At 59.1% G+C, this 136,687-nt stretch overlaps 6 protein-coding genes across 9 annotated transcripts; 2 read left to right on the top strand and 4 right to left on the bottom strand.

Moving 5' to 3' along the window:
* Positions 1-19,051: 19,051 nt before the first annotated feature.
* Positions 19,052-30,756, bottom strand: HDAC3 (histone deacetylase 3). Its single transcript, XM_068205510.1, has 15 exons — positions 30,603-30,756; positions 30,275-30,357; positions 26,805-26,947; positions 24,934-25,015; positions 24,708-24,764; positions 24,563-24,618; positions 23,180-23,313; positions 22,851-22,931; positions 22,687-22,760; positions 22,480-22,544; positions 21,661-21,750; positions 21,501-21,559; positions 20,961-21,040; positions 20,516-20,673; positions 19,052-20,240 (listed from the first exon to the last, which is right to left on the bottom strand). The coding sequence occupies exons 1-15, from the start codon at positions 30,655-30,657 to the stop codon at positions 20,171-20,173; spliced, it is 1,287 nt and encodes a 428-aa protein (XP_068061611.1). The 5' UTR covers positions 30,658-30,756; the 3' UTR covers positions 19,052-20,170.
* Positions 30,757-33,728: 2,972 nt separating this feature from the next.
* RELL2 (RELT like 2) lies at positions 33,729-47,949 on the top strand. Of its 4 annotated transcripts, XM_068205514.1 has the most exons (9): positions 33,729-34,213; positions 37,856-38,069; positions 39,747-39,809; positions 39,889-39,952; positions 40,218-40,406; positions 44,823-45,165; positions 45,211-45,468; positions 47,005-47,038; positions 47,275-47,949. In XM_068205514.1, the coding sequence occupies exons 1-8, from the start codon at positions 34,175-34,177 to the stop codon at positions 47,035-47,037; spliced, it is 1,203 nt and encodes a 400-aa protein (XP_068061615.1). In that variant the 5' UTR covers positions 33,729-34,174; the 3' UTR covers position 47,038; positions 47,275-47,949. The 4 variants fall into 4 exon arrangements, with proteins under 4 accessions (XP_068061615.1, XP_068061612.1, XP_068061613.1 ...); XM_068205511.1 differs by having other exon boundaries at positions 33,730-34,213; positions 44,823-45,468; XM_068205512.1 differs by lacking the exon at positions 33,729-34,213 and adding an exon at positions 36,662-37,138 and having other exon boundaries at positions 44,823-45,468.
* Positions 47,930-53,754, bottom strand: FCHSD1 (FCH and double SH3 domains 1). The gene is made up of 19 exons (XM_068205500.1): positions 53,625-53,754; positions 53,271-53,368; positions 52,876-52,921; positions 51,952-52,025; positions 51,560-51,704; positions 51,347-51,483; positions 51,208-51,271; positions 50,985-51,113; positions 50,683-50,805; positions 50,508-50,603; positions 50,325-50,432; positions 50,117-50,221; positions 49,684-49,914; positions 49,514-49,597; positions 49,250-49,406; positions 48,963-49,168; positions 48,763-48,859; positions 48,612-48,679; positions 47,930-48,449 (listed from the first exon to the last, which is right to left on the bottom strand). The coding sequence occupies exons 1-19, from the start codon at positions 53,643-53,645 to the stop codon at positions 48,384-48,386; spliced, it is 2,055 nt and encodes a 684-aa protein (XP_068061601.1). The 5' UTR covers positions 53,646-53,754; the 3' UTR covers positions 47,930-48,383.
* Positions 53,755-55,775: 2,021 nt separating this feature from the next.
* LOC137482870 (proteinase-activated receptor 3-like) lies at positions 55,776-58,276 on the top strand. Its single transcript, XM_068205471.1, has 2 exons — positions 55,776-56,057; positions 56,935-58,276. The coding sequence occupies exons 1-2, from the start codon at positions 55,949-55,951 to the stop codon at positions 57,984-57,986; spliced, it is 1,161 nt and encodes a 386-aa protein (XP_068061572.1). The 5' UTR covers positions 55,776-55,948; the 3' UTR covers positions 57,987-58,276.
* On the bottom strand, positions 58,199-77,619 carry ARAP3 (ArfGAP with RhoGAP domain, ankyrin repeat and PH domain 3). The gene is made up of 33 exons (XM_068205473.1): positions 76,474-77,619; positions 75,818-75,876; positions 75,469-75,533; positions 74,982-75,052; positions 71,232-71,501; positions 70,833-70,902; positions 70,290-70,410; positions 69,910-70,097; positions 68,288-68,394; positions 67,983-68,182; positions 67,752-67,837; positions 67,325-67,507; positions 66,951-67,113; positions 66,519-66,650; positions 66,290-66,446; positions 66,043-66,145; positions 65,647-65,845; positions 65,499-65,562; positions 64,520-64,683; positions 64,166-64,378; positions 63,589-63,694; positions 62,967-63,114; positions 62,735-62,803; positions 62,390-62,464; positions 62,163-62,277; positions 61,881-62,009; positions 61,560-61,693; positions 61,336-61,418; positions 61,094-61,129; positions 60,597-60,660; positions 60,366-60,503; positions 60,053-60,091; positions 58,199-59,403 (listed from the first exon to the last, which is right to left on the bottom strand). Exons 1-33 carry the CDS (start codon positions 77,532-77,534, stop codon positions 58,837-58,839), a joined length of 5,379 nt encoding a protein of 1,792 aa, XP_068061574.1. The 5' UTR covers positions 77,535-77,619; the 3' UTR covers positions 58,199-58,836.
* A 6,250-nt stretch (positions 77,620-83,869) lies between these two features.
* LOC137482885 (START domain-containing protein 10-like) lies at positions 83,870-90,495 on the bottom strand. Its single transcript, XM_068205519.1, has 7 exons — positions 90,280-90,495; positions 89,199-90,245; positions 86,372-86,519; positions 86,167-86,270; positions 85,958-86,075; positions 85,710-85,762; positions 83,870-85,201 (listed from the first exon to the last, which is right to left on the bottom strand). The coding sequence occupies exons 2-7, from the start codon at positions 89,361-89,363 to the stop codon at positions 84,989-84,991; spliced, it is 801 nt and encodes a 266-aa protein (XP_068061620.1). The 5' UTR covers positions 89,364-90,245; positions 90,280-90,495; the 3' UTR covers positions 83,870-84,988.
* Positions 90,496-136,687: the final 46,192 nt, after the last annotated feature.

Below are 136,687 nucleotides of genomic sequence, written 5' to 3'. Positions count from 1 at the left end.
CTCTGCACAGAGCAGGGAGACAAAACAATTCCTGCTCTAGCTGGGGACCAAGGACAAATGATCCAAATCTCAGGCCCAAGAGCACAAACAACGTGGGCTGAAGAGAGAAAAACAAGCAGGATGGGACTACATGGGCTGGAGCTGGAATTGGACAATGAACTCCAATGTGCAAATGGAGCAGAACTGACAAAAGTGAGAGCCCCCGAGAGCGCTCGTGCATTTTGGGACCATTTTGGTTCATCCTGGGTGCAGCCCTGGCTGAGCTCTGGTGCTGCCCAAGGTGGATCCATGGAGGAGATCCTTTTAACAAATCCCTGCTTTATTCTTTAGCTCTGGAGCTGCTGGGTGAGTCCAGAGAGGCCACGGAGCTGCTCCCAGGGCTGGAGCCCCTCTGCCCTGGAGCCAGGCTGTGAGAGGAGTACGCTCCATGGAGAGCTCAGAGCCCCTGCCAGGGCCTAAAGGGGCTCCAGGAGAGCTGGAGAGGGACTGGGGACAAGGATGGAGGGACAGGACACAGGGAATGGCTTCCACTGCCAGAGGGCAGGGCTGGATGGGAGATTGGGAATCAGGAATTGTTCCCTGGGAGGGTGGGCAGGCCCTGGCACAGGTGTGTGTAACCTGTCTGCAGTTGGCACCCCGAGATTCTCCTTCCTCCTCCTCAGCTCCTGGATCTCTCTATAAATCCATTTCTGGCCCCGATAATGGACACCCAGGTGAGATCTTGTAAAGAGGGCAGGGTTAGATTCGATTTCCGAAAGGTTAGGTTAGACTTTAGGAAGATTAGATTAGATTTTAGGAAGAAATTCCTCCCTGGGAGGGTGGGCAGGCCCTGGCACAGGGTGCCCAGAGCAGCTGTGGCTGCCCCTGGATTCCTGGCAGTGCCCAAGGCTGGGTTGGATATTGGGGCTTGGAGCAGCCTGGGGCAGGAAGGTGTCCCTACCATGGCAGGGGTGGACCAGAGGCCTTCAAAGGTGTCCTCCAGCCCAAACCCTTCTGTGCCCGCTGGCAGGTGCAGGGGCTGTGCAGGCAGCAGCCCCGGCAGGGATGGGGCTCTCCCTTGCCATGCTCAGCTGCCGCCTGCAGGATCAGCTGCAGAGAGCATTAAAGGACTCCTGCAGCCCGCAGGCCTCAGCCCGATCAGACATTTGTGTCCTGCTGGCCTGAGGCACAGCCCAGCACGGTGACAAGCGCAGGAGCCAGCAGGAGGATGAGGCAAAGACGTGTTTCAGCAGAGATCAAGAGATGCTTCCCGAGCTGAGCCTCTCTGAGCACGGCTGTGCCCCAGGCCCTGCGCAGCTCATGGAGAGACCTGCTGCTTTTTGGAGCCCCACAGGACTGGAAACAGGCACTTAATGAGAAACAGCTGCTCTTGTGCTGCTTCCCAACTTGTTACAGCAGCAGGAGCATTTTCTGAACGGGTAGATTCTGTCTTCAGAGCAGTTCTGCACTCAAACCCCATCCTCGGGCCAGCTTTTGGGTTGGAAGGACCTTAAAGCTCATCCCATCCCACCCCTGCCCTGGCAGGGTCACCTCCCACTGTCCCAGGCTGCTTCAAGCCCCAATATCCAACCCAGCCTTGGGCACTGCCAGGGATCCAGGGGCAGCCCCACCTTCCCTGGGCACCCTGTGCCAGGGCCTGCCCACCCTCCCAGGGAGGAATTTCTTCCTAAAATCTAATCTAACCTTCCTAGAATCTAATCTAAGCTTCCTAAAATCTAGCCTAACCTTTCTGAAATCGAATCTAACCCTGCCCTCTTTACAAGATCTCACCTGAGCGTCCATTATCAGGGCCAGAAATGGATTTATAGAGAGATCCAGAAGTTGAGGAGGAGGAAGGAGAATCTCGGGGTGCCAACTGCAGACAGGTTACACACACCTGGGTGTGGAAGAGGCTTTACAGCGACTTCTGTGGGCCAGAGAGAAGCTTGAGAAGAGGATCCATGTTTGATAAGAGGTTCCATGTTTGATAAGAGAATCCGTGTTTACCCCTGAAGGAATTTCCTACCAAGGTCGTTGACACAGAAACCAAGAAAAAAAGAAGGAGAAATAAGAGAAACCTGCAGCTGCCTGTTCCAATGAGCACTTTGTTTGTCTCCTGACCAATGAGTAAAGTGTAAATTTAGGAGTTTTGTAAGAATGTATAAAAATCCTGCAGGCTGGAATAAAAACAGGTTTGAAGCCTTCTGAAAATGGAGTGTGCTGTTGCTTTGTGTTGTCTCCATCTCAGCTCTGACACCTGGGCACAGGAGATGCTTCCAGAAAGATCCTGAGCCGGGGCTGAATGAATCAGCACGGACAGAATCATCATCCTCCCCAGAGAGCAGCCTCTAAGCCCTGAGTGCATCGGAACTGGGTAAAAATAGTGCTCTGGTCAATTAAAGGAAAAAAATCACAGGAGCAGCCATGTCCAAGGTGTTCCACCCTCCCTGTGCTTCTCAAACCTTGTGCTGGGGACAGCACTGGGTTTATTTTCCACTGTTTCTCCTTTGAGGTCCTGGTTTTTGGGAGCCCCATCCCCGGCTCCGCACTCTGCTCTCCCCATTCCCACCCCACTCCCTTCTCCCCCATTATCCCCCAGCAGGGCTAAACAGGACTGGGGAAACTTAAATTCTTCTGCAGGAGCCTTTTTTTTAGTTTTGACAACTCAGATTTGACTTCTTGCACTGCAGAAAGGGGGGAAAAATCACAGCGAGATTTTCCTACTGGCATTGCACAGCCAAAATTTTTTGTTTGGAATTAAATGTGTCCAGAGAAAATGACTTTTTCCACTGAACTTTTCCCATTTCAAAGACCAGATTTCTCCAATGGGGACAACCCAGGATTTCTGTGAAAAATCCAGGACAGCTGAGACCCTCTCAGGATATTTTGGGAAGATAAATATGGAGCTCTTGACTCTCCTTTTTCCTGCCTTTAAAAAAAGCAGGATGGGGGTGTGAAGCCAAGCAACCACATTTCTGAATGAGAACAAGGGCAGGGAACATAGATTTTCTAGAACATATATAAAAAGAAAAATATTGCTTGGATCTTTAAAATCCATCAAGTCCAAAATTCCCTCCTCTAGATGCCCCCCACATCGAAATGTGATGCTAAAGCTGCCTTCCCTACAGGGATAGAGTCAGTTTATCTGGAAATTTAGGGCAAAAAGCTGGAATTCATCAGTCCAAGGGGAATAATTGATGTCCAAGGAGGTGAAAGTCGCTGGTAGCCTTTTTTTTTTTTTTTTTTTTTTTTTGGACAGGATTTAAATTCATCTCTGGCTGGCCATAACTAAAAACCATTCCCAGGAAGCAGGATGGGGAAGGAAAGGAGACTATGGAAATAAAGGACCTGCTGCCAGACAGGGTGTGGGGCAGGCACACCAGGCAGAAGAGCTTTTCCAGCGTCTTTTTCCTTGGGAAAGCTGCCAAATCCTGGCCTAATACTAACCCTGAGCCCACACAGTGCCCTAAGCTGCAGATCTCTAACCCTTATCTTAAAATCAGCCCAGCCCCGTGCTGTGTGTGGCGGTGGGAAGCGATTAGAAGAGTTAATTACAGCGGCTGGGAATGCTCCTCTCCCTTTTCCTGCTCTTTCTTTGCGCTGTGACCTCACCCCAGGACCCTCAGGCGACAACAGAAGGGGACAAGGGTCATTAAACGCAGCGCTGATCATCACCCAGGGCTCAGCAGGCTGGGCTTAACGGGTAATTAGCGCTGCTCCTAATCACAGCCTGCTCCAATCAACACTTCCAGCCTCGGGATTGACAATGGGGAAGTTCAGAGAGTGGGAGAAGTACCTGGGGGACTCTGGAGAAAGGGATTAGTGAGGGGCTCCTGCTGCTTCTCATCCCAGGTGGTCACTGGGGAAATTCCCTTCTCCTTTTTTCTCTTTTCTCCTATTTATTCCTCCTCCCCGCATCTGAAAAAGGAACTTTTCCTCCTCTAGCTGATGTTTAGCACAAGCAGCAGACGCTGAGGATAAATTTGTGCGTGTGAGGCTGGCTGGGCACCTTTAACACCAGGGGAAGCGCAGAGATGCTGCAAGGAGCACAGAACGGGAGTGGAGTGGGGGAAAAGCAGGAATAAATGCAAATTTTCTCTTAGGAGAAGGTGCTGAGAGCATCTCTGCTTGTATGAAAGGTCACAGGGAGTCACAGAATATTTGGGCTGGAAGGGGCCTTAAAGGACCATCCCATCGCACCCCTGCCATGGCAGCGACACCTTCCACCAGCCCAGGCAGCTCCATCCCTGTCCAGCCTGGCCTTGGGCACTGCCAGGGATCCAGGGGCAGCCCCAGCTGCTCTGGGCACCCTGTGCCAGGGCCTGCCCACCCTCCCAGAAGGATTTTACCCCTATATCCAGTCTGAATCCCCCAATTTTAGCTAAAATCATGAGCACTTGTCTTGTCCCTCCATCTCTTGTCCCCAGTCCCTCGCCAGCTCTTCTGGGGACCCTTTAGGCGCTGGAAGGGCTGAGGTGTCCCCAAACCCTTCTCTTCTGCAGGCTGAACAATCCCAATTGTCTTCCCTCATAGGAGAAGTGCTCTATCCATCGATGTCTTCAGTGAGATAACCTCGTTAAAGAGAGTAAAACCCCCAAATTTTCCTAACTGCGTGATTAAAATTCTCGTGATAGTCAAAATTTTTGATTAAAAAGCTCCAACCCCTGAGTTCTCCTGGTTGCCTCCCCCTGCCACCTATTTTACACTTAGATTTTCCTTGCTGTGTTACATTCAAATTCCCCCTCAAAAGAACAATATTTTGTATTAAAACCAAAATATTTCACACACACAGCTCCTAAAAATTATTGCCAGTGCCACAAAAAATTATAGAAATTTATAGGTTAGGAAAAAAGAGATCTCCTTAAATCAATGCACAGGTGACACCTGACACATCCACAAAAATCCACCTGCACATCCCAGCTCGGCGTGAGACACTGCAAACCCCGGGATTTATGGAATGGCATGGGGAGGGGGGAAGCTTCGGTGTTATAAATAACAAATATGGTTATTTAGTATATTTATTTTTCTAGTTATGTATTAACTCTTGTTTTGTAAGTTATTATTGGTCACAAAAATCCTGATGTAGTTCGGTTTGTAATTACTGCTTTAGATGTAGTATAATCTGTCAGTTTATGTATGCACCCTATAGCTTCTATAAATAGTCGTGTAATATAGTGCGATATATACTATTGTATAGTGCAATGCTATTATATAGTGTAAATATATACTATCTTAGACCATGGCCTAATAAACTGTGAAATGCTGAAATGTTTTTCGTATAACTAACTCAGAAAATGGTGTAAAATAATTAAGTGATTTCCCACATTCGGGGATTGTTTTATCTGAAAGATAAGGTAACCGAAACAGAAACCAGAGCACCCAAAAAAGGAAGAATTTATGAAGCCTCGTTAGCAGAGAGTGAAAACACAACAAGATGGAACCACAAGAAGAAATAAAATGTATTGGTTTAATCCACAAGATATCATGAAGACAAATCAAAAGTTAAAACCAAGCAAAAGGACGCCCAAACTCAAAGGAATGTTTGAATATGTATAAACTGCTATGAATATGCATGTGCCCCCTGTAGTGTAATAATATATAGAGAACCTGGTTTAAGTTAACACTGTGCTTAAAAAAGGAGAAAATCCTGCAGCCCAGCGCTGGATTTAATCCCTTTTATCCCTTAATAAACTTTTGTAGAAATTATATATACTAATTTATAATATATATAATAATAACAACAAGATATAATATGCATTATATATTAATATAGTGTAGATCATAGGTATAACATATTGTATTATATCTATAGTATGAAATATATTTTATATATTGTTATCTATTATATAATATGTATAATATATAATACATTATCTAATATATATAATATAATATAATATATATAATATAATATAATATAATATAATACAATGCATTATATAATATAATTATATAATATATGTAATGTATATTATATAGATATATAAATATATAATACATTATATAATATATAGTATATAATATATAATGTATAATATAATATATAATATAATTTAATATCATATCATATGTATAATACATCATATATATAATATAATGTAATGTAATATAATATAATATAATATAATATAATACAATGCATTATATAATATAATTATATAATATATGTAATGTATATTATATAGATATATAAATATAGAATACATTATCTAATATATAGTTTATAATATATAATGTATAATATAATATATAATATAATTTAATATCATATCATATCATATGTATAATACATCATATATGTAATATAATATAATATAATATAATATAATATAATATAATATAATATAATATAATATAATATAATATAATATAATATAATATAATATTATATTATATATATATATATGATACGATATGCTATAATATTCTATATTATAAATTTTATATTCTAAAATTTATAATAAATTTCTAAATAGTTATAAAAATAGTGAGGTGTGTTGCTCACATTCAGGAAAGCGTTCGCAGGTCTGGTGCTGGAAGAGCGGCCCAGAGGTGCCCAACACCACCACAGCCCCCAAGCGTCCCCAGCCCAGTTAATGCCCCCCGTGTGCGGCAGAGGGCCAGGCTGGCACAGACCCTTCCCGGGGAGCCAGGATGGTCCCAGCAGCTTCCCATGGAAAGGATTCGCACCCTTCCTGCGGCTGCCTCGCTCCACAGCCCAGGAGGGGACTGGGGCACTGTGCTGGGGGTTTGCACAAGCGGGAGGGACTGCTGGGACACGTTCCGGGAGCTTTACGGTGGCATCAGCCTCAAATGAAAGGTGGCAAAGCTCACAGCCAGCAGCAGCCAAAGATTTCTTTGTTACAGAGCATTTTTTAAAACTTTCTAGCCAATAGCATATTGCTAAAGCTAATAATAATAATAAAAAATTAAATAATAAAGGTAATTGTTCTTGCCAAACTAAAAGCACACGTACACCTGCTTCACACGATGCTTGCTTGACTTCTTGGTATTGACAATACACAATACTCTATTGTTAAGCTTAAAACCTTCTACTGCCTTGCTAAGCATATTTTTCTGCAGTTTAAGGTCTATCTTAGCCAAGCCTAAAACTCAAGCTATTGTTTCATGTCCTTGCTTGCTATACTATAGTAACTTTTCTACTTTCAGATTTGCCGCTGGAGCTAGCTCTAGGTTTTCTGTTTTGGTTTTTTTTTTGTTTGGGTTTTTTTTTTTTCCCTTCTGTTTTTGAGGCCTGCTTTCACACCTTCCTAAAATTCTTCTTACCTTCACTGTGTTTCCCACAGAGCACCCCCTGCTCGGTGCCTGAACGCTCAGTGCCTCACCCCGAGAACGGGGGCTGTGCCCATCGTGGAATGGCCACAAACACCAAAACCTGCACCCTGAGCACGGATCTGCCTTAGGATTTCAGCTTTTATATCCTCCATCTATGTGTAACCCTGCAGTTCTTTAGTGTAGAGCTCTGAACTCCATGTACAGTGTGAGCTGCTGCTTTCCCGTTTTGGGGAACACTTCCTCTCCAGGCCTGGCAATCAAGGACACCTCAGTGCCTCCGGCCCCAAGAGATGGAACAAAAGTGAGTTGGGGGAGCAAACCTGGGGTCAATGACTTCATTACCTGAAGCAGTAATTGGAAGATGAACCCCAATATGCAAATAGACCAAACTTAGAAAAGTGTGAAAATCTATGGCCATTTTTGGGTGTAGCCCCTGTCTCATCATCTGCTATCAATCAATTTTGGAAGCCCCTGTCTCACCATCTGCGCTGTCAATCAATTTTGGAAGCCCTCTCCACAGCCTCAGGTCAAATGAAGTGCTCTCTTGCTGTTCTGTGCCTTTCAGCACAGAAAGCTTAAAATTCTCAGCATCCAGGGTTCCAACACCCCCTGCATGGGCTTCATCTGCCCTAAATGTACCTGAAGGCCCTTCAATAGATAGACCCGGTTTTATTCCCTTCATTCCGTCTGCTCTCTATTTTTCGGTAGTCCCGAAAAGACATCACGAAAAGCATCCTGGAAGCTCAGCTATGCCGGGTGAGACGTGGCCAGGGGCTGCAGCTCCCCCTCGCAGCCCCGGAGCCGCTCCTGCCCGGTAACAAGGCGGGGAGGGCGAGCATCCCTCCTATGGCCGGGCTGCCTCCGCCAGCCCCCCGAGCCCGCCCGGCGCCTGCGGCAGCGCTCGCTCCGCCGGCCCCGCGCGGAATCACTGACCTATTTTCGTCCAGACAAAGGGAGCTTTAGCTCGGGGTATTTAAAGGCAAAGTCGCTCTGAGTGATCTGAGCGTCCGCAGAAAGCACAGAGGCTCTTGTGGTGTTTCGTTTTCTCGCCCAGGAGCATCCTCGTGCGGGGCTGTGGGAAGGGGATGGAGCAGCTGGGTGAGAACTGACCAAAAAGATCCATCTGGCTGCGAAATCAGGTTTTTTTAGGAAAGGAATAAAAGAGTTTGGAATAAACTGGGTGGAGGATAAGCACAAGGGCAAGCAGGAGGTGGAAGGAGCAGATCTGTGGGAATGGTCCCACAGGGATTCCCCCCCCTCCCTGGCTCTGACAGATGAGCTGCCTGAGCAGACTCAGCTGAACACACTGGAGACAAGTCAGCTCTCCCAGGGGCTTTTTGTTCAAGTTTGCTGAGGGACTTGGCCCAAATTTGGAAGTGTTTAATCCCCACCTCGGGCAGGTTTTGGAGCTGGCGGCTCCGGCTGGTTGGAAGTTTGTTGGATGCACCGACAGCAGCGATTATCTCTGTGCACACTCCTGTGAAGCTGAGGGCACAGCACTTCGGTTCTCAGCTGTGAGGTGCCACAAAAAAACCCTCCCCAAACCCTAAACTGCACTCCTTAGCCTGGAAACCACACAGACAAGCCCAGGAGGCCTTTGGAAGCTCACAGAGCCCTCATGGAAGGGAGAGATGTGCTGTGCTCATCACAGAGCACAGAGAGGCAGGGGCCAGGAGGGGACCACAGCCCCGAGCCCATCCCTGAGCATCCTTGGCTGGTTGGATGGGTGAAACTGGAGCAGCTTGGAGCCCTGGGCTGCTCCATATCCCGGACTGGGGGGTGCCTGCTCACCCCTCAGCACTGCTCAGCACGGAGGAGGCAGCGATGAGTAACAAAAAAAGGCTCCCTCAAATCGGGATGATGACAACAATTGCTCCATAAATGCTGGCAGCTCTCCTGGGACTCTCCACACAGCTGGGAAAGGTGCTGCTGCCAGGGTTTGTTGGTCATGGAGCTGGGGCAACCCCCTTCCCCTCCCGAACGTGTGCGGGCAGGAAGGAAAGAAAGAACAAGGACAGATCTCGGTGTCCCGAACAATGAAAACAGGAAAGTCCCTCTGGGCTGGGGAGCCTGGCAAGGGCTGAAAGCCGAGCTCCATCCTGAGCTCCATCCTGAGCTCCATCCTGAGCTCCATCCTGCTTCCAGGCAGCCTGGGGGATCTGCTCAGCCTCCTGTGGAGACAGGGGTTAAAAAAAGCATCCAGCTGCAGCATCCTGGGGCAGGGAGGGATGCAGGGATGGAGGGATGGAGGGATGGAGGGATGGAGCTCTGGGGGCTGCCAGGGGGGCTCCAAGCAGCATTCCAGCCGGAATTCCACCTCCCCCCTCGCCAATCCTGCCCTCCCTCCCCTGCAGCCCCTCTCCCTGCACCCCCCTGGGTACCAGCCCCTCAGTGCCCCCCTCTCCAGCCCCACATCCCGCCCTGGCACCCCAAAAACCAGAGCCAAGCTCTGCCTCAGCACATCCCGCATCCCCCCCAGCCCATCCTGCCTCCCCCCCGCGCTGACCTTTTTATTTTCTGCGTCAGGAACATAAAATGGAGACTGCAGGGAAGGGAAACATTTCCCTAAGATGGCTGAGGGAGAAGGAGGATTTGCACAGCAGTGCATGAGCACCCTCTGCTGCTGGATGAGCCTGGGGGGGGGCAAGGAGCTCGCCGGCCCTGCTCCAGCCCCACAGGCTCCAGGCAGCAAAAAAACCCCAGATTTTCCTAACTGGGTGATTAAAATTCTTGTGATAGTCAAAATATTTGATTAAAAAGCTTCAGCATTCTTGTGACCTCCTGAGTTCTCCTGGTTGCCTCTCCCTGCCACGTATTTTACACTTATATTTTCATTGCTGTGTTACAGTCAAAATCCTCAAAAAAAGAACAGTATTTTGTATTAAAACCAAACTATTTCACACACACAGCTCCTAAAAATTATTGCCAGTGCCACACAAAATTATAGAATTTTCCAGGTTTGAAAAAACCCATGAAATTTCATTTATTTGAAGTTCCACATTAGGACAAACACCCCAAACTTGCTGTTTTCTCTCTTGGGATGGCAAAAAGGGTTAAAGATGGATACAAGGGGAGGACCAGGACTCACCTGAAATGGGGTGACCAGGTGTGGCCCCCAGGAAAGGTTTAGGGATGAAAGGGTACATGGAAAACCCTGCAAGCTGCTCCTTGAATATCCAACCCTTAAGCCAGGACTATGTCAGTGTAGGGCCAAATCCTGCTGGATCTGAGGCTGGAATTCTTTTTGCTTAAAAGTTTTCAGCAGTCTTGTCACCCCCTGAGCTCCCCTGGTTGCCTCTCCCTCCTCCTTTACCCTTCTATTTTCCTTGCTGTGTTACATTCAAAAGCCTCAGGAAAAGCAGAGTATTTTGTATTAAATCCAACATTTGTCACACCCACAGCTCCTAAAAATTATTGCCAGTGCCCCACACGATTATATAATTTTCCAGGTTTGAAAAAAACCGTTAAATTTCATTTAAGTTTCGCGTTAGGATGAGCACCCAAAACTTGCTGTTTCCTCCTGTGGGATGGAAGGAAGGGCTGAAGGTGGATATGAGGGGAGAATCAGCTCCCACCAGAAATGGGGTGACCCAATTTAGGGCCAAATCCTGCTGGATTTGAGGCTGAAATTCTTTTTACTTAAAAGTTTTCAGCAGCCTTGTCACCCCCTGAGCTGCCCTGGTTTCCTCTCCCTCCCCTTTTGCACTTCCATTTTCTTTCTATGTTAACAAATAACATATAAAATCCTCAGGAAAATAACAGCAATTTGTATTAAAACCAACCTATGTCACACACACAACTCTAAAAAACTAATGCCACTGCCCTACACAGTGATATAATTTTCCACGTGTGAGAAATTTCATTAAATTTCATTTATTTTAAGTTCCATGTTAGGGTGAGCACCCAAAAACTTGGTGTTTTCTCTTGTGGGATGGGAAAAAGGGTTGAAGATGGATATGAGGGGAGAGCCAGCTCCCACCTGAAATGGAGTGACCAGGTGTGGTCCCCAGGAAAGGTTTGGGGATGAAAGGGTACATGGAAAACCCTGCAAGCTGCTTGTATTTCAAGTATTTCAAGGCAGGAGTGTGCCAGGGTAGGGCCAAATCCTGCTGGATCCGAGGCTGAAATTTCCAAGGAAATCTTGCAAAAATTTTTCCCAAGATCAGTTCAAAAAGGGCCAAAAGGCATCGCACAGGAAGGAGGTGAAAAGCACGGAAAAATCTAAGATCCCAATTTTCTGGGTGTTTTTTTGGTAAGATTTAAACACTGAGGGGACGAGGAAGAAAAGCAAGGAGTTTTAAAAAATTGAAGAGAAATATGGAGGTGATGGGAGGTAAAATGGCAGCACTGAAGGGTGGAATTCAGGCAGGAATGGGATGCCCAGCACCAATCTGAGCCCCTGGGTGTGGGGCACCAGCTCTCAACCCCGCAGAGCTGCACAGGGAAAGGCCTTATATAACTTCTACAATTTCTATAACTGCGAGAATTCCTCCAGGGGCCTTTCCTGGGAGAGAGCAGAGCTTTTTGTGGGATCAGGGCGAGCTGACCCAGAGCTGGAGCTCTGGGGTGATGCCTGGGAGTGAATGGAGTGGAGGATACCCAGGATGGGACACCCAGGGAGCCTTGATTTTATTACTGTCATTATTATATATACATTATATATATTATATAAAATGTATTCTACATAATTAATATATATATAATATTTAAAATATCTCTCTCTATATATATATAAAATAGAGGCATGCCCCCCAGCCTGGCAGGGGACGAGTGAGGGTGGCACTGGGGCAGCAGGAGCTTGGCAGGGAAGTGGCACTTGAGGAGAGGGAGTTTTTGCAGTGTTGCTGCATAAAAAGGGGCATCAAGAGAAGGGGTGCCAGGACAGCTCATCCCATGAGCCATGGGGGACTGAAAAAATTGCAAAACCTGGCTCTGGGGCTCCAAAGCCGGCTGAATTCCCAGCACACCCCGGTGACTCAGCCTGGCAGGGCTGGCAACGCACAAGTGACACATCAGGGTGGCCCCAGGCTGGGCAGGACACGGGGAGAGCTGTGGGAAGGCAGGATTTGGGATGGGATTTGGGATTTTGGCACTGCCGGGCCCAGAGCCCCCTGGGTGGGGGGCACTGGAGAGATGGGGGAGCCCCACAACAGAGGCAATGCACAATGCCTGATTCCTGATCCATTTCACGGCACAGAACCCTGCAAATCCCCGCTCCTGCTCCCAAAATGCCCCGGACAAAGCAGCCCAAAGGCCGGGGATGCTGCCTCGGTGTGATCCCGCCCCGGGACCCCCCTTTCCCCCGGCAGCAGATGGAGACCCTCTCCCAATTATGTTCCCGTCACAGGCAGAAGAAAGAAAGACAAATGTCCCCAAGAAAGCTCTTTGGGAGGACAAAAGCTCCTTGAAATAGGAGCTGAGCTGTTTTTTCCAGGTTCAGAGCGGGGGAAGGAGGGAGGGGGGAAGAAGAAGGGGGGGATGGAGGGGCGGGATGCGCACGCAGCCGGCACTTCCCGTCTTTGTCTGGAAAAGGAGGTCACGGGGGGGCCGGGGCTGCGGGGGGATGCGGGGGGGATGCAGGGGAGGATGCAGGGGAGGGTTCAGGGGAGGATGCGGGGCCGCGTCAGCGCCACGTCAGGGCAGCAGCTGATCCCGGCTCCCAATCCCGGCGCGCTGAGCTCATCCCGGGAGCGGCGCCAGCGCGGCTCAACTGCGCACACCTGGCGGGTGAAAGCGACACTGCAGGGACACCGGGACAGCGCAGGGGGGCACGGGGAAACCCCCCGCTTCCACGGCCGCAACCCCCCCGATACCCGCATAGAGCCAGAAATCCCGTGGAGAACTCCTTGGTCTAACTCAAGGTTCAGGCAGGGGCTTCTCAAAGTTTAAATTGCCAAAAAAAATCGCTCCTCAGTGGTGATGGCCCAATGCAAGCACTCTGGGGGGCTGTGGTGGGCACTGCAGGCCCCCAGTGCCTCCCAGTGCCTCCCAGTGCCTCCCAGTGCCTCCCAGTGCGCCCTGGGCACCAGCACGCAGCCCCAGCAGTGACAGCCCGAGCGCTGCTTGCAGCGGCAGCGCCCCGGGACAGGCAGGAGCTGCACCCCAGGGCTGGGTGCAGGTGGCACCTGCAGCTCCCCAAAAAGTGAGGGGTGGCAGGGGACTGGCACCAGGTGAAGCCACCACAGTGGCAGCAGTGATGGGGACAGCAGCAGCTCCTCACTCCCAAAGATTCAGCCCTGGGACACAGCCTGGCCTTGCTGCACTCAGCTTTTCCACGTGTCCTCTGTTAAAAGCAGCACTTCCAGCCAGGAGAACGCCTGGGCCAGGATGGCTGCTGGGCTGGACCAGGCCAGGTGCCCCAGGCATGATGCTGAAATGGCAGGAAAAGAGCAGCTGGCCCTAAAACATCAGGAAAAGTCAGTCCAAGATAAGCAGGCAACACCACTGCCTGGTGTCAGGTGTAAACTTCTGCTAAAAATCTCAGCTGTGCTACAGAAAGTTTGTGAGGTGGGAAGTGTCACTGTTGAGATGGACACATGACATAAAAACACACACCCCTGTGCAGTGACAGCAATGGCTTCTTTTTTATTATAAGTTGTTCTTAACAAAGCGTGCTTTTAAGTCATTACTTACATCAAAACAGCTCATTATGTTCATTGGACAGAGCAATAGTTTATTACATTTTATCAGTATAAAGTAATGAATGTCAATAATTAATTGGCAAGTTTATAACAAATTATCAAGGCACGTTCACTGCTCACTAAGGCAGGTATCCTCTAACTGCAAATATCCCTTATGTGTCTACTTTATTGGCTTCCATGCTGGCCTTGCTTTCTTCCTTGCTATGGATAAACTCCTATTTTATCAATTTCTTCTTCTGCTAACTCAGTCCTCTGGCCTGCAGAGCAGCTGCTAAGCCCATCCACAGGCACGTCCCTTGGGCTCTGATAAACACGAGCTGGGAATCAGGGAAGGTACAAACACTTCCCAGAGCAGCCAGCACCCTGCCTGGACCTATGGACTGTGTGTGTGAGATTGGGAAAATTGCAGGTTCCAGGAGCTGCAGGAAACAGCCTCAAACCCCTCTCCCAGGGCTCACAGGGAGCAGGTACCCCACACATCCTGCAGAAATCACTCTCGCTACAAAGGCCAGGGAGAAAGTTCTCCAAACAGGCTCCAGGAGGCAAAGAAACATTAATTCCCTGTTGTAGTTGAGATGGAAACAACACAAAGCAACACACTCCATTTTTAGAAGGCTTCAGACCTGGTTTTATTATAGCAAGCATACTTTTTATTCTTACAAACCTCAAAAGTTTACTCATTGGTCAGGAGACAAACAAAGTGCTCATTGGAACAGGCAGCTGCAGGTTTCTCTTATTTCTCCTTCTTTCTTTCTTGGTTTCTCTGTCAACAACCTTGGTAGAAAATTCTTTCAGGGGTAAACATGGAACCTCTTATCAAACATGGATCCACTTCTCAAGTTTCTCTCTGGCCCACAGAAGTCGCTGTAAAACCTCTTCCACACCCAGGTGTGTGTAACCTGTCTGCAGTTGGCACCCTGAGATTCTCCTTCCTCCTTCTCAGCTCCTGGTTATCCCTGGTGCTGGCAGTGTGTGTTCCCAACACCACTCCAGGGGAAAGGAGGAGGCAAGAGCAGGGATGAGAACCACCAGCTCCCATCAGATAAATCCTGATTTATTTACAGAGAATATTTTCAAAAGGGTGGTTAAACAGCAGAGAAGGGAGCTCAGTTATGCTGAGGGAGGAGCTGAGACAATGTCTGGCCTTGCAGGGACTCCAAGTTGACTGCAAAAAGCCCTGATCAATCCCTAATTTTGGATTTGCCTTACCTGGGGCAGGAGGAATGGGTCTGAGCCCTCCAGAGGACCCTTTGAACTGAAATCATCCTGTGATGCTGGAAGGAGCCTGGTGAGCTCCCCCTGCTCATTCTCCTCAGCAGAAACTTTTGGATTTACCAGCTCCTGGTTTGTCGACAGATTTCTCCATTTTTCCTGAGAATATTCCAGAGGGAGAGAGAAGTTTCTGTCCCTGTTTACTGCCACTCCTCAGCCAAGGTTAGCACATCAGGAACAGAGGGAGGGAGAGGGGAGCCACAACTGCAGAATCCCAAAGGCCTGTGAGGGGACAGAGCTGGGGACACTGGGATGGACAAGGAAGGGGAGGGAGGTTTTGGCCAGAGAAGAACCTGATGCCTGCAGCCAGATATCTGTGAGCAAGAGGAAGGGGTGCCAGAGAATCCTGGGAATCTGAGGGCATGGGAGGAGCACTCAGGCATGCTGGAACAGGAATTCTGGGACTGGTCCCAGCACTGCCAGGAAGCCCCAAAGCTTCGCTCTCAAGAGAAATTTGGATTTGGGTCCGCACAAGCTGGGCCCTGAGCCCCAGCTTGGGTGAGTGAAGTCCCACTGCCCTTTAAGGGCATCTCCAGGTCCATATGTCAGGAGCTAAATCCATCCTGGATCTGACCTCATGGACCTAAGGGGTCACTGACTTGCAGAAATGCTCTGCATTATGTGAGATGGGTAAGGAATTCCTGGGGGCTGCATCCAAGGAGTTACAGACAACACTGCCAGGTCCAAATGGAAACCAGCAACTCACAACTTATAACAGAAATAAAAAATAATAAATACATAAATCTAAACACAAAATACCACCTCAAACACTTCTTCCACACAACAAAATAACAACACCCTAAATACTTCCTAAAACAATACCTACATGCTTCCACCAACACCATTTTATAACCAACAAAACATTCAACCTCCTACTACACCACCTCTAACCCCTTCTGTTATTACACCTTCCAGTTCTAATAACATACAACAACAAAACCAACTACCAATTCCTTATACAAAAAACCTAAAAAAAATCTTTACAAAACACAAATGCACAAAATACAAACAAAAAATTAATCCCATTTCCTCATACTCCAAAAATAATCTGAAATAATAATACAAAAAAAACTTCAAAAACCACATCAAATTCTAGCAACTAAACAAAAATAATAATTTTTAAAAATTAGTTATGCTGAGAGAGGAGCTGGGACAATGTCTGGCCTTGTAGGGATTCCAACTTGGTTGCAAAATGCCCTCAACAATCCCAAACTTTTGGACTGGCCTGGCCTAACTTATGGACTGGTCCATACTGGGACCTGCAGTGTTTAATGTGACATCAGACTGGGGGGACACCTTATCTGGGGCTTCCCACACTGGAAGGGGCTGATAAGAGAAGTGGAGAGCCTGCCATGACAGGAGGAGGAAGAAGGGTTTAAAGTGGAAGGAGGAGGTTTAGACTGGACAGAGGAAATGCACAGTGAGGGTGTGGGGTAATGCTGAGAGTAATTAATGAAGGTTGTGCTTGGAAGGGAGATTTCAGCCCCTAGCACTGATGGAGCTCAGGCAGAGCTTGGAGGGAAGGTGGAGAGGGGCTTTGAACCAGAGCCTGTGGTGACAGGACAAGGGGTGAGATTTAAACTGAAATGGGAGCACTGGGGAGGGGTGGCACAGGATTTGTCAGGCCAGAAGCTCACACAGGGAAGCCACAGGAGCAAACTCTGCTCCTGGTGACAGCCAGGCCACAAAGCTGTCCCTGCTGGGCCCTGCAGTGCCCTGCCACCCCCAGGCGAGCCCCCCTGCTCTGCTGCAGCACCTGAATTGTCACTGGCCTGTGCCACACAGGCAGGGCTGAGCCCAGCAGCACAGACCTTCAGGAAACACCGCTGGATTTCCTTCCTGCAGGTTAATTCTGCCCCAGGAGGACTCAGATCCACACTCCCAAGTCCCATGGACATCTCCACCTATGAAATTTGGTTAACAGAAAATAACCAGGACACTCAGGTGGGTCAGGGCCTGCCAAGTTCCCCCTTTGCTCAGCACAGAGGGAGGGAGAAGACCTCAAAGCACTTTTCTATCCCCAAACTCTCAGTCCCTAAAAGACCAGAGAAGGGGAAGAGATGACACCCCCGTGGCTGTGCTGCACCTTACCCTGGGAATGGGGCACCATCCTGGGCTCTGGCAGTGCCTGCAGGGGCAGCAGGGAATGCTCCTGACTCCCTGGGCCTCCTGGCATGAGGGAGGTGAGGAACAGGATTTAGGGGGTGAGAGCCAGACCTGGCTGGGCAGCACATCCCAAAATCAGCTCCTGTCAGTGCCACTGTGTGCTGGGTGTCTTCCACAGGGAAAGCAGGGGCTGGTGTGAGGTGTAAACATCAGCTAAAAAATCCCAGCTGTGCTACAGAAAGTTTGTGAGGTGGGAAGTTCCCTCCAGGCTCTGATAAGCAGAGGTGGGGATCAGAGAAGGATAAACACTTCCCAGAGCACCCAAAACAAGAAGGATGCTCCTTTCCCCATTTCCTACCCAGGCACAGGGGTGCACAAGAGGGGTGCTTGTGCCACATTCGTGGAACAGCCTGAGCTCCAGGAGATGTTGCAGTGAGTTCATTAACTTGGGGTTACTGTTTTGGGGCTCACAGCCAAGACAGAGTCAGGTAAAGCAGAAAAAAAAAAAAAAGGTATTTTATGTTATTCTTTATGGGAAATTAAGACAGAATATTAATTTCTCCTCAGGAGGGAATCTCTGGGAGATTCTGTGGAGGAAGGGCAGTGCCAGCCTGGCCACATCCCTGGTGCCAAGGGATGTGCTGGGCATGGTGTGGAAGCTCACACAGGGAAGTCACAGAGGTGCAGCAGGAGCAATCCCTGTTCCTGTGCCCTGGTGACAGCCAGGCCTCTGACAGTGCCCAGAACCCCCAGACCTCCCTGAGAGCACAGCCAGGACTCTGCTCCCACCCCAAAACCCCACTCGGGGGCTGCAGCGTCTGCACACAGGGGCTGCAGCAGGGCCATGGAGCCTCCATAGAATTCCAGCGATCCAGGTGCCACCTGGTGTCCAAGCACAGCTCTGCACAGGGAGCCCAGCACACTGGAATGGAAAATTCAGCCTGTTTCAGGTTCAATTCCCTCCATCAGGGATATTTCCAGGGTTGGGGCAGCCCCAGCTTCTCTGGGCACCGTGTGCCAGGGCCTCCCCGTGCTCCCAGGGAACAATTCCTTCCCAATGTCCCATCCATCCCTGGCTCTGGGAAGCCATTCCCTGAGGCCTGGCACTCCAGGCCCTGCTGTTGCAGTCTGGGACTTGGAGAAACCCTCTCTGACACTCATGGTTATGACACTGATGCCTTTCCCAGTTCTCCCTCCCCAGCTGAAGGACCCTGATCCACCAGACCTTCCTCACACAGGAGCTGTGTTAGACCTTTGATCATCCTCCTCCACCCCCAGTCTAATCCTATCACAATTTCTATCTAAGGGATTTCTCTGGATACCCACTGGAGTAACCCTGACTCATTGCCTGCTTCATGTTGTAGTGACCAGTACTACAAACAGTCCCCAAAAGGGCTTTGGGACACTGGGAGCGCAAAGTGCAGAGGCTGTTATGGACAGAACTCACAGAAATCATGGCATTTTAAATAACTGCAGGAAAATTCTCCTGAATCGGCTCTGCAGCTCCCTGCAAAGCTTTTGCTGGACTGAGAGGCATAACAGGGGTGTCCACCCCACCTGGCCTCTTGAAAAGGAGTTCAGGGTGCTCCCCTCATGTGCAGTGATGCTAAAAACTCACCAACATTTACTCTGAGGAGCAGAATTCCCTCCATTCCTTCCAACAGTGGATGACACTGCCCTGCCAGGGACATGCTTGACCCTTGGGAGAACGGGAGCCAAAAAGGTGTGGGGATGAAACAGACAAACAACAGGTCAGGTAAGAAAAATACTGCCTCTTCTTTAATGTTCAAAGACATCAGTAAACAAACAGAACCGTACAGACAGAGGCTGAACCCCCCCTCCCCAAACAGCACGTTCCAAACCACCACAGGTACCAGGTGAGGACTTGGGAGAAAGGAGCAGCAAAATCTGGCATTGGAGGGATGGCCAAGGGAAATCTCTGCTGGGTGAGGGCAGGAACAGAGCACTTGGAGGAAGCAGCTTCCCTCACCCAGCAGTAGAGCAACATCTGCTGGGTACAGCCCAGGAACTGTTTCCTCTCAGAGCAAACAGCCCAGATCTCTTGCTGACACACAGGAGGACCATGTGTGAACTTGGGAAACACAGCTGGAAGCCACATTAGAGGTGCAGGACACACCAAGTACTGACCTGGGCAGCCAAACCTCTGTTCCACAGGCATTTAAGCCTCCCAAGCAATAAACACAACAGGGAGGTTGTGTCCAACTTGGCCAAGTGCTGCAGAACTCGTTTGTGAATGCAGATGTGGGTGTGGGGGGAAGGAATGAGCCTATGCTCTGCACACATCCTTCCATCCACTCCACTGAGCTGCTCCAAGGACATCCTGACCCCTACCCCACAACTGGCCTGGTCTTCTCCAATAATTCCTGGAGCTGTGGAGCATCAGCTGCTTGAGAAGCGACATCAGGAGCAGCTCTCAGTGCAAGCTGCAGAGGACGCTGGGGTGGTACCTGAGTGGAGGTCAGGGACAGCAGGATGGATCCTGACTGCTGCAGAGAGGCAGAGATCGTAGGCACAGCTGCTCCAGCTCCCAGCTGGCTGGCAGGAGCCTGCATGGGAACCATGGAACGTGGCTCAGGCTCTGAGGGCAGTCCCACAGCTGCCAGCCAGGACTCAGCACGGCTCCACTCCCAGAGCGGTGACAGCCGGAACCGTGACGTGGTGACGAGTAAGGAACTCATGTCACCTCTGTGCCTCTCCAGGTGGCAGAAGCCTGCAGTGGGACTGTCTCTGCTGCCACCACACGCAGTCCAAGATGAAGACAGGGCTAAACTGGCTCCTGCAGGGCCCAGGTATGTGCTCCAAGCATCTGTGTCCAAGGCGGGAGGCCCCGCAGCCCAGAGGCCAGGGCAGAGCCCTCAGATCTCCACGTCACTCTCCTTGTCATTGTCGTGGTCACCGTCGTAGAACTCGTTGGGAGCTTCAGGCCTGGGGGAAGAGAAATCCCTGTCAGGGAGGGGAGAGGAACCTGGCACCCTTGGGGCCTGAGGGAATGTCATATTAGGAGACCACAGAAGCTTCTTGGGTAAAAACAAAGAGACTCAGAAGTGACTTCCCTGCCCATGAGAATGATGGGCTTTAAGGTCCCTTCCAACCCCGAATTCTGGGATTCTGTGGCTTGCTCTAGGACTCGGGTGGATTCCTCTGTACCCCCTCCCAGGGGCAGGAAGGGAAGCCCACTGCTCCAGAAGAAGCTCTGGTACCTGCTGTAGTTTTCCTCGGAGCCCCTCTCCTCTGGATCGGGCTCATCCGTGCGGTCGTAGCTGAGCAGGTCCGAGGGCACGTCGTGGATCTGCACGCTGGGAGCGTGGTTCAGCATCTTCAGGTTCTCAAATATGGTCTGCCTGATCTGATCCAGGTACTACAGGGACAGAACACACAGGGATCACCACAGTGAGATGTGTCACAGCTCTGTCACCTGCCTGCATCACCTCTGTGCTGGCCAAGAGCAACAAATTTGTGCAAAAAGTCACTTATCAGAGCAGAGTGAATTTAATTATTGACACTCAAGCAGGAAACACTGAGACAACCCTGTTGTTTCTCATTGTTTTTTTGCCCTGGGCTCCAGCTGGTTTCACAGGACACAGCATCAACCACAGGATTTTGGAAATTCCAAGCTGATATTGCAGCATGGCTGCAGGCACTCACCTGCCTCGAGTTCTGATTCTCAATCCTCGTGCTGACATCAGGGTGAAGGGTGAAGTCTGGAGCAAAGTATTCAAAGTACTCTGAGATGGAAGGAGGCAGAGTTAGAGCACAGAGGGCCAGAAGCTGTGCAGAGAGCAGAGCTCACCCTCCCACCTGTCTGGGGGACAGCAGAGCTTAAAAAGCACACTGATATTCAACCCTGAGTGCGAGGGCTTAGACAAAACAACAGGAAATGGTGCAAACTAAATCACCCTGGACACACACGGCAGTGTCTGCCCAGCAAAGTGGGTGGTGGGAGATCACAGAATGGTTTGGGTTGGAAGGGACCTTAAACCTCATCACATTCCAACCCCTTGTCATGGGCAGGGACACTTTCCACTAGACCAAACCCCATCCAACCTGGCCTTGGACACTTCCAGGCATGGCTAAGGCCATCTCCAAGGTCAGGAAGTGCTGACACTTTGGCCCTGGTCAATGCAGAATAAAACATCCCAAGAATTTCAACTGAGTTTTTGAGGAAAAAAGGCAACTCCAACTTACCACTGTATGGGAGCTCGTCACTAATTGGTTCATCCACGAGCAAGGATGTTTCGTAAGTCCTGGAAACATAGCAAAAGAGGAGCTCAGGAAGTGGGAAATGCAGGGACAAATCCCCCAGAAGTGCCCAAGCAGTGCCCCTCACCAGGCAGAGGGGACTCACCAGCACCGTGCCACGTTCCGGACCGTGTAACCTCCTCCTCCCAGCACCAGCAAGGGGATGTTGAAGCTCTTCACGTACTCCACACACTCCCTACAAACCCCAAAGAGGAAAATGCCAGAGCTGGAAACTGCAGCACAGGTTCATGTGTCAGAAATGCTCCCCTGAACTCCAACACCACCATAGCTGGTGTGACACACCTGGAGCTTCCACCCAGCAATCTCCAGCACAGGGGTTGGGTTGGAAAGGACCTTAAGGTTCATCTCATTCCACCCCTGCCATGGGCAGGGACACCTTCCACTGTCCCAGGCTGCTCCAAGCCCCAGTGTCCAACCTGGCCTTGGGCACATCCAGGGATCCAGGGGCAGCCACAGCTGCTCTGGGCACCCTGTGCCAGGGCCTGCCCACCCTGCCAGGGAACAATTCCTCATTCCCAATATCCCATCCATCCCTGCCCTCTGGCAGTGGGAAGCCATTCCCTGTGTCCTGTGCCTCCATCCCTTGTTCCCAGTCCCTCTCCAGCTCTCCTGGAGCCCTTTGAGGCCCTGGAAGGGGCTCTGAGTTCTCCATGGAGGCTTCTCCTCTCCAGGTGAGCACCCCCAGCTCTCCCAGCCTGGCTCCTGTCCTAGGACCATCTCCATGGCCTCCTCCTCCTCTGCAGCACCTCGTACAAAGCCTCATTCCCAGACCCCCTCCAGTCACACAAATGTTAAAAAAACCTCAAAAACTGCTGGCAGGCCAAAGTCAAAAGTCCAACCTCACAGCAGAGACTCCTCAGAGCCCTTCAGGTAGTTTTTCTGTGCCCAACCCTGCTGTACTTACCCATGGCCTCTTATACTGAGGTTAAAACATCCCAACCGGTCACAACCCAGAGAATCAGCACCACACTGGGGAACAGAAAAACAAGGGAATTTTGGCACTGCACTCCAGATCCACACCAGGGGACAGAAGGTTAACACAGATACAGCCCTCTGAGCCCTCTGCAGCCTCTGAAGGCATGGATGCGTGCACAGAAGTTTGCTTCCTTACCTGCAGGACTATGCAGGTGGGCTGATAGTAATCTACCACCTGGTTAATGACTGGCTGGAAGAGGTGCTTATAACCTTTGGAGAGAGAGGTGGATTTGTCATGGCTCTGGAGCAGGAGGACCAGGAAACCCCTGGGGCCAAGGGGAAAGGGAAGGGAACACCTACTTTGGTCGTCGATGCCATCTCTGAGGGGCACGTTGAGACAATAGTAACGGCCACTCTCGGCACCAACCTCATACATGTCACCTGCAAAACACAACAGGCACAACAGCCCTGACACTTCAGAGCTGTGCAAAGGCCAGGTCTGAGCTGGGCTGAGTCTTTCTACCTAATCAGGACCCCTTTCTTACAAGCAACTACAGTTCTGTTCCCCTCTAATCACTTTCTCCCACCATTTCCCCCTGCAGCTCAAATTTTGTGATTTACTTTTTTCTACGCCAGCAGAGCTTCCAAGGGATTCTGAAGCAGTTTTCCACTAGAAGTTAAAAACTTACCAGTGCCAGGAAAGAAATAGTTGCCATATTTGTGAAATGACACTGTCATGACACGATCTGTCAGGTAGAAAGCCTCCTGCACCCCGTCCCCGTGATGGATATCGATGTCGATGTACAGCACCCGGGGGTGATACCTGTGGAATACATCAAAGTTGGGATTCCAGGCATTTGTACACACTCAAACATCTTCCTTTGATGTGCTTGGAAATTGGTATTCAAAACATGTTCTTCTGAGGTGGTTTGAAATGGATACTAGAACAAAAACGTTTTTAAATGGGGCCAGAAATGTCTTGGAAAAGAACTTGTTTAAGCAGCTGGGTGCTCAAAAGTTGCAGATTGTTGTTTCCAATGTGCTTATAGTTAATCTTTAAGAGCTCCAGTGATTTTAATCATATCAGGAAATGAAAGGCAAGCTGGCATGGAGGAGGTGGGAAATGGAGCACTGTGTCCCAGCTGGTGAGCACCCAAAAATTCCAGGCTGGGCTAAATTTACTGGAGAAGCAGCCAGAGACACAGAGTCAGAAGCAAACTCAAAATGCAGTCACCTGCTGCAGAAATGGTTCCTGGAAACAGGCAACAGAAGAATAGGGACATAAATACAGCCCAGTTACCCCTCAGGGGATATTATTTGAGGCCTCTGGCAGATGAGATTAGGAAATGGGAGTGCAGGGATTGCCAGGGAAATCCTGGGTTCCAAACAGAGCAGGGAAGGGGGAACCAGTACATCCCATAAATCTGACTGAGAGCAAGTAAACTTGCCAGCAGTCATGTAACTATTGTTTGATCAACTCCAAATCCTTTTTAATTCCATGACAACTTGTCTGAGGTTCAGTGACAAGGAGGACACTTTGAAGTACCAAAAAAAATTTAAAAAAAATCTCAGATCAATTCAAGACACTAAAGGTATTTCTGTAACTTTTCCTCTCATTCTGAACTTATTTTTCATTTCCTAAAGTGAAAAATAACCTGACTCTTTTCTATGGAGACCAAGTGTCCTTTGATCATCCATGTGCAGCACAAATCCTGTTCTTAAGGTGCCCAACAAAGATTTGAGTCACTTTTGTGTCTCCAGTGAACCAAAACTTGCATTTACCTACAGAAGTCTCACTGTGGCAAAAGGGTTGAGACTCAGGAGCCCCTGAAATGGGATTGAAGAACTCTTCTGTACCCCTCAAGCTCCCTGAGCGATAACAAAACATCTGACTCCAACAAAACTGGAATGAGATGTTCCAATGCTCAAACCCTGTCTTGTGTCTTAAAGATAAGGCCAGGACAAAATTGGGCTTCCTGGATTCCAGAAAGGCAAATGAGGCAGGGAAATAGAAAAAGCAGAGGGAAAGCACAAAGCAGCCAGCAGAGCTCAGCCCTTGGCCCTGTCCTTACTTGAGCAGCTCCAGGATGCCAATCACGATGTCATTGACATAACAAAAGCCCGAAGCCTGGAAGAGAGAGAAACCCCAAGAGTTTAGGATGAGATCAACACAGAGCCCAGGCCCCAAAGACAAGAGGAATGCACAGATCTCATTACCTCAAACTTTTTGGCATGATGGAGGCCCCCTGCCCAGTTTATGGCAATGTCACAGATCTAAGAGAGGAAAGAGAAGTGAGTTTAAAGTGACAATATGGTGACAACAACCCTGTACCCTCCTTCCCACTTCCACCTGCCCATCCCAGGGGTCCACAACACCCTCCTGGCTTTTCCTCCTCCTCAGCTCCAGCTGGGCTCCAAGAGATCAGCACCTCAGCCCCCTTACCTTGTTGTTCAGCTGTGTTGCTCCCTGCAGGGAGGCCCCAGTGTAACGAGAGCAAAATTCAAAGAGGCCTGGAAACACTGGGCTGAAAAAGAAACCACATTCCAACTCAGAACTCCTCATTCCTTCCCTTTTCAGCAGAGCACAGCCAGGAATCAAACTGGCCAGGGTTAACACCTGAACAAGAATAAAGCTCAGTTCTCTGTGAAAGAGTTAATTTGGGATCAGGATCACTCTGACCCTGCCTGTAACTCACTGAGCCCCAGCAGGGGAGTGAGCTGGCTGCAAACACAGTGGGAATACAAGGGAACTGAGAGTGATCCCCAAAGCTTCTAAACCAGCCTTGAGAAGGCTTCACTGTTTCTAAAAGCTGTCAGAGTCTATCCTGCAGCTCTGCTGGGGTGTGCCCACAGCTGGGACATGATGAGACACTGCCTCAGGAGAGGGGGGGACTGCAATAGCTCCCAATCCCAGAATGATTTGGGTGGGAAAAGAACTTAAGAGTTCCACTCCCTGCCATGCAGGGACACCTTCCACTGTCCCAAGCCCCATCCAGCCTGGCCTGGGACACTGCCAGGGATCCAGAGGCAGCCACAGCTGCTTTGGACACCCTGTGCCAGGGCCTGCTCACCCTCCCAGGGAACAATTCCTTCCCAATATCCCATCCAGCTCTGCCCTTTGGCAGTGGGAAGGCATTCCCTGTGTCTTGTCCCTCCATCCCTTGTCCCAAGTCCCTCTCCAGCTCTCTTGTCAGCTTCTTCAGGTACTGGAAAGCCACAATGAGGTCACCCTTTCCCTTCTCCAGGCTGAACAATCACAGCTATGCCAGCAGAGCTGCTCCATCCCTCTGCTCATCCTGGTGCCTCCTCTGGATTTGCTCCACCATGTTCTTTGATCCCCAGAGCTGGATACCGCATCAAATTCTTACCAAAGACAGTTGCCACACACCAGAAGAACCGGAAACCCTTCCAGAACAAGCAGAGTCTGCAACCCAACAAGCCCAAATCTAGACCCAAAAAGGAGCACTGCAACACCCCCAGTGAAGAGAAAGGAATCAAGGAGGCTCCACACCCTTATCCACACATGTCTTAGGCTGGAAATAGGGGTGTGTATTCTATCTGCCATCAGTTAGAGCTGGGGCAGATACCCTCTGTTCATGGGGCAGTTTTCTTTATCTCTCCCACACCCAATCCTCCCTCCAGGAGATCTCTGCTGTTCATGGCCACTGAGTGTCCCTGCACGGCTGAGAAAATTCCATCATCCCATGGGGAGATGCTCCACCCAGGGGAGGAGCCAAGCATTCCTACCTGGATACAATCTGACCTTGGAACACCACAGCAGCCTTTGCCCACTGCATTCCCAGGGGAGCAGCTTTCTTCCCCACTGCATTCCCAGAGGAAGCCCAGGCCCATCTCCAGCAGCCCTGGAGCTTCAGAGGAAAGTGATCCCTTGTGCAGGATCCCTGCTCCAGCAGAAGCACAGCTGGCACTGCAGGAGGGCTGAGCCACCATGGGATGGGACTGCTGCCACCAGCCTGACCCACAGGCTGCCAGGGCCTGCTCTGACTCTGGCAGTGTTTGGTTTTGTTTGTACTATTGCATTTGTATTTTTAATTTCCCTAATAAAGAACTGTTATTCCTATTCCCATATCTTTGCCTGAGAGCCCCTTAATTTCAAATTTATAACAATTCAGAGGGAGGGTGTTTACATTTTCCATTTCAGGGGAGGCTCCTGCCTTCCTTAGCACCCACCTGTCTGTTCAAACCCAGACAGCACAGGAGGGCAGGCTCCTCGTGCTGCCTAAACCAAGGCAGGAATGGCACATTCCAGAAGAGCTGCAGGGCCCAGGGCAGGGCAGCTCCTGGGGCACTCACCAGTCGTCGCCCACGTTGAAGGCGTTGAGGCTCTTGGTGAAGCCCTGCATGTTGTTGGGGCTCACCCTCTGCAGGAAGTCGATGTAATCCTCGGAGTGGAAGCGGCACATGTCATGCTGGGATGCCTGGTAGGGCTTGAACACCTTCCAGAGACAAAAGGAGGAGTTATTCTCCATCCAAACTCTGTTTCCTTGGGCTGGAAGGAATCTCAAGCTAATTGACAAGTGGCCTGCATGAGGTACATAAAAGATGTGCAAACACTGGCACTTGTGTTCATTTAAATTCAACAGCTGCTCCACAAAACCTGCTTGTCCTTTCATTTTTTCCCTTTCATAAATCCAAATCCTGCCTCTGCTGACTGCAGCTCTCGCCATAAAATTTCTTCCTTCCCCATGGCACATTGCCCTGCTGGGGCAGCAAAATAAACCACAGCTTTTCCTTCCCTGGGGGGATCCTTCCTTCCTCATTCACCAATATAAGACCTTGATTTGGGGTGGTTCTGATCCCTCTAAGATTTATTGACAGGTCCCAAATTATTTGGGGATCCTCCCAGACAGATGAAGAGCTGCCTAAGTTTCGTTTCCTTTGGAAAGGAAAATGGAAGGAATGGTCAGGGAGGTGGATGGACTCAAATCCAGGATCTTGTGACAACACAGGTTTGGCACTTAGGGCACATCCCTCACTAGAGGGAAGTTAAAAATTAACATCACTGGGAGTTAAAAATTAACACAACCATCTCTTATCAATTCAATTGATAAGAGATCTTTTCTGTGATTCCACTTACTATTTTAATTTCTCTTATTTTAAGCAAGCACATGACAGAAAAAGTGGAACATGAACACAACAGAAGATGCACAAGCTGGTCTCCAAAGGGAAATTCCTCAGGACAACTGCACCATGCTCCTGCTTCCTGTGCTGAGCCAGAAACCTGGTCCTTTTCAGAGCCACAATAAACCAGAACAAGCCCATCTCCTCCTCTCCTGGTGTTTTCCATGTGGAATTTGGTGTTTCTCAGAGGCTGCTGCCTCTGACAACTCAAACAGGGGATGAGGTGACTCCTTATTCCCAGGGATCCCCCAGGAATCCTGATGGTTCATTAAACCAAACCAGACCAAAAGTGATGGCAGAGAGAGGAGAAGTGGCTCTCACTGGACAGCCAGAGGCTCTCAGAGTAAGGATGTGGGACTCAAAGAGAAAGGGAGGGGAAAACCAGGCTGGAATGTTCACTCAGCTGCTGGCAGAACAAACCTGGCTCCTTGCAGCCTTCCCAGCAATCCCACCCACGTTCCTGAGCTGGGGAAGGTGGGAAGAGGCAAACCCAGCCCAACAGGATCGCAAGCTTTGATTGTAAGGAGGCACAAACGATGCAACCACAAGGCAAAATCAGCAGGAATTCACAGTCCCAACGCTCCAAACCCCTGGTTTTATTTGTTCCTGACTTTGCCAGTCCCTGACTGTTTGGGGATGAAGATGTCTCTGAGGTTTTCAGCTTCCCAGTAGCAGCTTGTGGAAAACATGACCCCTCAAAAAAAGAATTTCAAGACTGAAAATGTAGAGCTCTGCCCACTGCCTCCTTGAGGCAGGGATTTGCCATTTAGAAGTGGTAGGTCAGAACATGTTTCTTGGCTGTTCCTGCAAGGAAAAGCCCAACTCTGGGGAAGTTACTTGCAAAAATTAAAAAAAGAAAAAAACAACAAAAAAACCTCTGGGGAAGTTACTTCTGGAAATAATAATAATAATAATAATAATAGTAATAATAATAAATCTCTGGGGCAGTTACTTGTGGAAATAATAAAAAAACTCTGGAGTAGTTACTTGTAGAAGACATTTGTGGAAATTAAAAAAAAAAAAACAACAAACAACTCTGGGGAAGTTACTTGTGGAAATCCACACATAAAGATATGGAAAAAAAACTTTGCAAAGACTCCCCACAGTCCCCCCAAGTGCTGCATATCCACACAGTCACTGCCCAGGATGTGGTTTTATTTGGGAATTTTATTAATAAAGGAAATTCCTCTCATGTCTAAACAACTAAAATTCTTTTCATAAATTGCATCCCTACAGTTGCCTGACCTCCGCAGCTCCTTGGAATCTTCTACAGCTGCACCAACAGCGCAGGACTGAGCTCAACAACATCAGTGAACCTGCCACCCACCCGTGGGGCTAAAGCTCCACAAGATCAGTGAACCTGTCACCCACCCGTGGGGCTAAAGCTCCACAACATCAGTGAACCTGTCACCCACCCGTGGGGCCAAAGCTCTACAAGATCAGTGAACCTGTCACCCACCCGTGGGGCCAAAGCTCTACAACATCACTGAACCTGTCACCCACCCGTGGGGCCAAAGCTCTAAAAGATCAGTGAACCTGTCACCCACCCGTGGGCTCCAAAGCTCCACAACATCAGTGAACCTGTCACCCACCCGTGGGCTCCAAAGCTCCACAACCTCAGTGAACCTGCCACCCAGCCGTGGGGTCAAAGTTCTACAACCTCATTGTATCTGTCACCCACCCGTGGGGCCAAAGCTCCACAACCTCACTGAACCTGTCACCCACCCGTGGGGCCAAAGCTCCACAACCTCACTGAACCTGTCACCCACCCGTGGGGCCAAAGCTCCACAACCTCACTGAACCTGTCACACATCACTGAACCTGTCACCCACCCGTGGGGCCAAAGCTCTACAACATCAGTGAATCTGTCACCCACCCGTGGGGCCAAAGCTCCACAACCTCACTGAACCTGTCACCCACCCGTGGGCTCCAAAGCTCCACAACCTCAGTGAACCTGTCACCCACCCGTGGGGCCAATGTTCCACAACCTCACTGAACCTGTCACCCACCCGTGGGGCCAAAGCTCCACAACATCACTGAACCTGTCACCCACCCGTGGGGCTAAAGCTCCACAACATCAGTGAACCTGCCACCCACCCGTGGGGCTAAAGCTCTACAAGATCAGTGAACCTGTCACCCAGCCGTGGGGCTAAAGCTCCACAACATCACTGAACCTGTCACCCACCCGTGGGGCCAAAGCTCCACAACCTCAGTGAACCTGCCACCCAGCCGTGGGGCTGAAGCTCCACAACATCAGCGAACCTGTCACCCACCCGTGGGGCTAAAGCTCCACAACATCAGTGAACCTGCCACCCACCCGTGGGGCTAATGCTCCACAACATCAGCGAACCTGTCACCCACCCGTGGGCTCCAAAGCTCCACAACCTCAGTGAACCTGTTACCCAGCCGTGGGGCCAAAGCTCTACAACCTCATTGTATCTGTCACCCACCCGTGGGGCCAAAGCTCCACAACCTCACTGAACCTGTCACACATCACTGAACCTGTCACACATCACTGAACCTGTCACCCACGCGTGGGTGGCAGCCCCGGGGGCTCGGGAGTGGAGCCTGTGACACTCGCTGAGCCCTCCGCGGTGCCCTGCCGTGCCCACCGCCGCCCGCTGGGGACACGCGTGGCTTACGATCATTTTCTTGTAGAGGCCGTAGTGCAGCACCAGGCTGTGCGTGAGCGCCAGGCGATGCGGCTTCATGGGGTGCCCCGCGCCTGCAACGGAACCGCGCGGGATTAACGGGGCGGCGGGGGCACAACGGCCGCCGCCGCCGCCCGCCGAGCACCGCGCTCCGCACAGGTCCGGGGCTGAGGGGGACGGGCGGGAACGGGGGAGCGGGGACAGCGGGGAGCGGGCTGCGCCGCACCCCCGCCTCCAGCCGGCCCGGCCCGGCCCAGCCCCGGCCGCACGGCGGCCGCTCCGCCGCGCAGCCCCGGCGCTGTCCCGGCCCCGCTCGCACCGTAGTGGAAGTTGCCCACGTCCGGGTCGTAGAAATAGGCCACGGTCTTCGCCATGGCGGACAGGCCGCGCCGCGCGCCGCGCTCCCGCTTACGTCATCGCGCCGCGACACCCGCACGGGGCCGAGGCCGGGCTGGGGCGGGGCCACGGCAAAGACACGCCCATAAGTGGGCGTGGCCACCAGCGGGGGCGTGGCCACGCCGCGGTCCCGGCGTCGCCCCCCGCTCCTCCAGACGGGTCCCAGGTGCCACCAGCGCCTCAGAGCTGCGCCCAGGCTCGCCCCGCTGCTCCCTGGTGCCCACACACCGCCCCCGTCACCCCAGCTGCCCCCAGGTACCGCGGTCACATCGCGGGCTCACCTGCCTGCCCCGCACCTGCCCCCGCTTACCGCCAGTTACCGGCTGGACTCTCTCCCATGACCCCAGCTCATCTCCCCAGTCATCCTCAGCTCCGCCAGTTATCCCTCACTGCCCCTCTCCTACTGCCAGCTCCTCCCAGTTACCCCCCAGCAGATCCCAGTTACTGCCAGCTCCTCCCAGTTACCCCCCCAGCAGATCCCAGTTATTGCCAGCTGCTCCCAGTTATCCCCAGCAGATCCCAGTTATTGCCACCTGCTCCCAGTTACCCCCAGCAGATCCCAGTTACTGCCAGCTGCTCCCAGTTACCCCCCCCCAGCAGATCCCAGTTACTGCCAGCTGCTCCCAGTTACCCCCAGCAGATCCCAGTTACTGCCAGCTCCTCCCAGTTACCCCCCAGCAGATCCCAGTTACTGCCAGCTGCCCCCAGTTACCCCTCCAGCAGATCCCAGTTATTGCCAGCTCCTCCCAGTTACCCCCAGCAGATCCCAGTTACTGCCAGCTGCTCCCAGTTACCCCCCCAGCAGATCCCAATTATTGCCAGCTCCTCCCAGTTACCCCCCAGCAGATCCCAGTTACTGCCAGCTGCTCCCAGTTACCCCCCCAGCAGATCCCAGTTACTGCCAGCTCCTCCCAGTTACCCCCCCACAGCAGATCCCAGTTATTGCCAGCAGATCCCAGTTACCCCCCCAGCAGATCCCAGTTACTGCCAGCTGCCCCCAGTTACCCCCCCAGCAGATCCCAGTTATTGCCAGCTCCTCCCAGTTACCCCCAGCAGATCCCAGTTACTGCCAGCTGCTCCCAGTTACCCCCCCAGCAGATCCCAGTTACTGCCAGCTGCCCCAGTTACCCCCCCCAGCTGCTCCCAGTTGCCCCCCAGCAGATCCCAGTTGCCCAGTTGCCCACTGGGTTCTCTTCTGCTGGCCTGCAGCTGCCTCCCAGTCATTCCCAGTTACTTCCAGATGCCTGCTGGATTCTCTCACATAATTCTACATCTGCTCCCTCAGCTGCCACCAGTCACTCGTCCCTCCTCCTCACCTGCTCCCAGTCACTCCCAGCTGCTCCAGTTACTCCCCGTGAGCCCAGCTGGCCACTGGATCTCTTCTCCAGGCCCACAGCTGGCCCCCAGTCACCCCCAGGCTCCCCTGTCACCCCCAGCTGCCGCAGCCCCCACCCCCGGGGCACAGGGGATGGGCAGGGGGCTTTCCCTGGGACACCCACACCCTGATGGGACTGGTTCCATTCCAATCCCTGAAGGATGGGGACCTGCCACTGCCAGCTGTCACCAGGTGCCACCCTGGGAGGGTGCAGGCTCTCCAGACCTTCGGGAAGAACCCTCTGGAGGCACCGCCGGGCGGGAGAAGGGCAAAAGCTGGGTGGGAAATCGCTGGGTGTGAGGAGGCAGCGGAATGGGGGAGAAGCTGGAGCTGACAAGGATGGAAACAGGAGCATGGTGTGAGCAGTGCTGGCTGGGAATGGCAGCACAGACCTGCTCCCAGCGGGCTGGAGAGAAGGAAGGACGGGCAGAGCAGCAAGCCTTGTCCAAAGGCTTGGAAAACCGAGGCAGAACTAATGCTTGGTCCTGGCAGCCTCCTGCTCGACGGCTTCCTGCAGTTTGGGATGAAGGAAGCTGCGCTGGAGACAGGCTCCTCAGCCCAGCGGGGTCTCAGACAGGGGCAGGACCCCCAGAGCTGCCTGAGCATGGGCACCAGGGCAGACGGGCACCGGGATGTTCCCTGGCATCTCAGTGGATGCCCGGCTGGGATTTCCAGGGGATGGAAACCCCTTGGAAGCAGCAAGAGGAGCTTTTTGTTTGTATGGGATGGGGCACGGCGGGATGGCCGGGAATTCCGGATGCTGTGCTGGCTGCAGGTGTCAAGGTGTGATGAAATGGTGGGGTTATTAAAGGATATCTCTGGATGTCTCTGTCCCCCCTTGTGGGGACACTGCCCCCTCCACACCGCTCCTTGTGTGGGTTTCCTTTCAGGGTCCCAGCTCCAGCGTGGAGCAAGGATCACAGAGGATCTCAGAATGGTTTGGGGGATAGGATTGGAAGGGACCTTAAGGATCATTTCCTTCCAGTCCCCTGCCAGGGGCAGGGACACTTCCAGAGGAGACCCAGGACCCTCTCGCCGTGACCCCGCAGGGCACAGCTGTGGCTGGGGACACTCAGAGAGGGCACCTGGCACCGAGCCCAGCACCCAGCGTGGGAAACTGGGAAATTCAGCACTCCTGGGCAACTGACCAATGTGATTAAGCAGAAGTTGTTTATTGTTTCCGTTATGCACTTATTTATACATTCTAACTCTCCTGCACACGCTGGTCACACATTTCTTATCGGTGCCTTTGTCTTGTCCACGTGTTCTGTGTGCACCTCTCAGAATCTGGGATTGGTCACAGTCCAGGTGCTTTGCTGCTCTTATTTAGTTCTTGTGGTCTTGGAATTCTGTTTCTCAGCTTCTTCTTCCTTATTTAGCACACTTTATGTCTTAGCAACGTTGATGGATTCTAGAGGGTTCTGAGAAAACTCTGGTAAGAACAGTTACAAGCTGGATGGCTGATGCACACTGAGGCCTAAGTTCAGATACCTTGCTACAGGAAATCACTGGGATTTCAACGTGCTGAGCAACACGGCTGTGCTGGGAGCTCCCGAAGCTCTGACGCTGCTCCCCCATGACGACTGTCCTGTCCCTGCTCCACCAGCTGCTGCCACCAGATAACGCCCGGCTGGGGACACGGAGCCACCCGGGCAGCACGTGCCAGTGCCTGCCTGGGGGACGGGGTGAGAGAGCAGAGACACATCCCTGCTTCCAGCTGGGATCACTCTGCTGCCTGAGCTGTCCTTCTGGGAGCTGGGTGCTGCTCCGGGCATCTCCACGGGTGTTGGAGCAGAGCAAGGGAAGTGTGGGAGAGGGATATTTTTAGATGCTCTTTGTGCTCAGAGAGCAAAAGCAGGCTGTGGTTTAACGGCCATTAGCTAATTTGGAAAGCTGGAGCAGGGCTGAGGATTCAGGGACATGATTGACCCGATGGGATGGAATAGCTTCGCAGACGTGAGGATGATTTTTGGGCTGAGCATCGAAGCGAAGATCCCAAGAGGAGCCTGCATCTGGGCACTCCAGCCTGTTTAGCTGCCACATGGACAGGCAGCAGGGCCAGCGTGGCTGATCCCCCAAAAGGACACGGTCACGTTGTTTGTGGGGTGACATTTGCTCCAATGGCTGCGGAAGAGGTGCGGGAAAAGAGCGGACAAGAGGTAACGTGGAATTTCGCTGGGACTGGAGCCAGCTGAGGGACAGAGTGACAGGTGACAGCACTGTCCCTCCAGCCTCTCCTCGGCCACTCTGTCCCTCCCTCCCAAGCCTCCAAAGCTTAAAATCTCAGTGTTTCCTGGCAATGCCTGGAAAGGGATTTGGATTTGCCTGAAAAGGGATTTGAATGCCTGGAAAGGATTGGAGGTCCTCCAAGGACCTCCAGGATTCAGGGAAGCCCCAAAGGGGGTCCTGGGAAGGAAGGGCAGGGGACGGTTTGGGTTGGAAGGGATCTTAAACCTCATCGCATTCCAACCCCTTGTCATGGGCAGGGACACCTTCCACTAGACCAAACCCCATCCAACCTGGCCTTGGACACTTCCAGGCATGGCTAAGGCCATCTCCAAGGTCAGGAAGTGCTGACACTTTGGCCCTGGTCAATGCAGAATAAAACATCCCAAGAATTTCAGCTGAGCTTTTGAGGAAAAAAGGCAACTCCAACTTACCACTGTATGGGAGCTCGTCACTAATTGGTTCATCCACGAGCAAGGACGTTTCGTAAGTCCTGAAAACATAGGAAAAGAGGAGCTCAGGAAGTGGGAAATGCAGGGACAAATCCCCCAGAAGTGCCCAAGCAGTGCCCCTCACCAGGCAGAGGGGACTCACCAGCACCGTGCCACGTTCCGGACCGTGTAACCTCCTCCTCCTCCTCCAGCTGGTGGTGCTGGATGAGGTGGGCAGGCAGAAAGAAGGCAGCTGCCTATCCCAGAGCTCCAGCCAGATTGTCCTGTGTCTCAGGTCCCACTGCCTCGGCTGGTGGGGTCACACAGGATGGGAGAGGAGCTGGGATGGGGTCAGGAGGGACAGAGGATGCAGAGCCCACCCAGACTGTGGATGTGCCACGAACAGGCAGCCCACAGCCACAGCTGCACCCCCCGGCTTGGTGTGGGGCTTTACCCCATGTGGGTTCTGTCCCCACACGGCCAGGATGAACAGCCTGCTGAGAAGGGGAGCTCCGTTGTGTGGATTCATGCCTCAAATGCTGGCTGCTTTTAGAGCAGAGAGGTGCCAGGGTGTTGTTTCTGGGTCACCTGTGAGGTGCTGTGTGGGACCATTAAAATGATAACAGGGTCCTGAAGTGGGACAAGGACTGAGGCCCTGGAGGGACACTGAAGCTGAGGTGGTAGAAGCAGCATGGAGACTGGGAGCAGGTGATCCCTGGTTGGGAGAATTAGGAAGAGAAACACTCAGCTGGGGTAATCCAGCTGCAGAACCAGGAGGGAGCAGCTTGACAGCCACAGAACCCCCTCCTCATCCTGGCTCACCCCACGAAGGCCAGGATTTGTCCTCAGCAGGGCTGGGCTGCTGTGCCACGCTGTGTCCCCCAGCTTGTGGAAATGCCTTGACACCAGAAGCTGTGGGAAAATGGGAATGTCCTTGAATGGGGAGTCCTGATCAGCCTGGCATGGCTGGGGTCAGGAAAGGGGGTGGAGAGCTGGAAGGGGGTAGGGAGCTGAAAGGGGGTAGGGAGCTGGAAGTGGGGAGGGTGGTGGAAGGGGGTAGGGTGCAGCAATACTCTGGGTGGGCGGGAACACCCAGGAGGAGAGCGATTTATTGTGCAGGACAACGTGTGTGGGCATGAAGAGAAGGGAATACGCTCGCCATGACTGCGTCCCCTCAGGGCCCTGCAGGAACCCAGACCTGCCAGTTCCCCCTCTGCACAGAAACCAGGGCAAGGAGCAAACTGCCTTTGAGCTTTACTTTGTGAGCTCTTCCTCAGCAGAGACTTGCATGATGTAGCAGCTTGTTGGTCCAGGGTTTGGAGAGCTCTCCTATCCTGTGGCTCAGCAATCCATGGCAGGAGGAGAAGTCTTCTTCTTGCACAGAAGTTCCATTCCTGTCTCCCTGTCAGGACAGCGGGCAGATGGGTGTCACCTGTGATGTGGTGACCTCCTGAAGTCACGCTGATGGAGGAGGCTCCTGAGAGCCGACTTGATCACCTGTGCAGAGGGACAGAAGCCCTCAGCGAGGCAGAGCTGAGAGCCTGGAGGAGTCACAGGCTGTGTCACAGCAAGGCAGACTGTGGTGGGATAATTCCCATGGAGGAATGTGTGTGCATGGATCCGAGCTCGGTTCAGTGGAGATGGGCTGGGATGGGTTTCAAGGGTTGCATTCCTCAGGGTCTGGGGGGAGAACTGGCAGGTGGCAGAAGGATGGAGAGGAGCAGGTCTAATTTCCAGTAGCAAAGGAGTGGTGGGTGAAGCCTCCCAGAGCGAGGATAATGTGGTGGAGATGGAGAAGGAGGTCACGGGACCACCACAGCGTGAGATTTCAAATGGCTCTTTTTTAGGAAGAAGGGAGACACAGGAGTCTCCCGTGGCTCTTTTTGCACCCTTTCCTCGGTGCTGGGATCCCCGTGTGGGGGGCTGCACCCCTTTCCCCCCTACACGCGGCTGTGTGATCAGTCCTGCTCTCACTGAGCCCCCTTCTCTCTCCCATCGCCAGGGCTCAGTGCCCTAAAATTTAAGGAAAGGAAGGTGCCAGGGGAGCTCGGGGCTGGCACGCGTGCGGGTGAGGTTATTCACCCCGGGGCGGGCGGCAGCCTGGCAGCTTCCCTGAGCAGCGCTCCTGTGAGTCCTGCTGCAGCCTCCGGCATCTCCCCGAGCTCCTCTCCGCACCTTCCTCCGCCGAAACAGCTCCGGGGAGATTTTTTTCTGCGATCGGGACAGTCGGGTGCTCTTGTGGCAGAGAGCGGCAGAGAGCGGCAGGCAGAAGCAGCTGGCTCCTTCCCGGGGAAGGCAGGCAGGGAGCGGGGGCTCGGGGGCCCGAGGATGCTCGCCGCGGTCCCCAGCCGCGGGGATGCGGGGTTGCTAGGAGGCAGGTGAAGGTGAAGGTGAAGAGGAGAGCGCTGCGGAGGACCGCAGGCCCAGGTACCGCCGCAGCGGGGCCGAGGGACAGGCTGGGGGGACCTTCTCCGTGGGGAAGCGGAGCCGGCGAGTGGCAATGCGGGCTCCGAGCCCTTGGGAAGGGCGCCGGGAGCGCCCGGGGGAGCCGGGGCGGAGGGAGCCGGCTCGGTTCTGCGGGAGGACGATGCGGGAGCAGCCGGCGGCTCGGCCCTCCGCCAGCCCGGCTGCCGCGGCTCCCTGCCTGCCGCTGCCGGTACCGGCGCCGGTGCCGGTGGAGGGCCTCGGCCGTGAGTACCGAGGGCTGTGAGTACCGAGCGGCGCGCCGCGGGAGGATGCTCAGCCATCCTCCGGCAAGGGCGAGCCGGGGGATGCCGCCTGCCGCAGAGCCCCGGGCAGGCCGGGGCACCGGTGCCCTTGGGAAGCTGCCTGCAAGGGACGGGGGAGCGCCGCAGCTCGGGGCCGGCGGGCCTGCGGGGACGCCGCCGCCGCCGCCGCCCTTGGGATGCCTCTTGCCGGGGCCGTGCGGGGCAGCAGTGTCCTTGGGAGACCGCGAGGAGCCACCTCCGGCCGCTCCTGTCCTCCGTGCGGCCCCGCACCGCGCCGGACCTTGCGGGGCGAGGGCTGAGCCCCGGGCAGCCGCCCCCAGCTGGGAGCTGCCCCTTGCCCCCAGGAGGAAGGGGAGGATGGGCACAGGGTGGGGGTGAGCGCCGCGGCTCTGACCTGCCTTCCCCATTCTCCTAGATCCGCATGTCAGACCATCACCACCCCAGCGATGGGGAGTCAGACCCCCAGCACGGCATTACTGTGGTCTTCCTCCTTGTCCTTGTCTTCTTCATCATGGGGCTGGTGGGGTTCCTGATCTGCCATGTCCTGAAGAAAAAGGGTTACCGGTGCCGGACCTTCCGGGACGAGCTTGACCCAGATGACAAAGACGGGGTGGAGGAGCTCCAGGATGGTGAGTGCTGGGGCGGTGGGGGCTCGCTGGGGGCTCAGCCTTGTGCCTGGTGTGGGCTGGTGCTCCTCATACACCCTTCTGGGATGTGGGATGGGGCTGGGAGGGTTACCTGTCATGTGTGGCTGCGCTGGGAGAAAGGGCTGGGGTGGTGAGAGCAGCACGGTGTTCCCTGGGGATCCGGAGTGTGAGGGCCAGGGATTCCTCTGATCCACGAGGTGACAGGGAGGTGGGAACCAGTGCCTGGCCCTTCCCAAAGGAGCATTATCACCAAAAGGTAATTCTGATGAACATCCAGGACTTACTGAATCCCCAGCATCTCAGTCATAACCCCTGTTCCCTCAAGGAAAACAGCTCCCAGCGGGAGCACAAGTGCCTCTGCCCCTCTGGCATTAGGAGGTCTGGCAGGGACCCAGCTGGTGTTTGTTATTGGTCATGTCTTCTTCTAGTCCCTGCTGTGTTCATGCAGACCAGAGGAGCAGGGCTGTTGCTAGAAGGGGAAGGGACCTGTAGGGAATTTTTTCCATGGCTTCAGGCCACTGCAAGTCGCTCTGGGGTGGTTGGATTGGGAAGTCACTGCCGCATCGAGCGTGGGTGCCTGGCCCGAGCGAGCTCTGTCATTCGGTGGTTTCCTGAGTATCTGCTGAAGTGGGGAACACACATTCCTCTGGCTGCTTCCCAGGCTGAGAACAGCCACACGGTGCCACATAACTCCTCCAGCTCCCGCGTGCCGTCGGCAGTGCTGGGGAGGATCAGCACCTCCTGCTGTCGCGACCGGTGCTCGGGAGGGAAACGTGGCTCCTCAGGCTCGTCCACGGCTGCAGCCAGAGCTTCCAGGGGTCCATGGATGTGCTCCTCTGGCTTTAATATCTTGGCTGTATATGACATGGAGACAGTCTCTGAAACTTCCAGGATGGGCTTTGTCCTCTGGAGACACCACAGCCCAGGGAAACATCTCCATGGGCTTCCAAGATCATGCTACCAGCCCTTGAGCCTTTGAGGCAGCTGCCTGCCAGACCACAGCTCCAACCTGCTTACAGGAACATCTCACACTACTGACCAGGTTGGACGTCTGTCCATCCATCCATCCGTCCGTCCATCCATCCATCCGTCCGTCCATCCATCCATGCTTCCTGCCTCCAACAGTGGCTGGAAGCAGGTTGAGTTGAAAGCTGTGGGTGAACTCCACAACAAAGCAGGCACCAGCCAAGGCTCCTCAGAGCAGTCTTTCAAGCTTTTAATAGTGTGCAGCTCTGGGGCTCTCTCTGTCACTCTTTGTTCCCCATTTCTGTGTTTAGTGGGTCCCAGTGGGTTTATTTTCTGTGGACGTGTTCTGTTTACCCTTGGAGCCTTGAGCACTTGCAGCATCCTGCAGCCAGAGGCTCCAGGGCTCGGCAAGGACCCTCCTCTTTTGACTTTTTGGAACCTGCTTCCCTCTCATTTCTCCAGATGCTCCTCTGTTCTGAAGGAGCAACACAACCCCCTCTGCCTGCACACGCAGCTGCTGGCTCAGCCGTTTCTTTTCCAGGATGAGGGATCTGGTGTTCCCCAGTGGCTTCCCAGTGTGACAGGGGACTCGAGGCTTCTCCAACAACTCTGCTGATGCAGCTACTCCTGGGAAGGGATGAGTGAGCAGAGCCCCAGAATCCCAGCCCTCAGTGCCACGTTGTCTCTTTTCAGATGAGGCCGAGAAGAACGACGACACCGTGGAGAAAATCGTGAAGATCATCATCCAAAATGAAGGTAAGAACTTCCATGGGCCGGCCCGGAGCCATGCTGACCACTTTGGCTGATGCATTCCTGTTTTTCCCTCTCTCTTCAGCAAATGTGGAGGCCCTCAAGGAGATGTTGGGGGAAAATGAAGATATGCCAGTGCCAGTGCCCAGGTGAGGGAAGCTCATAGCAGCTTGTGACTGCTCCACAGTGAGGGACAAGCAGCCCCTTTATAGCTGCTATAAAGCACTTTCCCAACGGGGAGTCCTGCTCTCCTGAGGGTTTTGAGGAGTGCTTCACCCTGTGTCAAGTGGAACAGCTCTTCCTCATTCCTGTCCCCAGCACACATCCCCCAAGAGCTGCTGCTCCCAGGGCTTGCTGCAGTGGGGTGCACCAGGGTCGGGACATCTCATGACAACCTGTCATCTTCTGTTGCAGCCTTTGTCCCCACAGTAGCAGCCAGGATGGGGGCCCACCACACCACCACACGGTGCACCTGGGCTCCACGCAGGCACCCTGCATCCACTGCAGCAGGAGGAAGAGGCATCCGCTGCAGCGCCAGGGGCGGTCCAAGGAGGGCAAAAGCAGGATGTATCCCGGAGAGACCACCGTCTTCTCAGTGGGCAGGTACCCAAACGAGCTTTGCCAGACATTTCCCTGCTGGAATGAGCACCACGGGCTCTCCTCAGTCCTCCTGTTCCTTCCCCCTTCCCCACGTGCCCAAGGTTCCCTCTTGCTGTTCTGCATTGAGATGCCCCAGCAGCAGCTCTGCAGCTGGAGCTCCTGAGCACCCAGGTGGTTCCTGCACCTGGAAATGCCTGTGGTATGTGGCATGCTGTGATGCACCGGTGGCTTCCCTCCTTCTCCGGGAAGGTGACTCAAGCTGGGTTTTCCTGCTGAGTCAGTGCTGGGCACAGCCCCAGCTCCATGTCCTTTCAGAGCCCGCTGTCCCAGCTCGGTGCAAGCAGGGCCCTTGCTGCCCAGCTGGGGGCTTCAGGGACCTCACTGGGGGGAACAGAGGGGACAGCATGTCCAAGCTGCAAGCCACCACCTGCTCACAGTGAAAGAGTGGCTGTGCTGCTCCAGGTTGCTGCCTCCAATGATGTCTGTAATTAGATGACATGGCAGCGATGCAAGAATAGGGGAGTGTTCCTGATACTTCCCACAAATGCTTTCCAGTCCCCACCTGGTTTCACCTCAAGGGACTTCCTGAGCTTCCTGTGGTCTCTGTGTAGTCACTAACCTGTAGAACAGTCTGTAGGCTTGCCCAAGCTGCCCCATTCCCCAGCAGAAAGGGTTAGGAAAGTCTTCCTGGGCTTGGCTCCCTCCGGCTGTGGTGACTGGGGCAGGGTGACAAGAAACTGCTGGTCCCTGGATGGCCACTGTGGTGAGACACAAAGCTCTGTCATGCTCAGATTGTGCACAAGGTTCTCATTCAGGGCCTGGGCCTTGAGGAAAATTCATGCTGTGGTCCAGAGAGACAGTCCTTTCATGGGAATGCTGAGCCATAGTGGGCATGGAATCGTGGAATGGTTTGGATTCAAAGTGACCTCAAAGATCATCTTATTCTACTCCCTGCCATGGACAGGGACACCTTCCACTGTCCCAGGCTGCTCCAAACCCCAGTGTCCAACCTGGTCTGGGACACTGCCAGGGATCCAGGGGCAGCCACAGCTGCTCTGGGCACCCTGTGCCAGGGCCTGCCCACCCTCAAAAGGAACAATTCCTTCCCAATATCCCATCCATCCCTGCCCTCTGGCAGTGGGAAGCCATTCCCTGTGTCCTATCATGTGGATTTTTCCACCACCACAGGCAGGAGCCTCAGCTGGGAGGTGAGCTGGGACTTTCTGGGCAGCTGGAGAAGCAGGGAGACCTCCTGGACCTTCCCAGGCCAAACTGCAGCTTGGATCACATCTTGTGGACACTGCCAGCTCCCAGCTCCCTCCGTGCCCGTTGTCCTTGGAGGTGGTGCTCAGCAGGCCAGGGCTCTGCGCAGTTGTGTACTCACCGCTAAATCATTCCCTGGCTGGTGCCCAGCTCCATCCACTCCTCCATGTCCTCTGTCTGTGCTCTTCCCAGCCTCCTCTCAGCACTTGGAGTGCTGGAGAAGATGCTCTCCTTTCCCAAAGGCACCTTCCCTCAATTCCTGTTTTTTTTTTTTTTTTTTTTTTTTTCTCTTTAACCCTGTTAATATCCCACTCCACACCAGCCTTCTCCACAGGCTTTATTTGCAATCCTGAATCTCTTTGGTACAAGGTCCAACTGCTAAGGGACCTATGTGCCCATGAGGTATGATTCCACCTCCAAATTCTGCTTCTTATTTCCAAGCTGGCCCTTTTTCTCTTTCAGATCCTGCATGACTTTTCCAGGATTGCCCTTCCTGTGTCTCATTTATGGCAAACATCTTGAAGTACTTTGACCCAGCACTGACCCTACAAAACAGGGCTTCTTTAACCCACTCCTAGAGTTAAAGACAGCCTCAGGTCTTGTTGTTCTGTATTTTTGGTGTTGTTCTTGCCTTGGATGCAGTGGTTGAGAGTCCAGCCCTCTCCTACATGGAATGAGCCCTAGTAGGCACAGGCTCATCCCTGAGGAGTGGAAAGGATGGGAGGTGTGGAGGTCCACCAAGATCATCCAGGGCTGGAGCATGGGGCATCTGAGGAGGCATTTTTGGCCTGGAGAATTAGAAAGGGATGATCTAATTGTCCTCTAATGCTTCCCAAAGGGTGGGTGGAGTTTAAATGAAGATGGAACAAGACTCTCCTCAGAGATCTGCACTGGGAAGGGCAAGAGGCAATGGCCATGAGTTACAACAAGAGAAATCCAGAAAAGATGCAAGGAAAAGCTGTCCTGCCATGAGGATGGTGCAGCCCTCGACAGGGCCCTCAAGAGTGGAGGAATCTCCATCCCTGAAGATTTCCAAAACCTGACTGAACAAGGCGCTGGGCAAAGTGCTTGAGAGTGGGAGGGGGCCCAGACATGAGCAGGGGTCTGGACCAGAGACCTCCTGAGGGCTTTTTGCAGCTAAATTGTTCTAAACTTGTGTGGCAATCAGGGCTATATATGGTATAGGATGAGTTACCACTTAGCTCAGCGCTTGCCCTCTGCCAGTAGCAGTCAGTGGCAGAGCTTGTCCATAAATCATCTGTGTCTGACCCTCTGTCCTCAGCCCCATCAGCCTGAGTGTGTCACATCCCACTGAATCCCAGGCCTCAGGGATGCTGATGAGGCAGCCAGCCAGGACTCCTCTGCTTTCCCTCACCAGACAGAGGTTGGCTATGTCACCTCCTGTGCCCTCTCTGGTCCAAACCCTTCCTGCTCTCTGAATCCACTCCCAACTCTTCCAGGCTGACATTGCTCATTGGCATTACCAAGAAGTGATCCTGTCACCTGTGTCTCCTTCCTGTCCCTCTTCAGGGCCAGAACATTCTTTGGTCTCCCCAAATGGCAGTGCTGGTGTCTTATCTCCAAATATCTGGATAGACCTGAAAGGTCACCTTTGCTGCTGCTTGGCCTGACCTGAGCTGTCCTGTGGGAACCCTCTCTGGAGCTGGAGCATTTCTCTTCTCCACCCTTCCAATCCCGAGCAGCTTTCTGGCCCTGCTGAGGGGTTGGTTCTGCCACAGGCTTGGCTCCAGCCTGGAAGTGGTCTCCTTCATCTCTGCCAACTCTCCTGGCATCTGTTCTTATCTTTTGGATCCCTCTGCTTTTTCCTTTGGGACAGCAGTGCTGCCATGTGCTTGACCTTTGTGTCTTGCTCTTCTTTCCACACTAGCAGTACTTGAACTTTCTGAAATTGTGCTTTGCCCTGACACTGACTCGCAGCTGAACCTCAGCAGAGCCAGGTCCGTTGGCCTTTCCGTGTGTGATCCAAGCGCAGTGAGAGCGGCTGTGGCTGAGCCATGGGCTGCACGAGGTCTCACTGGTGGCATTGGAATGCTCTGGCTGGTGGGCAGCAGCTCCCTGTGAAGGAGAATTCCTGTCTGCTGGTCCAGCAGCATGGTGGCAGTGCTGGTGAGGAGGAGTCATGATGTGTCACAATCGGCACAATCACAGTTCAGACTTTCAGGCTTTGCTGACACCTTACCCTTCCCAGACTGAGGCAATTGGGAGAGGAGAAAGCTCCAAGGAGACTTTAGAGCCCCTTCCAGTGCCTAGAGGGGTTCCAAGAGAGCTGGAGAAGGACTTGGGACAAGGGCACAGAGTGACAGGACAAGGGGGAATGGCTCCCTGCTGCCAGTGGGCAGGGTTAGAAGGGATATTGGGAAGAAATTGGTGAGGAGGCCTTAGCACAGGCTGCCCAGAGAAGCTGTGGCTGCCCCTGGATCCCTGGAAGTGTCCAATGCCAAGTTGGATGGGGCTTGGAGCAACCAGGTTGAAGGGAAGTTGTCCCTGCCCATGGCAGGGGGATGGGACTGGCTGATCTTTTAGGACCTCCTTCCAACTCAAGCCATTCCATGAGTCTATGATCCCTAACCCCTCTCCTCTCCCCACGTGCAATGTCACACCACCTCTGATTATGGACCCACCTTTTGAGGGTGTCAGACCCATTTCTGCAGCTTTTCTCCTGCCCACCCAGGAGCTCTGAGCTGTTACCTGCTCACGGTGGAACCTTGGTGAACACTCAGGTACCATCCGCCCCTCCAGGGGAGGGTGCAAAATGTACTCTGGCAGATTTTAGCCAAACAACTCCTCCAGCCTTTGATCCCTGTATCCAAATCACTGCCAAAACCCTGTCCATGCCCTCACTGAGGGCATGCTCTCATCCAGGCTGTCTCAGAGCATTTCCATCTTGCTGCTGGGAGGACAAGCTCTGCCCCAGCCAAGATCTGGATTGCGCTTCCCATCCTTCTCTTTCTGTTTGTTTTGCTCAAAATGAAGGGGAAAATCAGTTTGGGGACATGGCTTGTGTAGGTGTGAATAGGTCAGAAAGGCTGGAGATCACGGCAAAGAGAGGAAAGCCGGGGCTGGAGGTACAGGCGAGCTGGGAATCCAGCGGTGGGACAGCATGGAAAAAGCTGCTCTGTCCTGCCCCCATTCCAGGTTCCGTGTCACACACATCGGGAAGAAGCCGCCCGTGCAGGAGCAGCAGGACGGTGCCCTGCCCGCCGGCAGCCGGCAGCCGAGCACGGAGGAGCTGGAGCGCAGCAGCGAGATGCTCCAGCGGGAACGGGCTCTCAACGGGACTGTCCCCACGGGTGGCCTGCAGAACGGAGCCATCCAGACGGGCACCCAGAGTGGCAGAAGCACGGAGCAAAGCCTGTCGGCCAGCCCAGCCGCGAACACACCAGCCAGCTCCGGCAGCCGTGACAGCCGGCGGGCGGGCGCGGGGCCCGGCACGGCGGGGTCCGGCCCGGTGGGGCCGGGCACGGCGGGGTCCGGCCCGGTGGGGCCCGGCAAGGCTGGGTCCGGCCCAGTGGGGTCCCTGCAGGATGCTGGCTCTGCTCCCGGGAGCTCGAGCCGCCAGCGAAGGCTCATGAGCATGCCGGCGCTGGGAGCGTCGAGTCCCAACATCCCAGGAGAGCTGGCCAGGGAAGGAGCCGGCATCTGCCTGGAGGAGCTCGGACTGGCGTCGGCAGATGAAGTGTCTGATATTCACGGGAGCCTGAGTCTGCAGGAACAGGCCGATGAGTTGGGGAGAGACGACAGCAGCAGGAAACAGCCCGGAGGGGAGGATGGGAAGCAGCAGGTACTGTTCCTCCTCTTCCTGGTCCCCATGTGGTCCCCTGGGCTGGAGGGGGATTGCTTTTTCCCACCCATTTTCCAATGTCTGAGGCAGTGGAGTGACTGTGACACGTCCCTGCTGCAGGGGGAGTGGGAGGTGCTGCAGACCTGCTGCTGGTTCCCCTTGGCAAGGGACTTTGTGGTTGAGCTCTTTGGGGACATCCACGGGGATTTTGACCTGGGAGAGCTTCACTGCTGCACGTGGTGTCCCCAAAACTGTAGCCTCAATGGGGTCCAATGTGGCCAGTAACAGGGGCAGGCAGACTTCTCCAGGAGCCTTTCTTACCTCGAAGGTCAGGAAATGGCAAAGCCAAGTGGTCATTTCTTGCCTGTTTTCCCCTGCACCTGAAGAGCTGTGCTCAGAGAGGAGGAAAGCCCACCCTGCCTGGAGCTCTCAGTACCCTGGTACCTCCCAATATCCCACCCAACCACCTTCTTGGAGGGGTTAGAAAGCTCCAGGGGATTTTCCCCCTGGAATCGCCTCTGTGCTGTAACCAGTGAGCAAATGAGGCTGGTGGTGGTGGTTCGGACACCCAGAATTTCACTCACAGGCTTATGCACTCATTTGTGGTTCTGCAGCTGGGAAAAGGTGATTTGCATGGAAGGGGGCTGGGAAACACCCCTGTGTAGTGTCAGAAGCTCCAAGAGCTGAGCCTTGACTTTCCTCACAAAACCAGCACCGGAGCACATGTGGCAAAGCCCTTGGAAGAAAAAGGAAGCCAAATGCCTGGGTAAAATTCCTGGCATGCTTCAAAGCCATGGAGATCCCCTGGGGCTGGTTCTGCACGGGCTGGGCACAGCCCATACACATGCCAGCAGTCCTTGGCAGGGAGTGGGATGGGGCAGGACTGGGTCAAGCACAGGAGAGGCCTGGGAAAGGTGCCTGGCTGGATGCTGGATAAGGACAAAGCAGGATCCCACTGTTTCCCTCTTTGCTTTCTGGTGACCAGGTTGGAAGGTTGGAGCTGTTTCATGGAGAAGGGCAGCCCATGGCAGGTTAGAGCTGATGGGCTGCAGCCCTTCCCCAGAGACCTGGGGAGGTGATGACCGGTCCTCCTGTGGCCCACTAAGCCTTGGGAATCCCTCTGATCCCTGGGGAAGCAGTTAGGTGCAGGGCAAGCCCAGGCACATGGTGATGTCTGCCCCCTCTGCAGTGCCAGGCTCTTGCCCTGGCTGCTGCCCATGGTGCTGGGGTGCTCCAGGACATGGGGTCCCAGGAGAACGGTGACAGGACCTCCCAGGGATGTTTGTCCCCAAGCCCTGGTGCCACTTGGACCCTCCCCCATGCCCTCAGTCGCAGTCAGAGCCAGCATGAGGATGCTTGGCTGCTGCTCCTCAAGTCCTGCAGGTGGTGGGGAGGGGCAGAGATGCTGCCTGGGCTGTAGTCGCTCCTGGAGACTCAGGGGAGTTCTGCCCCTCGGGTCAGTGCTGTGGCCAAGCGAGAGCCCCAGCCCAGCTCCCCGCTCTATGGGGGCGCTGACACCCCTTCTCCATCCCACAGGAGCCCAGCGCTGCGGAGCAGGACCGTGTGTGACGTGAGTGCTTGTCCCCTGCCCCTGGGACAATGTCTGGGGGGGTGGGAGGGCACTGTCAGTGTCCCTGCCCTGGTGGGTCTCAGCTTGGTGCTGGAGATGGAGAGAGGGTGACCTCTTTCTCCAGGGGGTCGGGACGTGCCCGGCCACAGGCAGCGACTCCGGGAAGTCCCACTTGCGGGTGGTGGGGAGGTGCCACGGCTGTGGGGACAAGCCCTAGCCTGCCTCTCTCCCCCCAGCTCCTCTCCGCTCCCGGCTGGAGCGTGCACGGGAGGCGCGCAGCCCCTGGACCCCTCGGGGCCGGGGGCTCTGCCGTGGGGCAGCCGCGGGGCAGCCGTGCCCGGCCCCGGGTGGGCAGCTACGCGCTTGGCATGGCCGGAGCGACGCGCCGGCGTCACCGACAACCGCGCTCGGCGCCAGCCTTCATCCCATTGGCAATAGGTACCCGAGTCCCACCCACCGCACCCTCCCTGGAGACCCCTCCGAGGGACCCTAGGGCCTGGCAGGGGCAGGACCGCACCCAGAGCCCGCTGCCCCCGCGGCCCCCAGCTCCGGGGGAAGGATCAGAGGGGACCGCGGCGAGGGGCAGGGATGGAGGCAGCGGCTTGAGCCCCCCCCGGGTCGGTGGGGAGCACCCTCCACCCACCCGACACGTTCAGCACAGAGCACAGCCCCCCCCGGGCACCCCTGCCACGCAGAGCGGGCACAGGCACAAATCCTGCACCGGCAGGTTCCTGGGAGATGCTGGCGGAGAGAGGAGCTCCCAGCCCCATCCCGGCACGGGAGGGGCCGGAGCCTGGCCCCGGGGGCAGGATGGCCCCAGGCCAGCGGGCAGCCCCGGGGCCCGTGCGAGCTTCGGTGTGTAACGCCCTGTACATAGACGAGCTACAACCATTAAAGCTGCTGAACCCCTCGCCAGGGCCAGCGGGATTTATTGATTTTTTGGGAACAGGCCCCCCCATGCCCGCTCCTGCCTGTGAGGAGGTGCTGTGGGGGCTGGCAGGGTCCAGAGATGAGCCCCCCAGGAACCAGGGCTGGGAGTGCATGGGCAATGCCAGGCAGGAAGGGCAGAGGCAAGAGGGGGGTGAGATGGAGCCTGGCTGTGGCACTGGGCACCCCAGAAAAGGGGTTCTGGGTGCTGTACTGGGATGCAGGACCACTCTGCAAGCAGCACTGGGCAGGATGCAGCCCCTGGAGACCAGCTCGGGGCATGGGGCAGCACCAGCCCTGCTGCTGGGACAGCAGCCTGTGGTGGTTTGCTTGGGCAAAGCTTTTTTGGGGATGGGGGGCTGGGGGGACCCACAGGGTCAGCTTTTCTGGGGATGGGGGGCTGGGGGGACCCACAGGGTCAGCTGAAGTGAAGCTCGGGGTCAGGCTCGGGGGCTCGGCCGGGCGGCGGGGGCGGCGCACGGAGCTGCAGAGAGGGAGAGGAAAGGGAAAGGGAGAGGGAGAGAAGTGGTGCCAACATGCTGAGGCCACTCATCCCCCCTCAGACCCCCCAAAACACACGGATGGCTCCATTACAGAAAGGCTGGGGCAGGTTTTGGGGTCACAGCATCCCTGTGAAGGGACTTACCGGCCGCAGGCGTGTGGCTGCCAGGTCTGGAGAACTCTGCCCGCTGCCCGTGCCCTCCTGCCGGCAACCTGCAGGCAAGCCCAGCAGCTCAGCCTGGCTTTCCAGGCTCCCCCAGCCCCTTCCCAGTTTCCCCAGTTACCCCAGCACTCACCTCCCAGGGCTGTCTCAGGAGCAGAGCTGGGGACCAGGCTGGCCCCAGGTGCAAGGCCAGGAGGGGAGAAGGGTGGAGGGGATGGTGATGGCAGCTCCTGGGAAGACACAGCCAAGAAGGATGGGCATGGTGGGAAGGGGGTCTTCACCCCAGCACTCGTGGAAGTGCCAGGGTGACACAACAACCCTCCTGCCACCAACCTGCCCGGCTGCCTCCCGGGCCCCAGTGAGCTCCTCCACCACCAAGGAGGGGAAGACGCCGATGCGGCCATCGAAGTCGCCAGTCCAGAAGCCATCGTCCACCTCGCCAGGTGCGCGGGGCAGCACCCGGATGATGGCCCCCTCGGGGAAACTCAGCTCCTCGGGGCTCTGCCCCTCGTAGTCGTACAGGGCTCGCACCAGCCAGGCTGTGGGGAGGGCGGGGAGAGGGCTCAGCACCCTCTGGATCCTCCCCCCTCCCTGGGGTGGGGATGATGCTCAGCACCCACCTCCAGGCTCCAGCACCAGTTCTGCAGCCATGATGCTGGAGAGCTGGCGGTGCAAGGCAGAGGGGCCTGGGGGGCCAAGCCCAGCCCCCGAGTCACACCCCAGGGACAGCAGGTACTTTTCAGGGACATAGCCAACCTGCCCTGCCTTGTTCCGAGCCTGAGGAAGCAGAAACCATGTGAACATCCCAGGCTCCAGAGTGGGGCCAACCTGGGGACCTCCAAAAGGTGTCCCCCAGTATAGAGGTGGGCTCAGCCTGCTCCCACCTTCACCCACTCCTCTGCATCCCCATCCTCAATGATCTCCAGCTCCTCGCCCTGGCTGATGGACAGCTCATCTGCCTGGCAGCCCTGCAGGAGATGGGGACAAAGTGGCAGAGAGGCTGAGGTGCCATCCCTGGGCAGGCAGGGTGAGGGCCGGGCCGGCAGGGCTATACCTGGTAGCCAAAGATCACCCGGCAGGTGTAGGGGTAGGTGCGAGCAGCAGGCCCAGGCTCATCGTCCTCGTCCGGCTCATCACTGTCCTCATAGTCATCGAACTCGGCCGGGTCCAGCCCCGTGGGGGTCTCCTCGCCTGTCCCCACCATGGCCCCAGCCAGCCAGGCATCCACATCCAGCCCTGCTGCCCGCAGCAGTGCCAGCCGTGCCTCGGCCTTCACTCGGCTCACCTGGGGACACCGCTCATTGTCACAGTGCCCAGGATATCGCTGGTGGTGTCCCAACCCCATCATCTCCATCCCCACGCGTGATGGCATCCCCACCAGCCCCAAGTGCAGCATCCCAGCCACCACCCCTCCCTGTCCCTACATCCCTCACCCTGGGGGTGACAGACCTCGATGTCACCCCAAGCTCCCTGCCTGGGAGTCCCACCTCTGCCTTGCGGATGTTTTCCCTCACTTCCTCCATCTGCCGCTCCATGGCCGCCGCTTCCGCCTCCAGCCCCTGGTGCCGCCTGGCCTCCAGCCGCTGCAGCACCTGGGCAGGCACCCACAGCTCAGAGGGTGGTGGCAGCTGGTGAGGGGCTGCAAAAGCCCCTCCCTGAGCTCCCCGGTGCTCTGTGGGGCAGGACAACACCCACCTCCTCGCTGTGTGCCCTATTCTTGCGCTCCCGGGCCACCCGCGTGGCCCAGCGCCGTGCCTCCTTCTCCAGGCTGGCCCCGTCGTCTGCTGGTGGCAGCAGGCACACCTGGGCAAGGACAGGGGGGTGACAAGGGGGTGGCTATGCAGACCCCAGCTTGCTGTAACGACCCCCTCCACTTACCTCCTCCATCCCGGCGAGCTGGAAGCGCTGCTCGGGCGCCAGGGAGAAGGTGGGGTGGTCCTGCAGGAAGAGGAGCAGGTCCTGCTCCCGACACACCTGCAGCAGGGGAGTGGTGTGGGGCCGGGGGCTCACCTGTGCCTCGTGTCCCACTCAGCTCAGGGGACAGTGCCGTTACCAGTGCCGATGCCTCCACAATGCCCTGGAACCAGTCCCGGGTGGCCCGGCAGGTCTCCACCTCTGTCCGGCTGGCAGCCAAGAAGTGCTCCCGGAGCCGCTCGTAGAGGTCCCCGTCCAGTGCCTGGGGGAAAGCAGATGGGAACCCCCCCAACACTGCCACATCCCCCCACTGGAGCATCCCTGAGCCCCCAGGGCAGCTAGCCCTGACCCTGTGCCAGTGGGACCCTCCCTGCCAGCAGTGGGGAGATGCTCCTTGTGGTACCCCAGGGAAGGGGCACGGGGGGTCTGGGCATCTCCTACCTGCATGGCTGCGGGCAGCTCCACACGCTGGTAGTGCTCCAGGTGGGCAGAGGCAGACACCAGGGCGAAGCTGTACTCGTTCTGCACCCCTGCCAGCTGCCTCGAGTGCTCGGCCAGTCGCGCTGAGAACTGTGGGGACGTGGGCAGTGAGGCTTGGCGATGGTGCCCCGTGTCCCCCTGTATCCACCCACGTGGGTACCCTGCCAACCCCCGCGCCACCGACCTTGGCACTGAGCTTTTGCAGGCTGGCCTTGGTGTGAAATATCCGCCGGTCGCTCCTGCGGAGGCTGGGGAGGGTGGGAGGGGGGTGTGAGACCACCCCGCAGCCACGGCAGCCCCCCGGCCCCGTGTCCCCCACTCACCGTGCCTCCACATCGGCCGCCTTGTCCTTGGCCACCTCGCTGCTGCGCTGGAGGTGGCTGAACTGCTTCTTCGCCTTGTCCAGCTCCTTCACCGTCTCCAGCAGCTCCACCTGCGCCTTCTGCAGCCGCTCGATGCCCTGCGGGGAGCGTCAGCTGGGGGGGGACAGCTGTCCCCACCTCCCGGGCACAGGGGACATGTCGTTGCCCCAGTACCTTCTTGAGTGTCCTCTCCTTGGAGAGGCGGGCGCTGCGGGCAGCCTCGGCGGCCAGGGCGCGGTAGCTCTCGGAGGCGGTGACACGGACCTGCCCGGCGTGTGCTGTCCCCTCGATGACGCCTTTCCAGACAGCGGCCACGCTCCTGTGGGCACAGGGTTAACACAGGGCTGGGTACTCCCTGCCCTGTGACAGCTTTTGGGGATGCCCAGCAGGACCGCCAGCATCCCCAGTCCCAGCAGGGCCCTGGAATTGGGGACATCCCACCCACAGCTGTCCTGGTGACACCCAAATCCTGGATGGCATTAAACATCTCCAAGTTAGGAGGGCCATGGGCAGGCATAGCCAGCCCCAGCTGCTTGTCCCCAGCCCTGTCCCTGTCCCCAGCCCACCTGGAGTCGCCAGCCTCGCCACGGCCCCGCTGCCAGTCTCTCTTCACGAACTGGCTCGCCAGCCTCTGCAGCGCCTGCAGACAGACCCGGCATACCGGCACTGCCCGACCCTGCCGAGCACCCCAGCACCCACCACCCCCCTCAGAGCCCAAAACTGGGCTCCCCCACCCCGGCTGCCCACCCCATGGACCTGGGGACACACACGTGTCCCCCCCAGAGCACAGACACATCCCCGTGGCTCGGTGTCAGCAGGAATTCCTTCGTGCTCCCCACGACAAAACCTTTTTGGGGGCAGCCACCACAATGAAAGGACCCCCCCCCCTCCCCCCTGCTGTGACTTTTGGGACAGAGCACCTGCAAGGGGACATCAGTGAGGGACACTGGCTACAGAGACAGAGTAGAGGAGCCTCAGCAAAGCCAAGCACAGCAAGACCCCAACCCTGGGGGGAAGGATGGTCATCCCCCAGCCTGGGGGGTGTGAGGGAGAGGAGTGACATGGTGACCAGCTGCAGGAAGGGGGGACACAATTCTGCTGCAATATGTCCCCAAGGGACGCTGCAGGGACATCTCACATCAAAACCAAACTGACATTTCAGAGCAGTGCCCTGCGATGACCCAGCAGACAGCAGAGCCCAGCCGTTTCCTCCCCCCACAAGGTTTTCCCTTCAGGCTCCCAAAACACCCAAGGTTTGGGCCATGCTGTGCTCAGCAGAGCCTCCAGCGGGTGCTGAACATGGTCAGGGTCCTCCCGGCAGGATGAGCCATCTGCCACCACCCTCCTGGGCCAGCACGGAGCAGCCACGCTCGGGTCATTTCCGAGGCTGCCCTCTGCCTGCGTGGGGCCGTGCCCAGTTCCTGCCCCAGGCAGGCAGGATGGGGCCTGGGCCCCCCAGGATGATCCCGAATCCCCTGGCACCTCCTTACCTGCCCGTACTCCCTGTCAATGGTGGCCCTCTGCTTGCTGTAGGACCTGGGGGGAGAGGGGACACAGAGGGGACACACAGAGAGGGGCAGGGATGGGCCATCCCTCCCATCGCCTGCTGCCACCATGCCCCTGCCATCAGCCCCTTACCATCTCCCCCGCCACCACCCTGTCCCCATCAGGCCACCCCAGCGGGTGATGGAGCCCATGACCTCGAGGTGACAGGCTCAAGGTGAGCCGTGCCCGGTCCCTGGCCCACCCGTGCCTGGTCTCAGCTTGGGGACACGCACACACACGTGGGACGAGCTGCTTCATCTCAGCCTGGGGACACACACACACACACGGCATGAGCTGCCCGGTCTCAGCTCGACGCGAGTGTCACCTGTGCGGGCCCTACCTGATGTCCTCCAGCAGCTCGGCGTCCCGCTGCTGTTTGCTCTGCAGGCCCGACAGCTGCTCCAGGAGATGGACCCGCAGCTCCTGGGTGAGCTTCACCTGCGGGAATGTCCCGCTCAGCCCCGCGGCCCCGGCGGGCAGGGGGGCGGGGATGCGCGGTCCGTCCTGCCCGGGTACCGGTGCCCACCGGCCCCCACTCCTGAGGGCCACCCGAACGCGGCCTCGCTTCCTCAGCCCCGGGAGGCTGCGCCGGCGGCGAGTCTCGGTCACGGCTGCAGGAACGGCAGCGAGGGAGGACGCGGCCCCGGTGACCCGCCCCGTGGCCCGGCCCGGCTCGGCCCGGCCCGGCGCTCACCTTGCGCGGCGGCGGCTGCATGGCTGCGCTGCCCCGGTCCCGGTGCCGATCCCAATCCCGGTGCCGGTCCCCGATCACCGCCGCCCCGATCCGCGTGTGCGGAGCCCGGAACTGCCGGGCCGGCCTCGCCCCGCCCCAGACCCCGCCCCCAGAGACAACGCCCCTCACAGACCCCGCCCATCGCAGACCCCGCCCATCACCAATCACTCCCATTACAGACCCCGCCCCTCACAGACCCCGCCCATCACCAATCACTCCCATTACAGACCCCGCCCCTCACAGACCCCGCCCCTCACAGACCCCGCCCATCACAAATCACTCCCATTACAATCCCCGTCCTTCGCAGACCCCGCCTTCACCGACCCCGCCCATCACCAATCACTCCCATTACAGACCCCGCCCCTCACAGACCCCGCCCATCACCAATCACTCCCATTACAGACCCCGCCCCTCACAGACCCCGCCCATCGCAGACCACGCCCATCACCAATCACTCCCATTCCAAGCCCCGCCCTTCGCAGACCCCGCCTCCACCGACCACGCCTCTCACAGGCCCCGCCCCAAGACGAGCCCTACCCCATCAGGCCCCGCCCACACTCACGGACGGGCACGCCCCAGACCGCGCCCCAAAACGGCCCCGCCCCCGGCCCCGCCCCTTTGTGGCGCAGGCGGGAAGCCCCGCCCATCGCGCCCAGCGAGCCCCGCCCCTTGGGGCTGCAGCGCCGCCTGGTGGTCGGTGCTGCACGTGCGAGCGGAGCGATGCGACACCGGGACGGGGAGAGGCGGCATGGGGACACGGGGAGACAGGGACATGGGAACACAGGGATATGAGGGGGAGGGACATGGGGACATGGGGATGTGGGAAGACAGGGACATGTGACAGGGATATGTGACACAGGGACATGGGGACATGTAGGTGGGGAGACAGGGATGTGGGAACACAGGAATATGAGAGGCAGGGACATGCGGACATGAGGACATGGGAGACAGGGACATGGGGACATGAGAAGACAGGAACATGGGGACACAGGGACGTGGGGACATGTGGATGCAAGGAGAAAGGAGGACAGGGACCTACATGGGAACATCGGGATATGAGAGATGGGGATGTGTGGGCACAGGATCACAGGGACACGGAGTGATGGGGAACACTGTCCTTGGGCAGGGACACATGGGGACATGGGGAGTACTGGGGCACACAGCACTGGGATCACTGGGGACCAAGTCCTTGTGCATGAGGACTCACAGGACACTGGTCCCAGGATGTGGTGACACATGGGGTGCTGGGGGACTGGTCCTGGGATGCAGGGACATGTGGGACACTGAGGGGACAGCCCCCAGCACAGGGACGTGTGGGATCCCACATCACATGGAGGACACAGAGCCCCTGGCTTGGCAGGACCCTGCCGTGGGGCCATGGACACAGAGATGAGCAGTGGCATTCAGTGGGGGCCACCTGGAATCATGAGGGGCCCCCAACCAGTCCGTGTCTGTCCCCCTGTCCCCCTCCCAATGCTCTCCCATCCCCTTCATGTCTCACTTCTCTTTCTGTCTGGATTTCTCTCTAAGCTTCCTGCACAGCTCGTGGCTCCCCCCACTGTCCCCTTTGTCCCCTTCTTCCTCTTCCCATGACATTTCTGGGTTTGGCTGCACGTGTCCTGGTCCCCCTGGGGTGTGACGATGCACAAGGCTGGGCTGGGGATGTATCACTAGCTCTGTTATTTCCCTTCTTAGCTGGAAAAAGGGACCAGAGGTCACCCAGCCACCCACTTTGGTGACAAGTAGGGAACAATGCAGGCTGGCCCCATCTACATCAAGCTGTGACACCAGCTTGTCAGCCTGACCCCACTGATGGATCCTGGGGATGTCTGGCCCTGGCAGGGCCGGGTAGGCAGGGTGCCCAGTGCCCTGGAGTGCTGCAGTGGGGCAGGGCCACATGTCACCAGGCTGGGAACCCGCTGCCACCTTCCTGTCCCATGCACGGGGCACAAACAGCTCCATCATCCCGCTGTGGCTCTCCTGTCTGCCTCCAGCTGCCTCTTGTCCACTTCCTCCTCCCCACGGCGTGCGGCTGCGTGACGGCAGCTGGAGATTCCCCCCCCCCCCCGATGGTGCGCCCCAGATGCTCGTGCTGGTGACAACTGGCAGTGACCCCACGCCTCAGTCTGGCTGTCACACCGCAGGGATGTGGGCAGGACGCCAGTGTGACGTGGTGCAGACAGAGGGGGGTGTCAGCAGGGAAAGGGACGGGTGACAGCCCTGCCGTGTCACCAGCCCTGTGCCATTTGTGCAGACCTGGCTGGCACAGCAGCCACTCCACAGAGATGTCCTGGCGGGTGCTGTCACCTGCTTCTGCTGGTGCCTGTGTCACCCTTCTGCTCAGCTGTGCCTGGCTTGGCTCTGCCGCCCAACCCTCCTCAGGTAAGTGCCCTGGTGGGTCGGGGGTGATGGGGTAGGGCAGGGACACCTCACTGGGACACCCCAACATCACGTCTGATGACACTTGGAGGCGAAGGCTAGGTGACATGGGGGGGGAGAGTTTGGGGCCCTGCTCTGCTGCCTTCCCTCAGTGTCCACATTGAGAATCTGAGTAAAGACCTGAAACCCAGCCAGCATTTCGCCTTTTGGCAGAAAAATTCAGACTACTGCTCTCATAACCTGAATTTTCCATCCCCTGGATACAGAGAGAGGGCGGAGGTTGTGGGAGATGTGTTGGATGTAACCAAAGCCCCCCAGGGTAGGGTGTTCTGGGGACCATCAGGATAGAAATTCTGCAGCTGGGGGTGACGTGCACAGACTGTCTGGTTTTTTTTCTGAGCAAGCCAGAAAAGGGATTTGATCCTGGGTTGTTTCTCTGGTGTCCTGGCGCCTTCCTGTTCTTCAGTTTAGTTCTTCGCACACAATGAAAAACCCCTGACCACAGGAAGATGAGGAGATGTCTCTGGCTGTGGTGGGGAGCTGAGCTGGGGACATGGCTGGGACTATCCCAACCCTGTGCTGCACTCCTGATCCCGTTGTGCCGGGCTGGGTAGGACAAGTGACATCAGCAGCACCAGGGATGTGGGAGCAGAGCCCGTCTGGGCTCAGAGCAGGGCACGCAGCTGGGCTGGCACCGCTGCGCTGGTGCCTGGCACAGGATGGGTCACAGCTCTGCAGGATGAGGGCAGCAGGGTGTTGAGGGCTCCCCTGCCGTGGGACAGGGAGGTGCCACCTCCTGTGGTCACTCTGCAGGGAGGGGTGACAGCTCCTGCCCTCGGCTGAGCCCAACACCTTGTGTCCCCTTGTGTCCCCGCAGTGCCCAACAAGAAAGGGCGAGCCCTGCTCCCCCTCACTCCCCAGGAGAAGAACATGTGCTCCCAGGCTTCTGAGGAAGATTTTCTCAACAGCACCCTCAGCACCCACCTCCTGCCTGCCCTCTACTCCGTGGTCGTGCTGGTGGGGCTGCCAGCCAACGCTCTGGCCTGCTGGGTCCTGGCCACCAACTTCAGGAGATGCTCCAGCACCATCTTCCTGCTCAACCTGGCTGGGGCTGACCTGCTCTTTGTCCTCCTGCTGCCCTTCAAGATCTCCTACCACCTCCTGGGCAATCACTGGCCCTTTGGGGACTACCTGTGCCGCACCATGGTGGCCTTCTTCTATGGGAACATGTACAGCTCCATCCTCTTCCTCACCTGCATTGGCCTGGAGCGTTACATCTCTGTGGCACACCCATTCCTGTGGAAGGGCTCCAGCTGGACGAGAGGCAAAGTGGGCATCTGTGTGGGCATCTGGCTGCTGGTGGGGCTGGGCATGAGCCCTCTGCTTTTGCGCTCACACACACACAATATCTCCAGCCTGAACATCACGACGTGCCACGATGTGCTAGAAAAGGAAACCCAAAGGTTCTTTGGCTACTATTTCCTGTCCCTGGTGGGGCTGGGCTTCGGCCTGCCCTTCGTGCTCATGACCATCTCCTACAGCTGCATCCTGGCGCGGCTGCTGGCCAAGGGAGGGAGCCACGGGCAGGTGGTGCGTGTCCTGGCCCTGGTCCTTGTGGTCTTCATCCTCTGCTTCACACCCAGCAACGTGATGCTCTTCATCCACTACATGCTGGAGCCCACGGGGTGCAACAACGGCACCTACATCTCCTACGCCCTGGCCCTGGTGCTTAGCGCCTGCAACAACTGCTTTGATCCCTTCATCTACTTCTATGTCTCCCGGGATTTTCGGGGCTGGGTCCGGGATGCGGGAGGCCGCTGCCTGTGGGGGCTCGAGACCTCGTCGGGGAGGTCCACAGAGAAAACAGCCCTGCCCCTGAGGTCCAGTGGGCAGAGCCAGGGTTGCCAAGCTGTGTCCCCCTGCCCCGGGGATGGGGGAGCCTGAAGCATGCCCACACCAAGGGTTGGCAATAGACTTGGGCAAAAAATTCCACCTGGATCTGAGGTTCACAAGGATTTTGCCTCAGTTTTGCCCCCCTGATGACACCAGCGCTGCCCAATTCCATGGGACCCTCAGGTGGGTGTCTGGCACCCCAATCTCCCCATCTGCCAGACCCTGGCATCCCTCACCACTCTTCCTGCAGTGACCAAACCCTCCAGAGTACAAATAAACCTTTATTTCTCCCTGCTGGTGGCAGGAATAGGTACAAACACCCTCGCTGAGGAGGGGCTGCCCTCCATCGCCAGGACTACACACCAGGCACACATGGCCAGCCCTGCTCCTGCTGCTCCCCTTTCCCCCAAAATATGCCACAGTGGATGCAAGAAGGGAAGGGGGGATGGCTTGGGTGTCCTGACTCTGCCCCGCAGGCCCAGTGCTGGAGAGGGGACACGCTGTGTTCCCCTGTGCTGGCAGGCACCCCATGCCCCCTGCCTGGCACAGTGCTGTGCTGCCGAAACATGCGGGCACCACCTTCCTGCTTTTGTTTTCCCCTTTACTTGCGTCCCTCGGTGCTGGGCTCGATGACAGATGTGCCACTCACGAGCAAGAGCACAGGTGGCAGCAGTCCCAGCCCTCCCACGAGGGGGTACCATGACCCAACATCCTGGTCACCACTTGTCCCTTTGGTTCCCAATCCCAGCCTGGCCCTGGGATGAGGAGGAGGAGCAGGGTGGGGTTTCCGCGATGTGGGAGTGTGGGGTACCCATCATCTCTGCCACTGGGGTACCCATCATCGCTGCCACCGGGCACGACTTGACCCCCAGGTCGGTGGCCACCCCTTTGGCACAGTGGGTCATGTCACCGGCTGGCCAGGCCCCGGGGGTTGGCCATCGCTCTTCCTGAGGATGACACTGCTGAGCTCCTGCATCAGTTTGTCACTGATGGGTGAGGGCGGCTGCAAGCTCCTCTTCCTGGGCAGCTCCAGGGAGGTCTCTGCTGTGGGGCTGTTCCCCGGTGTGGCTGCCTGCTCCCAGTCCCTGCCCAGCGCCAGGGAAGGCTCCACGTTCCTCTCCAGAGAGGACGTTTTGGTGGGTCTGAGCCCCGGGCTTGGAGTTTTGTTGCTCTCCAGGTTCAAGCCCCTTTCGAGGGACACAGCTTTGGTGACAGAGGGACCTGTCACCCTGTGTCCTGGGCTGGCGGGCAGCGAGGAGCGCAGGGCGGTGGCTGGGGGCTCCTCAGGGAACGGGGATGGCTTCTTGGACCTGTCCACAGGGGGCACGGCCGCCAGCTCTGCCAGCAGCCCCTGCCCCAGGTCCAGTGCTGCCAGCTCGGGGAAGTTCCCCACTTCCTCATAGACGGGATCAGTGTCTGCCTCCTTCTCCTGCTGCTCCTCCAGGGAGTCCTGGTGGATCTTCATGGGCTGGGGAAGGCAGGGGGCAGGGTGAGGGACACTGCCCCCACAGCTCAGCTGTACCCCTCTGTCCCCCCTCACCCTGCCCTCCCTGCACTGCCTGGGGATCCTTGTCCCTCACCATGGGGCCGATACCTGCAGGGGACCCGCCCTCCACCAGCTCCCTCGGCTCAGGCACTGCTGCCCTTTCTTCCCCATGGCTGAGGAAAGGTCAGTTTTGGTCCCTGCCTGGGCATGGTCCATGCCACCAGCCCAGCACCCCTTGGCAGAGTGTTCTGGGGTGGGGCAGGCAGATGGATGCCATGCAGAGCACAAAGCCAGGAGAGATGAGGTTCAGCCCAGTGGCCTTTTTGGAAATAACCTGAAGACAAGGCACACCTAAACCTCTTTCCTCACATTTCTTCCACTGATACCCTACGGACAACCTGTTCCCAATGAGAGAGGCTCTGGGAACTGGGCTGGACTGGTGTGCTCTTGCTTGCCCACACTGGGACCATGCAGGGACCCACATCCCCAGGTGGGGAACACGCAGAGCAGTGGGCACCCCCTCATCTGCCCCACAAGGTGGGCACATCTCTGAGCGCCCGTGGGATGCTGCAGGTGAGCCCTGGCACAGTGCAAAGCCAGCAGCGGGTGCTCCAGGTGTGCAGGTACTTACAAAGAACATGGACAAAGTCCTTCGCGTGTGCAGGCGGCGCTAGAAACAGAGGAGATGGACAGGGGTGAGCATGGAGAGCACGGAGCAGGGCCACGGCTGCCTGGGTAGGCGGGGGAGGGGCAGAGGGTGCAGGTGCCTGCAGGCATGGAGAGCTGCCACGGACACGGGCATGGACACGAGCACGGCACACAGCACACAGAGCACCCATCGGTGCCTCTCCAGCCCTACGGTGGGCATGGGGTCTCGGGGCAGGTATAAGGAGCAGGATGCGTGCACGAGCACCTGTGGGCAGGGGGAGCTGCAGGGGCTTTACCAGGGTCTGGTTGGCAGAGAGCATGGTGGCGTCAGTGCTGTCCCCGTGCAGGGGCACCAGTGGCATGGTCCCGAATTTCTGCTTGGCGAGGTCAGAGGAGGAGCGTCGGCGCAGGACCACGGGGCGCAGGTCGTCATGCTGTGCACAGGGACAGGGTGGGCACGGGGGTCACGCCCTGCCAGCCCCGTCCCAGCCCTGCCCAGCTGGGTGGCACCACCAGCCTGCACCCACCTGAGCCTTGAGGATGCTGGTGGTCCAGTCCCACAGCTCGTCCTGCCCTGAGCACACCAGGTACCTGCAGAGCAAACAGTGGAGAAGATGCCAGGGAGAGGGGGCAGTGGGGCCCATGTCCCCTTGTCACCTTGTCTGTGAGCCTGGGGATCTCAGGTTCATCTACACCCCACGGGGTTAAATCTCTGAAAATCTCTGCGTGCCCAAATTGCTGCTTTAGGGTGAGGTGAGAGCTTTTTGGGCACCCAGCACCACCCAGGGGCACTGGGGTGGGTGGGGAGGCAGAAAGGCTGTGTGGCAGAGACGTGGGTGGCCCCTGGGGCCTGGCTTGCATCCTGTGCCAGGGACAGTGGCCCTGCCACTCTGCCTCTCAAGTGCCCCAGCTCTGCCCTGACCCCAGGGCCTTGTACCACTGCCCCTGGCTGTCCCACTCCCACTAAAACTGGGGACAGATCTTGAGCTCCCCCAGACCCAGGATGGCAGGGGACAGTACTCACAGCTGCTGCTTGTCCAGGGTCAGTGTGAAACCCCACCTGGAAAGGAACACAAGGCTGTAGGGCAGCACTGCCAAGCTCAGACACAGCCTGAGGTCTGTGGGCAGTGGGGCAGGGGGCTGAGCTCTCCCCACAGGCACAGACTTTGGGTCCAGGTGAACTCTAGAAGCTGGGTTTTGCTGCCAGGAGCAGGGACTGAGGGATGGATATCTGCTCCAGTGCCATGCTGGGGAGGTGCCACTTACTGAGCTGGTGGCTTCAGCTTCTTCCTAATGCCCATGTAAACCTTGGCTGCGTCCAGGGGCCACTCACGCTCTGGCTTGGCACTCTGGGAAAGGACATCCGGTGGGTCAGCCTGGCTTGGTGCCAGCCTCCCTGCCAGGAGAACAGCCACCAGTGTGCCACTGCTGTCCCCAGGCTCCTCCTCCCACCCCCGGGGCTGAGGTCCATCCCACAGCATCCCCTGTACCCTCTTCTCCTTGAGCAGCAGCAGCCTCCTGTCCCGGATGACGAAGTAACGCTCCTGAAACTTGTTCCCCAGCAGCCTGGGGGGCTCCTCACGGCATTTCAGCAGCCCACACTTGGGGGTTTCACGCTTGGCACCTGCCCAGTGTGGGGACATAAGGCTCAGGGCGCTGGCAGGGTGGGATTGCAGGGGGATCCCACTGTGGGTCTCGGTGATGTGCCCCTGATGGCTGCAGGGCAGTGAGCAGGGCAAGGGGAAGCTCAGGCAGACCTGTCCCTCTCTGGGGACACCCCGAGGGGCTGGGTTCCTTTGTGCTCGCCTTACCTGTGAAGAGACAGCTGCCCTCGCCGATGGGCACCTTCCTCACCAGCAGGTATGCGGCACTGGGCTCCGGGAGCTTGCACCACTGCAAGGCTTGCTCCAGCACCTTCTCCTTGGGGTGCAGGGGCCGCTCTGGGGACACAGGGACACTCTCACCACTGTGTCCTCTTCCCTGTGCCAGTTCCTGTCCCCTCTGCCACCACCAGAAAGCATGTCCCCCACACCTGCCCCTCACCAGCCTGGCCATGCCAGGAGCATCCCCCTGGGCGATCCTCCCATGCTCACCCAGCTCCCCGTTCTCCAGCGCCTCGAAGGTCAGCCAGACGTCCAGGCTGGCGGCCACGTTGCGCATCTCCAGCACCTGGTTGGTCAGCTCCTCTGCTGTCATCGTGGGGGACACCTGGGGCCGGACACACGGGGAGCTGCGGTGGGTGGTGCAGGATGGATCCCAGGGGCGCCAGGAGCTGCGTCCCTGCTCACGTGCTCTGGCACAGCCCTGCTTTGGGACTCACCTTCAGGGTGACGCAGCAGTCGGGTACCTTCTGCTCCAGGTAAACCTCGATGATGAGGTCTCCTGCCTGGGAGAGCTGCGGGGAGGTGTTGGTGTGGGTGCTGAGCACATCCCACCCTCCCCGGGCTGGAGATGGTGACCCAGGAAACTGGGGCTGCTCCTCCCCCGGGCAGGAGCGTCAGGGTGGTGGGCACAGGGGAGATAAGAGGGGGAACATCCTTTCCCAAATGAGGATATGAGACAGTAGGGACCAGGGTGGGCAGCTGGGAGTGTCCCCATCCTCCAGTCAGTCCCCCAGCCCAGGGGTCCCTGATGTGGTGAGGGCCAACAAGCACCTTCCCAGTACCTGGGTGTCCTTCCAGGTGGTGATCAGGCTGTTCTCCAGATCCATCTGGGATACCTGATCCTCGTCAATCTGCCAGAGGAAGGGTGCACAGGGTCAGCGTGGAGCGGGATCCGGCTTGAGGACACAGGGCCAGGATGGAGGGATGCAGGGAGAGGCAGAGGTGGGCACTATGGGGGGATGCAAGGGGTCTGGATCAGACCCAGCATGGAGGGGGCTGCAGGCCCCTGCTTACATTGAAGATGCTGACGTAGTTGTCGATGAGATCTTCCATCACCTTGACCTCGTGCTCCCCTTTGCCATCGGTCTGGAAGAGGCTGGGAGCGAAGAGCAGCGACAGGTTCTTGGTGCTCATCTGGTTGAGGTCTGCACATTTCTGCACCCTGGCATAAGGAGCAGAGAGGCGAGGGGTTGGTCCTGCTCAGGGTGGGGTTTCAGCCCCAGCCATCCTCCTCTGCCTCATACAAACAGCCTGGATGTCCCCAGCCCCTCAGCAGTGGGAACTTCAAACTGGGCAGTTCCCGTTTTGAGAACTTCCCTCTGACATAAAACCAGACAACGGTGCTACCTCAAACTCTGACTCAAGATGGGGATTGAGTGTTTTCTGTCTTTCTGGGGCACTGGATGACATTTACATCCTACGGGGTGGTGTCCCCTAGTCCCAAACCTCCTGTTGCTCCCCCTTGCTGCAGGATGACTTTGGGAATGTTCAAGGTGTCCCAGCACCAGCTGTGTGGATGGAGCAGGGCATGGGGCCTCCCTGTCTCTTAGGGATAGGAGCCAGCACTCCCTGGGCAGCAGGGAGACCCCACAGGGCTGGCTGGACCAGGAGACGCTGATGGGAGGGCCCCACTGACCGGTAGAGGTGCCCGATGAGCGCAGCCAGGGTCTTGTGGTTGAGGCGAGGCAGGCGATGGATGAGCTCCTTGTACCGCTCCAAGCGCTGCGGCTTCGAGGAGATTCCTGGTGGGAGGAAAACCAGATCCTGGCTGAACCCGGCAGATCCAGAGGTGACACGGCACCAAGGCTGGCACCAGGACCCATCCAGAGGAACACTGGCCCCAGGGAGCCCAGCATGGAACAGGTTTGTGTCACGGTGCGACACAAAATAACTTACAGCAGTAGGTTAGATGTAAAAGGAAAGAAAAAGAACTCAAAAAAGTAAACTTTATTTTTTGACTCTACTATATATACAATAGTTAAAATGATAGTGGATTGGAGGGTGAAACTGTTACTTTCCCAACTACACCGGTCAAATTAACAGTCTATTAATTTTCTCTACTTACAAAGAAGAATGTAAAATAATCATTATTTACATGAACATGTGTGAGAAAACTTAGTTGAAATATGTAAATATCAGAAGGCATAGGAACTTTTAGAGGCACTTTAAAACGCCCAAAAGAACAGGGTGACAGGCCTGGGTGAAGGAGGTACCTGCAGCCTCCTTCCACTGCGGGTGCAGCTCCAGGGTGAAGATGGGATCTTCCAGCTCCCGGAAGAACCTCTTCAGCACGTCAGTGACATCCTCGATGAAGTTGTCGCTGATGCGCAGCTTGACATTGCGGGCGTCCCTCCGGAACTCCTCCATCAGTACCTTGATCCGGGACTTGGCTCCGTTCTTGCGGTAAATCCCCTCATGCCGCAGCCCTGGGACAGGGACACGGGGTCACAGGGGCCAGATCCTGCTCAGAGAATCCCTCATGGAGCTGGTGGCCCCGGAGCAGTGCCTCCTGCCTGGGTCCGTCGGCCATCCCGAGGTGCCAGAGGCACCAGGGCTGCTGGGCTCACCGTACTGGGTGATGAAGGCGATGCAGGAGTCCACGATGATGGGGATGTCCCCCCGGCTCAGCTGCTGGTCCCTCAGAGCGTTGCCCCGGCCCCCTGCTGACGCCTGGATATCACCGTACCACGCTGCCGAGTCCGCCCGCGACAAACCCTGCAGGTAAAATGTCCTGAGAACAACAAGGGCAGAAAAGAGGGAATGAGAGTTGTCCCAGGGGCAGGTTATCCCTCCTGCCTGTGACAGGGAGTGAGGGTCAGCCAGGCTGAGCCAAGGGACACTCTACCCCACCAAAATGACTCTGCAAGGCCCTCAGTCACAGCCCTGCTGTCCCTGTAACTTCTCCACCAGGAATTTGGGATCAGCATCAGTCCATTCCTGTTGGAACCCTGGTTATTGAGCATTTAAGACTTTCTGTGCTGACAGACACTGACACCCAAGAGAACACTGCATTTGACCTGAGGCCATGGAGAAGGCTTCTAAAATGGAATGATAGAACTGGGATTGTGGGGGTGGAGTTTGAATAGAAGTGTGTGATATCACAGAGTGGAAAACTTAAGAGTTTAAGGTTTTAGAATATAGTAATATATATAAACCAAGATGTAGGTTTTAGGGTGGAGGCTGGTCCTTCTCCTTCACCTTCTTCGTCACCTCCTTCTCCATGGGTTTGTGTGGTTTTTGTAATTGGATAAAAGAGTCCGCACTGTGGGCCACGGATGGTTGGTTATTGGGTTAAAAGTAAAAATAATTTAGGTGTTATTTCTCAATTGGAGAGTTAATCTTTAAAAGGCCTTGTAGAGAGGGAGATAGGGCTCCATTTTTAGTTCGTTAGAGGGAAGTGCTGTAGCACTCATGGTTTGTGAGACTGTAACACGGATAAGAGCTAATAAACATCTGAGTCCAAACACCTCCCGAAGTGCCTTTGCCCTGGGCAACATGCCCAGGTTGCTTGGCTCATTCCCCGTCATCCCCACAGCCAGGACTCACCTCCCCATCTCCACCAGGACCAGCAGCTCCTTCTTCTCCAGGGGGTCCATGGGGGGAACCAGATCTGCATGGGGGCGAGAAGCTGAGGAGTCAGAGCCATGCAGGGCCACCCAGAGGTGCCTGTCCCGGGCCGTGCCGTGGCACTCACTGAGCTCCTGCAGCCGCCGCAGGTTGATGCTGTCCTCGGCCCCGTCCTCCTCGGCGGGGCAGATGAAGAGGTGGCTTTTCTGCAGGATGAAGAAGGCCCGCTGCCAGCGCTCGGGGTTCAGCATGCACTTGTAGCGCAACTGGCCCACGCGCTGGAACTCGTAGCCCAGCAGGCAGTGGCAGCTCACGGGGGTGAACCACTGTGGGATGGAACAGGAGATGAGAGGGGTGAAGACACCCCTGAGGGCTGACCCCCACGAGGATGGGGGCAGGTCACCAGGGAGGATGGGAGCCCCTGGAAAGGGAGGAGAGTGTTTCCCACAGAGCATGGGGAGCTGTGAGGAATCACAGTAGGGAAGCAGGGACAGAGTCTGGGGACATGCTGGGGCTGGCTCACCTTGCCAATGGCACTGGCCCAGGCTTGCAGCGTTTCGGGCCCATCAGTTCCCAGCTGCTGCACTTTTTCCCCAGTGAGGAAGAGCTCAAGGGTGAAGCGAAACCTGCAGAAGATGAAACAGCCCATGAGGAGAACCCTGTCTCTGCCCCCAGAGCCAGAGCAACCACTGCACCAGGCAGGGAGCCCAGCCCTGCTGTCTGTGTGCCCCACGCTTTCTGGGCATGACTGGGGGCATGGCTGGGGGTACCTTTCAGTGGGACCAGGGCTGGTGAGTGTCTGGTGGGCTCTGTTGACCCCCAGAGAGATAAGATCCCCGCTGTCAATGTGGCTCAGGGGCTCAGTGCATTTCTCAGTCTCAAAGAAGAGCAGGGCTCTCTCCAGGGAGCACCACGTGCGCTGGAAGTCTGCAGGAAGAGGGGATCAGTGGCACTGGGGTGGGCACCCTCTGGCTGCCCTCCCACGCTGCCCACACTCACCCTCTTTGCTCTTCCTGGCCCCTGGGAGCTTTGGGGGGGCCGTGGCCCGGTACAGGTACCCGCTGTGTGTCACTGGCTGGGTGATCTCGTTGTAGACGCCCTCTGCACCCGGGTCCCGTGCGCGGGTGCTCCCTGTGGGACACAGTACAGAGGGTGGGGTAGGAGCAGGCACCCACCAAATTGTGGGTACCAGAGGGAGATCCCCCTCATGAAGGTGTAGGCAATAGAGTGTGCAGGCACGGGGTACCCTGAAAAGGGACTCCAGAGGAACCAGCTAAATCAGAGATTCCAGAGGAATCCTTCAACAGGGCGGGTCCCCCAGGGAGTCACCCTGAGTGTCCCCGGCCTTGGGCCATGCTAGGAGGGGCAGGGCCAGCAGTAAGGAGGAATTTCCTCCACCACAGCCATATGGGGCTCGAGGGTGCTCGTTACCTGAAAGGTTCCTGGGCCTTTTGCTCTCTGGTCCCCACCAAAGGTCGGCCCCGGGGGCTGCCTCGCTGGCAGCAGGATCAGAGGCCAGAGCAGCCTCCGAGGACGAGAAGAACTGCAGGATGGTCTTGAGCAGGGCTGGTCCTGCCACTGCAGTGCACAGTGTCTGGGGTGAAACAGGCGCATTTAGGGACCCCGCTGTGGCTCATGGAGACCCCAGCTCCCTCCCAGGGCTGCTCCAAGGCAGCCAAACCAAGGCACTACCTCCCAAAATTTGCCTGGCATGTGGGAGTGAGCACACACAGCCAGGCAGGAGGTGCTGGCACCTCAGACCAGGAGCTCTGGGGTGGCTCCCAGCACCTCGAGGTGTCCCTTACCTGGAGCACCTCCTCCTGTGTGGCATAGTGGGGGTGGGGCAGGCGGTACTGTCCCTCCCGGTACTTGTGGGCGATGAAGTCCCGTCTCTGCTCGGCGCTGCTGTCCGGGGTGATGGCCTCGGTGGCGGGGAGCCGAGCGGCCCAAAACCGGTTGGCTCGGTCATTTCCCAGCACGATGAAGAGCTGTGGGAGAGTCCCATGGTCATGGCGAGCTCCAGGGTCAGCAGCACAAGTGTTCCTGCATCCTGAAGGAGACAGTGGGGCTGCTGCCCCTCCAGGAGCAGCCTGGCCCCTGAGCACAGCATGCTCTGGCCTAAGTGCCTCACCTGCACGATTTCATTGCACCCCCAAGTGCCTTATCTGCACAATTTCATTGCACCCCCAAGTGTCTCACCTGCACAATTTCATTGCACCCTGCGTGCCTCACCTGCACGATTTCATTGGACCAGACGCTGGTGTCCAGCTTCAGGCTTTGCACCTTGGAAATGTTGGAACCCAGGCTGCGGTGCTGCCCTGCAGGGAGCAGGAGAGTCAGCACCCTCACCTGCTGGGGGACTGAGCCCCAAGTTATGCCCACACCCCAGGCAGCACCATGCCTGCACTGCCTGCCCCAGCCCACACCCCGAGGATGCCCCTGTGCCCCCGGGAGCTGTCCCACCTGCACACTGCTTGCAGATGACCACGCACAGGTTGATGGATGCCCAGTCGGGACTCTGAGCCCAGCAGTCGGCGCAGTATTTGTTGGCTTTGTTGGACCAGATCTTCTCTGCCACCTCGTAGTCATAGAGCATCTCGGCGATGGCCTCCTGCAGCGCCTCCATCCACTCTCGCTTCTCCCGCTCCGACTCTGCCACAAAGCTGGGAACACCAGCACAGACAGAGGTCAGGGGGCTGCAGCCACCAGCACCCAGGCCCAGCTGCGGGCTGCTCCTCTGTGCTCGTCCCCCCCAGATGCCAGGATACCTGAACGTTTTGGAGGGGGTGATGAGCTCGAAGCTGCGGCTCTTGGCCTCGCGGATGGTGGAGCCGCGCATCTCGATGAAGCACATGGCAATGCCCATTTTGAAGAACTACAATTCAGAGTGACAGCGCTGTTGGTTCTGCTGGGCACCAGCCTGGGCACGCCTGTGGAGTGGGGACTGCAGCCACGGCACCTCCAGCATCCCATCCCTGCTTTGCCCAGACAAGCCCCTGTCGCTCTCTCAGCCACCTTTCATCTGACATAAAGCACCCTGCAAATACCTTCAAATGAAAGGCAGGTTCTGCCCACAACCCCTGAGATGTGGCCACCCAGGTGTCCTGGGCTGTAAGATGTGGTTTGGGGGTGTGTATTCCATCACCATCTCTCAGAGCTGGGGCAGTTATCCTCTGTTCATGGGGCAGTTTTCTTTATCTCTCCCACAACCAATCCTCCCTCAGGAGATCTCTTCTGTTCATGGCCAGTGAGTGTCCCTGCATGGCTGAGAAAATTCCATCATCCATGGGGAGATGCTCTGCCCAGGGGAGGAGCCAAGCATTCCTACCTGGATACAATCTGACCTTGGGATCACCACAGCAGCCTTTTCCCACTTGTCTCAGATTGAAAAAAGCTATCTTTCCAAATCAAGACACCACTGCATTCCCAGGGGAGCAGCTCTCTTGCCCACTGCATTCCCAGAGGAAGCCCAGGCCCATCTCCAGCAGCCCTGGAGCTTCAGAGGAAAACTCCACCCTTGTCCAGGACCCCTGCTCCAGCAGAAGCACAGCTGGCACTGCAGGAGGGCTGAGCCACCATGGGATGGGATTGCTGCCACCAGCCTGACCCACAGGCTGCCAGGGCCTGCTCTGACTCTGGCAGTGTTGTTTTGTATTACTGCATTTTTAATTTAATTAAATTTTTCTTTTCTTCCCTAATAATGAACTGTTATTCCTATTCCCATATCTTTGCCTGAGAGCCCCTTAATTTCAAAATTATAACAGGTCAGAGGGAGGGTGTTTACATTTTCCATTTCAGGGGAGGCTCCTGCCTTCCTTAGCAGACACCTGTCTGTTCAAAACAAGACACCTGGTCCCTTTCTTTTGGGGATTCAAATCAGGGACACTCATAAAACAAATATCAACCTCAGCCAACTCCGCAGAGCTGATGCTGCTTAGTGCACGGCAGGCAATCTGGGAGTGAGATGATGGGAATAAAAACAGGAGTGCTAAGAAAATTCATCAGGAAGGAAGTGAAGTGTTCTGTGGGCAGCAGCAGCAGCGTGGGAGGTGACAGGGACCAGCTGTCACTGCGAGTGCCCCTTGCAGCAGGTGTGTTTGCTGCTGATTCCATGGCCATTCATCCTGCTGCCCTGGGATGGATTGGGATGCTTGGTGTGACCAAGACCAAAATGCCTGGTGGAGATGATGATGATTTGGTGATAGTGAGAAGACTGGGAGAGGGGTCCACTCCTGGTACCCATCACTGCTGCCCTGGGTAGGATCTCTAGCTTCTTGCTCTGCCATTCCCTTTTTCCTGCCCACCATTTCTTCTCTGCTCTCCCTTTGGCACCAGCCCTGGCTCAGCTCCCTCCATCCCTCTCATCCCATGTGGGGATCTGGCCACAAACCTGCTCACTCTTGTACAGCCACATCTCAGGCAGGCTCAGGGCTGCAAAAACCTTGGACTTCTGGCCCTTCAGCTCCAGGGTTCCCGACTTCTGGCAGTGGGCGGTGTTGGCAGGCCGGGGCCGGGACCCCACCAGGCGCTGCTCCATCACCTTCTTCTGCAGCGTGGAGCACCACTCATTCCTCTGGGCTGGGGACCAGGCAGGAGGGAGCGGGGCTGAGCCCTTCCCAACAGCCCTGCCACGGAGCAGAACACCCAGAAGGCAGGCAGGGGATGTTTTGGGGATGGGGTGAGAGCTGCCTGCAGGATGCTCTGCCTGGGAGAAGGGAGGCAGGAATGGTTCCTTAGGGCTGGTGGGCCCTGGCCCAGGTTTTCACTCACCCTCGTTCTCAGCACGGAAGACAAAGATCCGATGGCTGGTGATGACCTGGAACTTGTTGTCCTTGGTGGAACGAGCCATTTCGATCACAGACAGTGGGATCACTCCTTTGGGATAGGGCTCCTGGAATGAGCCCCAGGTGGAGTTACCCCCTTTGCCCTTCCCACAGAGCACCTCCATGACCTGGCACATCTTCCACATCCCCTGGGCGCTCTGCTGGTGCTGCCTCACAGCACAGCCTGCGGGCACAGCAGCCAGGTAGGTGCTGGGGATTCAGGAAGGGGTGGATCCATAGCTGGGATCCTATTTCCAGCAGGACCTCCCCTTTCCTGCTCTCTGTTGGCAGAGGGACCCTTGCAATCCTGGGCTCCCTATGGCTGAGGCTGTGCTGGGAGCCTGCCAGGCATCAGCTGCCCCACCCTGGTGATGGTAGAGCACTGCTGGCTCCTTCCAGAAGGACAAGGAGAGGCCAAGGGGATGTGGCAGCTCCCCAGGTGGTGTCGAGGTTCAGCCTCCCCACCCTGCCCCACTGTGCCCCGTGGTACCTTCTCACTGCTGAAGTACATCAGGTTCTTCCCATCGAAACGGATGTAGCGCCTCTGGAAGACATAGTTCCTGTTGGGATGGCAGAAAAACTGTTGGGAAGGGGATGATTGCCCCTCATAGACCCTTCCTCCTCCCAGGCACAGCTGCACAGAGGGCACCCAAGAGGTTCCTCTTCCAAGGGGAGCACAGTGACCAGCACAGCCACCTCACTTTGCCCAAGGGAGCTTTACCTATGGGGGCTGCCCCATCCCTGGAGGTGTTCCAGGCCAGCTGGATGGGGCTTGGAGCAACCTGGGATAGTGGAAGGTGTCCCTGTCCATGGCAGGGTGTGGAATGAGATGATCTTAAGGTCTCTCCCAACCCAAAGCCTGCTGTGATCCCACGTCTGCCCCACGTACCCCTGTGGGGACAGCTTGTCCAGCCAGCCACTGAGCATGGTGGGCCGGGGCTCGGACAGCGACGTGAAGCTGGCGTACGGGGAGATGGTGAGGTCATCCAGGAGCTCGTCAGGGTACAGGTGGGCTGGCAGGCTGAACGGGGCACCCTCGGGGCACGGGGCCTCCACGGTGGAATATCCCTCGGTGTCGTTGTGGGCGATGCGCTCGATGAGCCGGCTCCGGCTCTCCTCGTCCTCGCTCCGGCCCTCGCTGCTGCACTCGCTGCTCGTCCTGCGGCAAAAGGGGCTGGGAAGGAGCTGGGCAGCACAGCGTGGTCCTGGGCAATCCCACTCTGTCTGGGGACACCTGGCACTGCTCCTGGCCTCATCTTGACCTGCTTGGGGCACCCGGGGATGCTGGGGTTTGCATCTCCGGGAATGCTCAGGAGCCCCGTGGCCACCAGCAGCCCGAGGCTCAGCCAGTCCTATGTGATGGCACAAAGGCTGGGGCTTCCCACCTTTAGGGAATGTCACACAGGCCACCACCACATGTCTCCAAACCCCTGGCATCACCTCCTCCCCTCTTCACAGGCAGCGAAAGGAAGCCAGGCAGATTCCCAATCGCATATCCTGCTCCCTGCTGCACACCCACCCCTCCAACATTCCTGGCACTGTGAAACTCCTGCCACGACATCTTTGTGCCTGCTCTTGTGTCCAGCCAAAATGCTGGGCTGGTGGAACTCCTGCATCCATCTCCATTCCTTGGGAAGCCATGCTAAACACCCAGCCAGCCCTGCTGAGGCTCTCCAGCCATAACAATAAAAGGAAATTATAAAAATAAACTGCAAAGCCTGCCTCTTCCCATCAGGCCTCTCAGACAGGCATTTTTCTTTCCCTGGAAACGAAATGTGCTGGAAAATGTCTGACAGTCCCAGGACCATTGCACAGGGGGCCTGCCCAGGTGCAATGGTGATGGGCAGGAAGATGGGCAGGGACACCCCAGCACCCAGAGGAGAGCATCCATGCCAAATTCCCCTGTGGAATCCAAAGCCAGGGCGAAGAGAAGGCTCCTAAAAAGGCAACAAGGATGATCCGAGACTTGTCCTAGCTTCTGTCTGAGGAGCACCTGAGCAAACTGGGCATCTCCAGGGGACAGGGCGAGTGATGGGGGCAGGGTCATGAGGAGAACAGAAAGGACTCTCTTGGCCATCACTGCTTCAGCCTCAGGAGCTGGAAGCCAAAGAGCAAGGTGCAGAAGCACGTGGGAGAGGAGCAGGTAAGCTGTGGGAATCCTCCTTGGAGATGGAGACATTTTTGGAGAAGAAACCCAGAGAATGTGAGAAAGTGTCTCCAGTGTAAGCTCATGAGAAGCTTCAGGACCAGGAGAAGGACCCCAAACACTCCTAAACTCTGGCAACACCTGGTTTTGGGCACTGCCTCATTCTAGTACAGGCCCTGGACAGGCACATTGGATATCAGATGTCCCTGATCCACACGGGACAGGAGCAAGCCCTAAATCTGCCTGGGAGGATGCTGGGCTGGAGCCATCCCAGCTGGGGTCTGCTCCAGAGAAGCGGGGTAGTGACGGGACTGAGGAAGGGATGAAGAGAGAAAATGCCTGTGTGGCTCCAGGAAAGACAAGAAATGGTCCTGGCTGGCCGTGAGGCTCGGAGCACAAGGAAAATCGCTGTTTAATTAGCACAACAGAGCCTTGGCAGGGTGACTCATCTGGCTGGAATCCCAGCCTTGTCTGCAGATGCTTCAGGAAGGACTGGACAGGGAACGGTGTGGCTGGAGGACTCTGAGTCACAGAGGCAGACAGCAGCCTTGAGTGCCAGGGTTGAGTGGGAGGCAGACCCACGGCATGGGTCAGGGCAAGAGGAAAACGGGAAAAAAATCCATGGCAGCCCCTTCCTGAGCTGGGACTCACAGTCAATGAAGCTGTAAAGAGACAGAGGGCACTGAGCATCTGGCAGAGACAAGCAAAGCCCACCCACGGTGCCTGGTGAGTCTGACCCAGACCCCTGAGCTCCTTGGGGTGACACGGACACTGCTGTGCCACCTCTCTGTCCTGCTGAGACTGATGGCTGGAGCAGGGCACCAGCATTTCAGGGGGCTGAGCATCACCAGCGTGGATGAAGGTGCTCAGACTCAGAGCAGGTAAATCCCACCCTTCGCTCCTGCTGCACCCTCAGAGACCCAGCTCCCAGTTTGCAGGAATTTTGCATTAATCTTCCTTTTTCTGGGGATATTTTCTTGCTGGTGAGGTGGCTCTGCTCACCCCTGACACTGCCGCTGCCACACCCCAAGCCAGGGAGCAGCGTGGGCCAGACAAAGCTCCCCCAGAACAGGGCAAGAGGAGTAACCACAGGTAGAAAAAGGGGCAGAAGGGTCTCTCTGAAGTTTGGGACTGGGAAATATTTCCCATGACAAGTGAATTGGTGGGCTGCAGAGGACACCTGGTGATTCCCAGTGACACAAGGATGAGGACTGGAGAAACACCAGTGCTGTGGGGGAGGATCAGGAGGTCCCACAGAGGCAGCAGAGCTGGGGCCAGGGCTGGCCAGCAGCCCCCCAGCAGCTGAGCAGGATGCCAGAGCTCTGCTCCAGGGAATGTGGTGGGGCCAGTGGGGCTGGTGTGGGAGGAAAGCATTGGAGCAGCTGGATGATGGAGTCTGTGAGCACAGTGTAAAAAGTTCTCAGAGCTTTTCTGTCTCCTCTTCCACTCTCCACACCCTAGCCCTGCTTGGGCTGGGAGAAAAAAAAACCTGTGAACTGCTGTCCCTGACGCTGCTGATGGTCACATCCTGCCTCTTGTCAGCAAGGCCAGCTGCAAAGTCCCACAGCTGGGAGTGCCTGGCCAGTTCCCTGGGGATGCTCTGGATCCCAACTCCCAGGAAGCCACTGGATGCAGACAGGTCAGTGCCCAGCTCTTCTCTGAGCTGATTCAGAGGCCCCACAGGAGATTTCAGTATTTCTGTTTACAAAACTGCAGTTCCCAGGTATTTGCAGTTCCCCATCCGTGGCTGTGATGTGTGCCACCGCATCAGGTGCCACCGCGGTGCCACACAACCAGACCACGAGAGGCACTGGGAGTGTCCCCACACGGGGCAGAAAGGCAGGACATGGACGTGCACTGGCCCGCCAGGCCACAGCAGAGCTGAAGGCCACAGAGCTGCAGCTCACCTCCTCCTCTCTAAGCAACACAGGAAAAGGAACCCTCCCCATCTGAAATGGGAAGAGCAGCTTTCCTTCCTCTTTCTGAGATGCTATCAGGAGTTATGGAAAGTATATTTCAAAAGTGCTTTAAAGGTGCCCCTCACAATTTCACTGCCCGCCACCACAGAGTGACTGAGCAGCCGATGCTGATCTGGTGCTGCTGGAGCCTTCAGGGATTGCACAACCCCTCATCTGGAGCTTGGAGCCATCTAATTCCTGAGTAATCCCTGTCTCCCATGGTGTTTCCCTGATGCCAGAGGCCAAATCCGGGTTCCTCTGGGTGTACAGGTGTGCAGTGCCACTGGAGCTGCCCCAGCTGTGCACTCAGAAATCTCTTGCCAAGCACTGTCCCTCAAGGGCCACCCACCAGCACAGCTCCTTCTCATCTCCAAACCCGTCAGCTCTTCTGGAGACTGCTGACACCATCCCAGACACTCCTGATCATCTCTGCCATGGGGTAAAACCCCCATCCCCTCTCAGGCTGTCCCCAGGGCTGTGCCCTGTCCCCTGATGCCCAGCTCAGCCCCTGTGGCCCCGGGGAGCTGATCCCTACCTGCAGCCTTCTCGCTCCAGCTCCAGCTCGGACACGGCCTCGTAGCTCTGCTCAGAGGAGATGCCAGCACCCTGGGAAGAGAGAATGGTCACATCTCCTGTCCCCTGTGCCCTGTCCCAGCCCAAACCCCCTTAGCCTGCCTGACCTACAGTGCAGGGGCTCAGCCTGTGACCCTAACCCAGAACAGAATCCCAGAATCTCCTGAGCTGGAAGGGAAACACCCAGTCCAACTCCAGGCTCTGCACAGACCCCCCCCCCAAAAATCCCCCTGTGCCTCCCTGGCAGCGCTGTCCAAAGGCTCCTGGAGCTCTGGCAGGTTTGGGGCCGTGCCCATTCCCTGGGGAGCCTGGGCAGTGCCAGCACCCTCTGGGGGAAGAACCTTCTCCAGGCACTGCCGAGCACCGTGGCCTCACCAGCTGCAGCTCCCAACCTTGCAGCAGCTGGTGGGAAGCAGGGGACAGCCACCACCCCCACAGTGTCCCCTCACCTTTGGCAGGGCCACATGGCCAAAGATGGTCTCGCTGTAGGGGCTGATGGGCAGATCATTCACCTCTGTGGGCAGAGAGGGGAGGGGGAAGCATCAGTGGTGAGGGAGAGAGCAGCCAGGACTGGCAGTCCTTGAAAGGGACCCCCCAAGCCCACCACAGTGCACCCCAACACCAGGGCGTGTGACTCAGGGACACGGGTGGGGTTGGGCTCTGCCTGGAATGCCCCCCCCGGTCCCTGAGCGAGGCAGGAGCAGGGGCAGGGCCGGAGGACAGGCAGGGGGTGTGGGTGACCCCCTGTCCCCCTTCCCGGGGACACCGCAGGTCCCTGCTGTGCCCCGGGGCTCTCACCTGGCTTGCCGGTGGGTCTCTGTGGGATGGGGGGCAGGGCCCCGCTGGGCCAGCCGGGACTGCAGGAAAACAGGACAGGGGTTACTGTGGCTGCACTGGGGGGCTCTGGTGTCCGCTTTGGCTGGGCAGGAACCGCTGGACGCTGCTCCTGAGCCCGGCTTTGTCCCCTGGAATGTGCAGCATCCCCTCCCTGCCCCCAGTGCCCTCCTTGCTCCCTTCTCTTCCCAACCCTGGGACTGCTGGGATGTTTTCTGGGGCTGTGGGGCACTTTCCAGCGCGGCATCTCCCCTCTCTGTCATCTCCCACCTCGTTCCCAGCAGGAGGCAGCCCCAGAACCTCGCTCAGGCACCCCCTCAGCATGCTGGGGACCCCCAGCCCTGCTGCCAGACGGGCAGAAAAAGGGCAGCAGCCCCTCCCTGCATCCAGAAGGAGCCATCGGGGGGCCCAGGGCCGTCCTGTCATCTCAAAGGGATCCCAGCTGCTGCGTCCAGAGCTCGCTGAAGGCACGGGGAGGGTGGTGAAAGGGGCTTGTCAGCACCTGGAGGCAGGCGGGGCGGGCTCTGGGTGGGTCCCGGGGGTGGGGGGCTCTGTGGACCCTCATCTTTGCCTGCTCTGCCCCCCTCCGCTCCCAGGGCTGAGGGAAAGCATCGGCTTACTCAGACCTGCCCTCCGGCTGGGTGTGCTCCTGCGGGGATGGAGCGGGGGGCTGAGGGACCCCCTCACCCCGGGGCCCATCCTCCCCTCCCGGCTCCTCCGCGGCTGCTGCCGGGCGCTCGAGTCCTTCGTAGATGACGTTGGACACCATCTCCAGCCGGGCCTGCCCCGAGCCCGGCTTCGACGAGGTTGCCCTGGGGCACGGCGAGGGGTCTCTCCTGGCCGGGGCGGGCAGGGCAGCGCTGGGGGCCGGGGGACCCTCCTGGGCACCGCCAGGGCTGGGCTCAGCTGCCAGGCCCCTGTGTCTGTGCCGTGGGGGGACGCACGGGACGGACGGGGGGGATCTCTCCGGTGTGCCCAGGGTTTGTCCGTGGCTCGGGGATGGCCGTGTCTCCTCCCGAGCGCTGTCCCGCCCTCTTAGCCGGGACGCTATCGCACCCATGGCCACGGCTGTTCCTGGAGCAGCGCCGGGCTCCGGGCTCTCCAAATCCGTGGAGCTCTCTCCTGGCACAAACCCCTCTAGTACCACAAAGGCTGCTGGTGCCCTCTCGCTGCCCGGGCTGTGCGCTGGCACCGTGGAGCGTGCCGGGGGCACGGGCACCAATCCCTGCTCCGGCTTTGAGCGAGGGAAAACCGTCCTCGGCTTGGGAACCGGCTTCACGGCGGGAGGAGCAGGGTCCTTGTCTCCAGGCGGTGCCTGGCTGGGCACGGTGACACGCGGCTGCGTCCCAAAGGCGTCACTGGTCCCTCCCGGCTCTGCTCTCATGGCATCCTTGCCCTCCTGGGGGGCATCCAGCGCCTCCGTGCCTCGGGAATGGCTGTCTCCTGCTGCAGGTCTGCCCCGGGATTGGCTCAGCATCCGTGTCTGCTGTGCCAGGGTGAGGATCCGCTTGCGGTGCCCGGTGGCGGTGATGCCGATCTGCTGCAGGTGGTGGCTGTCCAGCGAGGTGGCATCTCTGGCCACGTGGTATCCGTGCTGCTTGAAGACATCCCGGTACCTCTCCAAGTGGATGGTGGCCAGCCAGTCTGCAATATCCGAGTCAGGGCCGCACGGGGAGCTCATGGCCCTGCGGTGCCTCCGCGACGGATGCTCAGCCCATCATCTGTGCGAGGAGGGGAGAGAGGGGCTGAGGAGGCGGCAGGAAGGGAAGGGGGGTGGGTTCAGCTGCCGTCAAGGGCACGGATCCCGCGGCTGGGAGCGCGGGATGCTCCCGGAGCTCCCCACAGCTCGCTGCAGTCCCCGCAGCCGCTCACCTCCTGCCAGCTCCAGGAGCCGGCATCCTGTTGTTCCCCAGCCCCAGCCTCTGCACCCCTCCCCGGGGCTGCCGGAGCCGGATCCCGGCCCCGTTTTGTCGGCGGGGCCGAGACCCGAGCCCGGGCAGGAGCGGAGGGTCCGGGCGCTCACGGGGGAGCGGGCGGTGGGGCAGATGCCGAGCGCCGGGACGCGCCGGGCTCCGCGGGGCCGGCGGGCGGGCCAGAGCCGCGCAGCCGCGGGGGTGTCCCGGGCAGATAACGGGGGGAGCAGCGGGGCCCCTCCCAGGGGATGATGAGCTCCTGTGCCGGCCAGCTCGGGGAGGGCTCTGCGGCCGGAAGGGCCAGACCATAATCTCTCTCTCTCTCTCTCTCTCACTGCTGGCGAGGGCATGGGAGAGGTCAGCATGACTCACGGGCAAACAGAGGGGGGACAGCCTCCCACCCACCCACCCACCCACCCCCGGCCGGGCCGGACCCCTCACTGCCAGCGCCCGCGCACGGCCCAGAGGCACGGCCGGGCTCGGGTGCCAGCAGGGACGCTCAGCCCGAGGTGACTCGCCAGCGCGGCCCGGGACACAGCCTGCTGAGGGCCTTTTTCCCATGAATCACGCAGCTCCGCACTAAACCATCTGTGCTGACTGTGCTGCCACTGGGTCTTTTTCCAGTTCCTCCATTTCCCTCTATTGTTCGGCTCAGGCTTCCTTCCTGCTGCCTGCACGCTCCCACGCATCCCCTGCCCCCTCCCGCAGGAGCCGCGTCCCAAACCCGGCCGGGGAGAGCCGGGCTGAGCCCCCGTGCCCAGCACGGGCCCGGCCCCGCTGCCCAGCCCCGCCTGCCCAGGCAAGGGGTGCGTGGGTGCCAGGGGGAAGTGCCCTGGGAGGCTGCGGTGTCCCCGAGAGCACGTGGGGGACGCTGTCAGCGAGGAGGAGGGACAGCCACGGCAGGGGCTGGGACACGGGGAGCAGGACAGGGGGACAGGGCAGCTGTCAGGCTGTGTAGGACCGACAGAAAAGGCAGGGCAGGGCAGCGATGTCTCACAGCGACGTGGGCTGGGTGTCTGTGCCACAGGGTTAAAGGGCTGTACCCATTTCTGCCCAGCAGCTGGGGCCAAAATGGGGCAATTTCCCTCTTTTTCATGCCTGTATCGCCCTGAGGGATCTGAGGCTGGCTCTGCCCTCTGCCTGCTCTGCCTGGGGCTTCTCCAGTGAGGAGACGGCTCTTGAGACCTCCCCGTTTCTGGGGCACCATGTTGTGGTGTGACCCTTTGGGGCAGTACAGGGCATGGGCAGTGACACTTGATGGGCAGGTGGGCACCATCCGTGTGCCTACAAACCCATGCCCAGCTGGCACAGTGAGCATGGACTGTCCCAGTCTTGGCCATTCCCCACCATCCCCAAATCTGTCCCATCCATCTCCTGCCACCCCCGCGGTTGTCCCTCACCTCTGGTGGCCCGCAGCCCCCAGGGCCAGCTCTGGCGGAGCAGCACGGTGGCAGCGTCCTGTGGGCTCTGGGGCCACCCCGCTCTGGGCTCCGGGGGATGCCAAGGCAGTCCCGTGGAGGAACTGCTGCAGGCTCTGCAGCACCCAGCCTGTGCCTCCCACTGCCGGTCCCTCCTCCAGGCCAGCCCTCTGGTCCCCATCCCTGTCCCACCCTCTGTCCTGTCCCTTCCCAGGCATGACGCTGTCCCGGCTGTGCTGTGCCCTGTCTCTCAGCCAGGCTCTGCCTTCCTTTGGCCTAAACTGGGGAAAACAGGCTAAAATATTCATGCTGACGAGAGGAATGGAAGGGCTGGCATTGGGGCCGGGTGGGTGAAATGTTGGGAAGATCAAAACCTTTGTGCTGTGGGGATGCCAGGAACGCAGCACCTCATCCCACTTGTGGTGCCCCATGGGCAGGGGGATATGGAGTGAGCTGAGGGGCAGGATGACAGCAGGGACTGGGGTGGAAGAGGGACATCCGGTGGGATTCTCCTGCAAGGAGCCTGAGCTTTCAGCACAGCCTGGCCCGGCTGCTTTTAACACAACACCTCTTACAAGAGCTCTGGCAGGGCTGGCTGTTGGTCCAGCTCAGCTCTTACCCAACATTGAGGGTGCCAAAGGCTGATATTGCACTCCTGATGCCATGCTGATAACCTCTCCCTGCCCTGTGAGGGCCCAGAGCTGAGCACTCCCTTGGTCCAACACCAGCAGGTCCTTCCCCTCCAGCAGTGCCCCCAGAGCCATTGTGGGGCTGGTGTGGGAGGGCCTCCCTATGGAAACCCCTGTGTGCAGTTCAGGGGGAAAGGCGCTCACCACGGGCTGCTGCTGCAAAGCAGAAGCACAATTCAGCACGAGGCTTTTGCCTTCCTCCCCTTTCCCCAGCAGCTGCTCCAGCAGGCAGTGACACATCCCCTGGGCACAGGTGACCCCATAGACCCGCTTGTGGGCGGGGTGTGGAGACTCTCAGGGTGCAAGGGGACCCTCAGGGTGTGCAGGGCGGACCGTGCCATCCCTCTGCCTCGCAGAGGAAGCTGTTAGGCCCTGCTGTTCTTGGGAAGGCTGCTGAGGTCCGTGGTGTGACTGGGAGGGTCAGAGCACAGATGGGTGTCACCATCTCTGTCCTGCTGTGCTGCAGGTGTTGCAGCAGTGAACACAGACTGGCTCCCTGCAGCAGCTCCACAGACAGAATCCTGAGCAGGGTCAGGCTGGAAGGATCCACAGTGGCTCCTCTGGTCCAAACTCGCTGCTCATACAGAGCACAGGGCACAGGATTCTGTCCAGAGGCCTCTGCAATGTCCCCAGGCAGGGACACCCCACAGCCTCTGCTCCATCTGCCCAGGGCTGGCACTGCCCAGGGCAGGAGTTCTGCCTCCTGGGCAGGGGCAGCTCCTGGGCTCAGGCCCTGCCCGGGGCTCTGGGGCCATCGCTGGGCCTGGAGCAGAGCCTGGGCCTGCTCTGCCCTCTGCACACGGGGACACAGGGACATGGGGACACACAGGGGACACAGGGACACAGGGACAGACAGGGACAGACAGGGACAGACAGGGACAGACAGGGACACGGGGACAGACAGGGGACACAGGGACAGACAGGGACACACAGGGACACGGGGACAGACAGGGACACACAGGGACACACAGGGACAGACAGGGATAGACAGGGACACAGGGACACAGGGGGACACAGGGACAGACAGAGGGACACAGGGAGACACAGGGACACAGGGACAGACAGGGACAGACAGGGACACACAGGGACAGACAGACAAGGACACACAGGGACACACAGGGACACAGAGGAGCACCCAGGGCTGAGGCCCCTCTCACTGGGGCTCCTCTCCAGGCTGAGCAGCCCCAGCTCCCTCAGCCTTTCCTGGGCACGGAGATGCTCCAGGCCCTTGCTCAGCTCCAGGAGCTCCTGTCCCTGCTGTGCTGAGGATGCAGAGCTGGGCACAGCACCCAGAGGTGCCCCCAGGGCTGGGCACAGGGGCAGGATCACCCCTGACCTGCTGGCAGTGCTTTTGGGAGCCCTCCTCCCTGCTGCCAGGAGGGCAGGGATGGGCAGCAGGGGAGGGAAATGTCCCTGGGACATCCTCATGGTGGCAGGTCACTGTCCTGGCAGGGTTGATGTGCCCAAGGACAGGGTCTAGCTCCCACACCCTGCTGGCTGTTGACAGGGCAGTTTGGTGCAGAAAACCTTCTTTACTGCTCCCTTCTCCTTCCAAAGTCACCAAATTCCCAGGTTCAGGACTCTGTTCCCTTGGCAGGAGGAAGCCCTGCTCAAGCACCTGATTCCCCAGGGGGAGTGCTCCTTCTCAGAACCCATCCAGGACATCCCCCAGCCATGGGACCACCCCATGGGACCACCCCGGAGCTCCAGGGCTGGCACAGGGAGGGGAGCAGGGCACCGGGGCAGGGCACAGGGATGGGATGTTTCCCGAGTGCTTCCTATCAGCCCATGTATTGCAGAGCAGGTTTCAAAGCCTATCCTTGATCCCAGGGTTTGCCAGCCTGCTGATTTATACATTTATATTTATATTTATATTTATATTTATATTTATCTAGACAGCAGGATGTTTGGGCACAGGCACAGAGCCCTGTCCTGCCATGGTCACAGAGCAGGAAGGTCATGCCTGCTCCCAGGAGGAGGCAGATGGGCAGGATCAGAAAACCCCCCTGGGGCTGGACTGGGCTTTGAGAAGATGCTGGCAGGGGCTGGAGGAAGCAAACATCACAGTGAAGGTTGGATCATTCCAGCATAAAGATCGGTTTGATCCTTCCCTTTGTGGGCAGTACCCAGGATGACACTGTCTTAAGATTCCTGTGTTCAGGTGTCCATCCCTCCCTCCCTCCATTCACTTTCTCTCCCTCCCTCCCCTCTCCTTCCATCGATCCATCCATCGATCCCTCCATCGATCCATCCCTCCCCAGCCATCAGCTTTTGCTGCACCCTGGGACAGGTTTTGCTTTGCCTTCAGCCCCACCCACGCAGGTTTCATGCTGAGGGATGTGTGGGGTGGTGGTGGGAACATCTCTGAGGAGCAGGATGGGGTGAGGGATACTCAAGGCTCATCCATAGAGAGGAAATATCACACTGGACAGCTGGAAAAGTGGGGTTGGGCCTGACCCTGAGGGTGTGCAGGGCACGGCAGAGAGCTGATCCCCTGGGAGGGATTGGGGAGGAGAAAACTGGAGTCTTGGAAATCTGCTGGACCTCTCCAGGCAAAAGCCCTGCTCAAGGCCAGTCCATGAGGCTGCTGGGGGAGCTCCTCGCTGGGCTCAGAGTACTGGTCTGGGTGGTGGGGCCAAAAGCTGCTCAAGACCTATCCATGAGCTCAGGAGTCACAAATCACGGGATCCAGGGATGGAGTCACATCCTGCCCCAGCAGGGGCACGTTTGACACGGTGTGTGGCCAGATGGGGCCGGTGCCACGCTGCCGCTGCCCCCGATCCATCAGGAGCGGCTGACATCACTGCCTCCGGGCTAATCTCCCGTCCAGCAGCAGCTTCCCGTTTCCTTTCCAATCTCTGCGCGCGGGCGGCTCCTCTGCGCTCGGAGCCGGGCAGGAAAAGCGCCCAGCTGGGCTCTCGTGCGGGGCCGCAGCCCCCGCGTGTCTGGCCCTCGTCCCACCGGGCCCTGGGCCACCCGCTCCCCCAAAATCCCAGCGAGGGCCCCCGGGGGGCTCCGCGCTGCCCTCACCCTGCCTGCGCCATCGGGATGCCGGTGGCCGGCCCCTTTCCTGTTTGTGCCGCAGGAAACCCACATTGTTCCAAAAGAGATCACCGCGCTGGGGCTGCTGGCACCCCACGGTGCCCCCCCAGCTCCACCCTGGCTCATACTGGGGGCCAGGAGCTCTCCTAGAGCCCAGTGCTGGATGCAGACAGTGACAGGGACGCTCCCTGTGCCACCACCATCCCAGTTTTGGCCACATCCCGGGCTGAGGTGTCACCCAGGCCGGCACAGCTTTCCCTGGGGCTCCCCGCCGGGCTCTCGGTGCTCAGGCAGCAGCTCCTCACTCCCACTCAGGGCTGGCTAAAAATAACCCCCGGCAGAGCCGCAGCCTGGATCCTGCAGGGAGACATCTGGGGAATGCGAAGGGATGAGGCTCCTTCCCGCAGGGGAAGGGTCTTCACCTCAGCACCCGGCGGGCTCGGGGTGCCAGTGGGCTCTGCCCCATCAGCGCAGCACCCAGAAGTGATTTTCTACGGTTCCCAGCTCTGACCGAGTGGTTTTGGGGCAATTTGGGGCTGGGTTGTGTCTTCCTAGAGGTAGAATAATCCCTGTCTGCCGCCAGAGGTGGGAGCAGCACGGGGAGAGGGAGCACCCCTCGGTCGCTGTGTGCTGCCAGGTGCGAGCTGCACATCCCCTGTCCCTGTTTTCCACATTTTCCTTGCAGAGGTGGCTTCTGTGCAGCCAGCCCAGCTGCAACCCCCAGATCCGTCTGTCCCGACAGCCAGGCCCTGCTGTCCCTTCCCAGCACTCTGTGTGTGTGTGATGTCCCCCGAGGCAGCACAGGGGACACTTGTGACCTAATAGGGTGGCTAAAGGGGGAGAGCAAGCATCCATGCCTGAGATGTTGGGGTGAAGAAAAGCTCCAGGTGTGGGGGAAGCACACACAGGGCAGCTCTGCAGGGGACCAGGCTGTCAGGGGGCCCAGGGGGGTGAAGCTGGGTCAGAGGGACCCCAAAAGCTGCAGTCACATCCCCACTTGTACTGACCTTGCACAGATCAGGCTCAAACCCAGCTGGGGACAAAGCCCAGCAGCCGCCTCAGAGGATGGGGGTGAGGAGTGGGTGGAAAATCCCTCATTTGTCAGTGTTTTCCCACGGCAGTGCCTGTCTAGACCAACTTCCCGTTGTCCGGTGGAAGCTGCCCCCTGCCCACACGCTCCCGTGGGGTGCAGAGCCCGGCATCCTTCTGCCCTGTCCTGCTGTGGCCACTTCTGTCCCTGCTGGGGGTCACCCCAGGGTGCTGGGGCTGCGTGGATGGACCCTCCTGTCCCACGCAGAGCTGGATGCCTCTGGGTGGGCTCTGTGCCAGCCTCCTCCCCATCCTGTGCCAGCCCCGTGTACTCTTGCACACACACCAACCCCTTTATTGTTGTGCCAGGAACCACAGCAGCGGCAAACACCGGGACAGTGGGGACACAGGTGGCCCAAGACCCCAGTGCCAGGACAAACTCCACAAACCACCAGGGGAAGGGGTCCCCAGAGCCAGCTGGGCTAGAGCCAGCCTGCAGAGGTGAGCCTGGTGCTCAGGAGAGGGCCTGGGAGGGCTCCCTGAGATGGTGGGGTCACACTAAGCTTGGAGGGGCGTGGAGGGCTGGAGGGGGTCCAGCCTGACCTCGGGGTTGGCAGAGCTGGACCTCAGGCCAGACAGGGTCAATCCAAACCTTGTGCTGCTGCAAAGCCTGGGCAGGACCCTCACAGGCCCCCACTTCTGGGCCTTTAAGGGTCTAACAGAGGCAGAGCCATATCCTGGTGCCAGGAGAGCTCCTGGCCACCTCAGCCTGCCCAGCCTCTCTTGGAACACCCACTGCCAGCACTGTCTCCTGCAGGGACATCTCCATGGGCACAGGGACCACCAGGGTGCCCATCCTGCCTCTTTGCAGCACCTGTGGCACAGATCCCACGGGACAGTTCCCCGCTGCCTGGGTAGAGGGTGGGGGGAACGACGAAGGAGTCGGAGAGAAGATGTGACTATTGGGAAGCAGGGAGCCAAATTCCCAGCTGTGCCCCCTGGGTGCCAAGCCTCGGTGGTGAGGGGATTCCCTGTGCAGAAGGCTCAGGCCTCGTGGTCACTGGTGCTCAGGTGCTCCTCGGGCAGGCCGGTCTCGTCGATGTTTTCCAGGGAATCCGCGTGCTGCACGGAGAGCTCGGCCAGGTTCACACTGGGCAGCGTGTTCTGCTCGGGGTACACCCAGGGCTTGTACTCGGGGTCGTGCCGGCGCTTCCACTCCGGGTACTTCAGCCCAGCCTTGTAGATCTTCTTCATCGCCTGTGGGCACAGCGGGGCTGGAGCTGCCTTGGGCTGTGGGCACAGCTCCCCCATGGCAGGGTTTGGGGTGTTGACAGGGGATGGGGGCCTGGCTGCCCCAACAACATGCCCAGTGCATGCCCTGTGTCGCCCAGAACTCATCCTGGGAGCTCTGCATCACTGAGGATCCATGCTGTGAGCTCTGGATTGCTCAGCACCCATTCTGCAAGTTCTGGGTCATCCAGCACCCATCCTGTGAGCCTTGGATCACCCAGGACCCATCCTGTGAGCTCTGGACCACCCAGCACCCGTCCTGCAGGTCCTGGGTCACTTGTTCTGTGAGCTCTGGGTCTCCCAGCACCATTCCATGAGTTCTGGGTCTTCCAGCACCCATCCTCAGAGCCCTGGGTAATCCAGCACTCACCCTGTGGGCCCTGGGGTCACCCATCCTGCCCCACCCAGGGGTAATTTGGGCAGCTCATCCCTGCTGCCCGGGACCCCCACCATCAGCCATGCACCCCCTCCTTACCTTTGGTGCCACAAACTGGGACACGCGGTTCACCACCCACTTCGGCAGCGACCCTGCAAGAGCCCAAAACCCCGTCACCCAGAGAAGCAGGGCCGGCCCCAGGGGAGGCACCACGAACCTGCAGCACCCCCGGGGCTGGGGTGGGCACCCCTGCATCCTCCATTCCCGGGTGCCTGGGTGATGGAGAGCCAGGGGGATGAGCTCTGGGTGAGCCCCCTCCCCTGCCCTGCCCTGCTGCGGGCACTCACCGCGAGGGTCCACCTGGGTGAGGTAGTAGAGGATGCAGGCACCGTCCCCGTTGGCCTTGATCAGGTACCCGGTCTGCAGGGACACGGCCCTCACGAAATCCTTCCGGGGCGGGTATTTCTGCGGGGAGATTCGGGCACCTCAGAGCCTGCCCAGCCCTGCCTGTGCCCGCGGGCAGCCCTGCCAGGGCTGGGGGCAGCCGGGGGCTCACCGGGTGCTTGACGCTGTAGTTGATGATCATGTAGTCATTGCCCAGGGGCAGCCAGGAGCGCAGCGTGACGAAATCCCGGTTCTTCAGGGGGCTCGGGCACTTCCCTGCGGGCAGATCCTGTTAACCCCCGGCCCCCACGGCCCCACACACACTCACGGGGGAGTGGGGCTGGGGAGGGGGGCGCGGGGGTCACAGGGCTGCTCACAGGAGTAGTATCCCACATCAGCGTTGACGGTGAGGCGCCCGATGTCGTAGGTCTCGATCATGTTGGAGTCCCACTTCCTGCGGTAGCGGGTGTCGTGCAGCACATCATAGAGGGTCTCGGCGGGGACGTCCTTGCAGGAGATGCGGGTCTGTGGGGAGAGGGGTGGGGGGCAGCACCCAGCCCCGGGGCTGTGCCCACCTGGGCACGAGGACTTTGGGCTGTCCCGTGTCCCTGTGCCATGGAGGATGCTCTGCAGGACAGCCCCAGAGCCACCGCTCCTGCCGCCAGAGCGGGGTTAGAATGAGCCTCGCACGGATGGTCCAGCTGGTCCAGGCTTTGATGCCTGTCCCCTACCCCATGTCTTTGCAGGGCAAAAAAAAGGGTGCTCGTGCGCCTTCATGATAGTCTTGGGTGTGGGGTCCGCTCCCGGGGGGTTTTGGGCCTGCTCCCGGGGGGTGTCGGGCCCGGCTGTAACCGGAGCCGCGGAGCTGCCCGGCCGCGCCAGCCGTGCATTATTGATGAAGGCGGCCGCCCTGCTCCTCTGAGCGCCGGCAGGAGGGAGATGTCATCTGCTCCTCGTTAGAGCCCTTGCATCTTTGATGAGGCGCCGTGTAACCGGAGATGGCCCTCTGAGCGTGGCAGGTCCCATCAATCTCGGGCAAGCTTTCCCTGGTGGCCCGGGTACGGATGGACTCGTGCCCAGGCCAGGCTCGGAGATGTGCTGCAGTCCCCAGGGCACCGGGGGAAGGGTGGGAGCACCCAGCCCCCTGCTCCTGCTCTCCCTCCCTGGCTGCACGCTCGCAGCGGGGTCTGGAGGTGCTGCTGCTGCAGGGTGAGGGATTTTTCCAGCTGCAGGTGGAGCTCATGGGCTTCGTGGAAACTCCGGTTGTCACAGAGGGACCATCGCAGTCTTGCAGCCCCAAATTCCCCACTAAAGCCTGTCCACCATCCTCCTGCAGCCTCGGATGAACAGCCCTGCCCAGCACAGCAGCTGGGATGGGGAAAACAGAGAGCCCAGTCCCATCCACAGGGAATTCGGGTGGAAAAGATTCACAGCTCCAGCTGCTTGGGGAATCTGAGATAATTAACTCCCTCAGTTAATGGACAGACCGAGGCTCTCCTGACCCCAAGAGAGCTGTGCAGCTCGGACTGCATCCCACGTTTTAGGAAGGGGCTCTGGGCACTGACAACCCCTGCACCGTGCCCAGGCCCTCTCCAGGGCAGGGGAAAACCCCATTATTGCACTGAACCAGGCTGGGTGATGCTCCCTGACTGTTCCGGACCTGCCTGGGGTCCCCTCTCTGTGGGGATCAATGGTGGCAGAGGGGACAGAACTGCAGCCCCTCTGCCAGCCTGAGGGCTGGACTCCAGGGGTTCCTGCCAGCCTGTCCTGGTCCCTCTGAGCAACATCCACTTCTCCAGTACAGATCTCACTACAGGGAGCCCTGTCCAAGGCTGGACCTGCCGGGTCTGCCCACACCCACAGAGCCAGACCTCTCGCTGCAAAGGCAAGCAGGCTGCTCAGGCACGATTTACCCTTGGCAGGTCCTTGCTGCTGTCACCACTGCCCTCCTCCTTCAGGACATGGCTTCCAGGAGCACATTCTCCATGTCCTTCCCAAGGATGGAGGTGACACAGCAGCCCACAGTGCCACCCCAGAGCTTCCTTTTGGGAGAGGAATGTGATTTTTGCCTCTTCCCAGGTGTCAGGGACCTGCTGCAATCACCAGGACTTTTCAAAGAGGTGCTGGCCTGACCCCTCAGCACCCTTTAATCCTGTATATGCCCAGCTGGTTTAAATGCTCCCTGATCCAGGTGCAGAAGCTCTTCCCTGGCTCACGGCAGCAGGGAAATGTGTATTGCAGCTGCAGCTCTGCTGAGAGTGCTGCTGCTGCTCCTCCCCCTGGCCCTGAAGGGTCTCTGTCCACGGCAGCAGCATGTGCCCAGCTCCTCCTCATGCCCTGGCTGCAGGAGAGGTGCTGCTGGGTGTCCTGTGCTCAGGACAGCGGTGGGAGAGCCTCCTCCACAGCGCTGTTCCCTCCTCCCCACCTCCCCGTGCCCTCCGTGCTCCCCAGGCCATGGCGACCCTGCCCTGGCACTCCTGCTTGAATGCTCTCCACATCTGGGCTTCCTGCAGGTCGGCTGTTCTGCCTCTCCTCGCTCTGGCAGATCCCATCCCTACCCAGGGGTCGGGATTCTTGGTGCCAGAAAAGACAAAGCCCGTGATGCCCACCCTGGGCTCCCCCCGTGCCCCCAGTCCCCTGCAGCCACTCCTGACGTGCCCAGGGTCACCTGGCAGTGCCACTGGGGCTGTGTAGATCAACCAAAAGGTACCTGAGGGATGGTTGAACCTCCTTGTCCCTCTGCAGCACTCCAGATCCCCCTGGCAAGCGACAAACCTCCCAAAACAGCCCCTGGGGCTCCTACAGGATCTCACCCCGTGATGTGCCCCAGGGCGCAGGGCCGGGGAAGGACACCAGGGACACGTCCCGTGAGCCCGTCTCGTGTCCGGCGGCTCCCGGCAGGGCCATCTCCACAATGAAACTGATCCCGGGGCCTTCCCGGCTGTGTCGGGATCGGGGGCAGCCACCACGTGAGCCCACACGGCGGGAGGCTGCAGGACCCCGGCAGGTGAAGCCCCGGGCCGGGCAGCAGGAGCCGGCCGAGCAGCTGGGAAGCACCTTCGGGGCTCTAACCCTGCCAGCCCTGGAATTCGGGGCAGAAACAGCCCCAGGCAGGCGGGACTGCGCATCTCTAGCACAGGGCAGTCCCCAGGGACCCTCGGGAGCCGCCCGAGCACACGGCTGGGGCAGGGAAGCTCTGCTTACCTTGATTTTCTGCACGGTGCAGCTCTCCTCCTGGCCCTGACTCCACACGGTCACGCCAGCCTTGTTATACCGGCACTGCCAGCCCTCCAGGCTCTCGCACTGATCCCTGAAGGAGCTGAAGTCGGAGTCATCCGGGATATAAACCATCTCCCCTCCTCTGGACATGGGGCTGAGCTGCTGCCCCCCGGGCGCGGGCACTGCCTGCGGGCAGCCTCTGCCTCACCTCCCGGGAAACCCAGCTCTGCCCTTGAGCTCTGCCTCGCTGGGTGCCCGCTGCAGCTCACATCATCCTGCCAGGGCCGAGCCCGTGCCCCTGGAGCGGGCCCCGGCCGCCCGGGCACCCCGGGATGGGCAGAGAGCTGCAGGCAGCCCGGGCACGCCGCGCGGGGCTGGAAGGCTCCTTGGCTGCAGTTGCTATCGCAGCTGCCGGGAGCTCGGATGTCTTCCCGGGCTGGCTCGCCAGCATCACATTTCTCTCCGCTGCCTGTCAGCTCCTCTATTATTCAGCAGGTAGCAGCGCGCAGGTGGCTCGGCTTTCAGGGCACAGCTGCCCCCGGCTCCCCGAGCCCCCCGCGCTGCCACCCCTGCTGTCCCCTCGCCGGCGCCCTGGCAATCTCTGTGCCTGACTTTGCAGCACGGGCTGCCTGGAGGGATCAGCTGATGCCAGGAGCAGCGGCCGGGCCTCCGGCCCCGCGGCTGCAGCAGCGCGGGATGCGGGCCAGGGCGGGCCCTGGGTGGGGGCACGGCCCAGCGCACAGGACCTCGGCTCTCGGCGTGCCCTGGGGCTTGGAGGGAAGGAATTTGTGAGGGGGAGGTGGCCCTTGCTGGGCTCACAGTATGCTGCACCCCCGAGGGGTGTCCAGCCCCGCTCCCACCGTGAGCAGGACACCACCAGCACAGGAAAGGTCACCCAGGGCTCAGCCCAGCCTGCAAGGATGGACTGGCCCACCTCAGTCCCACAGCTGTGCCACCTACCCAGGAAAAAATACCAATGCTACTGCCCAGCCTGGCACTGCAATGAATGTCCCTTGTCCTTGGGTACCAGTCCTGTCCTGCCGAGAGGGACTGGCTCTGTCCCCACCTGTCCTACTGAGAGGGACTGGCTCTGTCCCCAGGGCACCTGCAGGATGCAGGTAGATCCCAGCCCAGCTCTCTCCCAGCTCCAGCCTGCAGCCCTGCCAGCAGCATCTGCTGGTCCTTTTCCAGCCCCTCCAGCTCTCCCTGGACCGGGAACCACTTTGAGCACAAAACTTGGGGTTCCCTGGTGCTGCACAGAGCACCCAGGCTGGGACCCACATCCTCCTCGTGCTGCCCAGGGTGCAGCTTGTCCCATTTGTCCATCCTCCTGTCCAGAACCTTATCTGGGACCTTGTCCCCATTCCTTTCACTGGGATCCTGCTCAGCCCCTGGTCCCCAGCCTGCCTGAAACCTGGGGTTATCTTGCCCATCCTGTTGATGTCCACAAGGTTTCTCTTGACTGGAATTTTGGGGTTCTTAAAGTCCACCTGGAATGAGGCTCCACCACTCTCACACCCCTTCCCCCTGGATCAGCCTCCCCTGCCAAGGCCAGGGTGCAATTCCCTCCTCATCCAGCCCTGGGATGAAGTTTGGGAACAGCCCCAGTGCTGATCCTGGGACCGGCATCACCTGGGCACTGAGAAATGGGGAAAAACTCCTGGAAAGGAGAGCAGGGAGAAAGCTGGAGAGCTGCAGCTGCTCCCAGAGGGCAGAGGGCTGCCCCTGCTGCTCCCCCAGGCACACAGGCTCTCCTTGGGGCCGTGCTTCCCGCTGGGGGTGCTCTGGGGGCAGAGCTGCCAGTGCCACGCTCAGTTAAAGAGCTGCCGCAGTGGAAGGGAGGGGAGATCCCAGCTTGGAAAGACCTTGGGGTGGCCTTGGGGCCCTGGAGCAGGGAGCAGCTCTGGCCGGACAGATTTATGGCCCAGAGCTGTCTGGCCTCGTTGCTGCAGTGTGATGTGAGGGTGTCCCTGTGCAGGGGGGGGACTGTCCCCCGGGTACAGCCTGGAGGGACCTCGAGTGGGTGTGTGGGGTGGGTAGGACCCGAGGCTAGGGGCTCTGGAGCTCCAAAGTGTGTCCATGGGGTGAGAGAAGGGAGGGCACTGCAGTGCTGGGGTGGAGGAGCCCCCCAGGCTCTGTGGGAAGGAGCAGCACTGAGGTGGAACCAGCCCTGCTGTGCACCTGACACGTGGCAGCATTTTTCTCCCTGGCTCTTCCAGCTGGAAACTGGAACGGAAAGTTCTTCCCTTCTGCAGCAGCCCCTGGGGTCAGTGCTCACACTGGGAAACTGCTCAGCCACCCAGGAGCTGGCTGGTCACCATCACATCCCCCTGCAAGCCACCAGATGGGCTGAGCTGGGCTCCCATGTCCCACCTGGAACACTCAGGGCTCCAACCGACCCCTTCATCACCGTCCTTGGCTCTTCTGGAGCCAAGGTTTGGATCTGAGTGGTGCTCTGGGAGCTGCCCAAGGGAGGAAGAAGGTCAGTGCAGCAAATGTGGAGCCTCATGTTAACGCTGCCTCTGTCATGTCTTGTTTAACTTCTCCTCATGGAGCTGCTGGATGAGTCCAGAGAGGCCATGGAGATGCTCCCAGGGCTGGAGCCCCTCTGCCCTGGAGCCATGCTGGGAGAGCTGGGGGTGCTCACCTGGAGAGGAGAAGCTCCAGGGAGAGCTCAGAACCCCTTCCAGGGTCTAAAGGGGCTCCAGGAGAGCTGGAGAGGGACTGGGGACAAGGGGTGGAGGCACAGGACACGGGGAATGGCTTCCCACTGCCAGGGGGCAGGGCTGGATGGGAGATTTGGAATCAGGGATTGTTCCCTGGCAGGGTGGGAAGGCCCTGGCACAGGGTGCCCAGAGCAGCTGTGGCTGCCCCTGGATCCCTGGCAGTGCCCAAGGCCAGGCTGGATAGGGCTTGGAGCAGCCTGGGCTAGTGAAAGGTGTCCCTGCCATGGCAGGGGTGGATGAGGTGAGCTTTAAGATCCCTTCCCACCCAAACCATGTCGGGATTAGGATGATTCTTTGATCTCAGAGGCAATTTTGTGATGTGCCCTTGAGACCCAACAGTCCCATCAATCCCATCCTGGGCTGGAGCTCCATTCCCTGGGATGCCCAGGGCTGCTGCGAGCAGCAGGGTCCTGCTCTTGGCCATGCTGTCCCTGTGTGGGGATGACACAAGGAACTGTCACACCAGCAGCTCCAGGGGTCCCTCCATGCTCTGAGTGGAGCCTCTCCAGAGCCTGGTAGGGTCAGAGCATGTGGGGCTTAGGGCACAGGGAGGAGTACCCAGCTCTGTCCTGTCTGTGTCTCACTGGTCCCTCCCTCCTCCTGCTCCTCTTTTCATTCTCCAGGACCATTTTCAACCCTCCAAGTGTCTTTGCAGACTCCAGAGCTGGGATGTGGGATTTCCATGCTGGGAGTGGGGTTGCAGGGCATTGCGTGTGGGTGTTCACAACTCCCTTCATGACCTGGATGCCTCAGCATGATGAGCTTCCAGCCTCTCCAGAGCTGGAGAAGAACATCCAAACCCCTCTGCAGCAGCTGCTCATGCTCCTCTGAGAATCACCTTTGAAAGCCTTTGCAAATTGGAATGAAAATGTTTTTCTACAGAAACGCTTCTGCTTTGGCTTGAGGTGAACCACAGCACTGACTCCCCTCAGATCCTTGTTCCTTCAGGGTTTATTCCCTGGGGGATGAACAAGAGAAGTCAGGAGGAAAAGCAAAAGATGGCTTGAGAGTTTCTTGTCCCAGAGAAACCCAGCTGGAGTGGCCAGGAGGGGTTAGAGCTGCACCAGGAGATGGGGCTGGGAGGTGAGGATGGTCCCGGGGTGGGAGCAGGAAGGTGATAAATACCTAAGAGACATCAGGGTCTTTGAGGGACACAGACTGAGGCAGGAAAGGCAGGGAAAAGCGAGATCCTGACCCAGGAGTGGTGCAAGGCAGCAAACACTGGGGCTGCAGAGGGAGACCCCACAGCCCCAGGCCTGCAGGTACCCTGGAGCTGAGAGTGGTCTCAGAGTCCCAGGACTTCAGGAACCATCCTGGAGTCCCAGGGCACAGGGGCCCACAGGGGCTCTGGAGAGATCCCAAAGCCTGGGGGCTGCAGAGGCCCTGGGAGTCCCTGGGAGACTCCAGAGCCCCACTGCCACCAGAGCCATGGTGCTGCAGTGAGCCCCGGACCCCAAAGTTACAAGGAAAAGATCCTAGAGAGATTCCAGAGCCCCACTGGGACCCCAGAGCCCTGGTGAGCCCCAAATCTGCAGGGACCCTGGGTGCCTCAGGGCTGCAGGGACCCCTGAGTGCCTGGAGACACTCCAGGACCCCATAGCACCAGGGACCCCCAGATGCCTGAAGATACCCCCTGAGAGACCCAGAGCTGTGGGCTGCAGGGACACCTGAGTGCCTGGAGAGCCCCCAGAGCCCCAGTGAGACCCCAAAACCCCGAAGTCACAGGACCCGCTAGGTTCTGAGGAGACCCCAGAACCCCAAATTCACAGGACCCGCTAGGTCCTGGGGAGACCCCAAAACCCCAAAGTCACAGGATCCGCTAGGTCCTGGGGAGACCCCAGAACCCCAAAGTCACAGGACCCGCTAGGTTCTGAGGAGACCCCAGAACCCCAAATTCACAGGACCCGCTAGGTCCTGGGGAGACCCCAAAACCCCAAAGTCACAGGACCCGCTAGGTCCTGGGGAGACCCCAAAACCCCAAAGTCACAGGACCCGCTAGGTCCTGGGGAGACCCCAGAACCCCAAATTCACAGGACCCGCTAGGTCCTGGGGAGACCCCAAAACCCCAAAGTCACAGGACCCGCTAGGTCCTGGGGAGACCCCAGAACCCCAAATTCACAGGACCCTCTAGGTCCTGGGGAGACCTCAAAACCCCAAATTCACAGGACCCGCTAGGTCCTGGGGAGACCTCAGAGACTCCACAGCCTTGGGGACTGCGGGTCCTCCCCAGCTATGCCCCCATCCAGCCCAGCAGGTTCAACCCCCCTACAAACCCATCGGGCAGTGCCACCCCGTTCCCCTCAGGAGGAGCCTGTGTCCCACACGGGTGACAGCCCCAGGCCAGCGCCACCGCGCCCAGGGACCCGCGCGTGCAGTCTGGTGCTCGCCCACTGGGTGTCACGCGTGCTCCACGGACGACAGCGACACGGCCGGCACCGGGGAGCGGCCAGGGAAAGGGACAGAGAGGAGCGGGGCTCCCCTGCGGCCACCAGCAGCGTCCCCCTGCTCCACTCTGATGTCACCCCCTCGGCTGGGGGGGGACACGCTCTCCGGAAATTTTACCGTTAAACAGAGGATGGGATGGAAATTGCCCGGAAATTTTCCTCCTCCTCCTCCTCGCGCTGCCATTGCATCCCTGCTGCTCCTGGCAGCTCCCAACAGCCCAAGCCCTCAAACCCAGGCACCCCGAGCCCCCCCCAGTGCGGGGACAGAGCGGGGACAGCAGGGACATCCTGTGCCTGGGACCTGCAGCTTTAATTTCCTGGCACTCCGGGAGTTTGTGGTGTCAGGAGAAGTCTCTGTGTGTGTGGGGGGTCGCCCCACACAGTCCTTGGAGCTGGGACCCTGCACACCTGGGGTGTCCAGCCCTGCCGGGTCCCAGCTGGCAGAGCCGGGTGGCACCGCTGGCAAAGCACGAGGGGGTGTGGCAGGAGGCTGCCAGGCACATTCCCAGCGGCTGGCACTGCCCACAGGGGCATGGAAGGGTGGGGTGAGGTTCTCCTGCTCATCCATGGGATGAGGTGTGGCCTCAGCCCTGAGAGCCCCGGTGGAGGGCAGTGCATGGGGTGGGCTCCCGGGGGTGCCACAGCAGCTCTGTCCCACTGCAGGTGGCTCAGAAGGTGCCGTGGATGATGGGACTCCATCCATCGGAGCGGTGGGGTGAGATGAGCTTTAAGGTCCCCTCCAACCCAAGCCATGCTGTGATTCACCTCCTGAATCTCTCTGCCACTCCTTCATGTCCTGCAACAGCTGCCACTTCCCCCCGTCCCTGTCCTGTGACTCTGTGTCCCTCCTTTCCTGCCCCCCTGCTCCTTGTTTTAGCTGAGTCCTCCTCCTCAGGGCTGCTCAGGGGACAGCCAGGCCCATGTCCCCCCTTATTTTTTGCCCAGGAACATCCCTCCCTGCCCACCCTGGGCCCCTGCACCACCCCGTGGCTCCCCAAACTCCCTCCCTACTCCCCCACATTATTCCCATGCTGGCGGGCAGGACTTGGCACCCACAGCCCCACGGCTGCCAGGCCAAGGCTTATTTGCACAGAGCCCAGCCGGGCATCAGGATGATTTAAAAGGACTGTGAAAAATGTAGTTATTTTTTCCCCTTTCAGCTGCAAGTCAATACTCAGGGAAGGATGTTTAATTATCTTTGTCACCCTCCTAAATCTCTTTATGAGAAGGTTTGGCTGCAAATCTCCACATCATTTCAAAGTTATTGGCTAGCGCGGCGCACAGCGACACAGTAAATTAGCCGGGCGCAGCAGGCGTGGGTGCTCCCGCCGCTGCCAGGCCTGCACGTGCCTGCTCCCCTCCTGTCACAGGGTGGGTGGCAGCAGGGAAGCCCCTGCTAGCTCAGGAGTTAGGCTGGTGTCTCCTTCGGGTGTGGGCACAGCCGGTTGCCGTGCCCTGGTACACGCACCATCCCTGGGGATGCGGCATCTCCTGCAGGGTGCAGGATCCAGGGGACGTGGCACAGCCAGGACCACCCCAGAGTGACATCCTGCACCCTGAGAGCTTCATTCTGGGGGGGGATAACCCCAGCCCTCCCTTCCAGACACTCCTCCCAACCTGGGAATGCTCTCCCCAGAGCTGGCTGTGCTTACCCGGTGCAGGATCGCCCTGGGCTGCCGGGTGGAGCAGGATGAAGCTGAGGCACCCTAAAGACGCCGGGTCCCCCCGGCTGCTCTGAGCCCCCCATGCCCCCATGAAGGCAGATGGGTGGGCTGAGACCCAGTGCTGGGTGCTGCTGCCATTCCCAGGCCAGGAGCCACCCTGGGTGCAGGGCTGGTGGCCACGGGCCAGTGAAAATGCAGGATGGAGAGCGAGCTTGGAAAACGGGTGGGAGTTCAGCATCCCTGGAGGCAGCACCCAGCACCCACCGTGCCCTAACCCCCTCCCCCTCCTGTTCTCATGCAAACCAGCCGAGCCGGGGCTGGGCTGGAGGCCCGAGATATGCCAGAACAAAATCCCACCTTCCGGATAATGCCTTTTATTGGACTAGGTGACACGCAGGCTTTAGGGGGATAGCGGGAGAATCCTCTCGGCTCATCCGCAGAAAGGATTTCCACAGCCCTCACGGCGGCTTGTCAGTCCCTGAAGAGTTATTACCTCCCGAGCAGGGCTGTGTCTGCCGGGGCTCAGCGCCGGCCCTGCCCCTCTTCGCTGCTTACAAAGATTACGCCGCCTCGGAATAAGCTCCGTGGAGCGCTGCTGCCGTCGCATCAGACAGCGGCTAATCAGCAAATTAGCAGCGAAAGAAACTTTGTGGCAGGAACTTATCTCTGGCGCTGCTCCCGCTGCTCCCACACCCAGCCCTCGGGGCAAAACTTCCTGGGATTGCAGCGCTGAAACCTGGGAAAATCTCATCCCACCCCACCCCTGCCATGGCAGGGACACCTCCCAGTGCCCCAGGCTGCTCCAAGCCCCAATATCCAACCCAGCCTTGGGCACTGCCAGGGATCCAGGGGCAGCCACAGCTGCTCTGGGCACCCTGTGCCAGGGCCTGCCCACCCTCCCAGGAGCAATTCCTTCCCAGTATCCCATCCAGCCCTGCCCTCTGGCAGTGGCAGCCATTCCCTATGTCCTGTCCCTCCATCCCTTGTCTCTTGTCTCTCTCCATATTTCCTGTGGCTCCTTCAGGCCCTGCAAGGCCACCCTGAGCTCAGCCCAAAGCTTCTCCTCTCCAGGTGAAATCCCAGCTGTGCCAGCCTTTCCTCCCAGCAGAGCTGCTCCATCCTCTGCTCATCCTGGAGCCTCCTCTGGGCTGGCTCCAGCAGCTCCAGCTCCTCCCTGTGCTGGGCCCAGGGCCGGGGCAGCTCTGCAGGTGGGGGCTCACCTGAGCACAGGGGCAGAATCCCCCCAGCCCTGCTGCCCACACTGGGCTCAGCCCAGGGCTGGGGGTTCAGGGCTGGGGCAGGTCCAGCTCCCACCCCCAGCACCCCCAGGTCCTTCTCCCAGGGCTGCTCCAGCTGCTCACCCCAGCCTGGACTGACCCCAGGGGTTGTCCCCACCCAGGGGCAGCACCAGCCCTCGGTGTTGTGAAACCTCCTGCGCCACTCCTCGGGCTTGTCCATGTCACCGTGGCCACTCCCGGGCACCTCGGGACCCCTCCCACCCCCGGCTGAGGGGTGTGTCCCGAGTGATGCCGCCGCTGCCGCGCATTCAGGACAGGGTGGTGTCACTCCTGTGCTGGTGTGACATCAGTCCCCGCGCCGCGGTGGCACCTCGGGGAGCAGTGCTGGACACCCAGTGCCACCCCGTCCTGTGCCAGGGGGGCAGGCCAGGAGCCGTCATGGGGGCAGGGAGCTCTCAGGGTGATTAAAATGCGCTGTTTGTGGTGTTCAAGCCCCGGCGTCAGGGAGAGTTACAGGGCACTGAGCTAGAAAATGGCATTTGCAGCCCCCTCCCCGTGCCACCGCCAGCCCCGGCCTGTGCAGACTTCATTAGGGCCACGTGCGTGTCCAGCGAGGGGACACGCAGAGGGACACCCCTCCCCACTGCCCCCAAGCCCACAGACCCTCTGTGGGGTTCCCACACAGCCAGAGGGTGAGGGCCGGGATCCTTCCCACCACCCTCAGCCCCACAGCCCCTCCCTGGGACCCCAAACACAGCAAAAAGGGGAGCGCAGGGACCCCTGCCCACTGCCCCAGCCCTACAGACCCTGTTTGGGACCTCAAACACAGCCAGAGGGGTAGCACAGGGACCCCACTGTCCCTACAGTCCCTCTGTGGCATCCCAAACAGAGCGAAAAGGGGAGGGCAGGTACCCCTCCCCGCTGCCCCCAGCCCCTCTGTGGCCCCCCAAATGCACTCACATCCCAGCTCGAGGGCTCTGGGTGGGATGCCTGAGCCCCTCTGTGGCCCCCCAAATGCACTCACATCCCAGCTCGAGGGCTCTGGGTGGGATGCCTGAGCCCCGCGTGGCACAGAGGTGTTGGTGGCACTGGGGGCGGGTCACAGGGGCTGTGCTGATGTTCCTGTGCCCCTGCCCGGTGCTGGGCAATGCCAGCGGCCCCGCGTGGCCACCGCCACAGCCCCAGCTCGGGCACGGTTGCTCCAGCCGTAGCAACAGTTACTACGATTTCCTTTTCCCATTCCCCTTTCCCGACTCCATCGTCTTCCCAAGGCAGCTCTGGCACTGCCGGGGATGTGTTTACAGGCAATTAAAGCTCATTAATTGCACGTAGAAGCAACAGAAGCCCTGCGGCAATATGGGAGGGGCGAGTCTCGCAGGGGACAGAGCCAGCCCCGGCTATCCCTGGCAGATCCAGAGGGATGTGGGGGGCGAACGGGGTCTGCACCCCCTGGGGCGAGGCCGGGCTGAGCCTGGCCTGGGGCGATGGGCGATGTGTGTGGGTGCTGCGATGGGTGTCACCTGCTCAGCAGCCCTGTGGGGACATGAACCGGGGCATCGAGTGCTACCAGCACCAAACTGAGGGGCAGAGGGGTGAAGCCCGCAGCTACCTCCTCCTCCGGGGGTACCAGCCCCATATTCCCCGCTCCAGCCCAGCGCTGCGCCCTGGGGATGAATTCCGGCAGGACGGAGAGGAGCAGGATCCTGCCCGAGGCTCTCTCCGCACGTGTCTGAGCAGAGCTGGCACCGGCAGGGGCCGAGCCGCTGCTCCCGAGCTCGGGAAAACATCGGGAAAACAATAGCGTTCGTTAGCAGGAGGAGAAAAACCTTCTCGAGGGCTGAAATGAGGCTTTGATTGGGAACAGATGCGGGAGAGAAGGTACCGGCACGGATCGGGCACAGGGCCAGCCCCCAGCCCCCCCTGCTCTGCAGGGAAGGGAAGGGAAGGGAAGGGAAGGGAAGGGAAGGGAAGGGAAGGGAAGGGAAGGGAAGGGAAGGGAAGGGAAGGGAAGGGAAGGGAAGGGAAGGGAAGGGAAGGGAAGGGAAGGGAAGGGAAGGGAAGGGAAGGGAAGGGAAGGGTCCTGCCTGTCCCAGGGCTGCCGGGATGCCCTGGCAGGGAACAGGAGAAGGTGAAGGATAGAACAGCCAGGGATGTACCTGGCTGCTGGACACAGGCTGTGGGATCCAGCCCTGGGTGCCAGGGGCAGCCGGGATCCCGCGGCATTCCCGGAGGGATGAGCCGGCCCTGGCTGCGTGGAGTTGCTGCCGGGGGTCATGCCAAGGGTGCCCTGCCCTACAGGGAGGAGCTGTGAGCCCAGGATTTATCCTGCCAGGAGGAATGTGGCACTGCGTGTGAGGCTGAGCCCCGTGCCCCACACGCTGCTGCAGGACCAGCACAAAAATGCAGGGAAAATCCTGGGGTGGCTTCCAGCTCATCTTCCTCCTCTTCCTCCTCCAGCGCTGGGCCCAGCAGGGCAAACTCACAGCTCTGCCAGGCTGAGGCCAAGGGTGCAGCTCAAAATAAAGACTAATCATGCTGCTGCTGAAATCCCGTGCCCTGCTGCCCACGGAGAGCCTGGCGTGCGTGGATCTGGGCCCTGCGGTGCCGGCAGACGTGCCTGGGGGCACGGTGCTGTCAGCAGGAGATGGAGAGTGGCTCAGCAGGGCCTGACCTGTGCCAGCTCTCCCTCCTTCCCTCCTTCCAACTCTCTTTCTCCTGTAGGGCTGTGACGGAGGCTCGTGGGGGCAGCAGGAGGTGCAGGAGGGGGGTGGAGTTGCCCATATTCCTGATCCCTGATTCCCATTCCCTGCTGGATCTGGGCTCAGGAATGTCCTGAGGGAGAAGAGAGCACCACGCTGCCCTTTGGAAGCCCCCAGATTCCCCCAACAAGACCTGCAGAGGGTCCTCACCCCCCTCTGAGGCAGCACAAGCCTCTTCCCCTCCAAACGCCAGCTCCCAAGGCTGGGAGGCGGCTGTGCCCTCATTCCTGGGCAGGGATGCAGCAGGGTGGAAAGGGATGCAGGGCTCCCCCAGCGAGGCTGCAGACACCCACCCAAGCCCAGGTGACCCCACCCTGCTCTGGGGGACGCAAGGCTGGGGGGGCTGCCAGGACCCAGCCGGGGAGTGACAGGATCGATACTCACGTGAGCCAGAGAATCCCAGCACCCCAGGGAGCGGGAAGGGCTCCGTCCACCTCTCCCCCTGGCTCGGTGGCAGCAGCACCAGCGCCTCTGGAAGCCGCTTGGCCCCCTTTAACCCTTTCCCCGGCAGGGCTGGTTGCCAGGGGCTGGGTCCCCCCACACCCCCCGCCCTCGGCAGAGGCTCCGTCGGGAGGCAATCGGCAGGCGCGCGCTGCGGAGCGGCGCTTTTCTTCTCTAATCTTCTTATTTCATTTTAGCATTTACAATACAGCCAGCCGGTAATCCTGACATCAAACACGCCACGCGCACTTCCAAGCCGCGCCGACGTCAGGCTGCGCGAGCGCTGGCAGGAGCTGCCAGCTCCGACGGCTCCAGATAACACGCGGCAGAAAGACAAGGAAAGCAGCTCTGCCAGCAGGATGAGCAGGCACCGCGTCCTCCAGAGCCCTTGGGCCACCCACAAGGTGCCCCTCGGGTGCAGGAGCCACGCTGGGGTGAGGTGGGTGCAGGTTTGGTCTCTAGTGAGGGGTTGAAGTCGCTCAAAGAGGCAGGGCTGGGTGACCCTGCTGGTGCCCACTCATCCACCTCGCTCTGCCCTGGAGCTGCACGGAGCTCTGGCATCCTGGGGAGCAGAGCTGGACACCTTTAGGTGGTCCCACTGTCACCCCATCCTGTGCCATGGGCAAGGGGGCAGGGGCCATCCCAGTGCTCGAGGCTCTTCCCGGTCTCTACCTCACTGGATCATCCTTTGGTTTCCAGGCATGGCAGCTGGACCCTGGCTGGGGTGCCTGGGGAATCCATCTGGAATGCTGGAATGTGCCCCCTCCCCAGCAGGAGGGCAGGGCTTGGCACGGGGGACAGCGTGTGACACCCAACACCCACAGGCAGCACCTCGTGGGGTGCACTGGGCTGCGGGCAGAGACCCAAGGGCTGGACATCCCACGGTGCCCGTGAGTCCCTTTCCCCAGTCCCATCACCAGCTCCTCTTTGATGGGCACCAGCTGCTGGCATAGGAATTCCTGAGGCTGGGCAGGCCCTGGCACAGGGTGCCTAGAGCAGCTGTGGCTGCCCCTGGATCCCTGGCAGTGCCCAAGGCCAGGCTGGACATTGGAGAAGGTGCCCCTGCCTGGTGGAAGGAGATGAACTTTGAGGTGCCTTCCAACCCAAACCAAATCATTCTGGGACTCTGTGCAACACTTCCCTGCTCCCACTGCAGTGACACACATCCAGCAGCCTTTGCAGAGTCCCTGGGGTGGCTTTTCTTTCCCAGCCCAGTGTCCTGAATGGATTTCCAGCTGCTGGGAGATTCCTGGAGTTTCCTTGGAGCTGAAATGTTCCACAGGGCTGGATCAGAGGAGGAGGATGAAGGATGGGAGAGGCAGAAAATGATGAATCCCCTCTCAGGCCCTGCTGAGGATGGGACCCTTGCCCGGATCCCTCTCATGGCAGTTCTTGAGGGCACCGCAAGGCTCAGTGAGGCTTTTCCCTGTGCCAGCGTCGTGTCCTGTGCCCACATGGCTTCACCATCCTCTTCCTCAGCCCATGGAGGAGGAAGGAGCCCAGCAAGCACAGGCCCTTCCCGGCACTGGCAGCACCAGGGGATGTGAGGAATGAGCAGGAGGAGAAGGACTCGTGTCCCCATGCCAGCCTCAGAGCTCCCCCTTGCCCTGTGCCAGGTGGGCACCGGTTCTGCTGTGGGGTCATCTCCCACAGAACAGTCTCAGGTCTAATCCAAGTCTCAATATTTGGGATTTAATCAGCACTGAAGTAAGTAGCTTCTTTTTTTTTTTTCTTTTTTCTTTTTTTTTTTTTTTTTTTTTTTTTTTTTAACCCCCCTCTTTTAAGGCAGCGAAGAGCTGCGACTCAACAGGAATTAATTTGCCTAATTAGTGTCTTTGGGAAGCTCTCCCTCCTGCGCATGCCCCGATGGGGGAGATTCCAGGGCTCGGGGACGCGCTGTGGAGGCTGTGCCCGGTGGGAGCTGCCCAGGATCCTTCCCGCACCTCTTCCCGCCGCTCCAGACAGCACTGCCCGCATCCCGCAGGATCCAGCCACCATCGGGGGGTGCCCATCGCCGTGGTGGCACCCCCGGGCACCTGCCGGGGTGGGCACGGGGCGGGGGCCGGCCCGGGGGTGCGGGAGCGGGTGGCTGCCAGGGAAGATGAATGGTTTTAATCACACCGCTTACAGGGCACCATCTGAAGTTTTGTGTAAGTTATGATAGCGACAGTTTGCACGAAAATTGTATTTCCAGGCTTCATTGACTGGCTTAATGAGAATCTTTACGTGTCAGATATTAAATTAAGAAATTAAAGAGCTGTTTCGGTGTGTATAGACTCCTTCCCTCGCACCGAGCTGCTTCTTCCAGATCAATCAGGAACGCGCCTCTAGAAAAGATGGGAGAAGCCTTTGATTTTCTGTCACCGGGGAAGTGAATCTAATACGTGTTGGCACCTAATTCATGTTTTATTAAAAGGCATGAGGTGGAAGCTGCCGGCCCCCGCCTCTGCCCGCTGCCCTCTCCTGGAGGAGGGAGCAGCCCCAGCACTGCCACCCTCGGCTCTCGGCGCTGCCTGGCTGTCAAACGTGTCCCAAATGCCAGCCTCCCGGGGCTGGGGACACCAGGAGGTGCCAGGCACTGGCTGTGCTAGCCAGAGATTAAGGTCAGCTTGGAACAAGCCACGCTGGAATCAGCAGGTTGGAAAATGTTGCAGCTCTCCTGTGTGGCATCCCTGTTTCCTTCCTGTGCTGGCTGAGTTTGACCTGAATTCCCTGATCCTTCGGGTCTCTTCCCTCTGATTTTGCTGGGAATGGGTACTCGGCCAGCAGGGAACTCCCCAGCTGGAAATGGGGACGATGTCACAGCCATGGGGAGGGACTCGGCTGGCCAGAGGACATGGAGCAGGGCTGGGCATGGACAGGCTCTTGGGCACGGTGAGCTGGATGGGGCAGAGAATCCCTGAATGCCACAGCACTGGAGGTGAACACCTGGCAGAGGGATGTGGAGAGTAACCTCGAGATCAGGGAGCCCAGGGATCGATGTCCCAGGGCAGGGACACCCAGGGACAGCAGGGATCAATGCCTCGGGTGGGAACAGCCAGGGACACCAGGGATAGGTGGCCCTGGATGGCCTCAGCCAGGGACACCAGGGATAAATCCCCCTGTTCAGAGGCACACAGGGACACTGTAGATAACCCCTGCAACAGGGACATGCTGGGACAGTGCAGATAAGTTGGGGACACCAGTCAGCTCAGTGAGAGTCCAGATGGGATGTGGCTGTGTTTCCTGATGCACCTGGACCTGTCACAGAGGACCTTGGGGACTCTGGTCACAGAAGAGGGACAGGGGCATCAGGCTCTCTTAGGATGCCTGGATGAGCCCCAAAATCCCTGGTGCTCAGCACGCCTGGATGGAATCCTGACACTCTCCCAGTCCCCTCACCACATCTGCACCTTCCAAAGCTGAAGGTGAGGAGAGGGAGGTGTTGCTGTTCCAAACTATCTATCAGGGCAGGAAAAATTCCCCCTCCAGGCCCTGAGCACCACCATCCATCTTCTGCTCCCTGTGCCAGCCCTGGCTTCTCCTTGTGCAGGGAAACTTGGAGTAAACAGCTTAATTTGGCACTAATCTGAGCGGTGACATCGTGCGCCGTGTCAACATTGATTCGCAGCCGCGTGGCCCCATCAGTCATTCCGGCTTTTCCACTTTTTGATATTGCAAATAGAAGGGATCAACCTCCCTGCAGTCCTGGGCTGGGCTCACTGTGTGTCCCTGGGACTCTGTGTCCTTGCAGGAGCCTTGTCCCAGTGTCACCAGCCCCGTCCCCACTCCCTGGGACCCTGTGTCCCTGCAGGAGCCTTGTCCTGGTGCCGCTCACAGCATTGTTCCCATATCCTTTGGGACACTTGTGGGTGCAAAAGGGGATGTGGGAGAAGCTGGAGCCACGGTGCCCCCTCCAACAAGGACTGACACATCCTGTCCTGCTGGGGACACATCCTGCTCTGCTAGGGACATGTCCTGCCGTGCTGGGGACACATTCTTACCCAGGGGGACGTCATGGCCCAGTGGCGACACATTCTCCCCCTCTGGGGTGACATCCCGTCCAACTGGAGCCCTGTCTTGCCCTGCTAGGGATGAGTCCTGCTCTACTGCGGACACATCCTGACCCACTGGGGACACCTCGTGACACCCTGGGGACACGTCCTGACACCCTGGGGGCACGTCCTGGCACCCTGGGGACACATCCTGACCCACTGAGGACACCTCGTGACACCCTGGGGGCATGTCCTGACACCCTGGGGATGCCTCGTGACACCGTGGGGATACATCCTCACACCCTGGGGACAGGGTGCCTGCGGGGATGATGCCCCCGGCTCTGGGCCCAGCAGGACCTCGGTGCCGCTGTCCCCATGCCCTGGCCAGGCTGGCCGAGGTGCCGTCACCGCCTCGCCAGCCCGGCCCGGCAGCCGGGCACCCCGCTGGCCCTGCCTAAATGTCTCATTAAAGGGATTTGCGGGGCTGCTGAGCCAGGCTGTAATCTGGCGCTTACCGTTCATTTGTTCCAGCGTCTCAGGCAGTCGGCAAAGGTCGTTGGATCTTTAATTACGGGGAGACAGCGGCGGGCGCAGCGGGGAGGAGGAGCAGCTGCGGGCGGCGGGCAGGCGGCCCGAGAGCGGCGAGCGCGCCTAGCGAGGGAGATGCTTTCTGCCCTCGGGACACGAGCCGCGTCGTCACAGCGCCGTTGTCACAGCGGCCTTGTCACAGGCAGCCAACCCACGGCCTGGCTGCGCAATGACCGCAGCGTTGCCTGGCATTGCCCCCGTCCTCGTCCTCCTCCTTTTTGGCGGTGTCACCTGCCCCGCAGCGCTGGCACTACCCGGCTCGCCTCCTTCCCACTCCTCCCGTGCTGTGTGACACGGTGGCTGCCCAGCCTGGATGTGTGGACATGGCTGTGCCTGTGCCAGCGTCAGCAGGGTGGCCGGAGCTCAGATGGGACAAGCCAGAATTCCCAGGTGGCAAAACCCTTGGGATGTGTTGATGCCTGGCGTGCCCAGGCAGGAGCCTGCGGGTGCTCCCTGCCCCCAAAGCCTTGTCAGGGGGAGGTGGCGGCTGTGGGAGCGCTGCGGAGGTGCCGGGGGCGGGCTGTAAGTGCCTGCATGCAGCTCCAGGGCTGGGCATTCCCGGGGCCGAGGGGTGTTCGAGCCCCTGGGAGTGTTTCCCGAATGCCCCCATCCCACAGAAAAGGTGTGGATGGAGCTCTGAGCCACCTGGAGTGGTGGAAAGTGTCCTGCCCGTGGCATGGGGTGGAACGAGATGGGCTTTGAGGTCTTTTCCAACCCAACCCGCTCTGGAATTCCACGATTTTATGATCCAGGCTGAATTCCAGGCGTACCCGCGTACGCCTCGCTCCGTGTGTGACCACCGAGCGCTTGTGCCACACGGAGCCGTGGGGTGTTCGTGCTGCAGAGGGTCCCCAGGGCGCCGCGGGGCTGACAGGGCTCCAAGGAGCGGGTGGCAGCAGGGTGGGCTGCGGGGAAAGTCACTCCATTGCCCCTCCCCTGCGTCGGAGCCATCCCGCTCCGCGCGGTCATTATCGGGCTGTCACCTCCCGTGCTGACAGCTGGCATCAGCGCCTGACACCGGCAACGAGGCGCTCCGGGCCGCGGTGGTCTTGGGGTGACAGGGGCCGCGGATTGTGCTGTCACCTCTGTCCCCCGCTGCTCTGCCTGGCCCCGTCCCCTCAGCCTGGGGTGGCCGGGTGACGCCGTGCAGCGCTCCCGCTGTCCCTCCCGCGGTCCCCGCGAGCTGCCAAACGTGCAGGGCGGGGTGCAAAGGCTCTGCCCTCCGCTGCCAGGGGTCCCTGCGGCGCTCGGAGTGCCCCCGGGGCTGGCTGCAGCCTGAGTGACAGCCTGTCGCGTTAATGAGCCGCGCTGCCAGGCCGCATGGCTGACACCCGCGGCCACCTCCTCGGGCCATCCCTGAGGGCTCGCCACCGTCAGGCTCGGCCGGGGGAGCTCTGGGGCAGTTGGGGGTGACACTGATGCTGTCCTTTCTCCTGAACGTCACTGGGAAGCTGCCTGAGCCCGGCAGTCTGAGGGTTCCAGGAGGTGCAGGGCGCTGCCCGTGAGTGTGCAGGGGTTCAGGAATGTCCCCTGCCTGTCCCCAGCCATCCTGGGCAGGGTGGGAGGGGCTGGAGACAGGCTGAGCCCGGCCAGGACTGCAGGTCATGGTGGGCAAGGGGCACCCTGAGTGATTCTGGGGCACAGCATCACCCTCCCACCGTTCCTGGAGCATCCTCCTGCCTCAGCACCAGCGTGTCTGGAGCATCCTCCTGCCTTGGCATGGCAGTTCTGGTGCATCCTCTGACTCAGTATCACCATTTCCAGAGCATCCTCCTGCCTCAGTCCTACCCTGCTAGAGCATCCCCTTGCCTCAGCATTTCTGGAGCATCCTCTGGTGTCAGCATCAGCATTTCTGGAGCATCCTCTGCCTTGGCATCACCGTTTCTGAAGCATCCTCTGCTCGGTTCCTGCATCACTGCAGCTGTGCCCACGGTGCCAATTCCAGCTTCCATCCTCATCCTTTTCACCGTGAGAGTCCTCATCCCGTGTTTCTCTGTCTCCTATCTCTCTCCCTTCCTCCCACGTCTCACTGGCTCCCTGGAAGCCTCACATGCCTAATCCTCTTGTTAGCCTCTCCCTTCATCTAAAACCAATATGCAGCTGAATGCTGGAGATAATTAATTGATCAATTAGATAGAGAACTGCCTGTGCTTGTGGCACTGAACACACCGAGGAGGAGGGGCTGTGCCAGCACACCTGGCAGTGCCCACGCCTCAGTGAGGGAGTGCTCTGTCCACCCTGGGTGTGCTTGGTGTTGCCATTGGAGGGGGCCACATACATCGTGTGACACAGTGACACCAAAGCTGGGAGGGTGCAAGTGCTCCAAGTCCTACCCAGGTGGTTTCTTCACCCTGGCATCCCCTGCACCCTGGTCCCCAGCACTCCAGTCCTCCTGGCTGCTACTGTGTCAACCACCCCAGAGCACACAGTGAGGTGCTGAGCACCTGGAGGGGTCCCAGCTGTCACAGCGGGGTCCCGGCACCCCGAGGGGGGGCTGCCAGGGAGACAGGGTGCCGCAGGGAAGTAAATAATGCAGCAAACCCTTGTCTGCCAACCCCCTCCTCCCCGAGCTTTGAAAAGCAACACATTACCCTGATCTCCAGACATGAGTTTTTGTCACCAAACAGGGTGATGAGGAGACTTTGAAGCAAATACAAACACCGGGAAAGGGAATACATAAGAAGAGAGTCGCGTGTTCTCTTCAGAAAACAATTGCGGTGTCAACTACACGGAGCAGCTCCACGGAGGGGGAGCTGCTAACCAGGAACCTGACAGCCCCAAACGCCGGGAATTATCATCCAAAGAACGAAACCATCCCTCTGCTGACAGGGCTGCAGCATCTTCCCCTTTCCAGGTCACACAGGATACCCCTTCCCCTCCTCTCCTTGCTCCAGTCCTGGCGCCAGGGGCTCCGTGTGCCCCCACTTGTGCCCCAATGCGGTGGCATCGCTGTCCCACTTGGGGACAGATCCTCCCTTGTCCCTCCCGTGCTTTGTCACCTGCATGCTCATTCCTGTAGTGCACCCTGCAGGCTGACAGCTTGCACGCTTTGCACAAGCACTCACACCACCCCCTGCTCTCTGGCCACCCTCACACCTTGCCCAGGGCACTCACACCTTCCACACTCCCACCCCACACACCTCCCACGATCTCATTCCCGTGGGTGCTCTCACATTCCCGTGGTCCTGCATGTGTCCCAACTGTGTGTCCCTTTCTCCCTGAAACCCTCCCTGGAGCTCCCAAAATAACTTTTACCTCTGTGTGGAGGCAAAGGCAGTGCTATTTGTAGCTTGGGAGATGGCATCACCCCGTGGCACGTCCCTCTCTCCATCTGGGTTTCACCTGGGCATTTAAGATGGGAATTGGGGCAGGATTTGGGGGTCTGTCCTTGAGCCAGGCCCTGCACTGGGAGGGTTCAGGACAGCCCTTGGGAGCTCAGCTTGGGATTCTGCCCCTTAACCTCCTTGGGGGGCCAGTGCCAGGCTGTGCCCGGCTGATAACTTGGTGTGGGGACCCCGGGGATGTTGGGGCACAGGGTGGCACCTTTGTGCAGCACACAGGCGCCTCCTTGCCTGGAGCTGCACCTGCACTGGTGCCCTGCATGTGCACTTACACCCCCTGCACGCTCAGCACGTGAACACTCAACTCTGCACGAGCACTCCCACCCTGCTCACACTCATCCCTGCACAAATATTCCCACCCTGCTCACACTCATCCCTGTATTAGCACTCCCACCCTGCTCACACTCATCCCTGCACAAATATTCCCACCCTGCTCACACTTATCCCTGTATTAGCACTCCCACCCTGCTCACACTCACCCCTGCACAAATATTACCACCCTGCTCACACTTGTCCCTTCACAAGCACTCCCACCCTGCTCACACTCACTGTGAACCCCCCTCTCGCCCTGCATGCCTTGCACACTCACTCAGCCCTGCACAGCCCTCACCTCCCAGACCCTGCACTCCCTCACCTCTCAGGCACACCCTCGTGTACCTTCTCACACCCTCCTTGCCCTCTCAGCCCTTCCCCATGTGCCCAGACCCAGTGCCCCGATCCCCCCTGCCCGTGCCATCCCTCGTGCCTGGCACACGTGCATCCCGGGCCACGCTCCCTGGAGCTCCCTGGCATGATCCCAAATGTGCTTCTTCCCATCCCTGTGGCTCCAGGCACTTCTCAACCCTTCCTGCACCCCTGGACCCCAAACCTTGCTTCGTCCCCACCCACGCCATGCTGGGCACACTGCTCATTCCCCCACACCCCTGTGGACACCTTTCCACGTTCCCTCCTCCCTGCTCTGCTCATCTCGCCTCCATCCATCCATCCATCCATCCATCCATCCATCCATCCATCCATCTGCCCGTCTCCTGACACCTTCCCACGCCCGGTGCGTCTCCCTTCTCCTCCCTCTTTATCTCTGACTCCCAGCTGCTTCTCGCCCCTCCCTGCTGCTCCCTCCATCCCTCCTCTCCCCATCCCTCGCTCCCGCCGCGGTTATCGCTCCCTCGCACACATCCCTCCTCCCTCCCTCCTTCTCCTCATCCCTTCTCCCTCCTTTCCCCACCGCTCATCCCTCCATCCCCACATCCCATCCCTCTCCATCCACCGCCTCTCTCATGTCCAGCCTCGGGGCCGCCACCCCGCCCGCCCGCCCGCGTCCCCGCGTCCCCCGGCTCACGTGTCGCCTGGGTGTCCCCGCCGTGCCCCGTTTTACCCCGCTGCCGCAGCCTTTAAAGTTTCAATCAGCTCGGCTGGGAGAGGCGGGGAAGGCTGCGCCTCCCGCTCCCAGCCCCGCGACGCCGCGCTGCCACTCTGAGTGCTCCCGCCTTATAAATTTTACATTATTACCCTCTTTAAAGTATATAAAATAACTATTCATAAATTATTGAGGGGAAATTTAAAATACTACAAATGTTTATAAATGTTTATCAAGAGGTCTTCAGAAGTGAGCGAGCGGAGCCTGAGTGACTTCCCACGGCTGGCAGGAGCACGGCAGCCGCCCCGGCCCTGCCGAGGGGGGATTTTGGGAGAACCCCCAGCAGGAGACGGGGCAGACTCCCGCAGCCTCGTTAATTCCCATCCCCGTGGATGGAGAGGAACAAATTCCCCTCCGTGCTCTGTCTCTGGGTGCCAGCGGGGCTCTGTGTGCGGGCAGCCCCATCGCCTGCTCCGCTGTGATGCCACCGTGGGGCTGCCCCTGGGCACGGACAGATGGCCTGTGCTGCTGGGAACATGTCCTGCACAGCTGGGGACGTGTCCTGCCCTGCTGGGACATGACCTGACCCAGTGGGGACACATTCTGACACACCAGGGACAGGTCCTGACACACCGGGGACAGGTCCTGACACACCAGGGACAGGTTCTGCCCTGCTGGGGACCTGTCCTGACCCACTGGAGCCATTCTGAGCTACTGGGAGTATGTCCTGAGGCACTGGAGACCTGTCCCAACCCACTGGGGACATGTCCTACCTCATTGGGACACACCCTGCTCTGCTGGGGACACATCCTGCCCCACGGGGACATATCCTGCCCCACTGGAGATTTGTTCTGCCCAACTGGAAACTTGTCCAGCCCAGCTGGGAATGAGTCCTACCCTATGGGGACTTGTCCTACCCAGCTGGGGACAAATTCTACCCCTCTGGGGACACATTCTGCCCTTCTGGGCTCATGTCCTGCCCTTCTGGGAACATGTTATGACCCACGGGAGACACATCTTGGCCCCCCGGGGACATATTCTGCTTTGCTGGGGACATCTCATGACCCACTGGTGACACATCCTGTCCTGCTGGGGACACATCCTGCTCTGCTAGGGACATGTCCTGCCGTGCTGGGGACACATTCTTACCCAGGGGGACGTCATGGCCCAGTGGCGACACATTCTCCCCCTCTGGGGTGACATCCCGTCCAACTGGAGCCCTGTCTTGCCCTGCTAGGGATGAGTCCTGCTCTACTGCGGACACATCCTGACCCACTGGGGACACGTCCTGACACCCTGGGGGCACGTCCTGGCACCCTGGGGACACATCCTGACCCACTGAGGACACCTCGTGACACCCTGGGGGCGTGTCCTGACACCCTGGGGATGCCTCATGACACCGTGGGGATACATCCTGACACCCTGGGGACACATCTTGACCCACTGGTGACACGTCCTGACCCTCTGGGGACCTGCCCTTTCCTACTGGGGAAGTGTCTGGCCCAGCCTGGGGGGAAGTCCTGCCCCACTGGGGCTGTGTCCTGTCCCCCAGGCTGGCCCAGTGTCCCCAGTGAGGGACAGAGGGGCACACAAGCCCCTGTGCCCTTGCAGTGCCAGCTGGCTCAGCCATGACACAGCTGTGGGCACTGCTTGGCAGTGCTGCTGCCTGCTGGGAGCAGGGACAGTTGGCATGGAGCAGAATAACCACAGCCCTGGAAGAACCATGGCATGGCCCTGGAATAACCGTGACACAGTTCCGGCACAGATGTGGCACTGGTCTGACATGGTTGTGGCACATTCCTGGAATAACCGTGGCACAGACGTGGCACAGGTCTGACATAGCTGTGGCACATTCCTGGAATAACCGTGGCACAGCCATGGCACAGCCCTGGCACTCTGACCAGCACGGCCAAGCCCCTGCACAGCGATCCTGCCCATCCTCTGCTCCTCTTCTCCAGAGCCCAGGGCTCACCCACAGCCAGGGTGGTGCCAGGGAGCTGCCAGGTAGCACCCACCTACCCAGGGACAGCCCAGTGACTGGGACAGCCTTGTCCCCGTGCAAATCCCAGCTGCCACAACCCACGCCGCAGGACACGGCCACCACGGCCGCCGGGAAGGGACAAATGCCCAGACTGGTCGCTGTGGGAAGGCCAGCACCGCCGGGAGCCCGTGCCCACCACGGGGTGGCAAAGGAGCTCTGCTAAAGCCCAGAGTGTGGCTGCCAAGTGAGCGGGAGCCAGGCGGGGATGCTCAGTGATCCCGGCGCTCCCAACAAGAGCTGCCTGCAGGGATTGTGTTTAAAGCGCCGGCTGATTGGGGTAATCATGGGAGCAGGGAGTGCATTAGCTGGGAAGGTTTATAAAGGGAAATTAAAATAAAATTGGATGTGACAGAAAAGTACATGGAAAATTAGGATAAGAATATGAATATTTATGGCTGCTGGAGCACGCCTGGGGAAAGTGCCCCTGTGCTCCAGGCCACCCTCCCTGCCGTGGGGCTGGGGCAGGTCCTGGGGGCGGCACCTGGCTGTGGGGTTGGGGACAGCCCTGGTGGACACTCTGTACTCAGCCCTTGGTCACCGTTGGTCACTGTTGGTCACCACTGGCTTGTCTTCCAGGAACTGTGGGGTGACGGAGGTTGTGACATCCCAGCTGCACTGCCACGTGCCCCTCACATCACCCAGGGGTGTCTGCAGGGCTGGCGTGTGCCAGTGTTGGTGGTGGCACCGTACAGGCCACACAGCTGCTGTGATGGCACGGGGATGGGACAGACACAGCCGGTGGCAGAGCCGAGGGGTTGGCACCGCGCAAGGCCGGCACACGCCGAGGCTGCTTCTGCAGGAATTAGGGCACTGGGACAGAGCCCGGGCTGCCAGGGTGGCAGGACACAGCTGTCCCCTGCCTGTCCGGCCCTTTCACCACAGCCGGTGACCCCCCCAGCCACGTGCAAAGTGCCACCACCCTGCTGGGGACACCTCGAGCACCCCCACCACCCAGAGCAGCGGCTGCCCCCAGCGCCCCGCCTGCCCTGCCGGACCCGGGGGGCAGCCATCCCCCTGTCCCCTCCCGCTGTCACACTTAGAAGCCATTAAAATAATTGAATGCTTTAAATATTCAGCGCTCGGCTTAAATATTCATCAGCGAAGTTATTCTGATTGCTGAACTGCATCAGCACGGGATGGGAGATGGCTCCTCTCGGCAGAGCCCCCCCGGGCCCCCTGCACAGCCCTGCGCACCCCAGCCTCACGTGGGCACACGTGGGCACGCACGGCCCTGCACACGTGTGTCACACATGGACATGTCCAGGCACGGGGAGGGATGTCTGGAAACCCCCAGAGCAGGGGGGCTGGGCTCTGGGAACACTGCGGGGCACTGGGAGCACCTCGGGGGGCTGGCTGTGCCCCACACGCAAGCTGGGGTGCCCCAGTGAAGCTGGGGGAGGTTCTCAGTGCCCTTGGGCATGGGAGGCTTTGCAGATCCACCCAGCTGGGCCCATCCTTCCCAAGTGCCCGTGGCATAACCCCACCTGGGGGAAGCTGGGGGTGCTCTCCTCCAGCTCAGCAGATGTGGCACCACCAACTGTGTGCCAGGGGGATGGCAGGGGCATGGAATCCCAGCATGGTTTGGGTGGGAAGGGTCCTTAAAACTCATCCTATTCCACCCCTGCCATGGCAGGGACAGCTCCCACTGTCCCAGGCTGCTCCCAACCCTGTCCAGCCTGGCCTTGGGCACTGCCAGGGATCCAGGGGCAGCCACAGCTGCTCTGGGCACCCTGTGCCAGGGCCTGCCCACCCTCCCGGGGAACAATTCCTTCCCAATATCCCATCCAGCTGTGCCATTCCCTGTGTCCTGTGCCTCCATCCCTTGTCCCCAGTCCCTCTCCAGCTCTCCTGGAGCCCCTTTAGGCTCTGAGGGGCTCTGAGCTCCCCCTGGAGCTTCTCCTCTCCAGATGAGCACCCCAGCTCTCCCAGCCTGGCTCCAGATCAGAGGTACTCCAGCTCTTGGAACATCTCTGTGGCCTCCTCTGGGCTCACCAGCAGCTCCACATCTTTCCTGGAGGCAGCTCTGCAGGTGGGGTCTCTGGAGGGCAGAGCAGAGGGGAGATCCCTTCCCTTGACACACTGCTCCTGTTTGGATGCAGTCCAGGACAATCCAAGTTTCAGCCATGCCCCTGTGCCCTAGGCTCCTCACCCGTGGCTGAGTATTTTGGCCCTCAAATGGCACCCAGCATGGCCAGAACTGGGGTGTGGGGACAAGAGCACCAGTGGAGCCTCTCTTGCAAAGCTGGGGGTCCAAGTGGGACCCCAAAAGAACAGAAAGAGCTCTGCTCCATACTGGGAGTATCAATCTCCTCATCTTCTGCTGGGTTTGACACCACCCTGGAGTAATCTTCCATTAGGAGACAGAGGATCTTTGCTCCACACCTCTGTTCCTGGCTGAGGGAAGAGCAAGGGGACGAGAATCGAGGGCTGCCATAACCCATGTCTGGGAGCAAGGGATGCCTTGGAAACAACTTGCCAGGGGCAGTGAAACCTCTGGCAGGTGAGTGAAACCAGAGCCAACACCTGCTTTTAGGAGGATTTTCCTACTTCAGCGAGGTGGCAGCCTGCAGGGAGCTCTCACACCCCCAGCAAGGAACCACCAGCCCATGTGGAGTGTGGTGAGAAGCAGGAGCTGGCGTTCAGCACCTCCAGGATGTGGGGACCAATCCCAGTGGGTGCAGCCTCACAGCCCACACTCCCTCAGGGAGGCCCTGCACAGCCCAGAACCTTGTGGGGCAAATTCTGCAATCCCAGCCCTTGCCCTGGGTGTTGTTGGTCGGTAAAAACGTCTTTCCTCTCAGCCAGGGCTCGTTTTCCCCGTGGCAGGGCTGGCAGGGAGGATATTCCACATGGGCGCTGCCACATCCCGCGGGCACGCGGGCGCTGGCATGTGCAGGCGCACGGAGAGGTGGGGACAGCCCCAAAAAGCTCTGCAAACAGCCCTGATCAAACTGTTCCTCAAATACCTAAAGCAGGCTTAGGTTTAAGCAATCTGGCTCCAAAGACGGCTCCCGCGTACGTTTCTCGGGCTGGGGCTGCATCTTTAATCCCAAGCAATCGTGAGCTTTGCAGCCGCATTTGTCATTCAGATTTGCACAGCAGCTCCCGAGAGAGGGGGGCAGGAGGGGTTTGGGTGGGTCCCAGCCCGAGAGAAGGGGGAAGGAGGGGATTTGGGGGAGTCCCAGCCCCGGGGGATGCACCCTGCTCAGTCAGAGCCCAGGAAAGCCGAGCAGGGCTGGCTGCAGCCCTGCACGGCTGCTGAGCGCCGGGAAGGAGTCACTGGTTTATCTGATATGATTTAATCAGCCCTATAATTAGATTAATTTGTTGATTTGATAGCAACCCATTTCTCGCTGTTAGATTTGTTTATGTGTGTTTTATGCTCCAGTTTGGCAATAAAATAGGAACTGAAGAGGTGGGAAAAGTCCCTCGGAATGCCCGTGCTCTGACCCTATGGATGTGTGCATCCAGGGATCCTTGTGTGGGATGGGGATGGGCAGCTGCAGGGAGCAGCCAGCCATGGGCTGGGTACCCAGGATGGTCCCAGTCCCACTCCAGCCACCTCCCCGCATCCTAATGCCAAAAAAGGAAAAATAACCCCAAAGTGGGTCAGCAGGGGAGTGCAGGAGTTGTGGTGTGCTGCAGACCAGAGGATGTTTGGCAAGGCACGGGGGAGAGAAAGCTTTGGAAAGGCTTTGCTCCCTCCTCCAGGCTCTGCTTGGCATGGCAGGGCACAGCCTGGCACGGCAGAGCCTGGCATGGCAGGGCCTGGCAGCCAGCAGCTGCTGCTGATGGATGAGGATGGACACGGGCCTCATGGCGCCTTCAGGAGCAGCCCCTGCCAGCCCCCGCCCTGCCCACCCCCCCAGCCCTGCCCCTGGAGCCGGGAGCAGCCCCAGGGCACCCACAGGATGATTTCCAGTCTCATCCTCCTCCTCGCTGCTCCCACGGATCTGGCAGGATGGGAGGTGTTGCCTCACCCAAGGTGGCTGCTGGCACTGCCAGACAGGTGCCGGGGACAGCAGTGTCGCCTCCTGCCACCGCCTCGGGGCTGCCTCCCCAGCAGGTGATTCCTTCACCAGCGTGGCATCCCCGCATGCCAGGCTGGCAGCGCAGCAGCCGGGCTGAATAATTCCAATTAAAAGCGCGGATTCGGGGAGGGCTGCGGGGCGCGGGCAGGGGGAGGAAGGCGGGAGCGACACGGAGCGAGCACCGAGGTTTGCTGGAGAAGCCGGAGCGAGGAGCGCTTTGATGGGCAGCTCCTTTGATCAGAGATCTGAATCCAGCCCTCACGTTTCCCGTGTGAGCCCGCTGCCTAATTACCACATGGCAGGGCCGCTCCGAGCCCTCGGCACGTTGCTGGAATAGATTTCCTTGGTCCAGCCTGGAGAAGGACATCGATCCTGCCCACAGCCGCAGGCTCATGCTAAACATTGCGTCCTATCGATTTTTTCCTCCCCCCTTTTCCCCTTTTTTTCCTTTTTCTTTTTTTTTAATAAGAATTTTCTTTATTTTCATTAAATCATTAATCAGGGAGAAATCTACATTTTTATCATTTCTATGGCTGGAGAGGAAGAGAGGAAAGTTATATTGCCATAGAAACCGCTCCCTACCATTCTCAGCCTCCGAGCAGTCCCTCTTGTGCTGTCTCTTGTCAAAAGGCGTAATTGTTGCTCCTGATCTTCACTGCTCAATTAGCAGTGATGTCTCCCTTCAAGTTAATTGCTGGAGATGGGAGGAAGTAGGACAAATGTAACCTTTTAGATGAAAAGATCTCTCCCCCCTCCCCGCTCCTTCCCTCGCTGGCAGGCACTCGAGGGCCCCTCTGCAGCGAGCCGTGGTGGGGGGAGCCCCCCTGGCCTGGGCATGCTCCATTCATCCCCTGCTCCCTTCTGGAGACCCCTTCCCACCTCCCTCATCCCGTTATCCAAGGCAGGACCCCTCTGTGTCCTCCCTCCGTTCCCTCTGCCTCTTCCAGATGGATCAACACCAGTTCAGCCGCTCCCTTGTCACCTCCACAGCGCTGGTGTCACCCACGGCAGCCCCTCCTGAGCTGGGACAACCTTCCTGGATTCTCCAGGACTGCCATGGGCTTCTCCAGGACTGGTTCAGCTCCCATGGCACCATGCCATGCTGCAGTAGAGCTTCTCCCTGCAGCAACAGTGGTGGGGTGGCCGTGGTCCAGGAGCAGGGGGACCCCTGCATACGGCCAGGACCAAAAACTGGTGACAAAACCGGGCTGAGGGTGGAGGTGGAAAAACAAGCGGGAGGGTTTCATCCTGCAGGAACAGCAGCTCACAGCTCACAAACCTGTTTGACGGGAGCAGTGACTCCAGGCAGGAGGAGGGCTCAGAAGTGCTGCCTGGACAGAGGGTTTGTCACCCTCGAGGGATGGCAGACGAGCCAGACAATCCATTAAGGAGAGGAGAAGTGTGGCAGCTGCCTGGACCTTGGCAGTCTGAAAAGGAGCCCTTAAACACTGACTTGAGTGTCTGTAAGGCACAAATCACCCGGGCCAGGCGCGGTGAGCAGGGCATAGACCCAGGTGGCACTGCCAAGTGTGTGGGCTGGCAGCGCTGGCATGGGGATAGGAAGGGACAGGAGTGGGGACAAGACAGCCTGGTCATACCTGGGGCACAGGACCCCCTCCTTGTGCCATGTCACGAAACAAATGAGCCCTTGAAGCTCAGGATGGAGGGGAAGGCAATGTGGATGCCTGGAGGATGGAAGGTGTGAGAGCACCCAAAGGGCTGTGTGACAGCCGGGAGCTGGACACAAGGGAAGAAGGGGTCACCACCCGTGGGTGACTCTGGGGCACTCTGCCAACCCTGGAAGACACCAAGAAGGTCCAGAGCTGATGTTGTCTCCTGACAGCCACAGAATCGGGAAATCATGGAATAGTTTGGGCTGGGAGAGATCCTAAAGCCCATCCAGTGCCACCCCCTGCTAAGGGCAGGGACAATTCCACTATCCCAGGGTGCTCCAACCTGGCCTTGGACACTGCCAGGGATCCAGGGGTAGCCCCAGCTTCTCTGGGCACCCTGTGCCAGGGCCTCAGCACCCTCTGAGTATGGAAGGTGTCACCAATGTCCTCGGACACTTCTCCTTGACATCTCCCCTGCAAGGACCCTGCTGCTCCCAACAGAGCTGCAGCAGGGAGAGCCCTCCCATCCCACCCTGCCTCTGCCTGAGCTGGATCCCAGGAGCTCTCAGCTCCTGAGCACCGCGGCTGCAGAGCCAGGGCTGAGGGGCCGGTGTGGATGGGGCCTCTCATCCAAGCCCTTTTTTGGGCAGCGCTGTTCCAAGTGCCAGATCCAGGCAGAACCTCTGCTCGAAACGCCCCAAGGACGCCCTGAGGAGCAGCCCAAATCACTCCCAGATCTGGAGCTGAGGCACGGCAGACCCACCTCCTTCAGCAGACCAAGGGCAGCAGGAGGCTGAGCCAAACCAGCTCAGCACAACCAGCCCTTGTTAAAGCCCAACCTCGCTGTTGCCTGCTGAGAGGCCATGAGGGCATGCTCAGCCCTCCTCTGCTCTTGGGTTTTCCCCAGCCCCAGGCTGGTCACTGTTGGGCTAGATTTATCATGGAATGATGGAATATCCTCAGCTGGAAGGGACCCACAAGGATCATCCAGGCCAGCCCCTGGCCCTGCCCAGACCCCCTAACAATCCCCCCTGGGCATCCCTGGCAGTGCTGTCCAAAGGCTCCTGGAGCTCCGGCAGTCCCGGGGCCGTGCCCATTCCCTGGGGAGCCTGGGCAGTGCCCAGCACCCTCTGGGGGAAGAACCTCTCCCTGATCTCCGTCGCGACGCCCCTGGCCCAGCTCTGGCTGTTCCCTGGGTGCTGTCCCTGCCCCGGGGCAGAGCTGGGGGCTGTCCCTGCGCTGCCCCTCAGGAGGAGCTGCAGTTGTGGTTGGGATCAAGCTGTGAGGGTGAGAAATTGGAAGCAGGGGGAGCCCTCACTTTGAGGTGCTGGCAAGGGATGTGGACACCACTGCTCACACCTTGAGCTGGGGCAGGAGCTGCTCTCCAGCGCTCACAGAGATGGTCCCCAGAGCTGGTGGCCTTGGCCCTCTGGCTGATTGTCCCCTTTGCCCTTCTGCCCCGTCTGACAGTGATTCCTCATTTTCCTTGCACAGAGTGGGACTGGGGGAGCCGATCTCCCAAATCAGAACTGGGTCACTCTCCTGGCTCCTGTCACTCACTGGGCTGTTGAGCAGATCCACCCTCAGCCCCTGCTCCGGGGCCATCCCCACCTTCCCAACCCACGGCCACCATCTCTCGGCCTGGGCACTGCTGTCCTGAGCAAATCCTGCTCCAGTGCCACCAGTCGTGGCTCCTCCTGGTCCAAGACACACCCCACCACCGTGCATCAGCCCCAAAATGGGGGCCACCTCCAAACACTGCCCTGGCCACGGATGCACCTTCTCTAATGCTTGGGATACTCCTCCTGCAATGCTTGGGAAGTTTTGGGAGGCCTTTAAACCAGGCTAAAACCACCATGTGAGGCTGAAAAGTGACATTTTGGGGCTGAGCACATGGAGGAATCACTCGAGGACGCTTCCCTGCTTGGATGAGCACTTCCCTGTCTCCGGAAGGTGCGGAGGAGCAATTGGCAGCCGGGGCTGCGCTCCCGCTTCCCTTCCGCTGGATGCAAACAAGCCCTTAACATTTCGGCAAGTGGCTCTGCTTGTGGAGACACGCGGGGTGCCGAGAGCTCACTTCAGAGCACCTCGTGACCGCCGCCCTCCTCGGGAAGGTCGGGAGGAGGCCGGCGGGATGAGAGCATCCAGCGGCTCCGGGCAGCTCCGTGCCGCCGGCGGAGGCGGAGGGGGACAAGGGTCCCCATCCCCTGCCCCCGGCCCCGCCGTCAGCCCCCGGCTCCGCGGCTCCGGCTGCAATTAAAGCTCACCCTGAACGTTGCATTAATGTCAGGTTTGCATCTCATTTCCCCAGCGCCAGGTAAGGAGGGGCCGGCAGGCTTGGAGAAGGATCACACGTGGCAGCTTTTAATAGAAACCCGCCCGCCTGTCACTGGCGGCTCATCATTCCTCTTGAAACGGTTGCTAATTACCAACGAGCCGTGTTTGTGTTTCGGGTGTGACGTTCCCCTCTGCAGCCCTGCTCCCCCTCCTCCTGCTCCGCACCCAGGCTGGCGGCAGCGCTCGGGGGCTCCGGGGGAGGTGGGAGCTGCAGGGTGGGCTCAGAGGGGCTGTGAGGACACGGTTCCTTCAGGGGTGGACTCAGGGGTGGCTGGAAAATGGCTCCTTCCAGTTGCTCTCTCCTCCCTTCCCGTTTTCCATGAAGGACAATTCCTTTGGAACTCTGCAGTGTTAAAGCTGGTGAGCTAAAGCTTTGGGATCAGTCCTGCCACCCCCTCCCATCCCGGTGATGCTCTGCTGGACCGGGACAGCCCTGTTGCCTCCAGCTGTGCCCCAGGATCAGCCTGCCCCGTGCCATTGTCCCCTTGGAGCCTTGCCAGGGGCTGTGCCCGAGCTCTTGAGGACACTGTGACTTGATGGTGGCACCATCAGCCGCTCTCCTCTCCCAGCTGCTTCCCAGGGATGTGCCAGCTTTTTCTCCCTGGCTGGTGGGGCAGGGCTGAGGTGGGACCTGCTGCAGGGATGCTCTGTGGGGACTGAGAGGGCCGGTCCTTGGGGCTCTGACCCCAAGGGATGTCTCCTTCACCTCTCACCCGGGTTTGGGAGCCCTCCTGGGGCAGAATGAGCCAAAGAGCTGAGGAGAAGCATTGGAGGGGGGAAAGCAGGTCTGGGAAAAGAGCTGGAGCTGTTCCAGAGGTGTCCCAGGGAGATGCAATGCTGAGGGGCCCCCACCACTGGGTCTCTCACACTGTCCCACACCCTGGGCCCCTCCTCGTGCCCAGTTTGATGTGCCAGTGAGCACTGGAGCATCCCCACATGGCATTCTGAGACTGGAGAGGGGCTGAGGAGAGGAACTATTTGCTGAGTCCAGTTCCAACCATTCCCAGTGCAGGGATAACCCTTGGGACACCCCCAAAGTGGGGGATCCCTGTGAGGGCTCCTCCTGCTCAGCTCCCTGCTCCCCTGCACGTCCCAGCTGTGTGCAGAGCCCAGGGGTTCTCCCGCACTCTGGGGGCTCAGGAGGGCTCCTTTATCCCAATGAAATCCATTCCCTCCTCCCAGCAGCACCAGGGATGGTGTTGGGGTGGGAGAAGGGCGGGAGCTGTATTGGAGACCCCCAGCATTACCCACCCACCTCCCGAAGGTTGAGGCAGCCGCGGTTTGAGCTCTTGGAAAGGGGCCAAGGCAGGTGCCTCGCTGGCTGGGGCGCCCACCCGGCACGGGGAGAGGCATCCCGAGGCAGCCAGCGCCCCGAGGGCTGGCCGGCTCCTGCTGCCACCCGGCTGAGTGACAGCTCCCAGCCCCCCAGCCCACCTCCCCCCTTGTCAATCCACTGGGGAATTATTTATCCTGACAATAGCAATTGTCTGCACGGGCCCTTCCCCCTCTCCAGCACCTACCCCAACAAAGGAAATCATCCTGATATGAAAGGGAAAATTAAATTACCCCAATAAAGACTTAGTGCTGCTTTAATGACATCACCAGACTCAGGCGCTAATTAGCTGAGTACAAAGGAAAGCTAAATGTGAAAACGTGAATTTCTGTTCCCTTTTCTCCTGTCGTACAGTCTCGGGAGTGGGAGTCTTGGCAGGCATGGCAGGAGGAGCTGCTCCCACCCGGCCGGGCGGCTGCTGCTGCGTGCCAGGCTCCGGCAGCCGGGCGCTGCCCCTGCCCAGGGGGAAGAGCTCCGGGAGCATTTGGGAGACGGGTCCAGCAGCTGGCGCCCGTCTGGATCCAGCCAGGGATGCCCGGGCTGCCCGTGCTTGGATCCTGCCAGGTGCAATCACTTTCTGCTGCAGTCCGTGCTTGTCTCGCCGAGTTCAGGCGCCCGCACACCTCGCGAGGAGTAAAGCTCACACACAGCTCACAGCCCTGTGCCCGAGGTCCCTGTCCCCTTGCTCTGGGCCAGCATCGGCTCTGGGGGCATGTCCCCAGTCCGTCTGCATGACCCTGGCACTGTCACAGTGCCAGCCCCTCTCCCGGGGCTGTGTCACCCGACCCCCTCCCGGCAGCGCACTCATTTCTGGTTGCTGCACCCAGGTCTGGCCGCCTCCCGTGCCGTGTCCCCGCCGTGGCTGCAGCCCCCGGCCCGCGGGGTGGCCCTGGGGCCCGGAATCCCGCCGGGCACGCACTTACCGGAGCGGCTCGCGTTTCCTTCCAGCCCCAGGAGCGGTGACAGCGCCGCAGCCACGGAGCTGCTCAGCCGCGGGGTGCCGGCGTGCGGGGGACCCGTGGAGGGCTTGGGGACAGCTGGCCACGGGGAGGGACAGCAGACACCTCATGAGTAGTGAGCACTGGCCCTGGGGCTGCCCTCTGGAGCCAGAGCGTGCCCGAAGCAGAGCACTCCCGGGGTGAGCGGGGGGAATTTCGCATCCGCTGTTCCCCTCTTTATTTGGGACTGGTTTTCCCTGTTGGAAGTGCTGCTCCATCGAACCCCACCCGGGATAATTCCACCCTCCAGCGGGGCCCTGGGAATGCGCAGGGGATTCCAGCAGAGGCTCCAGAGCTGCCTGCAGGTGCTGAGAGGCCGAGCTGTTCCTGCTCCTGCCGGTGGCAGGAAAAGGGGGGCTGCTAATACATAAAGCTTCATTAAACCTTAAATTACCCCCAAATCCTGGGTATTCCCGCTTTCACCCTGAACCTCACCCCAGCCCCTCCCTCGGTCAGCACTCACAGCCCTTCCCCAGCACATGGGGTCATCCCAGAAAAATGGAGGGGGCCATGTCCTGGCCTCTGCTCTGCGGGCTGTCCCCATCCTCTGCTGAGGCCGGGCTGGCAGCACCATCGCTCTGTCCCAGTGCCACCAGTTGCTCCCAGCTGGCCCCGAGGGAGGCTGGCCCCGGGGCACGCCCTGGGCAGGCAGCCCTGCCTGCAGCCTCGCTGCCGGGTCTCACGTGAGGTGGCACCTCTGGGGACCAGCCAACCCCCCTGGGACGCGAGGGGATGCGGGTCAACCCCCCCGCCCCCCTCGCCTCCCGCTGCTGGGGTTCACGCGGGAGGGATGGGTGCGAATGCCTCCGTGCCTCCTTAAAATGACATAGCCGGTCTCCATGGCAACTCTTCTCTGCCTTTCGCCTCAGACCAAGAGCATCATCTGCTCCATCATGCCCGCAGGCCAGGGCCCGGCATGCCCGCAAAAGGGCTGGTGGGATGCTCAGGCCGTGGCACCCCCGCCTGCCCCACGCCTCTGCCCTGCTGGCGCTGCCAGCTCTCCCGGCTCTGCAGCCAGGCTGATGTCCGCAGGAGGGGACCCACCTGGCTGCAGCATCCCCAGCTGCCTGCAGCCTCCTGCAGCCCCCACCCCTTCCCCCTGCTGCCAGTGCCCGGCACAGCCATGGCACAGGGCCGGGGGAGCAGCAGGGCTGCGGCTGGATGCAGCTGGGACCGCTGGTGGCCTGTCCCCACCCCAAACGATTGCAAATCCATGGCAAAGCCCCTCGCTCCGCGTCCACCTCCTCCTGTGGACAAGCTGGGCGAGCCGGGAGGCCGCGAGCAGCCCCGGTGGGGCGGAGGGGGCTGAGGCGGCGATCCCGAGCTGCCCCCGCCGCGACAGCGGGAGGCCAGCGCTGCCCGCGGGGACATCGCCCGGCCCTCCAGCAAATCCCACCGCCCGCTGCCAGGCGCCGGGGGCCGGCCCTGGCCTCCGACATGGCACCCCCCAGCCTGTCCTTAAGCCTCTCTGAGCCGCGGTGTGACGGCAGCCCTCAGGCAGCAGCCGGGCTGCCACCGAGCCATCCGGCCGTGTCCAGCCCGGGGATGGAGGCAGGACCCTGGCGATGGGGGTGCCAGTCCCCCGGGCAGGGGGAGGGTGATTTTCCATGGGGATGCACACGGGGAGGAGGGAGAGGTGCTCACACAGAGGTGGCTCGAGGGACAGGGACACGTGTGGGGGGAGCACAAGGTCCTTGTGCTCGGGGGCACACGCTGGGAGCAGGAGGTGTGGGGTGAATTGAGGTGTACAGGGAGCTGCACACAGGGATGCAGCGATGGAGAGCACGTGTGTGTGTAGTCAGCGACAAGCAGGGTGGTTCATGTCCCCTAATGCCACTTTGTCCCCTGACACACTCTCCTGCTGCGTGGCTCCAGCTCTGTCTGTGCCCTGCAGAGCCACAGCACTGCCAGCTCCTCAGGGAGCTGCCTTCCTCCTCCTGGCTGCTTTGCCAGGTGCCCTGCCTTCCTCCTCCTGGCTGCTTTGCCAGGTGCCTGATACCCACACAGCACATCCCTGTGCTTGCTCTTGTCCCGTTATCCCCGTGCTGGATCGCACGCAGCCCCCCCTCCCCTCAGCATCCCGGCTGTGTCGCGGTGTGTGGGTGTGTTTATTTATAGGGCTGCTGCAGAGCCCGGCTGCTGCGTGGGGCCTGCAGCCCCCCCACCCTCCTGGGCTCCCTTCCCTGCTTCCCAGCCTGGGCACGGCTAAGCCGTGGTGCCCCGGTGCCCAATGGGGCACAGGTCATGGAATCCTGGAGTCACAAGTGGGAAGGGACCACAAAGTTCATCTCGTTGCACCCCCTGCCCGGGGCTGGGACACATTCCACTATCCCAGGTTACTCCAGGCCCTGTCCAGCCTGGCCTGGAACACTTCTGATGTGCAGAGGGAGTCTGGTACCAGGGATGGGCTGGCTCCGGTTCTTTTCCCCAGCAGCACCATCCTCATCCCTCCTCCTGTCCTTCTGCACCGTGTTCCTGGCTGGATCAGCCCTGCTGCAGCCTCCGAGGGGCCACACATGTCCTCTGGTCTTCTCCTCCAGCCTCACTGAGGTTTTTGGAGCACACCTGGTGATCCCATCTTGTCCTGGCACCCTGTCCCTCCCTGCCCATTCTCTGGGCACAGGGAGCCTGCCGGTGCCCAGGGCCTAAGGGCTGTGCCCCTGCCAAGGGCTGTGTGCTCAGCCAAGGCTCTGATGTCCCTTGATTAGGGACACTTGGAAGAGCCCCCCAGGGATCCTGAGGAGAGCATGTACCTTTGGGTCCTGTGGTGCAGCTGGGTGAGTGTGCCAGGGTGAGGCACAGAGGTGGCAATCCCCATGCCCTGGGATGCCCAAGGGGGCACTGGCAGCTCTGGAGCTGGTCAGGGGATAAGTGGAGGCTCAGCAGATCCAGCTGGCATCCAGGTCCCTCCTGCAATGGGATGGGTCAAGGGGGAGAGGGCCAGGCAGGGCAGGACCTTGCTTTATGTGGAGGATCAGCTCCCAAAAGGGCTTGGAAAGGAGCAAGGGATGGGGTTGGGAACGGGACTGCATTTGTGGTGGTGCCCAGCACCCTGCAGAACACAAACTGCTGCAGGGGGTCCTGCTGGGGCTGGCAAACTCTGCCCTGATGCCAGAGCTCCCTGGCACAGGGGGTTGAGCTGCTGTGACCAGCCCCTCACGCCCCGATGACAGCAGCCACCAGATCTCCGAGGGCACCGTGCCAGGGCCAGCACGTGGGACGGGGTCTGGACGCCACGGCCCAGCCCTGCACTGGCTGGCCTCTCATTTGTTCTCATTAAGGGCTGGCAGGGTGTCTAATTAGGCGGTGTGAGTGCCAGCGCCCTGCTGGCAGACACCTGTGCAGACAGCCCTCCTCCTCGGCCTGCCTTGTAATTACCCTGCCGGAAGCTGCCGTGCCGCCCGGCAGGACCTGCTCAGCCTCTCCGGGACATGGCACGGTGCCAGGCCCGGCTGGCACTGCATCCCCACGGCACTCAAACCCTGCGGCATCCTCGGGGACGTCGTCCTGCGTCCCGTCCTGGTGGGTACCACCAGCGCCCAGCCACGTGTTGGCACCTCTGGGTGTCCGAGGCACGGGGCAGTCACCCCCCTCTATGTTCTGTGTCCCCTTTTCCCCCCTGGGCAATGCCCTGGGTACCTCGGCACGGATGGAGCGAGTCCTGCCCGTGCCCGCCCGTGGGCACTCACCTGAGCAGCTCGTGGGCAGGGGCACAGCGAGGACAAGGCCGCCTGTGCATCCTCGTGGACTGTGTACAGATAATGAACCAGTGGCTGCTTTAATTAGATTAATTGACTCCCATTCGGCTCCAGAAGAGCTGTTAGGCTGCAAGTGTGTTCCTGCTGTACCTGGCTAATTACGGCACCGTGGCTGCCGCTCATGGCCACCGAGAGCTGGCACTGGGCAAAGCCGTGCCAGGGAGGTGCTGCTGGGCAAGGAGGAGGCTCAGGGAGCTCCGGCTACCAAAATACACGGGAGAAGAGAATGGGAAGGATCGGGGGGTCCTGAGGATGCTGCAGGCCACGCAGAGCTGCGGGAGAGCAAGGGCTGCGAGGAGCTGGAGCACAGGGATGGGGTCTGGGGAGCCCCAGAGGATTGGGATCAGAGCTGGGGAAGGTGCTGGGACAGGAGCCAGGGCATGGGGAGGGTGGGAAGGTACCCAGGCTGGAAGCTGTGCCCAGGCTCTGGAGCTGGCAGGGAGGAGTGGACACCAGGACCAGTCTTTGTCCCTGCTGTCCACGCCCTGAAGAAGAGGATGGCAGCGAGCCAGGGCTGGGACCCTCTGGGCAGGGTCTTCCACAGCCGTGCCAGGCACGGCCACATGGAGCTCCTGCCTGGCACTGGAGCTGCTCTGAGGCGCTGGCTGTTGATAAAAGCCACCCATGAGAGGAGCAAGGAGGTGACAGCCTAAAAATAAGTGGCTGGGCTGGGGTGAGGAGGCACTGCTTCCCCACAGAGCAGAGAGGGGGAGGCACCGCCGGGAGATATCTTTATCCTCTTATCCCCAGGCTGTTATTACGGTGCCCACTGCAGCCCTTGCCCATGCACTTGACCTATGCTCCAGGGCACCATGTCATCCTGGAGGAACAACCCACCCTTCTCAGAGTGCCACCAGGCTGGGCAGCAGGGCAGGGCAGCTCCAGAGAGAAATCATGGAGCCCAGACCCCCCTACACATCCCCAGTGACACCCCACGGCCCCTCTGGGACCAAGACAGTGGCACCCCGAGGGTTTGCCCAGCTGGGGGATGGCAGCAGCTCCTGGGGGTGCCTCCCAAGAAAGGCCAGCACTCAGGGATGTGTTGGGAAGACACACCAGCACGTAGGTGTGGGCAGAATCCAGCTGATCCTGGGCACAGGGATGGGCTGGACCCTGCGTGCTCTGGGGCACCCACCTGCTGCTTGCAGGTGCAGCAGGGCACCCCTGTCTGTGCCACCTGTGCCAGAGCTGCCCTGGCTTCACTGGGGGATCCGTGGGGGATTGTGAGGGTGGGCTCATCACACAGCTCAGCAAGGAAGCCCCCAGCCCCACTGCAGCTCTCCAGGATACCCCGAGCACCTGCACGGACCCTGCAGCCCCCAAACCCCACCTGACCTGTCAGATACCAACCTGCCAACCTCCTGACCACAAAGCACCTTCCTGAGTGCCAGTGCAGTGCCCGGGGACGCTGCCCAGCCCCTGCCACATCCTGGCCGTGCACCTCCCTGAGCGATGCCCGCACAGCCCCCGGAGCTGCCCCCACACGGGCGCCCGGCCGGGGTGACGGCACTGCCGGGCGGCAGACGAGGGCAGCAGGCGGGAGCAGAGCGGGGAGGAGGCGAAGGCAGCCGGCTGCATCCTCAGGTGTGCGTAGGACACGTTCAGCGGGGAGCTCGTTAGCCGAGGCATCAGCAGCCCTTGCAAAGAGCTGACGCGGCTGCAGCGCACACATCCCGGGGGCTCCCAGGGGATGCTGCGCTTCCATTCGTGCCGCACACGAGGCCCCCGGAACAGACGCAGCTCGGATGGAGTTATTTTTTCGCCGGTGAATGTTAATCCTGGCTCAGTTAATGCCTCTGCAGCGCCTCGCCCGGACCCCAGCCCTCCCCCCCCGCTCCTCCCGCCCTCCAGGCTGGCTCCCACCCGGAGCATCCCAGGGCTTCCGTGGGGATGGGGTGGGGCGTCAGGGGGGTCTGGTACCGCCGGCTCTGTTCCCAGGGTGGATGTGGAAAAGAGCAGGATGGTGGGAGCGCAGAAAGGGATTCCCCAGCTGGCGAGGAGGAGGAGGAGGATGTAATTGTACGGTACAGATTGAGCCTGTCAGGCGTCCCTCCGACAGCACATCCCGGGGCACCTTCACCGTAAATAATAAAGAACAGCTCGGAGAGGAGGGGATTAACAAGGACAGGAGAGGCACTTATTCCCTAATTGATGGGTTCATATTCCTGCGGAGGCTGCAGCCACAGCCACCCTGATGCCATCGCGGGCAGCGGGAGCCTCCTCCCCGCGGCTGCCGGGGAGATGCAGGCAGGGAAATGCGGGAAGGGGAAACCAAGCAGGGAAATGAAGGGATGGAAATGCAGGCAGGGGAAACCAGGCAGGGAAATGAAGGAATGGAAATGCAGGCAGGGGAAACCAGGCAGGGAAATGAAGGAATGGAAATGCAGGCAGGGGAAACCAGGCAGGGAAATTAAGAAAGGGAAATGCAGGCAGGGGAAACCAGGCAGGGAAATGAAGGAATGGAAATGCAGGCAGGGGAAACCAGGCAGGGAAATGAAGGAATGGAAATGCAGGCAGGGGAAACCAGGCAGGGAAAATGTAGGCAAGGAGATGCAGGAATGGAAATGCAGGAAGGGAGATGCAGGCAGGGGAAATGCAGGTAGGGAAAATGCAGGCAGGGGAAATGCAGGCAGGAAAATGCAGGCAGGGGAAATGCAGGAGAGAAATGCGGGAGGGGAAATGCAGGAAGAGAAATACAGGAAGGGGAATGCAGGCAGGGAAATGCAAGCAGGGGAAATGCAGGCAGCTCCATGGCACAGCAAGAAATGGGGCACAGCACCAGCACAGAGAGGGGATGAGAGCCCCATCCCATGGGATTTGCCATCCCCTGGATCTTGGGGTCTAGCCAGGTCTCGGTGTTTTTCCTCTCATCCTTGATTTAACCCCTTTTCTATGAAATCTTTAGAGGACACACCAAAATCCTGGTGCCTTGCCCCATCCCTTGCTCTCAGAGGTTGGGGTCAGGTTGCTCCACCTGCTTTGCCCGGGATTTGGGGCATCCCAGCTGGGCAGGAGGGGAGAGCAGGATGGGGTCCAAGACAGCTTGAATTTACACGTGGGTTTAGCTGAGCTAAAAGCAGCTCTGGGAGGAGGCTGGGCCACTTTGGGAGATATAATTATGTATTAAAAAAAGCTTATTCTGGTCCCTGCAGGGAGGGGCTGTGTCCAGCTCTGCCTCTCGGGATGTGCTGGGACCTGCTGGGACCCCAGGCCTGGCTTGGCCACTGTGGGGGTGTCCCCTCCTGGCCAGTGCCAGGGCCGGTGCCTGTTCCAGCAGCATGGCCTGGTTCCTGTCCTGGATTACCCTCTCCCCACCAGCGGGAGGGGGAAGAGCTCCCCGAGTGCCAGATGGTGCCATTTAATTCCTTTTCTGGGTGAGGCTGGAATCTGTTTGTGCCCATGCGAGCAGGACCCCAGGAGAGCAGTGCAGGCTGCGAGCCTCCAGCCTTTGGGCACAGCAGTTTCCCCTCTGGAAACAGGAGAAGAGTGTTCCCAAAAGCCCCTCCCGAGCTGCAACCCCCCCTCACTGCACGGGGCAGGGTGAGCCTGTGACCCCAGCTCCTTTTGGGGGCATTTGCCCTGGTGATCCCCCTTCCCTTCCTGCAGCCCTGCCAGCTTTCCCAGAGCTGGACAAGCAGGCTGGGGTGCGGGAGCTGAGGAAGAGGAGGGCTGAGGAAGGCAGGGAGGTGTCTGCGGAGGCAGCGGTTTCCCAGGTGCTGCTGCCAGATTGCTGCCCGTGGCCTCCACTCAGCTCACAATTATCTGGGGTAATGGCAAGGGAGGGTGACCCAGATAGCACGGGGAGGAGGATAACAAGGAAGATGTAACTGAGGCTTTGGAAAAAGGGAAATGGTGGGGGGGACATGAGAGAGGGAGGAGAGAAGCTCCGGGATGAACCCTGAGCTGGGACGCTGATCCAGCACTGCTTGGAGCATCCCAATGGCCCGTGTCATCCCTGATCCAGGTAATGTACCCCTGGTAAGCAGAAATATCCTTTCCTGGATCGATGGCCCTGCAGGGTTTGGGGTGGAACAGGGGCAGGCAGAGGACAGGGCTGGCAGCTGGGTCCCAAATGGAATTTTCCTTCCCGGTGAGCTGGGATGAGTGTGGGGGGGTTGTGTTGGGATGCAGCTTTCAGCGTGGAGCTGTCCCCAGGTGTCACACCCCCAGGGGCCTTTGCTGGAGGGCACCTTGGGGACAGCACCTGCAGGGCAGCACGGAGGGGCCTGGGGCTGCTGCCCTGGCTGGGAACCTCCCCCCTCCCAAAGGGCCCACGCAGCAGTTCTGGGCACAGCCGGAGTGATATTCCGTGATAAATCTCCCAGCCCTCGGCCATCAGCCCTGCTCCATGAAGAGCTGAGGAAGCAGAGGTGTGAGCCAGCGCTCGTCCATCACACGCAGAGGTGTCCCCACGCTGCTGCCACCTGCTCCGGCCACCTTGGCAATCTGCTGTGGCTGCGTCCCGTGGGAATTCTGTCTGTCCCTGCCCTGGGCTGTGGCTCCTCTCACTCGATTTTGCCCCTGGCCCATCCTGGGCTGGGGCAGAGCTCACTGTCCCCTCTCCAGTGAGGCTTTAGAGCTGATTTTCGGAGCCCAGGAATGCAGAGAACCAAAAGTGAACACTGCCCATCCCAGTGTGCTGCTGGGGACTCCAGCAGGGCAGGGCTCTTCATTCACAGTCAAAGAAAGCAGGACAGCAGTCCCAGCATGGGAGGACAGCCCTGACTTGTCCCCAGCCTGGTGGCTGGCCATGCTTGAAGTGAAGGCCGAGGGTCTTTGTCCCAGCACGGTGACACAGGGGTGACACATGCACAGCACGGAGCAAGGCCCCCAGCGAGGCACAGGCTCTCATTTCAGGCTTTATCTGGGAGCAGAGTCTGCCCTGACCCTGCAGGAGGAGCAGCCCCGGGGAGAGGAGCTGCAGGAGAGGGGCAGTGTGCTCCCTCTGGGTGTGGGGAGGGGGCTGCTGCTGACCCCACGGAGGATTTGGGCTGAGGTGCGAGATCATCACTCTGGGCACGGCAGGGGACCCTGTGGAGCAGCAGCAGCACTCCCAGCAATCCTGGCTCATCGTCGTGTGATATTTAAGTGGCAGAAAAGAAAATAAAGCAGGGGAGGGTGGGATGAGGATGAGCTGGAGGGAAGGGAGGAGCTGCCCCCCTTCCCTCCCACACTTCCCCACGGCTTCGGGGGACCGGGTGGGCTGGGGTGATGCTGGTGGGGGCCCAGGCTGGGTTTTGAGGGGGGGGGACACCAGGGAAGGAGGACGACGTGTTCTGTGACAGGCTCGAACGTGACTCAACGTCACCTACTTTCCACCACAACAACTTCTGCTGCTTCATCTTCTCCGTGCAAATCTGGAGCTCGGGGGAGCTCCAAACGTGGCTCTGGAGGAGGGTTAAGGGTAGGGGATAAGGAGGAGGAGGAGGAGGAAGAGGAGGATGAGCTTCTTCCCCCTTCCCTCTCCTCCTGAGCTGCCTCCGAGGGCGCGTCCGCCCCAGGGAAGGGAGCACTGAGAGCCCTGCAAAGCCACTCTTTTATTAATTGAATATTCAATTTTCAAAATAACCTTGAGGAACTAAATGAAGAGGCTGGGAAGAGATAGCTAATTGTCAGCTGCACCTGCTCGGCACACAACCACGAAAATGCTGCTTCCAGCTTCCTTCCAGCCCACTCACACAGTTTAGAGGATTTTTTTCCCCCGAGCAGTTTATGTCAGTGCAGAGGGCACAACAGCCTGGCAGGGCATGAGGAGCAAGCACTGTGGGCACCAGTGTGGGGTGTGAGGGGGAGATGGGGCTGGGAAAGCTGGCAAGTGGCTCATCTGCCCCAGGGGAATGATTTTTTGTAGGGCTGGGGGGGGGCAGGTGGGATGTGCAGGGTGCAGGCAGGGATGTGGGGGTGCTGCATCTTGGGGTGCCACAGTACCAGTTCCCCCAGACTGCGCTGGCTCCGTGGGGGATGCAATGGCTGCAGGGGCTGGCAGGGGTTGGGGACACCCCAGCATGTCCCCAGTGTCACCCAGAACTAGGATGGGGCCCTGCTCCATGACTACCCACAGTGCTGGTACAGGCTTCTCCTTCCTTCCTTTGGGCAATCTCCCCACCCCTGCACCAGAGCCACAACCTGAGCCTGCCCTCGCTCTGGAAAAGTCCTGGTGTCCCTCTGTGCCAGCTGTCTCCATCCATGGGGCAGCAGCAGCAGCATGACTGCTCTTCCTGGGGGTCCTGAGCCCCCCAGCCAGAGCATCCTGAGCTCCTCCAGCCTGGGCATCCCAGGGGGTTCGAAGGTGACCCAGCTTGTGCATCCCGGGGGTGCTGAGCCCTCCAGCCTGGGCGCTGCCAGTGTGGTCACTGAGGGGATTCTGAGCCCTCCAGCCTGAGTGTCCCAGGGGTCCTGAGCCCTTCCAGCCTGGCCATCCCAAGGTTTTGAACCCCGCCCTGTCCCCAGCTGGGCATCCTGATGGTTCTCATCCCTGCTGTCCCAGGACATCCCAGGCGTTCTGAGCCAGTTTTTTATTCCAGGTGTTCTGAACTGCCCTCCCCATCCTGGCCAAATGGGGGGTTCTGAGCCCCCCAGCCTGGCGATTCGGGGTCCTGACCCTCCCCATCCCGGCTACTCCTGGGCAGAGCCTTCCGTGCCCACCTGAGCCAGGAGCTGCAGGTGGGGCAGCAGCCCGGGTCACCTCTGCGGCCACCGCAGCGCTGCCCGATGCCCGGGGACAGGCAGCACACTGCTCCCACGGTGGCAGGGAACGGGCAGGGAACGGCAGCATCCTCCGGGAGGGTTCGGGCCCCGGGGGCAGCCGGCCCGGGCCAGATGCCACCTCTCACCGGCCCCGTTCTCTCCGACTCGCTGGCTGCCTCCACACTTGGCTGCATTAATAATCAGCCGGCTGATGGGGAAGGATTTACCAGCTGTTTTTCATGACTCCATTGGCCTCAGATAAATCAGGGAGGGGGTGTCGCGCGGCGCTTGCCAGGGGCCTGATGGATGGTGCCGAGCGAGCGGATCGCTCACAGGCTGACACTCGCGGGCTCTGTCAGCCTGCCGGAGAGCGCGCGATTGATTAATGGCCCCAATCAAGCGCGGAGGAATCGCCGGGGTGGTACCCAGCCCTCGCCCCCTCCTCGGCATCGCCCCGCCCCGGCTCTGCCCCACGCGGGAGCTGCTGGACGGACCCCTCCCGTCCCCTTGTTGCCCAGCTCGCCCAGTTTGCCCAGCTTGCCCAGCAGCCGGGCTGGCGTGGGCAGCTCCGCCAGGCGCGGCTGCAGGATGGAGATTAGCTCTAAAGAGCTGAGCACACACAATATTTCCAAAGCAATTGCAAGCGAAGCAGGGAGCAGCTGTGGGCTGAGCAGCCCTGCCTCCCTCAATTCCGGCAACATCTGGACTCGGCAGCTGTGCCGGCGAGCGAAACCTGTTCGGGGCGCGGGGGAAGGGTGCGGGACCCCATCGCTGGTGATGGGAAACCTGCCTGCGGCTCCAGGTCCCTGCGGGCAGGAGAATCCTCCAGAGGCACCATCCCCTCCCTGTGCTTCAGGGCAGGGGACGGGGGGAGCCCCTCCGGCACCCATCGCCCCGGGAAGGCACCGGCCCCATTCCCGGGGAGCTGGGGGAGCCCCTCCTGCACCCATCTCCCCGGGGAGCTGGGGGAGCCCCTCCTGCACCCATCTCCCCGGGGAGCTGGAGGAGCCGCTGCCCTGGGACTGTGGCGGATGGAGCAGCACTCCTTGATCAGGCTCCTTTGTGGTCCCTGTGGGGCAGGATCCCCCCGTGGGGTGGGTGCCGAGGAGGGTGGGTGCCCCAGGAGGGGCTGGGTGTCTCAGTGGGGAGCTCTGACCCTCTGGACAGCGTTTCTGGGGCTGGAGGATGTTTGAAAGGAGGAATTTCCAATGAGCCCAGCCCCGGCGTGGGGAGGATGTTGGAGCTCAGGGATTGCAGTCAGACACCAGAGACTGCTGTAACCCCCCCCCCCCCCCCACCCCCAGGAGTGAGAGGGGCCCCAACAGCAGGGTCCCCAACACAGCAGACCTTGGTACTGTTGGTGGCAGTGCTGCAGTGTGAGCGTTGGGTGGCTGTTGCCACCTCCCAACCCCGCGTGGGGATGGACAAAGCAAACTGCTGGCACACAGGATGTCCCCTGCCCCTCTGACCTGCTCTGGGGACTGGGGGGCAGTCCACGTCCCCACTGAGCCCCACTGCCCTCCTGGGGACAGTCCTTGGGGTGCCGAGGCAGAGCCATCTCCTGGTGCCAGCCATGCTGTGTGTGCCAGGGAACAGGGTGGCACCAGGCAGTGGCTGTGTTCCTCTAGCAAGAGCCTCCTGGAAGCCCAAACCACGGAATTATTCCATTTAATGTGGGGGCAGGAGCAGCACCGCAGGTGGCAGTGCTGCCTCTCTGGGCACAGCAGCTCCCAGTTCTGCAGGCTCCATGCCCCTCTGTGCCCCCCAGCACCTGATGGGCTCTATCTGCGTCCCTGGGAGCTGCCACCCCTGCGGGATGGGATGTGTGGGTGCAAGGGGAAGGAGAGGAGCTGGAGGGGGGCCTTTTTCCCGGCCATCCCAAGGGACATCTTCCAGCAGGAGCCCCGTGCCCACCTGCAGGCACTCCGTGGTGCTGGGGACACGGGCTGCAGCTCCTCGGTGTCCCCACCTGGACAGGCAGTGCCACCCCTGGACAGAGGGCACAGGCAGTGCCCAGGCCAGCGCAGCCCTCGCAGGGGCAGCAGCCAGCTGTGCTGCCCCAGCCAGGCTCCTGCCAGGGCTTTGATCCCAACCCCTGCCAGCTCTGGGGACGTGCCCGTGTGCTGCCTCCCTGTGTGCTGCCTCGTGGCTCTGCACAGGGCTGGCAAAATATCCACAGCCCACTCCCCTCTGAAGTGTGCTGTGCCCCCAGCCCCCTCCCGCAGCTCCTCGGGGCGCTCAGCTGGGTCCCACTGCGCCAATCCCATGGGATGCGCCATGGCACACCCCACTGAGCCCCCTGGCCCTGCTCCTGCCCTCCCGTGCTGCTCAGCCTCCTGGCAGGGGGGCAAAAGGATGCCACGGTGCCAGCCGGGGCACCTGCCATCCTTGGAGTGAGGTTCTGTACCCACAAACATCCCTGCTGCATCCGTGGCTTGCTGCGCTGTGCTCCCTCCCTGCTGTGATCCCACAGTCAGGGGTCAGGGGTCAGCGCTGGGCTCTGCAGGGGCTGGGGAGGGCCCAGCAGCACGGGGTAGCTCTGCCTGGGGTTACTCTGCTCGGGGTAACTCTGCTCGGGGTAGCTCTGCCTGGGGTTACTCTGCTCGGGGTAACTCTGCTTGGGATTTCTCTGCCTGGGGTTACTCTGCTCGGGGTAACTCTGCTTGGGATTTCTCTGCCTGGGGTAACTCTGCTCAGGGTAACTCTGCTCGGGGTAGCTCTGCCTGGGTTAACTCTGCTCGGGGTATCTCTGCTCAGGGTAACTCTGCTTGAGTAACTCTGCCTGGGGTAACTCTGCTTGGGATATTTCTGCTTGGGATATCTCTGCCTGGGGTATCTCTGCTTGGGATTTCTCTGCCTGGGGTAACTGCTTGGGGTAACTCTCCTTGGGGTAACTGTGCTCAGGGTAGTTCTGCTTGGGGCATCTCTGTTTGGGATATCTCTGCTTGGGGTATCTCTGCCTGCGGTAACTGCCTGGGTTATCTCTGCCTGGGATATCTCTGCCTGGGGTATCTCTGCCTGGGGTATCTCTGCCTGGGGTATCTCTGCTCGGGGTATCTCTGCTCGGGGTATCTCTGCCTGGGGTATCTCTGCCTGGGGTATCTCTGCTCGGGGTATCTCTGCCTGGGGTATCTCTGCTCGGGGTATCTCTGCTTGGGGTATCTCTGCTCAGGGTATCTCTGCCTGGGGTGACTCTGCTTGGGGTAACTCTGATTGGGATATCTTTGCTAGGGGTATCTCTGCAGCAGGGCCAGCACAACGGGACGGGGGAGCTCTCTGCAGGACACTGAGCTGGGAACCCAGACAGCCCCGGGCAGCGAGTGTGGCACTGCTCCCTGCCCTGCCTGTGCCCAGTTTGCTGCCAGCTGTGCCCTGTCCTTGTCCCTGGGGTGCCAGGAAGGTACCAGGAGTGTCCCCAGCATGGGCTGTGCCTGGTGTTTGGCTGTGCCCAGTGCCAGGCTGCAGGATGGACTGGGAGCCTCACACTGGAAATCATGGGATGGTTTAGGTTGGAAATGTCCTCTAAGATCAAGCCCAGCCACAAGCCCAGCACTGCCAAGTCCAAACGAAACCATGTCTGAAATCCTTCACCTTTCCTCTCTCCTGGGTGGTTTTGGAGAGCCTAGGTGCTCTCCATGAGACCCTCCCCTCTCTCATCCCCCCGATGGTCCTGCAGAGCCACCAAGCACACCCTGGCACCCCGGGCATGGGGTGCTCCAGCTCGTTGTGGCTTTGTTCTGCTTTGGCACAGGCACCTTTGGGACTGGGACCCACACTGGGCTCTGTGGGAAGCTGGATTTGGCACCTGCAGGTGCCTCCCCACCTGCCTGCGGGGTCTCTGCCTCACCTTCTCTGGGGTCTGGTGCTGCCTCCAAACACGTACCTAAATCCTTCCACCCTGGGAGCTCAGTGATGCCCTTCACAGCGGGGGGAAGTGCCCTGCCCCAGCTCAGGTCACAAAACACAAATGGAGACCCCCCCAGTCACTGGGGGTGCATGGGCTGTACCCAGGGCAAGGCAGGTGGAGCATTCGGGGCTGTCCCACGGCCACCCCTGCCCCACAGCTGGCCGTGGCTCTGCCAGCCCTCTGGAAGGGGCATTTCCTCCCCCCAGCCACCAGCCTAAGCCTCTGGAATTTGGGAGG

This window comes from Anomalospiza imberbis, chromosome 15 (genome assembly GCF_031753505.1).
Source record: "Anomalospiza imberbis isolate Cuckoo-Finch-1a 21T00152 chromosome 15, ASM3175350v1, whole genome shotgun sequence".
Lineage (NCBI taxonomy): Eukaryota > Metazoa > Chordata > Aves > Passeriformes > Viduidae > Anomalospiza > Anomalospiza imberbis.
The sequence above is the reverse complement of the archived record's forward strand: the minus strand, read 5'-3'. Positions and strand labels throughout refer to the sequence as shown.

Coding starts and splice junctions, on each gene's coding strand:
- HDAC3 (XM_068205510.1), bottom strand. CDS start 30,657: ATGGCGAAGACCGTGGCCTATTTCTACGACCCGGACGTGGGCAACTTC. Junction 22,545..22,686: donor CCACCTGCATAGTCCTGCAG/GTAAGGAAGCAA, acceptor TCTGTTCCCCAG/TGTGGTGCTGATTCTCTGGG. Junction 21,041..21,500: donor TGACGAGCTCCCATACAGTG/GTAAGTTGGAGT, acceptor CTTCCATCTCAG/AGTACTTTGAATACTTTGCT.
- RELL2 (XM_068205511.1), top strand. CDS start 34,175: ATGGCTGCGGAAGAGGTGCGGGAAAAGAGCGGACAAGAG. Junction 34,214..37,855: donor GGGAAAAGAGCGGACAAGAG/GTAACGTGGAAT, acceptor CCATTCTCCTAG/ATCCGCATGTCAGACCATCA. Junction 38,070..39,746: donor GGTGGAGGAGCTCCAGGATG/GTGAGTGCTGGG, acceptor GTCTCTTTTCAG/ATGAGGCCGAGAAGAACGAC.
- FCHSD1 (XM_068205500.1), bottom strand. CDS start 53,645: ATGCAGCCGCCGCCGCGCAAG. Junction 51,484..51,559: donor AGGAGAGGACACTCAAGAAG/GTACTGGGGCAA, acceptor CGCTCCCCGCAG/GGCATCGAGCGGCTGCAGAA. Junction 51,114..51,207: donor TGCAAAAGCTCAGTGCCAAG/GTCGGTGGCGCG, acceptor ACGTCCCCACAG/TTCTCAGCGCGACTGGCCGA.
- LOC137482870 (XM_068205471.1), top strand. CDS start 55,949: ATGTCCTGGCGGGTGCTGTCACCTGCTTCTGCTGGTGCCTGTGTCACC. Junction 56,058..56,934: donor CTCCTCAGGTAAGTGCCCTG/GTGGGTCGGGGG, acceptor CCAACAAGAAAG/GGCGAGCCCTGCTCCCCCTC.
- ARAP3 (XM_068205473.1), bottom strand. CDS start 77,534: ATGAGCTCCCCGTGCGGCCCTGACTCGGATATTGCAGACTGGCTGGCC. Junction 66,651..66,950: donor AAGGCCCAGGAACCTTTCAG/GTAACGAGCACC, acceptor TGTGTCCCACAG/GGAGCACCCGCGCACGGGAC. Junction 64,684..65,498: donor GTCCTGGTGGAGATGGGGAG/GTGAGTCCTGGC, acceptor TGTTGTTCTCAG/GACATTTTACCTGCAGGGTT.
- LOC137482885 (XM_068205519.1), bottom strand. CDS start 89,363: ATGTCCAGAGGAGGGGAGATGGTTTATATCCCGGATGACTCCGACTTC. Junction 86,520..89,198: donor GCACCGTGCAGAAAATCAAG/GTAAGCAGAGCT, acceptor CTCTCCCCACAG/ACCCGCATCTCCTGCAAGGA. Junction 86,271..86,371: donor TGATGTGGGATACTACTCCT/GTGAGCAGCCCT, acceptor ATCTGCCCGCAG/GGAAGTGCCCGAGCCCCCTG.